General features: G+C 40.1%; 2 protein-coding genes and 1 long non-coding RNA gene across 8 annotated transcripts; 1 reads left to right on the top strand and 2 right to left on the bottom strand.

The window, feature by feature from the left end:
- Nucleotides 1-10,321: 10,321 nt before the first annotated feature.
- rad9a (RAD9 checkpoint clamp component A) lies at nt 10,322-97,518 on the top strand. 6 transcript variants are annotated; one of them, XM_035427603.1, is made up of 13 exons: nt 31,958-32,053; nt 33,195-33,393; nt 41,008-41,180; nt 49,734-49,804; nt 50,161-50,283; nt 50,500-50,614; nt 94,091-94,190; nt 94,576-94,682; nt 95,094-95,200; nt 95,427-95,491; nt 95,748-95,855; nt 96,252-96,474; nt 97,010-97,518. In XM_035427603.1, the coding sequence occupies exons 5-13, from the start codon at nt 50,272-50,274 to the stop codon at nt 97,130-97,132; spliced, it is 960 nt and encodes a 319-aa protein (XP_035283494.1). In that variant the 5' UTR covers nt 31,958-32,053; nt 33,195-33,393; nt 41,008-41,180; nt 49,734-49,804; nt 50,161-50,271; the 3' UTR covers nt 97,133-97,518. The 6 variants fall into 6 exon arrangements, with proteins under 6 accessions (XP_035283490.1, XP_035283491.1, XP_035283492.1 ...); XM_035427599.1 differs by lacking the exons at nt 31,958-32,053; nt 41,008-41,180 and adding an exon at nt 10,322-10,399; XM_035427600.1 differs by lacking the exons at nt 31,958-32,053; nt 41,008-41,180 and adding an exon at nt 18,481-18,512.
- On the bottom strand, nt 16,112-24,729 carry LOC118232535. The gene is made up of 4 exons (XR_004766335.1): nt 24,578-24,729; nt 23,612-23,671; nt 23,388-23,487; nt 16,112-16,172 (listed from the first exon to the last, which is right to left on the bottom strand). It is a non-coding gene; the product is annotated as an uncharacterized LOC118232535 (long non-coding RNA).
- Nucleotides 97,348-114,966, bottom strand: tbc1d10c (TBC1 domain family, member 10C). Its single transcript, XM_035427597.1, has 10 exons — nt 114,823-114,966; nt 114,228-114,372; nt 111,888-111,987; nt 111,398-111,505; nt 110,820-110,926; nt 110,542-110,656; nt 106,352-106,417; nt 105,911-106,100; nt 100,856-101,013; nt 97,348-100,479 (listed from the first exon to the last, which is right to left on the bottom strand). Exons 2-10 carry the CDS (start codon nt 114,365-114,367, stop codon nt 97,630-97,632), a joined length of 3,834 nt encoding a protein of 1,277 aa, XP_035283488.1. The 5' UTR covers nt 114,368-114,372; nt 114,823-114,966; the 3' UTR covers nt 97,348-97,629.
- Nucleotides 114,967-119,539: the final 4,573 nt, after the last annotated feature.

The raw sequence follows: 119,539 nt of genomic DNA on the forward strand, positions 1-119,539 counted from the left end.
TTGTATTTGTCCTAATACTGTAGCTTATTCTTCTGCCTAGTTAGCTTTGCAGAGGTTAGGTCTGAATAGCGTTCACTGTGTGAACTAAACTGTGTTCTTGGCTAGAAATAGATGTACAAAATAAGTATTGTACCTTACTGAACCTGTGTTTAGCAGTTGTCTATGACCATGAAATGCACTTTTTGTACGTCGCTTTGGATAAAAGCGTCTGCCAAATAAATGTAATGCATTGCCCAATGACATCGATTAGCGTAGAGTTTGGCATATAAAGGAACAAAGTAAAAAAAAAAAATTTTCTAACTGATCATCCCGCCGTAATCTTTATTTCATAACTATGAGATCGATTCTAGACATCTGATTTCATCTCCCTCCTTTTTTGTTGAAAATAAACATGGATACTGAAGGGGAAAAAATCAGGGGACATAGGTATGACAATACAAAATAACATATAGAGGAAATTAAAGTTTTCACAATATGAGATTGTCTTGACAGCTTTAAGATTCGTCAAGGACCTAATGGAATCTCCTTGTGAAAGTCCAATGCAAGAACAAGTTAGGGAGAATCATATCACATACAAATTTGCATACCTGTTGCCATAAGGTTTTTGATAGAGGACACTCAAAAATGATGAACATCAGTTTCAGGGCCAGCATTACAAAAGCAAAAATATCTTTACATTTCATTAGATTCATATTAGCTAGATATTATTTATGGATGATCTTAAATGAGACATCTCTGATTTTTGTTCATTATCAAATACAAATACTATTGAAGGAGCAGCCAGACCTTTTTCCTGTAAATACTGCTGACCAGGCTATTCCAACACACAATTACATGAGAGATTGAAACAATATCTATTATTATTATTAGTAGTAGTAGTAGTAGTAGTCGTAGTAGTAGTAGTAGTAGTAGTAGTATTAGTAGTAGTAGTAGTAGTAGTGGTATTCCCTAAAACACAATTGGCAGCAAAAACTGTAAGTCTTACAGCTATGAAACATGGTTGGTATGTTCCTTTTCCCCACCACTACTCAGGTTATCGCAGTGACACCTATTAGCTCCTGAACCATGTGGTCTAGAATCTAAATTATTTTCCCCCAGCTTCCTTGGATCGTGCCGGACAAAATGTATGTATATTCCCAATTTAATATGCGTATGCAAAGAATTCCCACCTTTTTGAATTTTTTCAAAAACACATTTTTTGTTTTTTCTTCTACAAAGTTGATCCACATTGCATGCCTGGAGTAACCCGGAAAAAAGCTATCACCTTTTTTAAATTGATGCTGCAAACCGTTTGTCCATGACATGTTAAACAAATTTTTATAAGCGTGGTCAATTTTACTAAAACAATTATAACTATGAACACTATGTCAATCCTCACCAAATTTGCTAACTAAGCACTAGGGATGTATCCGAATCCAAATACCGTATTCGGGAAAGCACGAATAATGCGATGGAAACAGATATTTCTTCTACCCGAAGTTGCTCGTTATTAGTCCGATTCGGAAAAAAGAAAGAAAAAAAAAAAGAAAGAAGTCAGCTCCATGTCGAGTTATCATAGCCTCTATCTATAACGTTACACGGGCAGAGAGAGAGAGAGAGGGAGAGGTGGCACCAGTTACACACACCAACAAACTTTGAGCCACTACGCTGCAGAACGTTTAATAAATAAGTTCTGTGCGTCAGCCATTATGTTTCTTCAAATCGATTCACATCATTGTGGATGGCCACTAGATAAAAATGCCCATTCTGTTTGTAACAAAGGACTTTGATTTCACTAACTAGTCGTTTCATTTACTACACATTATTGAAAAGTGATCTCTATATTCTGTAGTCGCCCCCACCGAGTCAGCGCACAGCAGGCAGCGGGCTGAGAGCTGACCGTTCCCGGCTATCACTCAGGGAAACTCTCGCATCGAGGAGGTGGTCCAGGAGCTAGCGAGACACAAGCCTGGTGTGACAGCTGGATTTCTTTCAACCCCCCGCAACCTATACATCAAAATGAAGCTTAGAACCTGTAGTTTTTAGCTGTATGTGTTAATTACCTCAATTAAAAATAAAAAAAACCCCAGTCGAAATATTGAAAAAACCGACGTTTTACCTTGTATTTCAGTCAATATTCATCCGTTTAGGATGTAACCTGCTGTATGTATCAGTCATAGATCTTGGCTATAATGAACACTAAATCCATTCATGGTAACAGATGCCACCAAGGGAAAATATGAGGACATCAGATTGTTTGCAGTCTATCCAAATTTAGTTCAGTAGGGGAAAAAAATAAAATAAAACAGGCAAAAGAAATTCATGTAGGCTATTACTGTTAGGCTATGTAATTACTGTAAAATAGAAATTCACGTTTCCCTAGCGAACTGCAGTAACCACACATCAAGAAATGCGAACACAGCATAATTGGAATTTAAGATTATTCCCTTCAACTGAAGGTTATGTTTCTATATATCTTTACTGTAAATAGTTTCTATTTCCAATGCAAAACAGAATCTTTCGATTTATAAACTGTTTGGTGGTGGTGGTGGGGTTCAGACAGTCCATAAAACGTAGTTTACTTAAAAATAAAAAAGAGAGAGAGATGAAAAATACAGTATGAGGATGTGGAAATATATTTCATAATTAATTATATTCCAATATTAAATCAATTTTATGCTTTGAAGCAGGGGTTAAATTGGGGGTGGACGCGGGTGGACGGCGTCCACCCACCTTTGGTAAATAAATAAATCATTTTGACCGGCAGTTTTACAAATAACTATGACAATCCAGTCCATTTATCGTAGGCTCCGGTCCATGTGTTCCCTCTAGCCAGTTACTCAGTCAACCAATCAAAAATCCGAAGAAAAAAAAACTCAGGAGGAACCTATTTTTTACAGTCTCTGGGAGGAACGGTCATTTATATAGACAATGTTGATTAAAAAATGTGCACAATTTCGTACTGCAAATTAAAATAAATGTAGACCATAATGCCTAGGCTACTCGCTAAAACTGCCTTTTGGGGAGAGCTGGCTATATATGATAGTATTGAGTAGCCTATTTTGTGGATTCATTGTATTGATGATACTCAATGAAAATCGGCGGAAGATTCCGCCACTGCTTAGTGATTAAAACGGATTTTTCTATATCGCATTTATCATTTAATCTCCCTAAAACAATGCCAATAAGCGGTGTCCCTTTCCAGTTGATTATTCAGATGTTTGCATGCTTGTTAATCACTGAAAATTAATTAGAACAATTTGAGATCAATGATTAGTTTAAAGGAAAGTTTTGCACCTCACCAGTTTAAGAAAGATGGATAAAGGAGGAAGAAAGCGAGGACAAGAGGATGACCGATTATTTTTGTGGGTAAAAAAAATTCTCAGCATTAATGACACTCAAACTTGAAATATATTATGTAAAAGCTTGCATCAATAGTATACATTCTTTTTAAAACATTGTTTTCCTTAATTACAATTATGTGCACAATACATTAAAGATACAACTATTTTGAGCTGAGACATTAATTGGTTTGTACCTTTTTTCACCCACCTCCCACCGGATCTCAGGGTCCACCCACCTCCCAAATCCCAATTTAACCCCTGCTTTGAAGGCACAACAATTGCATTCCCAATGAATATTAGGTTAGAAAATACAACATTTTGCCTGATTTAACGTGACTTCCGGTGTAAACCACGCCCACTTCCTGTCTTCTATTTGAATACAGATAATTTTGTTGGTTTTTTTTTTATTGATCAAAGATCAGAACATTGCATTTGCAACTACATTTATATAATATGATACAATTATACAGACAACAGGATACAAGTGAAGCAATGTACACACAAAAAGAAAATAACTAAATAAATAAAAATAAATAAAATAAGATAAATAAATAAATAAATAAATAAAAGTACAGTAACTCGGGGGCTTAGCATAGTATGGTCAGGAAGATAAAAAGAAATGATCATAAATCTTTAGAGTTTTAATGGCTTTACAATGTTTACTAAATTTAAGAGTTTCTATATATTGGTTAAAAGTGGCTCTGAATACAAAGAAGTTGGGTCTTTGGGCAGAGAATTTGCTGGTGTGTATATGATATTTACCGAATAATAACATTAGATTGATAATGTACAAAGAATAGAGATCCTTAAGGTCATTTTTAGTAACTCCAAAAAAGACATGCTCTTTTTTCACATTGAAATTGGTGATTTTCCTGTGTATTAAGTTATTTATATCAGTCCAGAAGATACTGCTATATGCACATTCCCAAAAAAGATGAATTAAAGTTTCATCCTTGTTTCTACAAAAACTACAGCTAGCTTCAATATCAATCTTATATCTAGAGAGGTAGGTCTTAACAGGGTAGCATCGGTGCATTATTTTGAATGACACTTCCTTAACCTTGTTAGTTAATAAGTATTTTCTTGACAGTAACCATGACCATTTCCACTGGCTGTTGTTAAATATGTTGTTCCAGAAAAATACTGCAGGGGAAGTAGTAACACTATCCCTGAGGATTATATTCCTTATGCACTGGTTAGTAGCGTTGACACTTACTAAAGGACATTCAGCATCAATATAAATGTTACCAGGATCTAAAGAAGGAATCACACTGTCTTTTCCTTTGGGTGCAGATGCCAATAGTATTTTGGCACCAGTGGGAATTGCATCGAACACAATAGCAAAATCCTTTGGACTGACTGGAAAATTATATAAATTAAGGAATTCTTCATACGTGAGTAGATGGCCTGCAGAGTTGAACAGCTGACTAACTAATAATATGTTTCTGTCAAACCATCTCCTATTGAATAGAGTCTTATTCTTAAATCGTATGTCAACATTGTTCCATATAAAATATTTATGTGGAGAAAAGTTATGCTTATACATTTGTGACCATTTTAAGAGCATTTGTTTATGAAAAGCTGAAAGTTTTAATGGAATCTTGGAAATATTGAAATTGCACATTAACAAAAAAAGGTAATCCACCAACAGAATTAAAAATAACAGAGGGTATAATATTCCAAATTGAGGAGGGATTCTTGAGAAAAGCTTTGATCCAGTTTATCTTAAAGGTTACGTTTAAAGTGGAGAAATCTAAAGCACTAATACCACCCAAGCATGGCTTATTCATTAATACATTATTTTTAATTAGGTGAGGTTTCTTTTTCCAAATAAAATTATATAAGAGTTTGTCTATTTTAGTACAGCAATCTTTGGGTACATCCATTGCTTGGGCATTATAAATTACTCTAGACAGGCCCTCTACCTTTGTTATCAAAGATCTTCCAAAAATTGATAAGTCCCTTTGAAGCCAGAGGTTGAATTTCTGTTCAATTGTTTTGATCAAAGGACTAAAATTTTCTAGTGCTCTGGAGTCTTTCTTTATAATTATTCCAAGATATTTAACTGTGTTTTTTACCGGTATGTTATGTAACCTTTCATCATCACATGTTTTAATGGGAAGTAGTTCACACTTTGCTATGTTTAGAAAGAGACCAGAAGCTTTGGAGAAGGTATTGATTACTTCAATAGACTTTCTAATCTGGTCTTTGTTCTTTAAAAATAATGTTGTGTCGTCAGCTAGTTGGCTGATGGAAATAGTTTTATCACCAATGGATATACCCAAAATACCACTTTTTAATGTGAATTGAGAGAATTTGCATAGCGAGTAAAAACAGATAAGGTGAGATCGGGCACCCCAGTTGAATACCTTTATTAATGCTAAATCTTTTAGATGTGCCATGTGATAAATTGATGGAGCAATTGCTATTTTTGTAGAGAGTTCTGATTGCTTTTGAGAATGTACTACCAAAACCAAAAAGATCTAGTGCTTTAAAAATGAATTCATGCTCTATGGTGTCGAAAGCCTTATAAAAATCCAAGAAAAGAATAAATCCCTCATTATTCACTAGGTCTGAATAATCTAAGATGTCTTGTACAAGTCTTATATTATTAGTTATGTGTCTGCCTGCCATAAAACCTGACTGGGTTTCATCTATTATATCGATAAGAGCATCTTTAATCCTTTTAGCTAAACACGTGGCTATTATTTTGTAATCGTTTTGGAGGAGGCAAATTGGACACCAGTTATCAATAAGCAATTTATCTTTTTGTGGTTTTGGAATCAGATTAATTAGACCTTGAGTCATGGTAGGGGGAAGGTGTCCATTATCAAAACTTTCGGTGAATACCCTATGCAGAAAGGGTGATAATTCGACTGAGAATTTTTTATAGAACTCTGCTGTTAGACCATCAGTACCTGGAGACTTATTAGGTTTGAGTTTACTCATAGAATCTTTAATATCATTTACAGTAATAGGCAAGTCACATATGCTTGTATTTTCTTTACTTAATGTTTTTACACCTTTTAATTTTTGGAGATAATTTTGTATGTCAGAAATTGAGGAACTTGAGTTATACAGTTTTTTATAGAAATTTTCACAGTGCTTAGAGATTTCTAGGGGGTCTTCTATAATCGAATCATCAATTTTCAATTTTATTAGACGATTATTCTCCTGATGGTACTTTTCTAGTTTAAAAAAATATGTTGAATTTCGTTCCCCTTCTTCGAGCCATTTTTTCCTAGAACGTATAAAAGCTCCTTTATCTTTATAAATGTAAATGTTGTCTAATTTAAGTTGTAATTCTGCTAATTTTACTTTATTTTCCTCAGACATGTTATCAGGCGCCACATTATTTAGTGTTATATCTGCAATTAGTTGGGTTTCTGCTTTTTTTCTGTTTTTCCACTAATTCCGCTCCTGTTTTCATCAACAATTTCCGGAGTTCAAATTTGAGGAGTTCCCAATTTATGCTAAATGCATTTTGTGTTCTTTCTTGAATGATGACAGGCAGACATAACTACTTCCAATAAGATAACTTTATGATCAGACAAGGGGGCCGGTAAGATTACAGCCCTAAGTGTAGATTCCACCATAGTATCTGAAATTAGCCATAGATCTATTCCGGACTTAAGAGAGCCGGTTTTGTTTCCCAAGTAAAATCAACCATATTTCGGTTCTTTAATCTCCATATATCTGTAAGGTTTAGCTTATACATGAAGTCTGTCAGGATGGCATTCGAACTGGCACTAGATTTTGCAGGCCATCTGTCGATGGTATTGTTTATAGTTAAATTAAAGTCTCCACCCAAAATAATTTGTATTTGTATATTTACCCAATATATATTCTATTTTAATATTCAATATTTCCATTAAATCTGTTTTCTTTTTTGTTACTATACCCATATATGTTGCCAAGCAAAAACAACTCCTCATTAAGTGAAATAACCAAGAAGAGAAAATGACCCAGTTGATCAGAGAGGGAGAAGAGGATTTTACCACTGAATCTATGTTTTAGTGTTAAGACACCTGCCGAATGATTTGAGCCATGGGAGAACAAAATTTCTTCATTCCATTGCAATTTCCAAAATTTTAAGTCATTTGCCTCTGAATGAGTTTCCTGTATAAAACAAAAAAAAAATCTGCATTAAAACTTTTGGCATAAAGAAAAATAGCTTTTCGTTTTACCTTGTCCCTTAGACCCCGAGCGTTGAACGAGACAACTGTTAAAGATTAAATAATGAAAATGATGAAAAAACAACGAGCTGGAGTAAGCTAGAGTGCAGCTAAGTGGCTTAATACCCTGAGAACTGAAGAGTAGTATTCTCTCTAGAACAGAATGCTCTCCTTTTTAAAATATAATATCATAGCAACTTTAGTAAGCAAGTTTCTATTGATTAGGTCCCACATGTTCTATTGTTCAAGACCGAGAACAACATATATGCAAGGAAATTAACTTGTGTAGGTTAGGTTAGAAAAAAAGTTCAACTGTGAATTCTAAAAAATTTTATTTATTTATTTTTTTTAACCACAACTTGACGTTGTACTTGTTGTACTTAACATTACGTAACCAAACAACAAAGAGAATTTATATTGTCACACTCCAAACTTGGATATGTTATCAAACCTGAATTAAGTGATCAACAGTTCGCACATTCTGTTGGGGGATGAATCTCCTTCCTCTCAATGAAGGCTCTTGCTCCGACGAAATAGGCTATCTTGCCTTCTTTTCTAGCCTTCTCCACTAACGGCCACAGCTGGTTACGTCTTGCTCTGTCATCTGGGGAGAAGTCTTCCTTGAAACGCAGTTTGTTCTCTTGGAGAAATGTTGAGTATTTCGCAGCTTTCCAGACGCCGTCACGGTAGTGCCTCATTGAAAACTGTAGAATAACATCTCTTACTCGTTGCTTGCCCTGGTGAGCTTTTCCAAGCCAGTGAACGCTGTCAATCACATCAGGGAGTTTGTCCTTGAGGTCTGGAGCCGTTTTCTGACAGATGGAGATCACCCTTTTCCGAACGTCCTCCCCTTCCTCTTCGACGAGACCAAACAGGCGCAAGTTCCAGCGTCTTTTATATCGTGAAAGTTCTAGCACCTTGTTTTCCTTCTCAGCCAATTTTCGTTCGGTTTTACCAACTCCGTATTCTCCATCTTTCTTTTTAGATCTTTTACTTCAGCGAAGACAAATTCGACTGATTCTTTCAAGTTTTCAATACCTGCCTGCAAGCCATCTGCTCTCTCATTTATCGCCACTGTTAGTTTAGTAATGATGCTTTGAGCAACATCATCATCTTCGAACATTTTCCTGTTTTTGGTAGTTGGGGTTTTCAATGGAGAGTCTGGATATGATGAGGTGGTTCCAGCGTTTGGAGACTTACGTTTGTTCCCGTTGTTAGCCATGAGCTACACTGCACGAGATCCGGATCACAAAAAGTTAGCTAGCTAGCTAGCTAGTTTGGAAAAGTTCGTTTATGTACTAAAACTAATCCTGAAACGTCAATGCAAGATTGATGTTTGGAATGAAATCAATGCCAGTTACTAATGTCTTACTTGTTTCGAACAAGTTATGTTATAGTAATCAAGTCTAAGTTGCTATAGTAAAAATAAATTTAGGAGAGGATTCTGTCGCGTTCTGTAGGTTACGCCGCCATCTTGGCCCTCCGATAATTTTGTTGGTTGAACAGATACAGATACAGATAATGACATCTCTGCACACCCCTACAAGCACAGCACTTGATTGTGAGAACGCACACAGGTTTTGCCACCTTTTGGCCAATAGGTGTCACTATAAGAAGCAAATAAGTTTAACTGCCTATAACTCTTCAACCATTTGACATATCTGGTTGAAATCTGCAAGTTCCCAACAGGGGGTCGAAAGTAAAAAATATTTCTTAAAAAATATGGGTACCATCAGCTAATCAGATATCAACAGCCATATAACAAGCTTAGTAATGACCGATCATCATGAAACTTGGTGAATATGCTGATGTCCACACTTGGTACTACCATGGAAAATTGAAGATCCATCAGCCTGGCCAGGGGCCATGCTATAGCAAATATGCAGATTGATTTTCCACCATTTTGAATTTTTGACACAACCTACTTCTGCAAAGTACTTCTTGGCCTGTCACGAAATTAGGCTTGAAAAAATCTGTGGAGTCTGTAATTGAATATTATCAAAAGTGTTGGAAGTTTCAAAACAGTATGGCTGCCGCATGCAAATCAATTGTTGTGGGCATGGCCGTTTTTACTAAAACAGCTGTAACTTGTGAATACTTTATCCAATCATCACAAAACATGGCATACAAATGCAATGGTTGCCTCTGATGCAGCTAAGTAACTTTGAGGTGGCGCTGTAGGAGGAAAATACATAAACATTTCTTGACCACTCAAGTTGAAACTATATCTGTGTCAGTCTCCCATGAGATGTGCAACCATAAAGTTATATCTCGAACAAATATGGCCACCATCAGCCACTCAGTTTTCACTGGCCATGTGAAATTCTTAGCAATGGCTGATATATTGTTGTTTTTATTTTTTCACAGCATGAGAAAATCAATTCCCCCAACATAGTGTCAATTTGGGGCAAAGAGACAGGAGGTATACCTCTAGAGAGGATTACAACACCCGAAGAGATTGCCCCAGTAACACTGGCAAATTCTCCAGGAGAACTAGGGATGTTATAAAGGTTTAAATAAATAAAGAGGAATCTTGAGGATTGAAAAGTTGATTGACTAATATAATTTGTTATTATATTGACTTTTTTATATTGAATCTATTTTACATTGAATGTTTCTGTTGTTCCAAATGTTGTATGGTCTGTTACAGTTAAGATGTAATGTTATAATACTGTAGTAGCTATTAATGTTTTTATGTAGACTTCGCCCCTCCTAGTGGTCAGTTCTTTGTCAGCTCTTATTTTGACATTATATACTTGTGTCCTGTTGGGTGAGTTCACAAAGGAAGTGATACAAACCAGGAAGTTCAGATTCATTTATTGAACATGCAGGCAATTCGTCCATGCCAGTTTTCATCTGCTTCCTTTGGCATTCATCTTGGGTGTTTCGGGAGCATCGTCCGTATGTATAATACATTATGTTTATCTATACATCTGCATTGATATTTTAAAGAATGTAATTGGTTTAAGTAAGTTTATTCATTTTGTTAGCTATATCCACGATATTTCCTAATGAATCAGTATGCGCGGCCATATTAGTCAAAATGTGGGCGGAACTTCCGGTTATCACCTAGTTACCAGTCCTAACAATCAACTGTGTAAATACTAGATTGATAACGTTGTCATAAAATATTTCCCGACCGTGAAAACTGCCTGACTTGGTTACATTTTGGACAGATGTGGCCCCTGAGTAAATCTATCGTTGTTTCCGTCGCAGCACGTTCGACACAAGCAATATCGGAAAAATCCTAAAATTTCTATTTACTGTGAAGAGTGCCTGACCCGCAACCGTAATGTGTTAACATGGCGGAACAATTATATCGAGAAATACCACCGTTGGAAAAAAAAGGCTATGACTGCATTTAGATCAAACATAGCCTACTATGCGTAAAACTAAATGAATAAATAAATAGAACTTTCGTCAATCTCGCTCAATTTGTTTATAGTACCATCATACCGCGGAGTGTTTTAAACTGGTGGTTCTCAAACTCAGTCCTGGGGTACCACTGTGTATGCTGGTTTTCATTCCAACCTCAACTGCAATACCAGAATTTTAACAAGCTGTTCATTTTTTTTCTTAATTATGTGCTTTTCATGTTTTATAGCCTGGGTCCAGAGTCTTATCCAGAAAGGTCCAGTGTGGGAGCACACACCTGATTCTACTAATCAACTACTCTTTTCTAAGCACCTTGATTTGTAGAATCAGGTGTGTGCGCCCTCACTGGCAAGTTTTAGACTGAAGGGAACTTTGACAATATGGACCCTAAAAAGTTTTATAAGCACACTAATATAGCATGCTTTCTTTAAGAAAGTCTACTTGGTTCACTTTTGGACATGTATAATACACACCAGGAAAATATATTTAAGCTTACACTGGAATTTCTTTGCAACCTTTAGTACACCAGGTATTCTCAAGTAGGCTGCAGAAATTATATTAAAATACTTAACTAGTAGTAGGCTAAGTCACTAGTGCTCAGTGGATGGTTAAGTTGCTTTTGGGTGTTATTAACTCAAACGAAAGGCAGTTTAGTCCCAAAGTTATCAACGACAGACTAGTGGGCCTAGGCTATATTTAACGTTAATGTGTAACCTACAGTTTTTCATTTTATTGTTGGTAAGGGGGTGGTTTGATGGTTTTAACACTCAGCGCTATGATGGCATTATAAATAGATAAAATGGGTGATTGACGAGCGTTTTTATGTTTTTATGCATGGTTTGATCTAAATGTATTTACGGAATATAGGGTGAACTCAGGTTGAGTGGGACATCAGGTTGAATGGGACACTTAAGCAAATTGTTATTGTATTGTGATAATTTTCCAAACCAGTCACAACATATGTTACTGGATTGTAGCTGTATATGTGCTGAACATAAAATAAAACTTTTGATTGGTGTGACATTACTGCAGTGGGCGTGGTCTCGTTTTTCATATCTGCTGAGCAGTTGAATGACATGGTAAGCATGCTGACGTGTTAAGCTATGCTAAAATGATAAGGCTATGCCTCTGTCAATTTTTGCGCAACAACCTTAATTTTGATGTTAGAATGAAAAGTATTATAAGTATTATATAATTTTATTAATAATAATAATAATAATAATAATAATAATAATAATAATATTATAGTTTGCAAATTGGCACTAGATTTTATGAAAAACCAATTTATAGCACTGTCCCGCTCTACCAGACAGCTATAGCTTGAATGGGACAGAGGTTTTCAGCTAGAGTGGGACACTTTTTCAGCTAAAAAAAGTGCACAAAATGACACTGTCCCACTTTACCTGACTCCTGACCGAAACACGGGGGGGGGGGCTTTCCATGTTTGAAGGGCTGTCGTTTTTGAACAATTATACATTCCAACATAATTTCAGCAGACATGCTGTAGAGACCTAAGATTATTTATAGAAACATCACTTGAGTGAGTAAACTGCTTTTTCATTGTTTCCAGGAGGATTTACCAATAAGTGTCCCACTATACCTGAGTTCACCCTAGCGTTTTTTTCCCCAAAGATGGTATTTCTCGATATAATTTTGCCGCGGTGTTAATACATTACTACCAGAGAGACTCAAAGCGAGAGGCTCAACTAACCCGGATATCCGGAGTAAAGTTTTAAGCCCTATTCGCACAGGACTAGTATTACCTGGGGACCCCTCCCCCCCTGCGTTTTTTCTGGATAAAAAGCACTATAACGTTTACAAAAAAAAGTACAAGAGAGGATTGTGTAGGTAGGTAACAAGCAAAGCTAGCCTTACAATCAAGGTTATTTGATGCTTACAATCCTACTCAAGTTAGCTACCAATGCATTTATTACTTTCTAGCCAGCTTGCCAGGTTAAAATTAACTGTGGAAATTCTTTATGAAAATTAATTATTTTCCACTGCGTAAGTAATTCAGTTCATGTAAACCTAACGTTGATACACACTCCTCTCTTGAGCGTCTAGCAGCGATTATAGCCTAAGTATCGAGATTCCAAGTAACTGGAGATAAAACTTTTTTTGTACTCCACGTAGATCATAAATGCTTGAATATAAAAACAACTCAACATTATATAATGTAAACATTATAGTGCTTTTTATCCAGAAAAACCGCAGCTCCCCCGTTTACTTCTAGTTGTTTTCAGGCCAGTCTTGCCTGGTACAATATGGCGGCGACGTTGACGTACGATCCAAAGGCCAATGCGACGTCTATGTACAGACGCTTTCATCGGACGCAGGCGCGTTGCCAAGGTTATGCGCTTGGCCCTAAGTTAACTTCCGGTCTGTGTTTGTTTATTATTGGGTTTGTGTTTACTGGCTAATATGGCACCGATTACAAACGGAGTGAAAGTTAAACTGATGAGCAGACTGACGTTGGGCTCAAGGTTGTTGTGCTGTGGGGTGCAACTTGGAACAAATGCCATTTCGAAAATTTGTAAAAATACATTATTTAACTTTGTAACCCCACTAGGGAATTGTGAAACAAATTGTGAAACGAATTGCCCATTGTTACTTCGTATTTTTGAGAAATAACTGCACATCGTTACCTAATAAAATGTAAGTCCTTTAAAAATACACATAATAAACTGTATAAATAAATAAACCAACATTATACACATTTAGTAATACTAATACAGGCTTATTTACTATATCAACTTTAAGACTAGCAACACGCTCGTAATTATCTCATCGTGACCCATTAAAGCCAATGGCGCATACGTTGCTTAATACTTTCAAACTGCTTTCCCAACGGCTATTTTGCGTCCTACGACTTGAGTTACAACAGTAAATATGTACGGATTCCTAGACGTGCTGATAGGGACCACCCTTTCTCATATTAACCTCAAATACGCAAGAGAGGACACTTGTACAGTATGCTAGCAAATTTATGTTAAGTTCCATTCATTTATATAGGGTTGTGGATACAGGTCCCCTTAGCAACCAAAAGCTAGCGCTGGACCACCTCTGACTTATTTGCCGGCACAGAAAAAAAATCGTGAAAGTGTTGAAAAAATAACCACGGGAGGATAACAAGGACATTTTAACTACTTAACTAGGTACAGGTTGTTACCGATATTTCACCTATTTCATATATATAGTTGCAAATCAGTTTACGTTTTCCTGTCTGTCGAACGAAGGTGGTCGAATAGGTGCTCTCACTGTAGCACTGACTTTGTTTCAGGTAACAAACTCATGATAAACGATAGCTAATAGCTAGCTGACCAGTAACAAGCCTTCAATAGTTATGAACAGTTAGCTAACTAAATTGATTGTAGCTAGCTAGCTAGCTAAACGTAGCTAACATTGTATAAATTATACACAGAAACGTTAGATAAATGCTAGTAGTTGATACGCTATAGCTACGTTTTGAACAAACGTTATGATACCTGTTTCCAATGACTCGACAGCGTTACATTGCCTGATCATTTTTGTTGTGGTAACCTAGCAAGATGACCCAAACTATTAGCCACGATGTTTTTCCATCAATGCATGCTATACAAATAAATAACCGACAGTAATTGCATTGGCTACACATGCTGCCCACTAGCCCCAGTTTGTGTCTCAAAAAATCAGTTTTTAAGCAACATCATAGAAAGAGTGCACTTTTTTACACAGGAATGTGCATGTAACCAGAATACTTATGGATTATGCAAGGAATGTATGATGCTCAGCAAGGTGCAATACTGTCAACACTATCTGTTTCTGTCATGTTTTTCTGGTAGTGTAACGTTATCGCATTTGAGTTTGGCCAAGTAACGGTTCTTTTCTTCGACTGATAAGCCCAAATAATACTGGTTAGACATAGTTTTAACTAGCTAGGTAACGTAATTTACTTGTTATTTATTTGGCTTGTTATTAGAAATAGTCTAGAGGGACTCTTGTTATTGTTTGCGGAAGTCTGCCGGTAGTTAAGTTAGGGCCAGAACAACGTACATGCGCAGTAACGTTGTTTATGTTGTTACCGATGAAAGCGTCTATATATGTCTATGAATTTACTGACATTATCCCCCCTGATATGACTGAAAATGTCAAGGCTATGCTCTGCGAAACAGTAAAATACGACCCCAAATCACCAAGATGCCGATTTGCACGGGACTAATATTATCACATGACCTCTGTGTTTGGCGAAATATGGTAGGTCATTTGCAGTGAAATTTTTACTTTACAAATTACAGACATGGCAGAGTCTCACGGGATTAAGATCACAGACGACCTCCGCAATTATTACAAGTTACCAGAGGTCCCCAGGTAATACTAGTCCCGTGCGAATAGGGCGTTTGACAGTAATTTAGCAATACGGTGAAAACGAACATTCTAGTCACACTATTTTCGCAAAAAGGCAAGTTTGTTGTTTGGACTACATATCCCATCAGGAGAACTGCATCCGGCTTCTCAGTTTGGTTTTCATATGGATGACTTGTACCCAAGCGGCCAAGCTCATTTCCTGTTCTTGTTGTTCCTGGTTGCTCACTAGCGCCACTACGGTTGGCTCCAGTATAGGTGTTTTCATATTCGGTTACCATCTAAGTCTACGGTACAAATGTGGTCAAAATAAAAAAGTCAATAATTTTTTCTCACAAGAACAAATAGTCACAATATGTGTATTTTATTCGTCTTATGACTGTCCATGGGTCGATTTCATGATTTATTGTGTCATTTGGGCACTGTGATAATATTTGTTGTGGACCAATGAGGTACAGTTTGCGTCACTTCCTGATTACTGCGGAGGACTAAGCTACAGTAGGGTCTACAGTCTATGGTCACTGGGGTGGGAGGTGGCGCCTCTTGGACTTGACATTGCATTTGACTAGCTAGCTAACCCTAACCGGCAAATATTCAATTTGTCAAACGTGTTTGACGGCTTTTCATTCGTGTACATTCTGTAAACGTCTACCTGGGTCATGCTTAACGGATGTGACAAAGCTACTATAATCCCGATTTTGGGATAAACACTGCAAAATTTTCAGTTTCACAAAGCGAATTAAGAGTCTTAAGGTTTATTTTCTGGATAACATACAACACACAATGAAATCACACACACAGAATTTAACAAAATTAACCGCCATTGTAAGACTGGCATTTAGAAAGGAACATGTTTTTAGCATTTAAGCGACCGACAAGAGCATTTAAGCCAGGGGTTCTCAGAATCGGTCGTGGGGGCTCCTTGCATATATTGGCTTTTCTCCTTGGTTTTGATGATCTACAAGAAAAAAAAAAAAAAAATTAGGAATTCAATGTACATTATTTTTGTCTTCATGCACCAGGTGGAAATCTTGCTCTACAAAGTGCGTTGTCATATTTACACGCCTGCAGATCAGTTATTAAAATACTTGGTAGATTTGTTAATCGCCGCTGACAGTGTTAATTTTTATTCGTTTAAAAGTGACTTGCGAACGAACGGTCAGCTGGCGTCACCCAACAAGTGAACACCACAAACGGCGATGGAGTAGCAGTTACCGACTCATTAACTGACTGTGGCGGAAAACCTAGTGATAACTTGCTCGGTTAACAGCAGGTCTACCAGACAGTTATATGAAAATTAGCCTGGTCAAAATCACCAGTACACATCTCTGATTGATTGACCATCAGTGTAGTCGATGTTCTTCCCCTGTGGTTCATATTGCTAATGCGTGAGCTAACCACTGATAGCCTACCTAGCTCACTGGAAGCTATGCTAGCTCAGCATAGTCGTTTTGCTGAGAAACATAAATTGAAGATAACTGAACATAATTTTATTATTAATGTCATACATATAACGTGATTACATGACACATGACGAGTTCGTTCTGCAATCGTTCATTCAGGTTTATGGGCTTTTCCGCACCGGACTGGCAATCACACTGTAAAAATCACAGAACCGCTTAACTCTGGTTTTGGCTCCAAATCGACAACATGGCCGCGCCCGCCATTGAGCTTCAAAACGTGTTTTAGAGACCCACTGAGAGTCAATGGGTGACGTCACAGTAGCTTTGTCCATATTTTTTACAGTCTCTGGTCCGCAACTACAGGAAAATCCACCCTGACTACCTTACATGGTAATTAGACACGCCCACGTCTGGACAACAAGCGTGGCCTTGCAACCACAGAACCGTACTGTCATAACATTTCAAAAAAGTTAATTGTGCAAGATATGTTTAGTGTTACAATATTTACATAGAAAAATAGATTAAATAGATCATTAGCTAACTAGCTAGCGAGTTATATAGACAGATAACAGAACTCTAGATAGCTAGACAGATGTATCATGAGATAATTACCTAGCAAGTTAGCTAGATAGACAGATCGATAGCAAGAGAGTAAAAGCTTGCTCCCCCTAGCTAAGCAAATCCCACTAGCTTGTCTTCTTAAAGAAGCTTCAAAACCGCTTACAAATCTAATTTCACCAACAACATGTACAAATTATAAAAGATGAGACTTTACGAGAATCAACTGAAACCCCAAACTGGTCAGAAATCGCGTTTTGACATAGAACCTTGTTTATCTGAAAATGTCTCAAATGTATTAACCGAAAGAACTGGAGAGAAGAATCTTTGAATAGCGGTTATTACAGCTGAACGCAGCACACAACATTTTTGGACCTTGGACTTTTAAATGGTGAGATCGTATGTAGCTAGCTGATCGGAATAAAACGACACAGCATCACACCTGCCGCTGAAGCACTGCCTGGCTGCGAGGATGGGGAAATCCTTACATGGTCATACAGTAGTAGGACAAGCCACATTGCACGCACTGAAATTAACCCAGATTTGGGAATTTTGGCGGAATTATTTTAAAAAATCAGTTCCAGGGGAGACATTACAAGGGATGGGATTAACTAGTTAAACCAAATCATTTCTTGTGTAAAAAATGTATTGACTTTATATTCCCTCAGAGAAAATTGGCCTCTTTTCAGGCTTTCCCCATTGACTTAACATTAGGTGGGCGGGGTTTCAAGTTCTTTTTGCAACCAGGCGTTGCAGTTCATTCAGTAGCCACTGGGGTAAAAGGCTTCACTCATAGAGGCGAGTTGTTGCCCCTTGGAGTCCACCATCTTCGTGTATAAATATCTTTACTACGGTTGCGGGTCAGGCACTCTTCACGGTAAGAAGAAATTTTAGGATAGTGCTTCCGATATTGCTTGTAATGAAAGTCCTGCAACGGAAACAACGATAGATTTACTCCGGAGCCACATCTGTCCAAAATGTAAACAAGTCAGGCAGTTCTCACCATAGACATATATACATTGGCCTTTGGATCGTACGTCAACGTACGTCAACGTCGCCGCCATATTGGACTAGGCAAGACTGGCCTGAGAACAAATAGAAGTAAACGGGGGAGATGTGCTTTTTACCCAGAAAAACCGCAATAACGTTTACATTTCTCAACCGATTTCCTGAACACGTCTCCTGTCTATTCTGGCCCCACGATGGTGGAATGACCTCCCTGTGGAGGCCAGAACAGCTGAGACACTGACCCACTTCAAGCAACGACTGAAGACTCACCTCTTCAGGCTGCACCTCTCCCCATCCCTCCCTACCTCCCTGTAATCTCTTAAATGACTGTAAGTGTAACATGGTTAATAATGATTACACTTGCCATTGTACCAGAGGTGTATGTGTGTATCTTGGGTCTAGTGTTCTGTCACTTTAAAATACTTGTGTAGTTGCCTTTAAGGGAATGACGCACGTTACGTTCTTCCCAGTTTAAAGCCGCGTTTCCACCGCAGGAACTATACCCCGGAACTAGGAACCTTTTGAGGAACTCAGTGTGTTTCCACCGCAGGAACTAGGGTCTAAATTTAGTTCCGGGGGCTTTGTTTTACCCCCCAAAAGGTTCCTGCTTAGGGGGTAGTACTTTCCGAAAGTACAGGAACCTTTTGGGTGGAGCTTGCAGCGCTGAACATTTCTGATTGGTCGAGTACTCGCAGCAGTTTTTTGTGTCTATTTTCAGGCGCCATGTTTGAAAATATGCAGGCGCAAACCAATTTATTTTCATAATAACTTCAAATCAAACTTGTATGTTATGCGGCGCAGTAACCTACTTTTGGTTATAGCCTGCCAACATCTTGGAATTATAACGTGTGCTCTTCTGTTCTTTTCTTGCTTTAGTATTCGTTTTATAAAATGCTAAGCATTCGTGCTGGGACAGCATATTACGTACTAAAACATTCAAACGGATTAATTCGGTTGCTGAATATTTTCTTCCGGATTTTCGTTGTTAGCCCGTTGTAATTGACTCAAGACGTTTGATACAGTTATGTGAGGTATGCGGTAGTTCTGCGTAATTCACATTGGTGATAAAGTAAAAGCAAACTGGAAATCACCTTCCGCACTTTTTGTCAGGGTAAAATAACAGGTTAATTCTAGTAATCGTCCCTTTAGCTTTTTCAGACTGCCGTAATTTTACTCTGCCATTCTTCAATTCCACAAAAAGACCAGGAAGACTATGGACTAATTTATGGTGCATGGTTCGCATCTGGAGGGCACACTTCGCTGCTCGGATAGCAGTAACTTTGAAGGAAAACAAACGGTGGCTGTACCACTACTAATTTATATTTTCACGCAAGTCCGAGTTTTCGTTCTATTCTTGTCATTTTGCAATTAGCCTATATAGAATTGACGATGAGAAAGTAATCAAACAGCAAATTGTTTACAACGTGTGCATGTTTTCTGCTGTTGTTGCCAGTTATATTGGAAATGTGAATGCATTCTGTCGCTTCGGATGTCAAGACATGAAAGCGAATGTTCGCATAAAAACATAATGAATGTGTTTGAGAGGATATATAAAACAGTTACAATCTGACTATTGGTCTGTTATATCCTATTTGTTGCATAGCGGTCCAAGTTCAACTACCAACGACAGTTTTGCTTGACAGCGGTAAAATATGCCCAAACGGCTGCAGAAGAATATTTCAATTCCATGTGATTAAATCGATAAAAATCAATAAATACAAAAGTAACCATATATAGGCTAGTCATTGTTGGTAACCCGTTGTATATAAGTGGAATAAACCCCTCCGGGCTGTCCCGGTTATTAGAAAATAATGTAGGCTACTTCGGTGGTAGTATGGGGTTACAGAAGAAATCATATGACAGATGGACCGACGACAACGCCGCTTTTTCATACGTCAGTGGGCTAATTTGCCTAATCTTCGCGGGACTTTAGACCGCGGTGGAAACGCAGACAAGCATGGGCAGAAGGAACCTTTTAGTTCCTGGTAAAGTAGTTCCTGGGACTGAAAGTTCTGGGTAATTTTGGTGGAAACGCGGCTTTTGTCTATTATCAGAATGAATCAGCTCAACTGGGAATCCTGGTTTGTGGTGCTTTTACACAACACAACGCAAGATCACGCCTGTTACATAAGCTTAGGGTTGTAACTAAGTAGCTGTTTCGTAGGTGACTAAAGCCACGTTTCCACCGCAGGAACTTTACCCCGGAACTAGGAACCTTTTGAGGAACTCAGTGCGTTTCCACCGCAGGAACTAGGGTCTAAATTTAGTTCCGGGGGCTTTATTTTACCCCCCAAAAAGTTCCTGCTCGGGGGGTAGTACTTTCCGAAAGTACAGGAACCTTTTGGGTGGAGCTTGCAGCGCTGAACATTTCTGATTGGTCGAGTACTCGCAGCATTTTTTTGTGTTTGTTTTCAGGCGCCATGTTTAAAAATATGCAGCCGCAAACCAATTTATTTTCATAATAACTTCAAATCAAACTTGTATGTTATGCGTTATGTGTTATAGCCTAGTTTTGGTTATAGCCTGCCAACGTCTTGGAACTATAACGTGTGCTCTTCTGTTCTTTTCTTGCTTTAGTATTCGTTTTATAAATTTTTTTTATAAAAAGCATTCGTGCTGGGACAGAATATTACGTACCAAAACATTCAAACGGATTAATTCGGTTGCTGAATATTTTCTTCTGGATTTTCTTTGTTAGCCCGTTGTAATTGACTCAGAACGTTTGATACAGTTATGTGAGGTATGCGGTAGTTCTGCGTAATTCACATTGGTGATACAGTAAAAGCAAACTGGAAATCACCTTCCGCACTTTTTGTCAGGGTAAAATAACAGGTTAATTCTAGTAATGGTCCCTTTAGCTTTTTCAGACTGCCGTAATTTTACTCTGCCATTCTTCAATTCTACAAAAAGACCAGGAAGACTATGGACTAATTTACTGCTCGGCTAGCAGTAACTTCGAAGGAAAGCAAACGGTGGCTGTACCACTGCTAATTTAAATTTTCACGCAAGTCCGAGTTTTCGTTCTATTCTTGTCATTTTGCAATTTGCGATATGGAATTGATGATGAGAAAGTAATCAAACAGCAAATTGTTTACAACGTGTGCATGTTTTCTGCTGTTGTTGCCAGTTATACATATAAATGTGAATGCATTCGGTCGCTTCGGATGTCAAGACATGAAAGCGAATGTTCGCATAAAAACATAATGAATGTGTTTGAGATGATATATAAAACAGTTACAATCTGACTATTGGCCTGTTATATCCTATTTGTTGCATAACAACGGTCCAAGTTCAACTACCAACGACAGTTTTGCTTGACAACGGTAAAATAAGCCCAAACGACTGCAGAAGAATATTTCAATTCCAGGTGATTAAATCGATAAAAAAAAAAAAATACAAAAGTAACCATATATAATCATTGTTGGTAACCCGTTGTATATAAGTGGAATAAACCCCTCTGGGCTGTCCCGGTTATTAGAAAATAATGTAGGCTACTTCGGTGGTAGTATGGGGTTACAGAAGAAATCATAGGACAGATGGACCGACGACAACGTCGTTTTTTCATACGTCAGTGGGCTAATTTGCCTAATCTTCGCGGGACTTTAGACCGCGGTGGAAACGCAGACAACCATGGGCTGAAGGAACCTTTTAGTTCCTTGAAAAGTAGTTCCTGGGACTAAAAGTTCCGGGTAATTTTGGTGGAAACGCGGCTTTAGTTAATGCACCTGTCTTAACTACTGCTTCTATTTTTGCATAGACTGCGTTGTTGCTGTTCTTGTTTGTGTTAGTGTTAATCAGTTTAACCTTCAGGGTCCAAGTTGAACTATGCGGTTGTTCCCTGCACTTGGACCGGTACTTCTCTCTAGGGTTTTCGACATACTTGTTTCTGGTTATGGTTATACACTTTGTTGTACGTCGCTCTGGATAAGAGTGTCTGCCAAATGCCTGTAATAATGTAATGTAATGAGTCGTTTTTATATTCAAGGGTTTATGATCTACGTGGAGTACAAAAAAAAAAGTTTTATCTCCAGTTACTTAGAATCTCGATGGTTAGCTATAATCGCTGATAGACGCTCAAGAGAGGAGTGTGTCAACGTTAGGTTTACATGAACTGAATTACTTACGTGGTGGAAAATAATTCATTGTCATAAGGAATTGCCACAGTTAATTTTAACCTGGGTTAGCGAGTATTATCTAATTAAGTTAGGCAGATTTGCATGACATTGTAAAATGGTAAGATTACAAAACACAGGGCCAAGTGACTTGAAAGAATTGAGGAAATATTGGGTAGCATTGCTTTGGAATACATCTTATTTAATTTTGGTGAGGCAAGATAGCCTATATTGTTTGTAGTACCGTAACTTGGCGTCATTTGGATATCAATACTTTTAATGGCAGGCCCGGATTTTGGCAGTCTGAATGAATGAGTTATAGACGGTGTATGCCCTACTAACAAAATGTGGTTGTGGTGACGTACTATTAACGTCTTATATTGGTCTCGTAACGTCCACGTTACGTCTCAATTTACGTAGTATTACCGTAAAAACGTAAGACCAGCGCCCCGTCGCAAAACAACGTTGTAGATACGTAATAGTTACGTCCTTACAACTTTATGTTTGACAATGTAATAGAATAACCTTACCCCGACGTTGTGATTACGTCGCCAGGCAGTCATCCGTCGTAACGTTATAGATTTACGTCGCTGACACGTTGTTTAAACTTCTTTATTACGTTATTTACCTTACCTTTCAACTTTGCGGATTGGTCACTTACTAAACCCTGACCATACATTTTGATTTTGTGTGTTAAAAAAGGTATATCATGGTGTTGTAATTTTGATCTCCATTCTATCCTACCAATGAAATGCCATTGCTTCTGTAATTCATATCTTCAAAATTTAAGATACTTTAAGTGCAGCAATAAAAAATGTACACATCAAGCCCAAATAGAATAGAAAGCCTTTGTCATTGTATAGAATACCATTGAGATCAGGTTCAAGTTACATTTCTAGGTAAGCAATATTTGCAAGCATAATTATGGTACAGAAGATGAGACAAACATACAAAACTAGATACAAAAACATAAAAAAGGCAAAGGGTCGTTTCAGGACAGTAATAACCATAGACCAATGATTTCAACATTAATAGTGTTGAGTATTTTTGTCTTTTTCAAGCGGTGAACTACATTTAAGTTCCAAGGATCACCTTGGAATACAGTCACTCTTGTCTCAGGCATGTCTTGAGTGGGGAAGGCTGGACCTCGGGTTCTTCACTAGGGCAACAGTCATAAGGCCATGTGTGGGAGCTGAAAGGATATGAAATTGGATCAAGTAAGAAAAATACATTGAGTAACACACGCAGCAGGCTAAAATCATAATTGTGTTTTGACAATGAGCAAGGAGCTGTTTCCATATAATATCCATAACTACCTTCATTCTGATCTTGTGCTCTAGTTTCCATTTGAGCTGTTGGGCCAAATGTAGAGAACTCTGCAAAAGAAAATCAATTTAAGTCAGTATTTGGTGAAAATACAGAGAAATACTCTTGATTAATATTGATTACACAATGCACTGGCGTGAAGCCAAAGCCAAATTTTTTTTTTTTTTTTTTTTTTTTTTTTTAAGGCCACGATTACACCAGGTATAGAGTAATAATGCTAGAGGATTTTGACGAAAAAAAGGTTTTGTATTTCGAATGGAAATAATGTTTAGCTAAATGCTTTCAAAAGAGCGCAAAAATAGCTTTCAAAAAAGGCGCCAACAATGCTAGTTTGAAAAGGCTTGCTAGCTCCAGTTTGTCAAAGACCAAAAACCAAATGAAGACCACACAACTATTTTATATCATATTTATGATGCATATTTTAACCAACATGTTGATATCTCATTAGGACGTGGACAAGGTGAATTACAGCTTTCAAAAGAGCGCCACATACGTTAGCTTTAAAAAGAGGCGCTGGCAACAATGCTAGCTAAAAGGACATGAACAAAGGTGCTTTACGGACAGCCGTTTATACATGTCGAATTAGCTCAATTGTTAGCTAATTAAACAGGCCATGCCGCTGGTCTTACATTACATTTGCACTGGGCTATTAGCGTTAAATACTCAAAGTAGCAAATATGATATCCAACAGAAAACTAACTCAAATTAGTCCCAAACAGACGCCAGGTCTGAACGGACGCCATTTCACCTACTAACTTAAAGCATTAGCAACATTAAGCTAGAACTGCAAACATGCATGTTGAAAGTAGGACTCCATCATTACATTGCAAATACTACTAACTGAAAAGGTCTCCAATGCATTCAGTTCTTCTTGTTAGCTTTTACGGCGGTTGGCATCCAGTATTGTTGTATTAATACATTCAGTTAAAAATATAAAGGCATAATGAAACGCTTACCTGCTCTTGAACGCCGTCAAACCCAGATTTTCCCACGGAGAATTTGAAATCACAACGACCTTCTTCCAAGACCACGTCACAGCAACATGCGCATGTGATTGGATATACCGTCTTCTTCTTGTTTTACAGCGGGTGGTTAACAGCTTATTGGTGAATTACCGCCACCTTCTGCTCCGGAGTGTGTATCAGACAATAGATTTACACTCAAAAATCCCTTCACCCTTAGCTATTTTTTATCCTCCATGCTTTACACCGAGTCCTACTATAAAATCCCTATCCATGTCAGCCACCCTAGAACCCTATACCTGCATATCCATCATATCCTATATTAAAATAAATAAATAAATATTAATAATAATAATAATAATAATAATAATAATAATAATAAACCCTGCATTGGATATAACGTGATAACGGTCCAAGCGTAAACGCGCAGACAGATAGACAGATAGATATTTTACTGTAAACCAATACGTCATTTACAAACGTTCTGACAACCTACCAGTAACGTTTCAAATTAAGTAAGGATGAGGACTGTGGTATAACGTAATTGTTACGTTATTAAATTACATCGTATTTACGTAATTCTATAACGTTACTGCAACGTTGCAGAACAGTCTCCATGAGGTCTGGTTATTTTGCGACCATAGAGCAATGTTGTCACAACGTCACCTGTTGGTAATGTTGCGACTTACCAAATTACGACCAAAGTGTAACGTTGTCATTACGTAGTGTGTTTGTAGGGTGTCTTGTAAGTGTGAGTAACTTGGCATTTTTGTACGTTGAAAACATGTTTTTTATGAGATATCATTTCTTTTTGCAAAGCGTTTTATTATGAGAGTGAGAAATGCGAAGTGACCCTATGGCTATCCTTGTGTGAATTTATACAGTCTGATGAGCGTGTACCGTTTAGCAGTTTCGGTTTGCTATATATGTAAAACAGTGGCTGTGACAAAGGGTGCGGTGGCGTAAGTGTAAACGCATCAGAAATGCAGGTGAAATATGGCCAGTGTATGTACTCACGGATTTGACGGCCATCCAACGAGCCTTGATTGACAAAAGAATCAGCAAGCCCGAAGAATTAGAGCTCCGTAGGTCGCAACTTGTGTACCCTTCTGTCCTGCTTCGTTGTCTGTTATTTCGTGGAGATGCACTTTTAGTGTTTTAAAGGTTTATAAGGCATTTTGATAGGCTTATCTGCAGGTAGGAATCCTGTTCGCTGTTTTGCTAAGCTAGAACCGGAAAACTTGATAGTGGAGAATAGGAGCAGACGCATATGTCCCAGCAGGCTTTGCATATGAGAAAATAAGAACAGTGTGAGAGAAATTAGGAGAAGTGATGAAATTGCATAGTTGAAACAATATGTTTTTAGCAGAATGGGCATGTAGGTGAAGGTTTACATGATCACAGACTATAGTGCGAAGTAAATGAAGTGACCATGAGCGAGCTTAGTTTCCTTATCGAACGGTATATATACCAGTCGCTATAAAGCATTAGCTGTTGAAGTGGAGAATTAAGTAATGAGAAATCGATTGCACTGATGTGCTTTTGTCATGTTCAGTACTAGTAGTTATAATTATGAGTGAGTCATGATTTTAAATGTAATGTTTTAATGAGGAGTTGCAGAACGTACATATGTAGTAATTGTTTGTATGTGGCTAGATAGAGAACAGGGCGACGTAACATGAATGTAGAAACGTGGCGTTTGCTGATAAGAAGGTTTTGTACAGTAGCCAAGTGAAGAAATGTAGTTAGTAGATATGGCACAGTGGTGAACTGGTGTAACTTTTTAATAAAAGGAATACATTTGCCGTCACGAAATGCATATGGGTGGCCATGAGTGAGTTTTGGTAAAGCAAATATAAGCATAAGAAAACGTTAGTGTAAAAGGGGGAATTATTTGCCTGAGGGCGAGGCGGTATTCAATCCTTTAACCGGAGGTTTATCAGTCTGTGACTTTGTTAGTGCAGCACCATGACATAGCTATGCAATGCGTGAAATATAATTAGCAAACCTGTCCGTGGTTTTAAAGAACACAGGCCAGTAAGCACAGAAGAGCTCCCGTTGAATCCATATGGCTTTGCAATATTGTAGCTGGTTAATAACTGAACGTGCAGACGGTACATCATAATGCAGTGCATACGTTCGGTGAAGGGCAGGTAGATATGGTGCAAAAGCAATAATGAAAAGTAGTAGACAATTATTAGTGAGAGTAAAAGCAGGTTAAAGAAATGTGTTCCTAGCTGGGCTCGAACCTACAACCCCATGTTCCCAAGACTGGCCCCGCGGGATAGTTAAGCTTAACTTCCCTTAACTTTTCCCGTTCATTCTCAACGGTAGTTCTTAACACTACGGATGTAATATGTTTTCGGCCACACGTTGATTTCGCGGCGCTGTTCCGTCCGGATGCAGGAACGACATTTTCCCCATTCATTCTCAACGGTAGTTCTTAACGTTGCGGGTGTAATATACCTTTGGCCACACGCTGCCGTGGCGCTGTTCCGTCCGAATGAATGAATGACGCCGTATAAACAAAATAAATTCAAATATTAAATACACGCGAGCCGTTTTGCGGTTATTTTGTGGTACCTACGCTTCGGTAAGTCTTAATAATTTTATTACAAACAGGTTCCTATTTTATATTGATGTCATCGAGGTATTCTGTCATTATTTCAGCTGAAAGATCAGTAGTTTCATTTTTCCGATTTGACTTCATTATTGGTTTTCACGTCCCGTTTGTTGGCTTGTCCGTACATAACAACACTTCTAAGTGAGAGTATTGCAGGTAAATGGGACATGTGTATATGTGCACGTTTGTGTCTCAATACATCAGCTATTATTACCATGGCCCTGCAATCATATTAGGTATTTAGTTTACAATATGTTTCATTTCCCCCTCACTATATTATTGCTGGTATCATCATCGTTATTGGTATTGCCCCCTTTACATGTGCCTTGTGTAACACGTCACGGTCTAGACATACATTTTTAAAATTATTATTACTTATTACACTATTGCTGTCAAGGCAATAAGTAATGCCATCTCTAATTGTTAATTGTCAGTACTGTCATTCAGCCATCTTAACAAACGCTTTCCTATCTATATGTTTCTATACTCACCATTATTATTATTATTATTATTAGTCAGTTTAACTATTCAATATAGAACAGGACACAGTACAAATATTGCTGCCTCCGCCTTCAGACAATACAGAATGTGTGTAATGCAATTCATATTAACTACCCCTCCCACCCTATCCCCTGGATAGACAGCACACAAAAAAAGGGAGATCAGTGGAAAATCATTATAATAACAATAATAGTTTTCATGTTGAGAATTTGATAATACTGGGTGATAGATCTACACAAGGTTGTGTATCAAAATGGCAAAACATAAGGTCAAGGGCATAAAGAACCTACCATTTATACAGCATCATGATGTACAGTTCCCATGAAAATATAAACCCTCCCCAAATTTTACTGTCCAGGTCTCTGTTTTAGAGTTAATGTTATTTCATTATAGCAAGAATTCTTTGGTCATCAATTCTTTGGTCATCAAAGCTTAAGGTTTGGCCTATGTCTCTGACTGTTTTTTCATATATCCCAGCCTCATAATGGCTTCCTTCCATTGGCATACCTTATAATTGTACTGAAGAAGCAATTGAACACACCTGACTAATCAGAAACACATGTGAAACCATTTGTCCTGAACATTATGGCACCCTGAAAATATGTACGTACATCCCCAATTCTAAAAAAGTCGAGACGGTTAATGAAATGCAAATAAAACAGAAAGCAGTAATTTTTAAATTTGCTTTGACTTGAAAAATATTGCCCAAATTTAATAAGCGTTATTAAAAGAAATGGTGATGTTACACAGTGGTAAACACTCGACTGTCCCAACTTTTTTGGAGCGTGTTGCAGTCAACAGATTTGAAATGAGTGTATATTTTCAAAAAACAATTAAATTCACAAGGTAAAATGTCAAATAATGTGCTGTTTTAGTGTTTTAAATATAGTACAGGGTGAATAAAATGTACAATATTTAACATTATCACTCCTTTTTGTTTTTATTAGCATTTTCCATACTGTCTCGGCTTTTTTGGAATTGGGGTTGTATGTATGTATAGAGAGTGCTGTCATTTCTACAGGGTGAAATCAAAATGTATTAAAATAATCTTTCATAAGAGCTGAGAGCTGATAGCTGCACTTTAACCACATATGAATTGTTTGATTACAAATCTAAAATTATGAAGTACAGAACCAAGTAAAGAAAATACGGCTTTGTCCCTAACGTTATGGAGCTCACTGTATATAAAAATATAATTTCTGCTTCAGAAGTGGCCCATGAAGTACTTGGCAAAAGCAGACCAATGCCAGTACTTCTCTTAACACCCAAGCTCCGAGGAGCTTCAGGGGACCCAGCAGCCGCGGCAGCATGTGACTGCAGGGAGTCCGACTGCATGTGTGCCAGTTGTCACCTTGCAGCCTTGGTAAATCCACCTGCTCCAGTCCCAGCCCCAATCCCATTTCATGCTTGTGCATATCAACCCTGCTAATACTGTTGTGAACGAAAATACAAATATAGCTTTACATTTATACTTGGCTGTTGTTGTGTTTATATGTTTATTAAGAATTGTAATATGTAATGTTGTAATCCTATTTGTACTGTTGCAATAATTGATCTGATGTAAATACTTTGATAACTTTATATGTATTGATTTGGCAGAAAAGATTTCCTGATCCTCTCCATAATAAAATGGAGGTGGAGAACAAATATCATGTTAATATCAAACCTAAAAAAGAAGAAGCGATATCTGAGACACTTCTGTGAAAAACAAATCAATTATGAACAATTATTTATTTGCCCATGGGTGGATTCGAACCATCCGTTTCCATGTCAGCGCGTTACACCTATACACGGCTGGCCCCCGCGGGTCACAGCAGACTAGCTGTTTAAACTGGCAATGTTTCAGAGTAAAAAGGTATGGGTATTTTGTGTGTGTATGCAAGTTTTTGATTGGGTCGTGTAGGTGAAGATTTGGCTGGTGTCGTTAAAATGTCCTATGGGGAGACATGTTGTTAGTGGGATTGGCGGCAGGAAAAATAAGAAGAAGAAGAAGAAGAAGGAGAAAACGCAAAATCCCCTTAGTTTGGGGCTTTATTGTGTGGACATGTGAAGTTGTTTATGAATTCTGTCTGTTGAAATGGGGTGAGAATGTATAGAATTTAATGTTTTTAAGGGCTGAGTGTCTGTGGCGGTTGTGGTTATTTCTGTGGGGAACCCTGAAAAGTGCCAAACTCTCGGTGCTGTATAGGTATGGGGCATGCCCCCGCCAAGGCGTAACTTGGCGGGATGGCATACCTGCCATCCCAATGGGTTGGCTGAGGGCTGCTTGAGGGCGTGATACTATCAAGCGGCCAAAACCAGACTTCGTTTTTGAAGCTCATTTCCTGGTCTTGTTGTTCCTGGTTGCTCACTAGCGCCACTACGGTTGGCTCCAGTATAGGTGTTTTCATATCCGGTTTCCATGTAAGTCTACGGTACAAATGCGGTCAAAATACAAAGTCAGTAATTTTTTCTCATGAGAACAAATAGTCACAATATGTGTATTTTATTCGTCTTATGATTGTCCATGGGTCGATTTCACGATTTATTGTGTCATTTGGGCACTGTGATATTTGTTGTGGACCAATGAGGTACAGTTTGCGTCACTTCCTGATTACTGCGGACGACTAGGCTACAGTAGGGTCTACAGTCTATGGTCACTGGGGTGGGAGGTGACGCCTCTTGGCCTTGACATTGCGGCTCCGAACACGGTCCACCTGTGCGAAGTCAGAAAATGCAGGCATCCCATTTCGTAGTGATTTCATTATGGCGTCTGCTATTTACAGCTGCACTAGACGACCATAAAATAATCCTCCTCTTAGGTTTTTCGGTAGCCGAGTCATTTTTACTATTTCCTTTAGCCTACTTAACCAAATAATTAGTTGGCAGAAAGCGTAATCAGCTTGCTATATTTGGTAGTCCAGTAGCCTATGCTAAAACAGTTCGCAACTTCGGCTACCAAGCTATTTGACTAGCTAGCTAACCCTAAACTGCAAATATTCAATCTGTCAAACGTGTTTGACGGCTTGTCAGTCGTGTACATTCCGTAAATGACTACCTGGGCCATGCTTCACGCATGTGACAAAGCTACTATAATCCCGATTTTGGGATAAACACTGCAAAATTTTCAGTTTCACGAAGCGAATTAAGAGACTTAAGGTTTATTTGTTGAATAGCATACAACACACGATTAAATCGCACACAAATTTAACGAAATTAACCAGCTTTGTAAGACTGGCATTTAGAAAGGAACATGTTTTTAGCATTTTAAGAGACCGACAAGAGCATTTAAGACAGTGGTTCTCAGAATCGGTCCTGGAGGCTCCTTGCGTATATTGGCTTTTGTCCATTGGTTTTGATAATAAAAATAAAAGTCTAATAATAATTAGAAATTCAATGTAGGCTACATTATTTTTGTCTTCATGCATCAGGTGGAAAACTTGCTGTACAAAGTGTGTTGTCATATTTACGCGCCTGCAGATCAGTTATTAATATACTTGGTAGATTTGTTAATCGCCGCTGACAGTGTTAATTTTTATTCGGTAGAAAGTGACTAGCGAACGATCGGTCAGCTAGCGTCACCCAGCAAGTGAACACCGCAAACGATGATGGAATAGCTAGTAGCAGTTACTGGCTCACAGACTGTGGCGAACACCTACGACGATAACTTGCTCGGTTAACAGCAGGTCTACCAGACAGTTATACGAAAATGAGCCTAGTCAAATCACCAGTAGCCTACACATCTCTGATTGATTGACCATCAGTGTTGTCGATGTTCTTCCCCTGTGGTTCATATTGCTAATGCGTGAGCTAACCACGGATAGCCAACCTAGCTCACTGGCAAGCTGATATGCTAGCTAAGAATATTCGTTTTGCTGAGAAACATAAATTTAAGATAACTGAACATAATTATATTATTAGTGCCATACATATAACGTGATTACATGATACAGTACAGTCACGGATGGAAATTAAACTCCGTAAACATTTGATAATATATTTCAAAACATAACGGCAGACAGTCAGCTAGCCTCAAGTTCGTTATGCAATCGTTCGTTCAGGTTGATGGGCTTTTCCGCACCGGACTGTCAATCACATTGTAAAAATCACAAGACTGCATAACTCTATGGTTTTGGCTCCAAATCGACAACATGGCCGCGCCCGCCATTGAGCTTCAAAACGTGTTTTAGAGACCCACGGAGAGGCAATGGATGACGTCACAGTAGCTTTGTCCATATTTTTTATAGTCTCTGGATACTATGCGTTTAAATATGCATGTCTATGGTCCCGTGACGCAGACGGACCAATACAGTTGAGTGAGCCGGGTCCTTCTCGTGAAATGGCTGCGAGCGGGCGAGGCGATTAGGGTATTGTTTATTTTTTGTTCATTATTTGTGTGGTTCTAAGTTTGTCAAGACATGTAACAATAACAATGAAACGCACCTACTATGAAAATATTGATAGATGTTATGTCTGTTTTTGTGAAGCTAGCTCGCAAGAATTAGCTGGTTAGCAAACTCAGTTGCTGCGGAGATTTGCATTTTGTTTAGAGAAGGGAGTGAAATGTCAAGTTATCCACCAAATCTTAGAACAGAAAAGTATTGTTACTTTTAATAGACAAGTGTGTCGTATCATTATTCCGGTTTGAGTTGTAATTTCGGCGAGTGAAATGCGGTTAGATCCTTTTTGCTGGCTATATTGGTTTGTTGACCGTCAGTAATTGACTTCGCTAACTCGGTAACATTGTCATAAAATTTCTTCTGACCGTGAAGAGTCCCTCACTTGTTTATATTCTTAACACATATGACAGCAGGAGAGTCTAAACGTGTTATGCGTGCAACATTTTCGAGTTTCGACACATGCCGAAATGTGCTTTTTCGTCTTTCCTTCACGTGAATTCACACATCAACATAGACGCTATGCTATGCTCTGAACGATGTCCGCTTTTCTTCTGTGTAATTTCTCCAGTTAAAATGATAATACTGTGGACTGCGGAGCATGTTAATGAAGAATTGTAGATTGTTCTATGGATTGTGGTGGGCCACAATAATTGCGACAAATTACGATGCATTAATTAATTCGTCTTTAGTGCGGTGTATAGCGCAGTCACTTCTCCCCTTGGAGACTCAAGTCGAGCCTTGCTAAGTCATACAGATGCTATAGCAGTTTACAGACCACTGTTGAACTTACCCAAGTAAAATTAGCGTGGATATGCCATTTTACGTGAGTTATTCTGGTGAGGTTATGAGTTCCTGGGTAGGTGATCAGTGGACGAACCGTGTTCAGAATAAAGTTTCAAGTGCATTAACGTTAACCACCTCAGTTACATGTAACTGTCAACCCTGTACCCTACCTAGCACCAAACCAGCTTCACTCACGAACAGGTCACCCCCCAGTTTAGCGAGCTGCGACTGGGACTCTATTTTTGGTACAGTGTATCTCTGTGCGTGTAGTAATCCTGTGTGCTAATGCTATATTTCTTTGTTGTTTCTTGTTTTGTTTTGACAGAGTACTTTTCAATCTGCGTCAGTTGTAAACCATCCAGTGACACAGTGATAACATTGTTGTACGCCCACGCGTTCAATTTACTGTATAAACACGAAGACGTCTTACACCTGCTGTGGCCAGGCTCCCGGGGCATACCTGCGCCCTGAAGACCGCAACTCGTGCACAATGGACTGTATGGTGACGGGAGGCCACGTGAAAGGTATCCCATAGGAAATGTCATGCATTGCAAGACCGGCAGATTTTAGATACTTATGTTTATAAATGGCCCACTAAGTTGTCGCATCATGTATATTCCATTTTAAAACAGCACCTGTCAGACAAAGAAAAGCTGTTTCACTGTCAGTTGTGGTTGTCGGATAAATATTGCACAGTTGATTTCATGTTTGGAACTCCTCAGCTCAAGAGGCTGCAGGTTTGAATCCCAGACTGGGCAATACAGATGTACCGTTAAGTGATGTAGTAGTCAGTTGTACAAACTGGGATCAGGAATCTTTGGTGGATTTGGTGGAGAGGGGTGGGGGTGGGTCATGAAGTGGTACATTTAAAAAACGCTAACTGCATATTACCACTGAGATTCACCACAGTCAAATCAAGCACTTCACCAGTTACAAGCCCTGCACCAGCTACATTGTATGTGCTGTTGTTGTGGCTTATGTTCAGAAAACCATCCCGAGTTCATATTTCATCATGTTTCAGGCTTCGTTTGAATACTTTCCCAATCTTTTCAGTCTTGTGGGAAATGGGAAATTAACTGCTTTGGAATGCAGGTCCGTTTCAGAAGCTGCAGGACCCTGCACTTTCCCAGCGTACGCTGTAATGGGATGGCACTTGCTTCTTTGTAGGTGACATGGTATAGTAAAGGCTAGAGCCCGACCGATGCCAGATTTTTGGGTCCGATGCCAATCCCGATTTCGGAGAGTCCTAGCCCACCGATTACCGATGTTCTGACCGATATTTTGTCAAAAAGTGCAACATTTTCAAATCAATTTGAAAAACTTATATTTTATTAAAGTTTCTATATTTAAGAACATTTAATTTATAAGCAAACAAAAAAATAAAAACAAACACACAAAACTTCTTAGATAAAAAAGTAAAAGATGATATTAAATTAAATATATATATTAACACCATATTTAAGTGTGTGAAATCAAAATAACTCCACACCTTGCTTTTACTCCTTTCTTTTCCAACATCTACAAAAAAAAAAAAGTTATTAATTTGTTATTATTATTTCTTAGTATCTATTCTCAGTACATGAATTATATTTTCTTATTTTATTCCTACTAAGACTATCTAGCGAGCTTCCCTGTCCATAAGAATTAGGCGGTGAAAATAACTACAATGCGCTCTGACGCGTGACTAGATGACACACTCGCTCGCAATAACGCATTAGCTATGACACAGCCTCATTATTTCTTATTATATATTCTCAGTAAGTTAAATGAATTATATTTTCTTATTTTATTTCTACAACATGATCTCAAAGAGTAAGACATTATCTAGCGGAGCTGAAGAGTGAATCAAGTGTAACGTTAGATGAAATGAAATTGACTGGATGAAATACATGAAAAAAACTACAATGCGCTTTCGTGCGGGTTACCCGCGCTAACTGTTGGTTGATTCACTTCTCCAACAGCAATCCTTCTCTCATGTTATCACGACAAAGCTACATAACATGGCTTAAAATGATTCATGTTAGAAGTGTTTTATCTGCGTTTTTACTGTCTGGTTAGCTTGCTACGATGACGCGTGACTAGATGACACCCTCGCTTGCAATAACGCGTTGGCTATTTACACAGCATCATATAGTAACTAATATCATTATCTCAGATAAAAAAAAACAAATGTGTGACACATTCAATCACCATTTTATTTTGGCTGGTTATTTATTTGAGAATACAGCGATGTCCTCTGGAAATGTAGATCCTACGCTGCTTATGTGCTCACTTCCAGTTCATAAAGGCTTGCTAGCTTGCTAAAGTGAACCAAATATGTTAGCTAGCTCGCTCGCTTGATAATGAGGATTGATAAACATAGTGGTCGTATAAACGCATTTAATTAAAAACTTTCACTAAATATACATACCTTTATTGTCGCAACCGAATCTGTGCAGACAAGTCTTGCAGTGGAGAATATTGGATGAGGCACGAGGAACAAACGTCTTATTAGAGAAGTAGCGCTTCAGCGGCTGCAGTTCACACTTGTATTAGAGCTTCCTCTACTGGATAATTCTAGTAAATAGCAATTACAACGTTCGAACAGGCAAGTACAGATAAATAATCATTGTTTTTTTTGTTTATTATACTTATTAAAAAATCGGGGCACATCGGCGGCATAACTGCCGATCCCGATGTGGTCAAAAAAGTCAAATAATGGCCGATATAACGGCCATACCGATATATCGGTCGGGCTCTAGTAAAGGCTGTCAGAAGTATCTCTCTCTCTCTCTCTCTCAGCTGAGCTGTGCTGAGAGGATGTGTAGAGGGCTTTTTCTGTCTTTCTTGCCTTTTCGGTGCTCTTTATTCCTTTTTCCTTTTCCTTACTTTCACGGTGGTGGGAGATTTTATTGTAGAACTGGATAACTTTGGTGTGTGTGTGTGTGCGAAGAAGTTTCTTTTCGGCGTGGCCTATGGCCACTCCGGCGGGGAAAGGTGCTGGAGGGGAGGAGGAGCAGATGTCGCTCTGAAATGGAGTACGGTGTATGCCGTATTCAGACACGTTGGTACAAGATGTGCTGCTTGCTGCCGGTGAGCAGGTAGGGTGTAGGAATCTCGGCTATGCATTGAGGATGAACAAGGCTGTTGTTGTTTTCTCAAAAGGAGAGTTTAGTTAATAAGCTACTAGTTAGCGGTATCACAGTGAAGGGGAAAGTACTGGCTGTATGTCCGTTGGCAGCACCTGCTACGAGGGTGATTGTGTCAAATGTTCCCCCATTCATAAAGGACAAGGCGCTGATGCGGGAATTGCTTTGGAATGCGCTTTGGAAAGTTTGTGAGTGGTTTTAAATTCATTTCGTTGGGGTGTAAAAATCAGAACCTAAAACATGTTCTGTCGCTGAGGAGGCAAGTGTTTATGTATTTAAAAAACCCGGAGCAGACTCTGAATGTAAGCTTTTATGTTAAGCATGGAGAAAGTTTGTATGCTGTGTATGCCACGTCGGACAGCTTGCGCTGCTTTGAGTGTGGTGTGATCGGGCATAAGCGGTTTACCTGCCTGCAGAAAAACGAGGATAGTGCAACCTCTGGAAGTGGTAATTCAACTGGTCAGGCTTCTGAAGGAGGCCAGGAAAATGACGCTTCCATAATGGAGAATAGCAATGTATCAGGTGAGGGAGTGGGGGAAGAGGAGATGAGTTTAGGGGTTAGTAGGGCTGGGGTAGATGAAAGAGGGAGTCAGGGCCTAGTGACTGGTTCAGTAAATGATGTGTCAGGTGTGGGAGGTGGAGAGGAGCATGAAAATAGTGGAGTGCTGCAGGCTGTGGTGGCAGAGAGCAGTCGGGAGTGGTATGGCAGACCTGAGAGTAGTAGGTGAAGGGACTGGATGGACTGAGGTGGAGGGAAGAAAGAAGAGGAAGAAGAGGGGTATAGGGGAGCCTGGTGTTACACAAACTCAAGGGAAGAGGCATGCTGGAGTTCAGAGGGAGTTGTCTGGGGGAGAGGTGGGCTCTACGCTGACTGGGGCGTCAGAAGTCGAGTGAAATGAGAAGGAAATTGGAGATGTTGGGGAGGCCGAGCTATCAGCTAGCCAGGGGAGTGAGGGTGAGGTTTATTCCTTTGAGGAAATTGATAATTACCTCACCAAAACAAAAAATATGAATAATGTTGAGCTGTCTGAATATTTTTCAGATGCGCGAAAATTCCTTAGGTCAGTGAGGCGCGTGTTGAGTGGACAGAGGCTTTCGTCCGACACAGGGGTGACCCCAAAGAGGAAGTTTTGACTGAAAAAATGGGCTACAGCGGTGAGAAGGAACATCAGCTCATTAGAATGATAATGGTTTGGTCTGGCATGTCACGTGGTCTGCTGTGGCTTGCAAGGTCTTTTCCTTCTCTGTTTTTCTTCCTAACTCTTCTCATGGAGGTTTTAAAGATTAGTTCACTTAATATAAATGGCACTAGAGACCAAAAAAGGGGGTTGTTATTGGAACTTGGAAAACAGAAAAATGTCAATGTACGCATTTCTACAGGAAACACACAGTGATGCTGCTAATGAGGTGGATTGGAGGGTAGGCTGGAATGGGGCCCAGGTTTTTAGTCATGGCACTAACATGAGTGCAGGAGTGGCACTTTTGCTGTTAATATAATCTATCAGAAGGAGATTTGTAAAGGCAGACTACTGCAGGTTAGAGCCAACATTAAGGCCCAAGAGTTTGTGTTTTGGGATGGCAGGTATGCCATCCCGCCAAGTTACGCCTTGGCGGGGGCATGCCCCATGCCTATACAGCACCGAGAGTTTGGCACTTTTCAGGGTTCCCCACAGAAATAACCACAACAGCCACAGACACTCAGCCCTTAAAAACATTAAATTCTGTACATTCTGACCCCATTTCAACAGACAGATTTCATAAACAACTTCACATGTCCACACAATAAAGCCCCAAACTAAGGGGATTTTGCGTTTTCTCCTTCTTCTTCTCTTTCTTCTTCTTCTTCTTCTCATTCTTGTTCTCATTCTTATTTTTCCTGCCGCCTATCCCACTAACAACATGTCTCCCCATTGGACATTTTACCGACACCAGCCAAATCCACACCCTCACGACCCAATCAAAAACTCGCATACACACGCAAAATACCCATACCTTTTTATTCTGAAACATTTCCAGTTTGAACAGCTAATCTGCCTGTGGCCTAGTGGGTAAGGTTACAGTCTTGGGAACATGGGGTCGTAGGTTCAAGCCCAACTAGGGACACCTTTCTTTAACCTGCTTTTACCCTCACTAATAATTGTCTACTACTTCTCAATTATTGCTTTTGCACCATATCTACCCGCCGTTCACCGAACGTATACCGAACTGAACTGCATTATGACGTACCATCTGCACGTTCACTGATTAACCGGCTACAATATTGCAAAGCCATATGGATTCAACGGAAGCTCTTCTGTGCTTACTGACCTGTGTTCGTCTTTAAAACCACGGACAGGTTTGCTAATGATATTTCACGCATTGCATAGCTATGTCATGGTGCTGCACTAACAAAGTCACAGACTGGTAAACCTCCGGTTGAAGGATTGAATCCCGCCTCGCCCTCAGGCAGATAATTTCCTTTTTTACACTAACGCTTTCTTACGCTTTTATATTTTCTTTACCAAAACTCACTCACGGCCACTCATATGGATTTCATGACGGCAAATGTATTCCTTTTATTACAAAGTTACACCAGTTCACCACTGTGCCATTTCTACTAACTATATTTCTTCACTTGGCTACCGTACAATACCTTCTTATCAGAAAACGCCACGTTTCTACATTCATGTTACCTCGCCCTGTTCTCTATCTAGCCACATACAAACAATTACTACGTATGTATGTTCTGCAACTCCCCATTAAAACATTACATTTAAAACCATGACTCACTCATAAATATAACTACTAGTACTGAACATGAAAAAAGCACATTAGTGCAGTAAGTTTCACACGTTACGTAACCCTCCACTTTAACAGCTAATGCTCTGTACCGACTGTTATATATACCATTCCATGAGGAAACTAAGCACGCTCATGGTCACTTTATTTACTCTGTACTATAGTCTGTGATCATGTCAACCTTCACCTACATGCCCATTCTGCTAAAAACATATTGTTTCAACTACGCAATTTCATCATTTCATCCTAATTTCTCTCACACTGTTGTTATTTTCTCATATGCAAAGCCTACTGGGACATATGCGTCTGCTCCTATTTTCCACTATCAAGTTTTCCGGTTCTAGCTTAGCAAAACAGCGAACAGGATTCCCACCTGCAGATAAGCCTATCAAAATGCCTTATAAACCTTACCAACACTAAAAGTGCATCTCCACGAAATAACAGACAACGGAGCAGGACAGAAGGGTACACAAGTTGCGACCTAGGCAGCTCTAATTCTACGTGCTTGCTGATTCTTTTCTCAATCAAGGCTTGTTGGATGGCCGTCAAATCCGTGAGTACATACATGCCATATTTCACCTGCGTTTCTTTGTCACAGCCACTGTTTTACATATATAGCAAACTGAAACTGCTCAACAGTAGACGCTCATCAGACTGTACAAATTCACACAAGGACAGCCATAATCCACAACCGTTTCTTACAGGGTCACTTCGCATTTCCCACTCTCATAATAAAACGCTTTGTAAAAAGAAATGATATCTCATAAAAAACACGTTTTCAACGTACAAAAATGCCAAGTTACTCAAAAGTATTGATATCAAAATGACGCCAAGTTACGGTACTACAAACAATATAGGCCTCACCGAAATTAAATAAGATGTATTCCAAAGCAATGCTACCCAATATTTCCTCAGTTCTTTCAAGTCACTTGGCCCTGTGTGTATAAGCATGGACTACATGGACAGGCCAAACATATACGTGGATGGCTATCTCACAGTCAAGATTGATTGAATAGGCGTGTATATGTCCAATTTGTATTGGTATGTATGTATTTCGCTGCCCAACCTTTCTGTTGCGTGAATGATAGTATGTGTCTTGGTATAAGTGTGTGTTCGTAAATGTGAATGTAACATGCTGCGAGGGAAATGTCCCCATGGGGATAAAGAAGTTCTGTATGTACGTACAATATGTATTTTACATGCAGTATTTATTGTACGTAGCAAATATACAATAACTTGTACATGTACTCAAATTCAGTTCAGAAGCAAGTATAAACATGTTTTCTGGAGAAATATGCTTCCTGTGGTTACTCAGCAGCAGTTTTGTACATGAATTTCAATGTGTTCCATGAGGCAATTCGAAATATTTGACTCTTTGATCCTACACAAAGTTTGCATGACATTGTAAAATGGTAAGATTACAAAACACAGGGCCAAGTGACTTGAAAGAACTGAGGCAATATTGGGTAGCATTGCTTTGGAATACATCTTATTTAATTTCGGTGAGGCAAGATAGCCTATATTGTTTGTAGTACCGTAACTTGGCGTCATTTTGATATCAATACTTTTGAGTAACTTGGCATTTTTGTACGTTGAAAACGTGTTTTTTATGAGATTTAAATATACTGAACAAAAATATATATATGCAACACTCATGAATTCTGAAGATTTTATTGAGGTCAAAGGTAATAAAGGTAAATCAGTCAACTGAAATAGATTCTTTAAGCACTTATCTATTGATTTCATGTGATTGGGGATATGCATTTGTTAGTCACAGATTCCCCAAAAAAGAAGATACCATGAAATGAACGGAATACCGATCAGTATCTTGTGTGACCAGCATTTGCTTCATGCAACGCAATCTCCTTCACATTGAATTGATCAAATTGTTGATTGTAGCCTGTGGAACATTGTACAGCTATTAAACAGGAGTGGGACAAAGTTGTTGGATATTGGTGGGAACTGGAACACGCTGTCGTATGCACCGGTCCAAAGCATCCCAAACAGGCTCAATGGGGGACATGTCTGGTGAGTATGCAGGCAATGGAAGAACTGGGACATTTTCAGCTTTGAGGAATTGTGTACAGATCCTTGCAACATGGGGCCATGCATTGTCATGCTGAAACATGAGGTGATGGTGGTGGATGAATGGCACAGCAATGGGCCTCAGGATCTCATCTCTGTGTATTCAAATTGCCATGGATAAAATGCACTTGAGTTCTCTGCCCATAGGATATGCCTGCCCATACCAAAACCCCACCACCACGGGCCACTCCAACGTTGACATCAGCAAACCGCTCACCCACCCGACGTTATACGCGCTGCCTGCCATCTGCCCTGTACAGCTGAAACCATGATTCATCAGTGAAGAAGACCGTTCTCCAGCTTGCCAGTGGCCATCGAAGGTGAGCTCTTGCCCACTCACGTCAATTGTGATGCCGAACTGCAGACAAATCAAGACCCCGGTGAGAACGTCGAGCACGCAGATGAGCTTCCCTGAGGCGATTTCTGACAGTTTGTGCAGAAATTCTGTGTAAACCAGCTGTTTCATCAGCTGTCCGTGTGGCTGGCTTCAGACGATCCCGCAGGTGAAGAAGTCTGATGTGGCGGTCCTGGGCTGGTGTGGTTGCATGTGGTCTGCGGTTGTCAGGCCTGTTGGACGAACTTCAAAAATCTCTGAAACGACGCTGGAGGCAGCTTATGGTGGAGAAATGAACACCCATTACCCTGGCAACAACTCTACAGGACATTCCTGCAGTCAGCATGCCAATTGCATGATCTCTTAACTCTTGAGGAATCTGTGACATGGTGTTGAACAACCAAAAACTGAACATTTTAGGGTAGCCTTTTATTGACCCCATCATAAGGAACACCTGTGTAGTGATCATGGCTTTTAATCAGCATCTTGATATGCCACACCTGTGCAGAGATGGATTATCTTGACAAAGGAGAAATGCTAGCTAACGGTGATATAAACAAATTTGTAGGCAAGATTTGAGAGAAATAAGATCTTTGTGCACACAGAAAATCTTTGAGGTATTTAAACCCATTAAAAATGGCTGCAAAAATAAAAGTGTTGCATTTATAGTTTTGTTCAGTGTATTTATAATGCATACAATTCATAATACAGGTAAAGAGAGGGCTATGCTATTCGAGGCCTTGAGGCAGGAGCTAGCTCTGCTGGAGCAAGATGAGATTTTAGTTTTGGGAGGAGAATTTAACCTCTTAGCGCAAAGCCCCTAATGGTCGGTGTGCCGAGATTACTGAACTCAGACATTCAGCGCTACTGCAACCAAAGTACGAGTTAAAAACAGAAACGCGTTGTTTTAGTTTCATAAGTAGACGATACACTACAACTATGCCGAATACGGAGTTTCGCAGCGCCACCATTGTCGCTCTGGTCGTTCATTTAACACGCCTCCCTCCCTGCAGTCTCATCCACAACTACACCCCCCACCCATGACATAATGGACAATATTGTCTATCTTGGCATTCATAAAAATATTCTTTCACCACTAAAAAAATCGTATTCCGTCATAGCAACAAGATAAACCCGACAATAGCCCTAAGATATGCCAATACATCAGTGAAAACGCTGCTCACTGAATAACGAAATAAATGAGAAAAAGTTTTTAAAAATGATACCATGTCATTCTACAATCAATATCTGGGACTAAATATTGAATAAATATACAACCTTACCATTGGTTTTACGCGTAGAGATGTCCCTTTTGAGACAGTGGTCATACATTGTCTTGGACAATCCGTTTGTGAAATATACGCGCATTTGTGATGCCTGGGTATCTTCCAAAATAGCTGTGCGTAATACCACACGTGTTGTTTACGGCGTTGTCGCCCTATTTAGTACAGTCTGGCTTGATTGACAATTCATTTATTTAGTAGGTGAGAGTATACGCTTTCTAAAGATGTATAACACGTCTAATTCTGCTTTTGGAATAGCGTTTTATAGGTCAACGTAACCAGAAATTTTCTTATCTCATTCAATTACGCATTCACTCTGTGGTAGCAGTAAAACAAAGACGCTACTAATGAAACGTTGTCAAATATTTCGGAATTTCTTGGAAAATACTACTATTATTGAGGACTTCTGAGCATAGCTAAGCCATATGTTTGCTGATAGACCTAGCTGACATTTTTAAGACAGGAGCGGATAGAACTATATCATTGATTTCCTGTCTCTGTCTCTATCTACTGAAAACATAGATTTCATCATTGCTATGTAAGTATTACTGCTCAAAATACTTTGGTTATATACGTTATTTTTGAAATTGAGTGTCTTTAAATAGGTTAGTGGTATTATATAATGTGGATATTTCACACTGTAATGTAAGCATTAGTTAGTAGTGTAATAGTTTTTGTGAAGCATGCAACAGTGATGACGTGAGAGTTGGAGCATTGCCAAAACGTGGTGGACGGTTGAAAATTGTTTTCATGTCGTCTCATCCCCATACAAGAAAACATAGAGTACAGAGTATAGAAATACATACAAGAGTTAATTATTACACATTTAGGTACTGTACCGCATTGTGTGACAATATTTTTGCATTTTTTTTAACCTGATAGCAATGTTCCATTTTAAAAGTTCATAAGGGGCTCATTTATATGCTTTATAATGGACAGAAAGAATTTTATTCATTTTTGGAGAGATTTTGGATTTGTTTCTGGACCCCTGGATATTTTAGACCACTGTACTGATGGAAAGCTTGTAATTCCCACTTGAAAATGATTCAACGGTGAGTTTCTTGAGACAAAACAGTTGATTAGCAGTGAAATACGTGAATATGTTGTGATTTACAGCAATGCATAATTTAGACATTTTGGATAGATTTGGAGACGCTGGGTACACTGCTTAGTTTTTGCTTCATAAGTCTATAGTAGTTTTACATATCCACCCTTAGATTTTATGAACTTGTGGTCAAGAAGTTTTTGATCCAGCACATGTATGTTTTAAGAGCTTTCGGTTTTGGTGATTGGTTTGTTTCCTGGGTCAAACTGTTGTATGCTGGGGCATCAATCATGATCAAGGTGGGTGGTGGGCTGAGCTGCCTGGTCCCCCTATTAAGAGGCATCAGGCAGGGTTGCCCACTCTTGGGGGATCTATACAGCCTTACCATTGAACCTCTGTTATGTAGATTAAGGACAGTTTTAAATGGCTTTACAATCACAGGAGATCCTGATCGGGCAAAATGTAAGAGATCTGCTTATTTTATGATGTGACTGTTTTTATTACAGGGAAGGAAGACATGGAGATGTTGAGAGAATTTGATTTTATATGAGCAAGCCTCCTCAGCCAAAGTTAACTGGGCTAAAAGTAGAGCTTTTATCATAGGTCAGTGATTATCATATGCCTCAATGTTGTGGCATAGACTCATGATCTTGGATCCACCTGATGATTTTATTAATCAAATCCAAAGAAGGCTGGTGAATTTCTTCTGGTCAGGGCAGCACTGGAAGCATGCACCTGTTCTGTATTTGCCGGTCCAGGAAGGAGGGCAGGGCCTGGTGGATGACAGGAGTTGAATCTCCAACTGCAGGAAGCACAGAGACTCCTCTACCGACTAGACCTGACGTGGACCAAGATGGTATGTGCTATCCTGCGGAAGGTGGAAAATCTGGGATACGACAGGCAGCTTTTTGTAGTGATTCTTCAGAAAGTTGTGCTAACAGGCCTTTCTTATTACTCCTCAATGCTGCGGGCTTGGCATCGGGTCCTCACCGTGGAAAGAGACATTTCTCAGTCAGAGGAATGGATTTTTGAAGAACCACTCTTTCACAATCTACTGATCCAAACCAAAACTTTATACTCAGCAAGCGTGCAAGCCTGCATGGTGAAGAAAAGTTGCACCAAACTGGCCCACCTAAGAGCCAGGGAGGGTTGGAGATCATCAGAAGAACTTTAGGGGGTGACAGGAATATGGTCTTCTCGGCTGGCTCACAGAGTAGTTGAGGAGGTCAAAGCGGCTCTGCCTGGCACTTTCAGACAGGCTCTGGAAGAACAGCTGAGTCAGTGCCCGAGGAGTAAGTTGTATTGTCCACCATTCAATGTTTTTGCAGCCGTGGGGGATGTGCAGGAAGACGATGCCATGAAGATCCTCTCCTTCCGAACTCCAGAGTTGGGGAACTTTAAAGAGATCCGAAAGAAGGCCTTATATGTCACCTGTGTTAAGGTAGCTCACTTGGACTCTTTAAAGGACCTGAAAGCCTCAAGGTGGTCAGAGTTGTTCGAAGCAGATTTCTCTCTGAGGGGACACTGGCGGGTCCTATATGAACCACCCATAGAGAAGTGTAGAGCTGATCTACAGTGGAGGGTTATTCACAGGGCCATAGTTACGGACAGACACATGGCACACCTGAACCTGACAGTGGGGAGGGAGTGCTCATTCTGTGGTCAGGAAAAGAATTTAGATCATCTCTTTCTGCGCTGTGACCGCTTGAGGGGTCTTTTTAATTTGTTAACCCATTGGTTTCAGGGGTTGGGTGAGGGTTTGTCCTTTAAATCCTTCATTGGGGGCCCAAAGTACAGTGTCCTTAATAAGGAAAATAATTGTATTTTGAATTATGTGTCTGGCTTGGCTAAACTGTGCATTTGAAAACCAGGAAGAACAACCATCTTCAGGCTGGTTTCACTGACCCCGAAAGAATGCTTATGGGTTTGATGACAGCATGCTTAAAGATTGAATTTGCGTATAGAATTTTAATTAATGATACACCAGAGTTCTGCATAACATGGTTGTGGGGAGGGTTCTTTGCCAAGTTGGTGAGGATGGGCAGTTGGTTTTAAATTTTTAATGGTCTTTTTTTTATTTGTACCTGTCATGCAATGCTTATGATTTTTGTTTTGTTGTGACATACAAAAGAAAAAGACTGGTTTGTATTGACTGAGTATTGCAGTTGAAGTTAAGCCATCACTGATGCAACGTTAATGGAACAATAAAGGTTTTATTAAAACTCTCTCTCACTCTCTCTCTGTCTGAGGTGGAGGGTGTTTTGGGAGAGGGTGTTAATTAGGGTTAGGATGAGGAGTTTTGGGGGTTTTAGTGGTTTTTTGAGACGCCGTTATGGCGTCTCAGTCGGATGGTGAGACTATGTCTCTTCGTCATGGGATCAGGTGTATTACAGGGAGTGATAACGCCTGTTGAAGATGTGCTGTCGCGGTTGCAGAGCAGGTAGGAGGTGTAAATATTGATTCAGCTTCATGCATGAACAAAGCGGTGGTGGTATTTTTGAAAAAGTTTAACCTGGTGGCTAAATTAATTGTGAGTGGTCTGTGGGTGAGGGAAGTTTTTGTACAGGTAACCCCACTTGCGGCACCTGCTACGAAAGTAGTCATTTCAAATGTCCCCCCATTTATAAAGAGCGAGGCAATTGAACTAGAACTTGCTCAGTTTGGAAAATTTGCTAGTTCAATGAAAATGATCCCCCTGTGCTGTAAGAATGCTGAGTTGAAACATGTTTTGTCTTTCCGGAGACAGATATTTATGTTTTTAAACTCTGCATGCCTCACTCTAAATGGATGCGTCATTTAGAGTGAGGCACGGGGAAGGTTCTTTTATTGTATTCGCAAGTACTGATAGCTTGCGATGTTTTGATTGTGGGGACATTGGCCATATGAAGCGGACCTGCCCCCATTAGGATGAGGACAGGAACAGGGATAAGGGTGAGGAAAATGCTGGGAGGTAAGTGTACTGAGAAGGACTGGGAAGATTGAAATGGTGAGATCGTTTTGGAGTCTGATGAGAAGATGAATGGTACATTAGGTGAATTGTACATTAGATTTCACAGCTGATCGAAGTGGGGAAGAACTCCATCTGAAATCAGCAGAGGTTCTCTCACTGCTGCTATCTACAGGTGGGCTGTGCGATGTGTGGCGGGAGCAGCATCCTACAATAACATAGTATACCTGGGTTAAATGTGGGGGCTGGACCGGCACCTTTTTTTGATGACCTTACAGGGGGCAAACACTGCAGGACTTACGGACTTTTAATTCTCTATGCTGAGGGCATGGTCATACGTTTTTATTATGCAACCGGGGGACCTTTGGGGGCTGGAAGAGTCTGTGTTTGACAATCCTCTGTTGAGACTGTCACCACAAGTCTTGGCTGGCCTCAAGGGCAACTTCGTAAGGGCTGGTGTAAGAAGACTTGCGCATTTGTGGAGCTTGGAGGACAATGGCTGGGGAGACGCGGCGGCCATTGCTGCACTGGTGGGGACACGCTCAGTGCGGCTGGTGGAGAGGATCCTTGTGGGAATAAGGGCTGCTTTCCCTCCCATCTGTGTGCAGGTGGCAGTGGGGGACTGGCAGGAGGAACGGGGGAAGATTTTAACCTTCAGGACGCCCTTGCTAAGGCTATGAGCAAGTACACTGTATGTGTGAAGGTTTGGCACCTCCTTTCCCTGTAGGAGGTGAGGGCAGGTGTCTGGCAGGGTTTGGGATCAAATTTTATGCCGGCTTTGGAAAAATTAGAAATTGCTGCATAAAGCACCAGTACCAGAGTGGTCAGGAGTCCTCCAGTGGAGGCATATCCATGGAGCCATATCCACTAATAGACACCTGGCACATATAGACCATGCTCTAGGGGAAGGCTGCCCTTTCTGTGGGGAGGGAGAATCTGTGCACCACCTGTTTGTGAAATGCAGTTGTCTGTCATCATTGTTTGCTTTGTTGAGTGACCTGTGTGGGAGGCTTGGGGTGGTTTTTAACATGGGGGTCTTAATTCTGGGTCCAGGGTACAGTGCAAAACACAAGTTTGCACTCTCCTTAATTTCGTACTTGGGCAAGCAAAGCTTGAAATTCGGATCACACGGAGGAACAGGATCAAAGAGGGGGACATAACCATTCAGGGTTTCCCCCAGAAAAGTTGTTAGGCTCAGTGGCAAGTATCTTTTGACAGGGGCCGGCGGCCTGGCGCTGGCCGGCAGCCAAGTGTCTTTTTTGACGGGGGCTCGGCGCGGGCCAGCGACAGACTGATGGCAGCATTAAGGTAGGGCCCTATAATGTCTGTGATAACAGAATCACGGATGGAATCGTGGAATTGAGAATTTAAAAAAGCTATAACACAGATTCCATAGGGCCCTGCATTAAGTCAATGTTAAAAGCTGACTGGAGATTTGAAAATATGCCTACGTAATGTGAATGTTGTTATAAATAAGTCATTTATTCAACACACATTTTAAAAAATCAACAACTATTTACAGCATAGCAGAGTCTTACAAAGAATCTGACTACAATGTACAGTCTTGGAATGCTGTGTTTTCAACAACAACAAAATAAATTAAATTAAAATAAATTTAAATAAATAATATCTAAGTTTTTGCACTCTACAAAAAACTTGAAAAAAGTCCTGATTGGCTACTGATTCTTACAGCCTTGGAATGCTGGTCACATTTCAACAACAACAAAAGAAATTAAATTAAATTAAATTTAAATAAATAATATCTAAGTCTTTGCACTCTACAAAAAACTTGTATTCAAGTCCTGATTGGCTACTGAATCTTACAACTAGCCTTGGTATGCTGGGCACATTTAAACATTTAAAAAACTGTCTAAGGTTATTTGGCATTTACCTTTCCTCCTTGACATTATCCCTAAATGTCACAAAGAACGTATCTGTGTTACTGACTGTTTGGCTAGCTAGCTAAGTTAGCTAAATGACCACGTTGTCATAAAAGTTTTCCCGACTGTGAAAACTGGCTGACTTGTTTACATTTTGGACACATGTGGCTCCTGAGTAAATCTATTATTGTTTCCGTCGCAGCACTTTCGACACAAGCAATATCGAAAAAATCCTGAAATTTCTTTTTAGCGTGAAGAGTGCCTGACCCTCAACCCTAGCAGTTTTTCCCCAAAATGGTATTTCTAGATAATAAATAGCCTAATTTTGCCGCTGTGTTAACACATTTCTTCGGTTGCCGGTCAGGCACTCTTGACTCTTCACCATAAGAAGAAATTTTAGGATTTTTCCGATATTACTTGTGTCGAAAGTGCTGCGACGGAAACAACGATAGATTTACTCATGAGCCACATCTGTCTAAAATGTAAACAAGTCAGGCAGTTTTCACGGTTGGGAAAAATGTTATGACAACGTTGTCATGCACATCAATGTCATCAAACTAACGTTATTAATAAACAAGTGAAAGTCGTTATTTCGACGGCGATTAATAAGTCATGTAATGTTACAATGTATCGAACGTTACATTCATGCTACTAGTTTAACGTTACCTACACACTGCTTAAGTTGATATAAAAAGAATGTACTTACCGACAATGAAGTGGTAACGCAGTTTGTAACGAGGTTAGTTAGCCTACTAAATAAGAAATGGTGGCTTGCTAGGTAACTAGCTTGTGATAGTTGGAAGCCTCAGGTGTTGAACGTCACTCTAAGCACAATGAGGGTAAAGAACACTGATTTCAGACCTGCTGTTTTCCTATAGCGCGTTCACGTTTTAACCAACAGATGTTTCTGGTGAGCTTTCCAACCCAGCCGCCCCACTGTAACTGTAGTTTAAAAAACATCTTAAAAATACATTTAAAAAAAAAAATCCCCAAAACTTAGGCCCGGCGGGCCGCCGGGCTTGCTATACACTGGTGGAAACTGTGACTGTTCCATTGCTGGATTTTAGGGGGATGGTTTTACAACGTCTTCGTATAGTTTTGTTTTTTACTCTGGTTTTATTGTGTTTTTACTTATTTATTTTGTTTATTGATTTTACCTTTGTTTTACTGGTGGTCTGTTTTCTGATGGTTTTATCATTTTGTATTGATTTTATTGTGACTGCATTTGTTGCTTTTAAAATATTTTTTTGGATTTTTTGTCCCTTTTTAGTGCCTTTTAGAAACATTGCAATGGAATGAAAGTTACTGCTTGTTTGTTTCTGCAATAAAATTAAAATAAAAATCTCTCTCTCTTTCTCGTTCTCTTTCTCTCTCTCTCCTGCAGTGCTCGCCACGGCCATCCATTCACTGTCCCGGATCGGGGAGGACTTGTACCTTCAGCCACAGGAAGATGAGGTGCATGCACTGCTCTCATCTCGCTTTGTCTCCCTGTACCTCTCTCCCTCTCTCCCTCTCTTTTAGTTTTTCCTCTGGGAGAGAGAGTTCTGCTCCCCTTTCCTCTGACTGTGTTGTGTCCTGTGTTTGCTGTGTGTGTGTGTCTGTGTGTGAGAGTGAGTGTCTGATCACACTCTCTTGTGTGACCTCATACCGCCAATGTTTGCCCCGTTCTTTCTTTTCTTGCTATTGGCTTTACATTGAAGAGCAGGTTCAATAAAAAAGAAAAATAAAGACAGGCACAAAAATACACTAAAATGGATTACACTGCAAAGATGAAATTAAATATAATATCTGTTCTGTCCTTTGCACTGCAGCTAGCTCTCCGCACGGTAAACTCGTCCCATTCCGCATATGCCTGCTTCCTCTTCAGTCCGCCCTTCTTCCAGCAGTACTCCTCCTGCAAGAGCCCCACCTTCCATTGCAAAATGGCCATCAAGGTAAGAAACATGCAGGCCCCCCTCATTACCAAATGCAGCCGTCCGTTTTCTACAAATAGCCCCACTCCTCACACTGTCGGCCTCTCTCTCTCTCTCTCTCTGTCTATCTATGGTTTGTTTATGAGAATCAAAAATTATAATCTTTATGATACAATTTTAAATAATTTGCAATATTGTATATAATACGTTTATCCCCCTTCACCCCCTCCCCCCTAGTGTGTGCAGGCGGTGTTCAGATCTCTCTCCTCTCTGGAGAAGATGGTGGAGAGGTGTCGTATTCAGCTGAACTCAGAGAAGAGCCGGCTCACTTTCACCCTTCACTGCAAACATGGTACAGTGGTTTAGGCTTTTATTTGATGCATTTGCCTTTTTGCATATTTGCAGGGTTCTGACAGTAGGGGGCAACAGAGTGTAATTTTTCCTCATAAGAACAGCTTCATCGTTCTGCATTGAGAAATTATAGTTGACATCTCGACAGATTGCATTTTGAGGTGAACTGCCATCTTTTGAGGAACGCTTAGCCCTGTCATTTGGAGATATCGTTCGTATTTGGGAACAATAAAGCCCTAGCTGATATTGGGCTGGTATCAACTGCCATACTTTGTAATAATGTAGCATAGCCTAACTCCTTAGCGCACATGCCAAATCTGACTAATCCTTGCCCATTTAGGGGGTACCCTATTTAAAGCTTTATAACTCCAGATGTGAGCAGCACAGAGACTTGAAAAATGGCTGAAATGAAGCAAGACATTTGTACCATTTACAATACTAACTTAGATTATTTCTTCCTAAATTATGAATATAAACTAAAGTGCCACAAATGCAATTGTCAAGGCAAAAAATCTAAAATCAATTTGCTCTTTTTTCGTTTGCAATGACATACTGAGAGATTGCAAATATACAGCAGGTTAAAGTAATACATGTCCTGGATCAAAAACGTCTTGACCACAACTGCGTCAAATCGAAGGGTGCATACGCAGAACTACTAAAGATCTGTGAATCAAAAAGTAAGCAGTGTACCCAGTGTCTCCAAATCTATCCAAAATGTCTAAATTATGCATTTCTGTAAATCACAACATAATCATGTATTTCCCTACAAATGAGCTGTTTGATTGAAGAAACTGACTGTTGTTTCAAGTGGGAATTACAAGCTTTCCGTCAGTGCAGTGGTCTAAAATAGCTAGGGGTCCAGAAACATATCCAAAATCTCTCCAAGAATGAATAAAATTTTTCCATTATAAAGCATATGAATGAGCCCCTTATGAAGGTTTAAGATGAAACATTGATATCAGTTTAAAAAATAACGCAAAGATATTGTCGCACAATGCGGTACAGTACCTAAATGTGTAATAATTAACTCTCATATGTATTTCTCTACTCTGTACTCTGGTATGTTTCTTGTATGGGGATGGGACGACATGAAAACAATTTTCAACCGTCCACCACCTTTTGGCGATGTTCCAACTCTCACGTCATCACTGTAGCATGCATCACAAAAACTACTAAACTACCAACAAATGCTTACATTACAATGTGAAGTATCCTCATTATAAAATACCACTAACCTATTTAGAGACACTCAATTTAAAAAATAACAAATATAATGGAGTGCAGTAATACTTGCATAGCAATGATGAAATCTTATCTGTGTTCAGTAGATAGAGACAGTAAATCAGTGATACAGTTCTATCTGTTTCTGTCTTACTCCAGAGAACGATGTCAGCTAGGTCTACCAGCAAACATATGGCTTTGCTATGCCCAGAAGTCCTCAATAATAATAGTATTTTCCAAGAAATTACGAAAAATCGTTGACAACAATTGTCAGGTGCAGCGTCTTTTACTGCTACCACAGAGTGAATGTGAATGCAATGATGAGAACTTTTGGGTACACTAACCTATAAAACACTATTCCAAAAGCAAATTAGACATGTTATACATCGTTAGAAAGCGTATACTCTCACGTACTGAATAAAATGAATTGTCAATCAAGCCAGACTGTACTAAAAAGGGCGACAATGCCGTAAACAACACGTGTGGTATTACACACAGCTATTTTGGAAGGTACCCAGGCATCACAAATGTATATATTTGTGAATATTTCACAAACGGATTGTCCAAGACAATATATGACCACTCAGTCTTAAAAGGGACATCTCTACACGTAAAACCAATGGTAAGGTTGTATATCTATTCAATATTTAGTCCCCAATATTGACTGTAGAATGACATGGTATCATTTTTAAAACTTTGTCTCATTTATTTTGTTATTCAGTGAGCAGCGTTTTCACTGCTGTATTGGCATATTTTAGGGCTATTGAAGGGTTTGTCTTGTTGCTATGACGTAATACGATTTTTGAGTGGTGAAAGAATATTTTAATGAATGCCCAGATAGAAAATATTGTCCATTGTGTCATGGGTGGGGGGTGTAGTTGCAGATGAGACTGCAGGGAGGGGGTGCTTGTTAAATGAACGACCAGAGCGACAATGGTGGCGCTGCGAAACTCCGTATTCGGCATAGTTGTCGTGTATTGTCTACTAATGAAACTAAAACAGAGCGTTTCTGTTTTTAACTCATACTTTAGTTGCAGTAGCACTGAATGTCTGAGTTCAGTAATCTCGGCACACCGACCATTAGGGGCTTTGCGCTAAGAGGCTAATAGGGAACTCAAACGCGTTTTGGTGATTTCTCTGAAAACATATTTTGACATTTTATTTTTCATGTATAATATCGTAAATGCTACAGCATCATCAAATAACATATAAATTGGTAACGTTCCAGAAAATAATGGCTGTTTGCTTTAATTTGATTTTAAAAATGAGCCGCTTCCCTGTAATCACTCTCGTTGAATGCGCATCATTGCACACTGGCTGCAGGTTGGGAACTCGTAATCGAAAAGGCGCATGTCCCCTTATCACCGTGATGTAAAAAGAATACCCTTTTATAAAACTAAAATTCTTTATACCACGCTGTATACAAAATCTTGGTGAAGATGTACATGGAAAAATCTCATTGTTCAAAATCTCATTGTTTTGTGAATAAATAATTACCGATTAACATCTAAAACATTTGACAGTGAGTTTCTTGTAATAAAATGTGTAAATATGTAATTTAGTGTGTTTTTTGTGGTAATTTTTTATAATTTTTTATATATCCGCACAGCACAAATGCTCGTAAACAATCAAATTAGCATAATTTTTTACTTAAACAGTAAGAAAGTAACATTTTTGAACTTAAATAACCTGTGGTGGGTTTCCTTAACCCCTTTGCACACTTGTCAAATCTGTCCAATCCTTGCCCATTAGGGTGGTACCTTAAGCCGCGTTTCCACCGCAGGAACTTTACCCCGGAACTAGGAACCTTTTGAGGAACTCAGTGCGTTTCGACCGCAGGAACTAGGGTCTAAATTAAGTTCCGGGGTCTTTATTTTACCCCCCGATTTATTTTCATAATAACTTCAAATCAAACTTGTATGTTATGCGGCGCAGTAGCCTAGTTTTGGTTATAGCCTGCCAACGTCTTGGAATTATAACGTGTACTCTTCTGTTCTTTTCTTGCTTTAGTATTCGTTTTATAAAATGCTAAGCATTCGTGCTGAGACAGCATATTACGTACCAAAACATTCAAACGGATTAATTCGGTTGCTGAATATTTTCTTCCAGATTTTCTTTGTTAGCCGGTTGTAATTGACTCAAAACGTTTGATACAGTTATGTGAGGTATGCGGTAGTTCTGCGTAATTCACATTGGTGATACAGTAAAAGCAAACTGGAAATCACCTTCCGCACTTTTTGTCAGGGTAAAATGACAGGTTAATTCTAGTAATCGTCCCTTTAGCTTTTTCAGACTGCCGTAATTTTACTCTGCCATTCTTCAATTCCACAAAAAGACCAGGAAGACTATGGACTAATTTATGGTGCATGGTTCGCATCTGGAGGGCACACTTCGCTGCTCGGCGAGCAGTAACTTCGAAGGAAAGCAAACGGTGGCTGTACCACTGCTAATTAAAATTTTCACGCAAGTCCGAGTTTTCGTTCTATTCTTGTCATTTTGCGATTAGCATATATGGAATTGACGATGAGAAAGTAATCAAACAGCAAATTGTTTACAACGTGTGCATGTTTTCTGCTGTTGTTGCCAGTTATATTGGAAATGTGAATGCATTCTGTCGCCTCGGATGTCAAGACATGAAAGTGAATGTTCGCATAAAAACATAATGAATGTGTTTGAGAGGATATATAAAACAGTTACAATCTGACTATTGGCCTGTTATATCCTATTTGTTGCATAACAACGGTCCAAGTTCAACTACCAACGACCGTTTTGCTTGACAACGGTAAAATATGCCCAAACAGCTGCAGAAGAATATTTCAATTCCAGGTGATTAAATCGATAAAAATCAATAAATACAAAAGTAACCATATATAGTCATTGTTGGTAACCCGTTGTATATAAGTGGAATAAACCCCTCCGGGCTGTCACGGTTATTAGAAAATAATGTAGGCTACTTCGGTGGTAGTATGGGGTTACAGAAGAAATCGTAGGACAGATGGACCGATGACAACGTCGCTTTTTCATACGTCAGTGGGCTAATTTGCCTAATCTTCGCGGGACTTTAGACCGCGGTGGAAACGCAGACAATAATGGGCTGAAGGAACCTTTTAGTTCCTTGAAAAGTAGTTCCTGGGACTAAAAGTTCCGTGTACTTTTGGTGGAAACGCGGCTTTAGTTAAAGCTTTATAACTCCATATGTGAGCTTCACAGAGACTTGAAAAATGGCTTAAATGAAGCAGGACAATTTGTACCATTTTGATTTTCTACTGTCATGGCAGATACCCCCTTGCTGTCTGTACCTAGTAGATCATCTGGTGACTCACTCGTATGCCTCTGACGTGGTTGAATGCCATCTCTGATCCGTAGCATTATTTCCTCCATCTCTCTAAATCTCCGGTCTTGCGTCTCCTCTCACGCTCTGTTCCCTTCCAGCATTGCCTTCATCACCCCCGCCAGCTCTAATAAAGCGTTGAGCTGGTCCGGTTGGTCCCGATGCTCTCTCACTGGTGCCGGGGTAGAAAAAGCCAGTGTCTCTACTGCCAGGTCCGTGTCGTCTTCCCCCACAAATTGCCGTGTCTTAGGACGTGCACCGGGTTGCCCACCTGCACCCTTCATTGTGCCGTAGGTCCAATCACGTCCACTGACCGTAAATCCCACTTCTGACAGCAAAATGTCACGGGCTGCTGCAGTAGCCCGGACGCACAGAGGAAATGTGCAGGGAGACCGACTTTAATTTTCGTTCACTTTAGTAGAAAAAGATGAGGTGCATTAAAACCGGCAGCAACTGGCCCTAACAAGAGACAACCAGCCACTGTGTCCATCGGCCCTCTTTTTTTACACCATCAAACAAACACACATTTAAACTAACCAGGACCAATCACACAAGGACACCTACACACACTGAACACAAACACCTGACAATGGAGGATGGGTTTAACAGGATAAAATAAGGTGCCAATCACTGATGCACTGGCATGACCAATAGCTATTTATTGCATTAGGGGAGGGGGAAAAAAATTCCCCATTTTCCATTTGTCTTATGAGTTTGTAATCCCAGAATTTTAACAAGCTATTAATTTTTCTTAATTTGAAAATTACCACTACACTATGTACCTGATTGTCTATATCTCTTCAAGTATAATGGCCTAATATAACACTCTGCGTCAATTTGATGACAGGCTGTCTGATTTATGCCTCCAGTTGCTCATTTTCCAAACAAAAGGAAACTGCGTGGTACAGTCTGAATGGAGATCTCAAAATAAAATTACTTAAGATAATTTCACTTGCTTTCTTGCTAATTTTGGTTTTTATGGGTTTTTACACAAATGTTTAACACTAGGAAGGTCATGTTTTTATTTCTTCCTATTACCGTCCAGCATTACCGCATCGATTTCAGCGTCCACAACGACCTAATCTCATAAATATTATGAAACCTTATGTTGAAATAATGGACACAACTGAATCAATTCCAAGAGCTGTATTTCTGAATTGTAGCAGTTTTCTTACAGTATATAGGCTAAGGGAAAAATTTATCGAGGCATATTAACGACACACTGAGAAAAGCGCCAGAATGTGCAAAACACGACAAAACACAAAATGGAAAAAATAGTTAAAATAAATTAATTTATTATTATTATTATTATTTTTTTTTTTTTTTAAAGTAATTTCTTCAGTCATAACGAGCAGGGACTGCACACAATTCATTCACATTTCAGCAGTTATCATGTAGTCTATTCAGTTTATTCAATGTCTCAATTTCAGTGAAAAACTGAAAATATGTCGGTCGGAGATCACTGCAGAGTTCTAAACCTACAGGGTTCTTGTGCAGGTCTGGAAAGTTTGGTGAAAATATGGAAGTTTTGCTCTTAGTAATACATACACAAGAAAGTTCACAAAGTGCAAAAATATACTAAAAGGAAGAAAAAAATGCTGTGTGCCTTGTTAAAAAACCAAAATTTGTCCACAAGGGCACTCGTAATGTTCGTTCGAAATGACTGTCTGCCTGGATTTCAGTTCTTTCAATCTGACCAACAAAAAGCTGAGTTTATAATGCAAGAACAAGTGCCATGATATTAATTGCATTTAGTCCAGGGTGCAGTTATTAAAAATAAACGGTTTGTCTTTGCATTTAGAAATAAAAATACACAATTTCATTCCGCCTTAACTACCAGCGGGTAAATGCGTCAGATGTTCCTGGATTGGCACCTGTAGCCCAGTAGAGTTGAGCAAAGTGAAAAAGGTTGTTGTTTGTTTTCAAACTTATGGCTGGAAACCCCGTAATATAAAACAGTATAAACCAATAATCAAACACTAAAGCTTTGTGCAAAATATGCGCCAAAGAAATTGACATCGCCAACATGGGAGAGGCAGCTTTAGTCAGCCACCTGCAGGGCAAAAACTTGTTTTTCAAGCAAGATCTGCTTCACAGTCCAGGCAATTAGCAGTGCTTCACAGTTCAATTACTTAATTAGCTGAGATATCACTCACTTTATATGCGTTTCCCCTCTTTTCACTTGAGAGTGTATCGCTAGCTTTTGTCTCATTACGCTGGCTTCAGGTTGCATTAGCTATTGATAGCATAGCTAGCTAGTTAACTAGATAAGGCCAACTAGCTTATTGACAATATAAACTAGCTAGCTAGCTAATGCTAATTTTACATTAGGGAGCATAGCATGGACCAGAATCATCAATGCTGTTCTGAATATGAATTCAATTCAATTTTATTTGTATAGTGCTTTTAGCAAAGGAGCTTTGTCACAAAGTAGCTTTACAGAGAACCAGCCCCCAAAGAGTAAGCCTAGGGAAACATGGCAAGGAAAAACTCCCTGACTGATAGCAGGAAGAAACCAGCAGAACCGGACTCAGAGGGGGAACCCATCTGCCGCGGGCAGGCACCGGTTTGTTATGGAAAGTCAATAGTGGCAGGAGGCGGGGGTGCCCAGCTGGTCTAGCTGGTCTAGGGCTGGAGCTCCGGGCCGGGGGCGGGGGTGCTCAGCAAACTTGGGCTAGAGCTCCGGACAGGTGCCCAGAGCCGGGGAAAACAAGAAAAAAAAACATTGTTAGGGGGTTCAAAAGGTAGATTAGCAAGCAGAGCAGAAGGGACAGAGGTGCCTGTGTGCGATAAGGAAAACCCTGGCAGAATAAGCATGGCGGCATAGCTATGGGAAACAGAGGCAGGGGCCAACGCAGCCATGAGGGCAGGCTTGAGACAGTCATCACCAGACCATGACCGGTTCAGCTTAACATAGCACTACCAATGATGATCCAGTGACAGCACTAAAACGCTCAGTCCACCAGAGACTCTATAGCTATGCCCGCCACCCACTCCTGCCCCTCAAATATAGGAGAGACTAAAAAGATATGTTTTGAGCCTAGCTTTAAATAAGGTGATAGTGTCTGCGCCCTGAACATGGGCAGGCAACTTGTTCCACAGGAGGGGAGCACGATTGGAGAAGGCTCTACCACCTATGGTACTTTTAGCTATTCTAGGAATAACAAGGAGGCCTGCACCCTGCGAATGGAGCTTTCGTGAGGGAATATAAGGAAGAAGTAAATCATTTAAGTACAAAGGGGCAAGCCCATATAAGGCTTTAAAGGTAAGAAGTAGTATCTTATAGTCTATTCGGAATTTAACTGGCAACCAGTGAAGCGTAGTAACACTGGGCTGATGTGCTCGAATCTCCTTGTTCTAGTGAGAATACGAGCTGCTGCATTTTGAATTAGCTGGAGCCCTTTCAGAGAGGAATTTGCACATCCAGACAAAAGAGCATTGCAGTAATCTAATCTTGAAGTAACAAAAGCATGAACTAGCTTTTCTGCATCATGTAAGGACAGTATTTTCCAGATTTTTGAGATATTTCTCAAGTTATAAAAAGCAACCCTAGAGATGTTTTTAATATGTGTATCAAATGCAAGATCTGGATCAAAGGTAACACCAAGATCTTTGATTACAGCACTTGAAGTAATGGAGATTCCATCAATGTTAAGCATATAGTCAGATAATTTGCATCTCAGGGACTTGGGCCCCACTACCATTATCTCGGTCTTATCGGAGTTTAGCAAGAGAAAGTTTTGGGTCATCCATTCCTTTATGTCTACAAGAAAGGCTTTGATCTTTGACATCTGGACAACTTCAGGTTTAACTGATAGATACAACTGGGTGTCATCTGCATAGCAGTGGGAATCATGTTTGCGAATAACTTGTTCCAGGGGGAGCATATAAAGAGAGAAGGCCCAAGCACAGATCCATGTGGTACTCCATATCTAACCCTGGATTGATAAGAGGAATCATTATTAAAATGCACAAATTGATATTGGTCTGATAGGTATGATCTGAACCAAGAAGAGTGCCTGCCCACGAAGGCCTACAAGATTTTCAAGTCTATCCAGAAGCATGAGGTCATCAACTGTGTCAAATGCTGCACTTCAATCTAAAAGCACAAGTACAGAGATGCAGCCATTGTCTGAAGTGAGGAGTAGGTCATTGAGTACTTTGACCAGGGCTGTTTCAGTGCTGTGAGAGAGTCTAAAACCAGATTGAAAAACTTCCAATATATGATTGGAGTGCAATAATGAATCAAGTTGTTTTGAAATGGCCTTTTCTAGTATTTTAGAAAGGTACGGGAGGTTCGAGAGAGGCCTGCAGTTAGACAGGTCATTCACATCCAAGTTTGGCTTCTTAAGAAGGGGTTTGATGACTGCAAGTTTAAGAGTCTGTGGTATGTGTCCAGATGCTAAAGACGCATTGACAATATGTAACATTGGTGTTCCAATCACTGGTAGTAACTCCTTGAAAAGCTTCGTAGGGATAGGGTCTAGAAGACAAGTAGAAGATTTTGAGGAATTAACTATGGCATTAAACTCTATGAGATCTATTGGAGCAAAAGAGTTCAAAAGCCCGTCTTTCTGAAGATTCTGCATCCATGCGTTGAGCGGATGGAAGGGCAGACTCTATATGAGGGGTGGAAGGAGAACTTTGAATCTTGTCCCTGATTTTTATAATTTTGTCATCAAAGAAATTCATAAAGTCATTGCTACTAAATGATATTGAGACACATGGATCAACTTGATTCTTGGTCAGTCTGGCAACAGTGTTAAACAGGTGCCTAGGATTGTTTCTGGTTTATCTATTAAAGTAGAGATGTATGAGGAACGTGCTGTGGAGAGGGCATGTTTGTAAGTTAGTAGACTGTCTTTTCAGTCCTGGAGGAATACCTGTAATTTAGTAGAACGCCATTTGTGCTCAAGTTGGCGTGAAGCTTGTTTGAGAGCATGAGTATGGCCATTGTACCAGGGTGCTAATTTCTTATAGCGGACTTTCCTCTTCTTAAGGGGTGTGATAGTATCCAGGGTTCTGGAAAGTACGTAATTAATATTGTCTGTCAGCTGATCAGTTGAGCTAATGTTTGCATTTTTGTATGTGTTTGGGCAGGAGCCAAGAAAATCCCCACAGTACACAAATGAGCCTGGGAGCTCATTAATAAAAGCAATAAAATTTGCAGTCCTGGAGGAAAGCTTACGGCTAAGGTAGAATGAAGGATCTGGTGACACATGACAGATTTGTGGAAGTTGGAAAGTAATTAAATAATGGTCAGATAGCACAGGGTTATTAGGCATAGCTGCTATATTTGCTATTTCTGTATCATAAGTTAAGACTAGGTCAAGAGTATGGTTATGAGAATGTGTGGACTGATGTATATGTTGATCGAAGCCAATAGATTCAGTGATAGACAAGAATGCTGATCTGAGAGGATCGCCGTTCACTATCCATGTGAATATTGAAGTCCCCTTACTACTTTATCTGAATTAACAACCAGGCTGGAAAGGAAATCAGCAAACTCGAGTAAAAATCCACTGTAATGGCCCTGGTGGCCTGTATACAATTGCAAGGATAAAACTGACTGCTTTTTTGTCCGAATGTGCAAAACTGAGAACAAGCACTTCAAAAAAGTTACATTTGAAGCCGGATTTCAAAGTAGCAAAAAAATTAGGATTATATACAGCAGCAACACCACCGCCATGACCCGTCTGACGGGGAACTTGAGTATAGCTGTAGTCAGGAGGGGTGGATTCATTTAAGGCAATATATTCATCAGTTTTAAGCCAAGTTTCAGTTACACATAAGATTTCAACTTGGTGATCAGTAATTAATTCATTTACAAGAGTTTTTCCCTGAGTTTGGTCAGCCGCATTATTAGTAGAATAACAAGGTCTGATTTTTTTTTCTGCAGATTAGCCATACAAACACCCCTAGTGGGCTTCTTAGCGAGGCTTAATTTTGGTTGAGGAACAGACACTATCTCAATAGCATGTAACCTGGGCAGCAGTTTTTGGGAACAAGCAGAAATCTGTGTAAAACAGGAGGTCTGCTGCCTGGCCTTGGTTCTGGTGTGTCAGGAAATGGAATTTCTAAGACTATACGATAAATTACTAGAGATAAGAGCGGCACCCTTCCACGAGGGATGAATACCATCTCTTTTCAAAAGACCAGGCCTCCCCCAGAAACTATTCCAGTGGTCTATAAAGCCAACACCATTTGCAGGGCACCAAACAGACAAACAGCGATTTAGTGATGTCAATCTGCTGTAGATTTCGTCACCATGCCGAGAGGGAATGGGGCCAGAGCAAATAACTGACACAGACATCTGTTTCACCAATTCACACACTGATTTAAAATTATCTTTGGTGATTTCCGATTGCTTCAACCGGATATCGTTAGCGCCGAATATCATGAATAACAATTTTAGAAAACTTACGTTTAGCCTTAGCCCGCACGTTTAAATTTGCCTCGATGTCGGTCGCTCTAGCCCAGGGAATGCATTGTACTATGGTCGCTGGAGTCGCTAAATTCACATTTCTTAACCTCTTAAGGCACAAGCCAAATTTTGCCAATCCTTGCCCATTTAGGGGGTACCCTATTTAAAGCTTTATAACTCCAGACGTGAACACCACAGAGACTTGAAAAATGGCTTAAATGAAGCAAGACATTTGTACAATTTACAATACTAACACAGATTAGTTTATATTCATAATTTTGGAAGAAATAAAGTGCCACAAATGCAATTGTTTTGACAAAAAATCCAAAATAAATTAGCACTTTTTAAGTTTGCGATGAAATACTGCGAGATTGAATATATGCAGGAGGTTAAACTATACATGTGCTAGGTCAAAAACTTCTTGACCACAAGTTCATAAAATCTAAGGGTGGATATGTAGAACTACTATAGATTTATGAAGCAAAAACTAAGCAGTGTACCCAGCGTCTCCAAATCTATCCAAAATGTCTAAATTATGCATTGCTGTAAATCATAACATATCCATGTATTTCACTACAAATCAACTGTTTTGACTCAAGAAAATCACTGTTGCATAATTTTCAAATGGGAATTACAAGCTTTCAGTCAGTACAGTAGTCTAAAATAGCTAGGTGTCCAGAAACATATCCAAAATCTCTCCAAAATTGAATAAAATGCTTTTTGTCCATTATAAAGCATATAAATGAGCCCCTTATGAAGTTTTAAGAGGAACATTGCTATCAGGTTAAAAAATAATGCAAAAATATTGTCACACAATGCGGTACAGTACCTAAATGTGTAATAATTAGGGGTCCAAGCAGCGAAGCTGGTGGAACCCTATTGTATCTGTTAGGATTATTAGGGGTCCAAGCAGCGAAGCTGGTGGAACCCTATTGTATCTGTTAGGATTATTCTTATTATTATTATTAGGGGTCCAAGCAGCGAAGCTGGTGGAACCCTATTGTATCTGTTAGGATTATTATTCTTATTTTTCTCCGCTAAAAGTGTCTGAGGCTCAGCAACCATAAGTCCTGGAGCAACCAAATTTGGCAGGTGGGTTCCTATGGCCCCCCACTACTCAGGCACTAAAAACCACGTACGTCGGCCAGATGGTGGCGCTATAACAAAGGGTTTTGCGTAAAAGGCCATAACTCCCACACCATAAGTCAGATCAACACAAAACTTCATCGACCTATGCATCTGAACGTGCTCTACAACTTTGCCATTGGCCCCACCTATGTCCGCCATATTGTTTGCCCGCCATTTAGACTTTTTAGTTGGGGCGTGGCAGTTTTCTCAGCTAAAATGTCTGAGGCTCAGCAGCCATAAGTTGTAGACCAACCAACTTTGGTAGGTGGGTTCCTATGGCCCCCCACTACTCAGGCACTAAAAATCACCTATGTCGGCCAGATGGTGGCGCTATGACAAAGGATCATAGTTTAAAAGGTCATAACTCCCACACCGTAAGTCAGATCAACACAAAACTTCATCGACTGATGCATCTAAATGTGCTCTACAACTTTCCTATTGGGAGCACCTATGTCCGCCATATGGTTTGCACACCATTTGGACTTTTTCAGTAGGTGGGGTGCGGAAAAGCTGGAGCTCCAAATCCAAACGATTACGACATCGAGTAAACTTCTTTACGGCAAGCGACAACCATGGCGACGCTAGTTTTTATCAGTGAAAGCACGGTCTGACACTGCCACCTAGCGTGCATGCTAGGATAGGCGACCAAAAGTTTTTCAGTAAAAGCTTTCTGAGAGGATGAATAATTACTTTTCTTTGGCATGGATCCATTTGAAGACAGTATCGGGTGAGTTCGTTTAGTCTTTGAATCTGTCATTATGCTGAGAAATAGTTAAACCATTTTATTGATAGGTTCTGAGTTTCTGTGCACACGCGCGAAAACACGCTGGTATAATAAAACAATGACGGTAATACATACATAGTCCGCTTCGTTCCGTTGCTACCATAACATAACAGACTATCTTGTGTCTACAGCTGCAGTTTCTCGCTGCAATTTCTAACATTGAATATTCACAACTGACGCAGTTTATACTGTACTCTGCCAATGTCTACATAAATAATACGCTACGGTAAAGCTTTGAGAGAATGAATCATTACTTTTCTTTGACATGGATCCATTTGAAGACAATAACAGGTGAGTTCGTTTACTCTTTAAATCCGTCATTATGCTGAGAAACAGCTAAACCATTTTATTTATGGGTTCTGAGTTTCTGTGCAAACGCGCGAAAACACGCTGGTATAATGAAATAATAACGGTAGCCTAATACATATATAGTCCGCTTCGTTCCGTTGCTACCATCACATAACGACCTAGAGTTGCAGTTTCTCGCTGCAATTACTAATATTGAATATAAACAAAAGACGCAATTTATGCTGTAGTCTGCCAATGTCAAAATAAATAATACGGTCAATTTGAAGACAATATCGAGTGAGTTCGTTTAGTCTTTAAATCCGTCATTATGCTGAGAGAAATCGTATTCTCAATTTAATCTCTAAATTGACTGTAAGCTTAGGGTTGTAACTAGGTAGTTGTTTCGTAGGTGACTTAGTTTTAACTCGTCTTAACTATTGCTTGAATTTTTTCATAGACTGCGTTGTTGCTGTTCTTGTCTGTGTTAGTGTTAATCAGTGTAACCTACAGGGTTTAAATTGAACAATGCGGTTGTTCCCTGCACTTAGAACGGTAGGCTACTGCCCTCTAGGGTTTTCGACACACTTGTTCCTGGTTATGGTTATACATTTTGTTGTACATCGCTCTGGATAAGAGCGTCTGCCAAATGCCTGTAATGTAATGCAATATTCCGTAGCAACAAGATGAACCCGACATTAGCCCTAAAATATGCCAATACAGCAGTGAAAACGCTGCTAACTGAATGACGAAATAAGCGAGACTAACTTTTTTTAAAAAAATTACCACGTCATTCTACAGTCAATATCTGGGACTACACATTGAATAAATATACAATCATACCATTGGTTTTACGCGTAGAGATGTCCCTTTTGCGAATGAGTGGCCATATATTGTCTTGGATAATCCGTTTGTGAAATGTCGGATTTTTTCAAAAATAGCTGTGCGTAATACCACACCTGTTGCGTACGGCGTTGTCGTTCTTCTTAGTCCAATTTGGCTTGATTGACAATTCATGTATTCAGTAGGTGAGATTATAAGCTTTCTAACGATGTATAACATGTCTGACTTTGCTTTTGGAATAGCGTTTTATAGGTCAACGCAACTAAAACGTTTCTTATTTGCCAATGTCTAAATAAATAAAACGGTAGTCTACTTCGCGCGGACCACGCAATTCGCGAGTTGATATAAGGTCTTTTTTCCGTTTTTTCTCAATGTCGTAGTTATTATTTGAAATGTGCATTCATGTGTTATTATTCTATCTGTCTCTGTGGCGCTCTGAAATGTGCATTCTCTGCTAAACTGAGCAATGGATTGGAATATGTGTCTGACGTAGTGTTGCACAGTATACCAAAACTTCAGCACTTTCTCGGCACTTAAAAAAAAAGAAAAGAAAAAAAATTAACGGTTCGGTATTAGAATATTCCGACGTTCGGTAGTTTTGAGTCAAATATAAAAGCCAGGGAAAATTGTCTCCCGCATTACTGATTTAGAGGATGAAAAGTGTAGTTTGTCAGAATCTTCGCTAGAAGGCAGTAGCAACTAAGGTTGGCAAGTGAGGTGACTTGTGCTTGTGCACTCAGCTCTTTGATTCAGCGCAAGCTTTGACTCAGTTCACTTCAGTAGCAATAGGTGTTCCAATTTGGAAATATTTTATTATAGATAGATGCTGTATTGTTATTACAATATGCTGTTTTTAAATCTATTTAAAGGTGAAAGACCTGTTTTAAAGATTATTTACTTTACAACTGTTCAATTTCAGAAATATATTGAACATATTTCTCCATTGTTCAGTGTTGTAACACTATAGGCCTCTGCATATTCATATGTTGCAGAGGCTTCAACTTAAAGGTTGTTCATGAACCAGGTTGTTCATAAACCATGAATTTGTTTTTCTAATTATTATTCTATTCTATCATGACAACACTAGTGTGGCGCTTTTTTTAGTTGCGGCAGGGAAGCGCTGCAGCTGTACATACACGCTCGGCCATCTAAGTGTTACGCCATGCCATCTAAATGTTACGACATAGTCAAGGCCTTGACGTGAAGCTGTCAGGACACATCCATGGCGACGCAACTAAGTCATCAGCCAGCGTCTCAGCACAAAATTGGCCACAAGTCATCAATTTTTTATACGATCATCACAATATTCAGTACATATGTTGGGTGAAGGCGTATGACCATGAGGACACAGCCATTTTAAAATCGCTCCATAGGGGGCGCGATGCTGCCAATGCTTGGACCCCTCCCAACGCCGCTTGCGGCTTTAATTATTATTATTTTTCTCCGCTAAAAGTATCTGAGGCTCAGCACCCATAAGTCCTGGAGCAACCAAATTTGGCAGGTGGGTTCCTATGGCCCCCCACTACTCAGGCACTAAAAAGCACGCAAGTCAGCCAGATGGTGGCGCTATAACAAAGGGTAACGCGTAAAAGCCCATAACGCCCACACCTTAAGTTAGATGAACACAAAACTTCATTGACCTATGCATCTGAACGTGCTCTACAACTTTGCCATTGGCCCCACCTATGTGCGCCATATTGTTTGCCCGCCATTTAGACTTTTTAGTTGGGGCGTGGCAGTTTTCTCCGCAAAAATGTCTGAGGCTCAGCAACCATAGGTTGTAGACCAACCAAATTTGGTAGGTGGGTTCCTATGGCACCCCACTACCCAGGCACTAAAAAGCACCTATGTCGGCCAGATGGTGGCGCTATAACAAAGAATCATAGTTTAAAAGGTCATAACTCCCACACCGTAAGTCAGATCAACACAAAACTTCATCGACTGATGCATCTGAATGTGCTCTACAACTTTCCTATTGGGAGCACCTATGTCCGCCATATGGTTTGCACACCATTTGGACTTTTTCATTAGGTGGGGTGCGGAAAAACTGGAGCTCCAAATCCAAACGATTACGACATCGAGTAAACTTCTTTACGGCAAGCGACAACCATGGCGACGCTAGTTTTTCTCAGTGAAAGCACGGTCTGACACTGCCACCTAGCGTGCATGCTAGGATAGGCTACCCAAAGTTTTTCAGTAAAACCTTTCTGAGAGGATGAATAATTACTTTTCTTTGGCATGGATCCATTTGAAGACAGTATCGGGTGAGTTCGTTAAGTCTTTAAATCTGTCATTATGGTGAGAAAAAGCTAAACCATTATATTGGTAGTTTTTGAGTTTCTGTGCAAATGCGCGAAAACACGCTGGTATAATAAAACAATGACGGTAATACATACATAGTCCACTTCGTTACGTTGCTACCACAACATAACAGACTATCTTGTGTCTACAGCTGCAGTTTCTCGCTGCAATTTCTAACATTGAATATTCACAAAAGACGCAATTTATACTGTACTCTGCCAATGTCTGCATAAATAATACGCTACGGTAAAGCTTTGAGAGGATGAATCATTACTTTTCTTTGACATGGATCCATTTGAAGACAATAACAGGTGAGTTCGTTTACTCTTTAAATCCGTCATTATGCTGAGAAACAGCTAAACCATTTTATTTATGGGTTCTGAGTTTCTGTGCAAACGCGCGAAAACACGCTGGTATAATGAAATAATAACGGTAGCCTAATACATATATAGTCCGCTTCGTTCCGTTGCTACCATCACATAACGACCTAGAGCTGCAGTTTCTCGCTGCAATTACTAATATTGAATATATACAAAAGACGCAATGTATGCTGTAGTCTGCCAATGTCTAGATAAATAATACGGTCCGTTTGAAGACAATATCGGGTGAGTTCGTTTAGTCTTTAAATCCGTCATTATGCTGAGAGAAATCGTATTCTCAATTTAATCTCTAAATTGACAGTAAGCTTAGGGTTGTAACTATGTAGTTGTTTCGTAGGTGACTTAACTCGTCTTAACTATTGCTTGTATTTGTGCATGGACTGCGTTGTTGCTGTTCTTGTCTGTGTTAGTGTTAATCAGTGTAACCTACAGGGTTTAAATTGAACAATGCGGTTGTTCCCTGCACTTAGAACGGTAGGCTACTGCCCTCTAGGGTTTTCGACACACTTGTTCCTGGTTATGGTTATACATTTTGTTGTACATCGCTCTGGATAAGAGCGTCTGCCAAATGCCTGTAATGTAATGCAATATTCCGTAGCAACAAGATGAACCCGACATTAGCCCTAAAATATGCCAATACAGCAGTGAAAACGCTGCTAACTGAATGACGCAATAAGCGAGACTAACTTTTTTTAAAAAATTACCACGTCATTCTACAGTCAATATCTGGGACTAAACTTTGAATAATTATACAATCTTACCACCGGTTTCACGCGTAGAGATGTCCCTTTTGCGACTGAGTGGTCATATATTGTCGTGGACAATCCGTTTGTGATTCCTGTTGCTTAAGGCGTTGTCGCCGTTTTTCGTACGATTTGGCTTCATTGACAGTTCATTTATTCAGTAGGTGAGAGTATAAGCTTTCTAACGATGTATAACATGTATGATTTTTCATTTGGAATAGCGTTTTATAGTTCAGCGCAACGGAATATTTTCTTATCGCATTCACTTGCGCATTGTGGCGTAGCATAAAAGACGATTCACCTAACTAAACGTTGTCAACGATTTTCATAATTTCTTGTAGAGTACTATTATTACTGAGGACTTAAGGGCTTAGCTAAGCCATTTCTTTGCTGATAGACCTATCTGACATCGTTTTCTGACGCAAAACAGAAGCGGATAGGACTTTGTAATTGATTTTCTGTCTCTATACTAGGCTACTAAACACAGATAAAATGTCATGTTGCTATGTAAGTATTACTGCTCAAAATATTTCGGTTATATACGTTCTTTTCGTTATATACGTTCTTTTTGAAATTGGGTGTCTTTAAATAGGTTAGTGGTATTATATAATGTAGATTTTTCACACTGCAATGTAAGCGTTAGTGTAATAGTTTTTGTGACCCATGGAACAGTGATGACGAGAGTGTTGGAACGTTGCTGAAATGTGGTGGACGGTTGAAAATTATTTTAGTCCCATCTCCATCCGTCATTAGGCTACGCTGGGAATTAGCTAAACCATTTTTATTGATAGTAATTGAGTTTCTCTGCAAACGCGCGAAAACACGCTGGTATAATAAAACAATGACGGTAAATATAGCCTATATATATAGTCCGCCTCATTCCGTTGTTACCATAATATAACAAACTTTCTTGTGTCTACAGCTGCAGTTTCTCGCTGCAATTACTATTGAATATAAACAAAAGTCGCAAATGCTGTAGTCTGCCAATGTCTAAATAAATAATAAGGTATTCTTCGCGCAGCACGCATGCTAGCAGGAATGTCCAGTTGATTTTTCGTTTCGTTTTTTTTATGTCGTATTTATTAGGCTATATGAAATATGTATTATTATCCTATCTGTCTCTGAGGCGCTCTGAAATGTGCATTCTCTGCTAAGTTGAGCAATGGATTGGTATATGTGTCTGACGTACTGTTGCACAGTACACCGACACTTCAGCACTTTTTCGGTACTTAAAAAAAAAAAAAAAAAAAAAGAAACGGTTTGGTATTAGAATTTTCCGACGTTCGGTAGTTTTGCGTCAAATGTAAAAGCCAGGGACATGTGTCTCCCGCATTACCGATTGAGAGGATGAAAAGTTATGATTTGTCAGAATCTTCGCTAGATGGCAGTAGCAACTAAGGTTGGCAAGTGAGGTGACCTGCGCTTGTGTATTTTTTCGTGGTTGATACAGCGCAAGCTTAGACTCAGTTCACTTCAGTAGCAATAGCTGTTCTAATTTGTAAATATTTTATTATAGGAAGATGCTGTATTGTTATTGAAATGTGCTGTTTTTAGATATATTTTAAAGTGAAAGACCTGTTTACAGATAATTTACTTTACAATTGTTTAATTTTTGAAATATATTTAATATAGTTTTCTATGGTTTAGTGCTGTAACACTATAGTCCTATGCTTATTGATATGTTGAACAGGCTTCAACTTAAAGGTTGTTAATAAACCGGGTTTTTAATAAACCGTGAATTCGAAAATGAGGTCATCCCTTGTGGACATTATGTTTCTGATCTATTAAGGTAATTTCAGTGTCGTTAGGTACCGAGTATTGAATCAGTATCGTTTCAGTATCAATTATCGTGATAGTACACCTGGTATCGGTATCAAAGTCAAAATTTTGGTATCGTGACAACACTAGTGTGACGCCTTTTTTAGTTGCGGCGCAGAAACACTGCAGCTGTGCATACACGCCGGACCATCTAAGTGTTACGACATAGTAAAGGCCTTTACGCGAAGCGGCCAGGGCACATCCATGGCGACATAACTAAGTCATCCGACAGCGTCTCTTAGCACAAAATTGGCCATAAGTCATCAATATTTCATACGATCATCATGATATTCAGTAGATATGTTGGATGAAGGCATATGATCATGAGGACAAAGCCATTTTAAAATCGCTCCATAGGGGGCGCGATGCTGCCAATGCTTGGACCCCTTCCAACGCCGCTTGCGGCTTTAATTCTTATTATTTTTCTCCGCTAAAAGTGTCTGAGGCTCAGCACCCATAAGTCCTGGAGCAACCAAATTTGGCAGGTGGGTTCCTATGGCCCCCCACTACTCAGGCACTAAAAAGCACGTAAGTCAGCCAGATGGTGGCGCTATAACAAAGGGTAACGCGTAAAAGCCCATAACGCCCACACCATAAGTTAGATGACCACAAAACTTCATCGACCTATGCATCTGAACGTGCTCTACAACTTTGCCATTGGCCCCACCTATGTCCGCCATATTGTTTGCCTGCCATTTAGACTTTTTAGTTGGGGCGTGGCAGTTTTCTCCGCAAAAATGTCTGAGGCTCAGCAACCATACGTTGTAGACCAACCAAATTTGGTAGGTGGGTTCCTATGGCACCCCACTACCCAGGCACTAAAAATCACCTATGTCGGCCAGATGGTGGCGCTGTAACAAAGGATCATAGTTTAAAAGGTCATAACTCCCACACCGTAAGTCAGATCAACACAAAACTTCATCGACTGATGCATCTGAATGTGCTCTACAACTTTCCTATTGGGAGCACCTATGTCCGCCATATGGTTTGCACACCATTTGGACTTTTTCATTAGGTGGGGTGCGGAAAAGCTGGAGCTCCAAATCCAAACGATTACGACATCGAGTAAACTTCTTTACGGCAAGCGACAACCATGGCGACGCTAGTTTTTATCAGTGAAAGCACGGTCTGACACTGCCACCTAGCGTGCATGCTAGGATAGGCGACCAAAAGTTTTTCAGTAAAAGCTTTCTGAGAGGATGAAAAATTACTTTTCTTTGGCATGGATCCATTTGAAGACAGTATCGGGTGAGTTCGTTTAGTCTTTGAATCTGTCGTTATGCTGAGAAATAGTTAAACCATTTTATTGATAGGTTCTGAGTTTCTGTGCACACGCGCGAAAACACGCTGGTATAATAAAACAATGACGGTAATACATACATAGTCCGCTTCGTTCCGTTGCTACCATAACATAACAGACTATCTTATGTCTACAGCTGCAGTTCTCGCTGCAATTTCAAACATTGAATATTCACAAAAGACGCAATTTATGCTGTACTTTGCCAATGTCTAAATAAATAATACGCTACGGTAAAGCTTTGAGAGGATGAATCATTACTTTTCTTTGGCATGGATCCATTTGAAGACAATATCGGATGAGTTCGTTCAGTCTTTAAATCTGTCATTATGGTGAGAAACAGCTAAACCATTGTATTGATAGGTTCTGAGTTTCTGTGCAAACGCGCGAAAACACGCTGGTATAATGAAGTAATAACGGTAGCCTAATACATATATAGTCCGCTTCGTTCCGTTGCTACCATCACATAACGACCTAGAGCTGCAGTTTCTCGCTGCAATTACTAATATTGAATATAAACAAAAGACGCAATGTATGCTGTAGTCTGCCAATGTCTAGATAAATAATACGGTCCGTTTGAAGACAATATCGGGTCAGTTCGTTTAGTCTTTAAATCCGTCATTATGCTGAGAGAAATCGTATTCTCAATTTAATCTCTAAATTGACAGTAAGCTTAGGGTTGTAACTATGTAGTTGTTTCGTAGGTGACTTAACTCGTCTTAACTATTGCTTGTATTTGTGCATGGACTGCGTTGTTGCTGTTCTTGTCTGTGTTAGTGTTAATCAGTGTAACCTACAGGGTTTAAATTGAACAATGCGGTTGTTCCCTGCATTTAGAACGGTAGGCTACTGCCCTCTAGGGTTTTCGACACACTTGTTCCTGGTTATGGTTATACATTTTGTTGTACATCGCTCTGGATAAGAGCGTCTGCCAAATGCCTGTAATGTAATGCAATATTCCGTAGCAACAAGATGAACCCGACATTAGCCCTAAAATATGCCAATACAGCAGTGAAAACGCTGCTAACTGAATGACGCAATAAGCGAGACTAACTTTTTTTTTTAAATTACCACGTCATTCTACAGTCAATATCTGGGACTAAACTTTGAATAATTATACAATCTTACCACCGGTTTCACGCGTAGAGATGTCCCTTTTGCGACTGAGTGGTCATATATTGTCGTGGACAATCCGTTTGTGATTCCTGTTGCTTAAGGCGTTGTCGCCGTTTTTCGTACGATTTGGCTTCATTGACAGTTCATTTATTCAGTAGGTGAGAGTATAAGCTTTCTAACGATGTATAACATGTATGATTTTTCATTTGGAATAGCGTTTTATAGTTCAGCGCAACGGAATATTTTCTTATCGCATTCACTTGCGCATTGTGGCGTAGCATAAAAGACGATTCACCTAACTAAACGTTGTCAACGATTTTCATAATTTCTTGTAGAGTACTATTATTACTGAGGACTTAAGGGCTTAGCTAAGCCATTTCTTCGCTGATAGACCTATCTGACATCGTTTTCTGACGCAAAACAGAAGCGGATAGGACTTTGTAATTGATTTTCTGTCTCTATACTAGGCTACTAAACACAGATAAAATGTCATGTTGCTATGTAAGTATTACTGCTCAAAATATTTCGGTTATATACGTTCTTTTCGTTATATACGTTCTTTTTGAAATTGGGTGTCTTTAAATAGGTTAGTGGTATTATATAATGTAGATTTTTCACACTGCAATGTAAGCGTTAGTGTAATAGTTTTTGTGACCCATGGAACAGTGATGACGAGAGTGTTGGAACGTTGCTAAAATGTGGTGGACGGTTGAAAATTATTTTAGTCCCATCTCCATCCGTCATTAGGCTACGCTGGGAATTAGCTAAACCATTTTTATTGATAGTAATTGAGTTTCTCTGCAAACGCGCGAAAACACGCTGGTATAATAAAACAATGACGGTAAATATAGCCTATATATATAGTCCGCCTCATTCCGTTGTTACCATAATATAACAAACTTTCCTGTGTCTACAGCTGCAGTTTCTCGCTGCAATTACTATTGAATATAAACAAAAGTCGCAAATGCTGTAGTCTGCCAATGGCTAAATAAATAATAAGGTATTCTTCGCGCAGCACGCATGCTAGCAGGAATGTCCAGTTGATTTTTCGTTTCGTTTTTTTTATGTCGTATTTATTAGGCTATATGAAATATGTATTATTATCCTATCTGTCTCTGAGGCGCTCTGAAATGTGCATTCTCTGCTAAGTTGAGCAATGGATTGGTATATGTGTCTGACGTACTGTTGCACAGTACACCGACACTTCAGCACTTTTTCGGTACTTAAAAAAAAAAAAAAAAAAGAAACGGTTCCGTATTAGAATTTTCCGACGTTCGGTAGTTTTGCGTCAAATGTAAAAGCCAGGGACATGTGTCTCCCGCATTACCGATTGAGAGGATGAAAAGTTATGATTTGTCAGAATCTTCGCTAGATGGCAGTAGCAACTAAGGTTGGCAAGTGAGGTGACCTGCGCTTGTGTATTTTTTCGTGGTTGATACAGCGCAAGCTTAGACTCAGTTCACTTCAGTAGCAATAGCTGTTCTAATTTGTAAATATTTTATTATAGGAAGATGCTGTATTGTTATTGAAATGTGCTGTTTTTAGATATATTTTAAAGTGAAAGACCTGTTTACAGATAATTTACTTTACAATTGTTTAATTTTTGAAATATATTTAATATAGTTTTCTATGGTTTAGTGCTGTAACACTATAGTCCTATGCTTATTGATATGTTGAACAGGCTTCAACTTAAAGGTTGTTAATAAACCGGGTTTTTAATAAACCGTGAATTCGAAAATGAGGTCATCCCTTGTGGACATTATGTTTCTGATCTATTAAGGTAATTTCAGTGTCGTTAGGTACCGAGTATTGAATCAGTATCGTTTCAGTATCAATTATCGTGATAGTACACCTGGTATCGGTATCAAAGTCAAAATTTTGGTATCGTGACAACACTAGTGTGACGCCTTTTTTAGTTGCGGCGCAGAAACACTGCAGCTGTGCATACACGCCGGACCATCTAAGTGTTACGACATAGTAAAGGCCTTTACGCGAAGCGGCCAGGGCACATCCATGGCGACATAACTAAGTCATCCGACAGCGTCTCTTAGCACAAAATTGGCCATAAGTCATCAATATTTCATACGATCATCATGATATTCAGTAGATATGTTGGATGAAGGCATATGATCATGAGGACAAAGCCATTTTAAAATCGCTCCATAGGGGGCGCGATGCTGCCAATGCTTGGACCCCTTCCAACGCCGCTTGCGGCTTTAATTCTTATTATTTTTCTCCGCTAAAAGTGTCTGAGGCTCAGCACCCATAAGTCCTGGAGCAACCAAATTTGGCAGGTGGGTTCCTATGGCCCCCCACTACTCAGGCACTAAAAAGCACGTAAGTCAGCCAGATGGTGGCGCTATAACAAAGGGTAACGCGTAAAAGCCCATAACGCCCACACCATAAGTTAGATGACCACAAAACTTCATCGACCTATGCATCTGAACGTGCTCTACAACTTTGCCATTGGCCCCACCTATGTCCGCCATATTGTTTGCCTGCCATTTAGACTTTTTAGTTGGGGCGTGGCAGTTTTCTCCGCAAAAATGTCTGAGGCTCAGCAACCATACGTTGTAGACCAACCAAATTTGGTAGGTGGGTTCCTATGGCACCCCACTACCCAGGCACTAAAAATCACCTATGTCGGCCAGATGGTGGCGCTGTAACAAAGGATCATAGTTTAAAAGGTCATAACTCCCACACCGTAAGTCAGATCAACACAAAACTTCATCGACTGATGCATCTGAATGTGCTCTACAACTTTCCTATTGGGAGCACCTATGTCCGCCATATGGTTTGCACACCATTTGGACTTTTTCATTAGGTGGGGTGCGGAAAAGCTGGAGCTCCAAATCCAAACGATTACGACATCGAGTAAACTTCTTTACGGCAAGCGACAACCATGGCGACGCTAGTTTTTATCAGTGAAAGCACGGTCTGACACTGCCACCTAGCGTGCATGCTAGGATAGGCGACCAAAAGTTTTTCAGTAAAAGCTTTCTGAGAGGATGAAAAATTACTTTTCTTTGGCATGGATCCATTTGAAGACAGTATCGGGTGAGTTCGTTTAGTCTTTGAATCTGTCGTTATGCTGAGAAATAGTTAAACCATTTTATTGATAGGTTCTGAGTTTCTGTGCACACGCGCGAAAACACGCTGGTATAATAAAACAATGACGGTAATACATACATAGTCCGCTTCGTTCCGTTGCTACCATAACATAACAGACTATCTTATGTCTACAGCTGCAGTTCTCGCTGCAATTTCAAACATTGAATATTCACAAAAGACGCAATTTATGCTGTACTTTGCCAATGTCTAAATAAATAATACGCTACGGTAAAGCTTTGAGAGGATGAATCATTACTTTTCTTTGGCATGGATCCATTTGAAGACAATATCGGATGAGTTCGTTCAGTCTTTAAATCTGTCATTATGGTGAGAAACAGCTAAACCATTGTATTGATAGGTTCTGAGTTTCTGTGCAAACGCGCGAAAACACGCTGGTATAATGAAGTAATAACGGTAGCCTAATACATATATAGTCCGCTTCGTTCCGTTGCTACCATCACATAACGACCTAGAGCTGCAGTTTCTCGCTGCAATTACTAATATTGAATATAAACAAAAGACGCAATGTATGCTGTAGTCTGCCAATGTCTAGATAAATAATACGGTCCGTTTGAAGACAATATCGGGTCAGTTCGTTTAGTCTTTAAATCCGTCATTATGCTGAGAGAAATCGTATTCTCAATTTAATCTCTAAATTGACAGTAAGCTTAGGGTTGTAACTATGTAGTTGTTTCGTAGGTGACTTAACTCGTCTTAACTATTGCTTGTATTTGTGCATGGACTGCGTTGTTGCTGTTCTTGTCTGTGTTAGTGTTAATCAGTGTAACCTACAGGGTTTAAATTGAACAATGCGGTTGTTCCCTGCATTTAGAACGGTAGGCTACTGCCCTCTAGGGTTTTCGACACACTTGTTCCTGGTTATGGTTATACATTTTGTTGTACATCGCTCTGGATAAGAGCGTCTGCCAAATGCCTGTAATGTAATGCAATATTCCGTAGCAACAAGATGAACCCGACATTAGCCCTAAAATATGCCAATACAGCAGTGAAAACGCTGCTAACTGAATGACGCAATAAGCGAGACTAACTTTTTTTTTTAAATTACCACGTCATTCTACAGTCAATATCTGGGACTAAACTTTGAATAATTATACAATCTTACCACCGGTTTCACGCGTAGAGATGTCCCTTTTGCGACTGAGTGGTCATATATTGTCGTGGACAATCCGTTTGTGATTCCTGTTGCTTAAGGCGTTGTCGCCGTTTTTCGTACGATTTGGCTTCATTGACAGTTCATTTATTCAGTAGGTGAGAGTATAAGCTTTCTAACGATGTATAACATGTATGATTTTTCATTTGGAATAGCGTTTTATAGTTCAGCGCAACGGAATATTTTCTTATCGCATTCACTTGCGCATTGTGGCGTAGCATAAAAGACGATTCACCTAACTAAACGTTGTCAACGATTTTCATAATTTCTTGTAGAGTACTATTATTACTGAGGACTTAAGGGCTTAGCTAAGCCATTTCTTCGCTGATAGACCTATCTGACATCGTTTTCTGACGCAAAACAGAAGCGGATAGGACTTTGTAATTGATTTTCTGTCTCTATACTAGGCTACTAAACACAGATAAAATGTCATGTTGCTATGTAAGTATTACTGCTCAAAATATTTCGGTTATATACGTTCTTTTCGTTATATACGTTCTTTTTGAAATTGGGTGTCTTTAAATAGGTTAGTGGTATTATATAATGTAGATTTTTCACACTGCAATGTAAGCGTTAGTGTAATAGTTTTTGTGACCCATGGAACAGTGATGACGAGAGTGTTGGAACGTTGCTAAAATGTGGTGGACGGTTGAAAATTATTTTAGTCCCATCTCCATCCGTCATTAGGCTACGCTGGGAATTAGCTAAACCATTTTTATTGATAGTAATTGAGTTTCTCTGCAAACGCGCGAAAACACGCTGGTATAATAAAACAATGACGGTAAATATAGCCTATATATATAGTCCGCCTCATTCCGTTGTTACCATAATATAACAAACTTTCCTGTGTCTACAGCTGCAGTTTCTCGCTGCAATTACTATTGAATATAAACAAAAGTCGCAAATGCTGTAGTCTGCCAATGGCTAAATAAATAATAAGGTATTCTTCGCGCAGCACGCATGCTAGCAGGAATGTCCAGTTGATTTTTCGTTTCGTTTTTTTTATGTCGTATTTATTAGGCTATATGAAATATGTATTATTATCCTATCTGTCTCTGAGGCGCTCTGAAATGTGCATTCTCTGCTAAGTTGAGCAATGGATTGGTATATGTGTCTGACGTACTGTTGCACAGTACACCGACACTTCAGCACTTTTTCGGTACTTAAAAAAAAAAAAAAAAAAAGAAACGGTTCCGTATTAGAATTTTCCGACGTTCGGTAGTTTTGCGTCAAATGTAAAAGCCAGGGACATGTGTCTCCCGCATTACCGATTGAGAGGATGAAAAGTTATGATTTGTCAGAATCTTCGCTAGATGGCAGTAGCAACTAAAGCCGCGTTTCCACCGCAGGAACTATACCCCGGAACTAGGAACCTTTTGAGGAACTCAGTGCGTTTCCACCGCAGGAACTAGGGTCTAAATTTAGTTCTGGGGGCTTTGTTTTACCCCCCAAAACGTTCCTGCTCGGGGGGTAGTACTTTCCGAAAGTACAGGAACCTTTTGGGTGGAGCTTGCAGCGCTGAACATTTCTGATTGGTCAAGTACTCGTAGCATTTGTGTTGTATTTATTTTCCGCCATTACCCGCCATGTTTGAAAATATGCAGCGGCAAACCAATTTATTTTCATAATAACTTCAAATCAAACTTGTATGTTATGCGGCGCAGTAGCCTACTTTTGGTTATAGCCTGTCCACGTCTTGGAATTATAACGTGTGCTCTTCTGTTCTTTTCTTGCTTTAGTATTCGTTTTATAAAATGCTAAGCATTCGTGCTGGGACAGCATATTACGTAGGCTACCAAAACATTCAAACGGATTAATTCGGTTGCTGAATATTTTCTTCCGGATTTTCTTTGTTAGCTCGTTGTAATTGACTCAAAACGTTTGATACAGTTATGTGAGGTATGCGGTAGTTCTGCATAATTAACATTGGTGATACAGTACAAGCAAACTGGAAATCACCTTCCGCACTTTTTATCCGGGTAAAATAACAGGTTAATTCTAGTAATCTTCGCTTTAGCTTTTTCAGACTGCCGTAATTTTACTCAATTTTACTGCCATTTTTCAATTCCACGAAAAGACCAGGAAGACTATGGACTCATTTATGGTGCATGGTTCTCATCTGGAGGGCACACTTCGCTGCTCGGCTAGCAGTAACTTCGAAGGAAAGCAAACGGTGGCTGTACCACTACTAATTTTTACATTTTCACGCAAGTCCGAGTTTTCGTTCTATTCTTGTCATTTTGCGATTAGCCTATATGGAATTGACGACGAGAAAGTAATAAAACAGCAAATTGTTTACAACGTGTGCATGTTTTCTGCTGTTAATGAATGTGTTTGAGAGGATATATGAAAATCAATAAATACAAAAGTAACCATATATAGTCATTGTTGGTAACCCGTTGTATATAAGTGGAATAAACCCCTCCGGGCTGTCCCGGTTATTAGAAAATAATGTAGGCTACTTCGGTGGTAGTATGGGGTTACAGAAGAAATCATGACAGATGGACCGACGACAACGTCAGTGGGCTAATTTGCCTAATCTTCGCGGTACTTTAGACCCCGGTGGAAACGCAGACAACCATTGGCTGAAGGAACCTTTTAGTTCCTGGTAAAGTAGTTCCTGGGACTGAAAGTTCCGGGTAATTTTGGTGGAAACGCGGCTTAAGGTTGGCAAGTGAGGTGACCTGCGCTTGTGGATTTTTTCGTGGTTGATACAGCGCAAGCTTAGACTCAGTTCACTTCAGTAGCAATAGCTGTTCTAATTTGTAAATATTTTATTATAGGAAGATGCTGTATTGTTATTGAAATGTGCTGTTTTTAGATATATTTTAAAGTGAAAGACCTGTTTACAGATAATTTACTTTACAATTGTTTAATTTTTGAAATATATTTTATATAGTTTTCTATGGTTTAGTGCTGTAACACTATAGTCCTATGCTTATTGATATGTTGAACAGGCTTCAACTTAAAGGTTGTTAATAAACCGGGTTTTTAATAAACCGTGAATTCGAAAATGAGGTCATCCCTTGTGGACATTATGTTTCTGATCTATTAAGGTAATTTCAGTGTCGTTAGGTACCGAGTATTGAATCAGTATCGTTTCAGTATCAATTATCGTGATACTACACCTGGTATCGGTATCAAAGTCAAAATTTTGGTATCGTGACAACACTAGTGTGACGCCTTTTTTAGTTGCGGCGCAGAAACACTGCAGCTGTGCATACACGCCGGACCATCTAAGTGTTACGACATAGTAAAGGCCTTTACGGGAAGCGGCCAGGGCACATCCGTGGCGACGTAACTAAGTCATCCAACAGCGTCTCTTAGCACAAAATTGGCCATAAGTCATCAATATTTAATACGATCATCATGATATTCAGTAGATATGTTGGGTGAAGGCATATGATCATGAGGACAGAGCCATTTTAAAATCGTTCCATAGGGGGCGCGATGCTGCCAATGCTTGGACCCCTCCCAACGCCGCTTGCGGCTTTAATTAACTCTTGTAACTCTTGTATTTTCCAAGAAATTCTGAAAAATAGTTGACAACGTTTCGTTAGCAGCGTCTTTGTTTTACTGCTACCACAGAGTGAATGCGTAATTGAATGCGATGATAAGAACATTTCCGGTTACCTGACCTATAAAACGCAATTCCAAAAGCAGAATTAGACATGTTATACATCATTAGAAAGCTTATACTCTCACCTACTAAATAAGTAAATTGTTAATCAAGCCAGACTGTACTGAAAAGGGCGACAACGCCGTAAACAACACATGTGGTATTACGCATAGCTATTTTGGAAGATACCCAGTCATCACACATGCGCATATATTTCACAAAGGGATTGTCCAAGACAATGTATGACCACTCATTCTCAAAAGGGACATCTCTACGCGTAAAACCAATGGTAAGGTTGTATATTTATTCAATATTTTGTCCCAGATATTGACTGTAGAATGACATAGTATCATTTTTTAAAACTTTCTCGTTTATTTCGTTATTCAGTGAGCAGCTTTTTCACTGCTGTATTGGCATATCTTCGGGCTATTGTCGGGTTTATCTTGTTGCTATGACGGAATACGATTTTTTATTGGTGGAAGAAAATTTTTGTATGAATGCCAGTATAGACAGTATTGTCCATTATGTCATGGGTGGGGGGTGTAGTTGTAGATGAGACTGCAGGGAGGGGGGCATGTTAAATGAACATCCAGAGCGACAATGGTGGTGCTGCGAAACTCCATATTCGCCATAGTTGTTCAATCTCTAAACTAACAAATTTCAAATCATATTTTTCGCCCAGATGGCCAGTCAATTTGAGTAACGTCATTGTGTATTCTACGTAATGATGCAGTTTTACGTCATTACGTAATGACGTCATCACGCAATGACATCACAATGTCATTTAACAACAAATCGACCTCCCTGTAGCAACTTCCCCCAAAAATTAGTTGGCAACACTGTGTGCACATTACATAGACAATCACAACAAGTCACAGTAAGTCAGTCCGTGTCGCCCTCCCTATTATTATTTATTTCACACTTAGGTGCTAGTTGACTGATATTATACTTTTTGAGCAGCAATTCTTGGCCTACTGCTTGGGTACTCTAAATTTGCAATGTCACAGACTGGCACTTTAGAATCAGTTGTATTTAAATTCAGTATGAGTTGTTAGGATTATCAATGTGAAAGAATATATACTGCTCAATAAATAATTATCACCCCACCACCTCTTTTGACATCTAGCTTGAGAGTGAGTCAGAGGCAGGGGCAGAATGCAGGGGCAGTGGAGAGAGTTCCATTGCTGAGGTGAGTGATGAAAGGGATGTGACAGTTTAGAATAGTTTGTGATGCAAACTATCTTCTCAGAATTTTATGGAAATCAATGGGGATATTGAATAGGAAACATTTCAGTCATGGTGCACCATATGACCGATATAGTCAGGAGAACATAATTTATTTCAAAATTTGATAACTCAGTGTCATACCATTCCTAGGTGAACCATCCTATGCTGTGCTCACTTTCAAACTGTAAATCCACAATGCCCCCTCAAATCCATTGCCATTCATTTGAAAAGCATAGACCACCCAAAAATCTAAATTTTCCAGTGATTATCTTACCTATATATTACTCCAATGATGAAATGAATCCATATGTCGCGGAAACCCTTTTATAGTTTTCAGTGAGTTCTCAAAATTGGTCCAGTAGGCCCAAATGAGCCTGTATTAGAAAAATACTGGACCTCCAGTTCATGGAAAGTGTTGCTGTGACATATGGATTCATTTCATCATCATATGTCATCATGAGCCTGCCTCTGAGCTTGTACGGAGCGTACAAGAGCGACAAACAAGAAATAGGCTGCCATTAACAAAGTGGCAGGGAGTGTAGTCAAGTAACCAGTGCTTTCAAACACAGCCCAGCGTCAACATATGTTACAATATGATGATTTTATTTTTTAGAAATGCCAAAAATCTTACACAGGGGATCTTTAATATTCAGTTTTTGTCAGTATAAAAAATGATAGGCCTATTCGATTTTTCACTTTTGTTTCTAGGAAGAACAGGCAAGATTAGACAGGGAAGAGAGTGAGAGCCAGGCTGAGTCATTCCAGACCAGGAACTTCCAAATAAGACTCTAAGATTTCAGGAGAAGTGGTTCAGGGACTATCCATGGCTTCATTATTCTCCCAGTGCAAATGGCGTGTTTTGTTTTTATTGCATGGCAGCCTTCAAAAGACAGAGTAGCACGCTTGCAAAAAATATGGATCAAGCCTTTGTGTGAACTGGTTTTAGAAATTGGAAAAGAGAAATCGACAAATTCTCATCCCACCAACTGAGTCAAGCACATAAAGTTGCGATCACAACACACACATACCAAGAAAGAAGTATTGAAACACAGCTATCCACAGCCAGGGAGCAGCAGCAAAGAGAGGCAAGATCATGCCTGCTCAAAATAATTAAGTGAATTAGTTTTCTTGCCCACCAGGGTTTAGCTCTGCGTGGCCATGATGACAATGATTAAGGCAATCTGAGGCAGCTTCTGCAACTCAGATCCGAGGATGATGATGTGCTGAAGAGATGGCTAAGTAAGCCCTCAAGCAATTACACAAGCGCTGAAATTCAAAATGAGATTTTGAATATCATGGCCAACTCCATCGTTAGGAGAATTGCAAATACTGTACAGGGGTTGTCCACACTGCAGTACTCCATTATTATTGATGGAACCCAGGATGTGTCGGGAGTTGAACAAGAGGCCATATGTATCCGTTATGTGGATCATGATCTTGTCCCTCATGAAGACTTTATAGGTCTATATGAGGTGTCTTCAACAACAGGAAAGGACTTGGCTCGAATGGCGACTGATGTCCTCCTGCGGTTGAACTTGCCCTTGTCCTGTCTTCGAGGGCAGACCTATGATGGAGCTGCAAACTCGTCTGGCCAAAGCAAAGGAGTTCAAGCAGTTCTCAGAGAGAAGCAACCTCTTGCTTTGTATGTCCATTGCAGTCCTCACTGTGTCAATCTTGTGACTCAGACAGCCTACGGCTCATCCCCTGTTGTGTCTGATGCACTGAATTTGGTCCATAAACTTGGCACACTCTACTACCAGTCTGGAAAATATAAGACCATTTTTAAAGAGATTGCGCAGTCTGAAGCGGGGAGTTTCAGAACTCTAAAACCCCTCTGCCCTACACGATGGCTTGTGAGGATAGTGGCCATTCAGGCAGTCAAAGGGCAGTATGAAGAGGTATTGCTTAGTCTGGAGGAAATGGCTGCATCTGGCTCCTCTGAGATGTGCACAACCGCAAGAGGACTTCTGGAGCGCTTTCAGAAGGGGCACACTTTGCTCGGTCTTCTTCTTGCCTCTGAAGTCCTCAAAGAACTAGAGTGCCTCAACCGCTCCCTTCAGAGCAAGACTGGAAGTGTCACAGGGATGCTGGCAGCAGTTGATTGCGTGAAAAAAACACTTGAAGTGAAGAGGTCTGATGAAAGCTTCCATCAGAGTTATGCAATGACCTGTGACATGATCAGTGAGATGGGCATTGAGACCATCCAGATGCCTCACATCCGGAGACCTCCTAAGCGCTACACCGGAAATGCAGTGTTCACACCAGCATCCACTGAAGAGCACGATAGAGTAGAATACTTCAGTGTGTTAGATGCTGTTGATGTACAGTTGACCAAGCGCTTTGACCAGAGCAGCTTCGATACTCTTAACAAGTTGGAAAGGGAGCTAGTCTCTGGAAAGGTGGAAGATGATGTTGTCAGTCTTTAACCAGAACTTAATCGCAATTCACTGGAGGTGCAGCTGGCAATGTTTAAGCTTCAATATCCATCCAGCACCATCACTAACGCAGTAAACTCTCTCAAAGCTATGCTGCCAGAAGTCCGTGCTCTACACAAGTAGAGTCTTTGGTTAGACTTCTTGTAGTGCCATGCTCCTCAGCCGAAGCAGAACGAAGTTTCAGTGCCTTAAGAAGGCTTAAGACATGGCTCCGCTCCTCCATGAGTCAACGTCGTTTGAACAAAGTCTGCCACATCCACCAAGACAAACTTGATCAAATTGACATAGAGATTTGCCAACTCTTTATCTCTGCAAATGATAATAGAAGGCATGTTTTTGGGGCCTTCATTTAGTCTAAGAACTAGAAAAGGAAGGCCTTGTTTTGTCTAATCTTTTTTAATCTCGAACCAAAGTTATTAAAAATGTTAACAATCTAGCTGTAGGTAGCAATGTGGAGTACCAAGGGAGGAAGGAGCTATAGCTGTAAGCTTTTATTTTTTATTATCTTTAAATCTTTTAACTGTTACTGCAGTGCCACCATTACATTAGTTGATACAACTGGGCACCTGATAATTGTGTGAGGTTATGAAATTTATTAAATAAAAAACAGCAAAAAGCATCAACCCCCTTAAGTCATTGTTGGTGATTAATTGTGTCACATTCATTTCAATATTTTGTGAGATTTTGGGGTTCTGTGTGTTGGATTTTAAGTTATTTGCTATTTGAAATGTTAGCAAATATGTATTTTTAGCCAAAAACGTATATATCAGGGGCCTGTGCCACAAAGCTATTATGATGTTATCCAGGTAACTTGATGGTTTTGCTCACACACACTCCTCAAACCTATGCCACTTATGAATTCAAGACTATTGCTTTTCATGAAAAGTGGCAGATGGTTGTTATATTGATGCCTTTTGTCATGAAATGTTGCCCTAAATATTTATGTGGAGTGCTTCTCGGTAGCAGTGTTATGTGTGTAAAAATGTGTGTGTAAATAAAGCCACCAAGATAACTGGCTACATAATCTAGCTTTGAGACACAGGCCTTGGGTCCTGGTGATTCTTCATAGTAGTAGAAATGATTGGAAGATGAATGTAGTTTATTGGAGAATGCATAGGGGCCCGGGCACTTTGACTACAGTCCTCTCCACTGTAGTCATTGATTTGATAACACTAAAGAAATTCATTTAACAGAAATTGCACTTGCATGCAAGCATAAAGAGATCCTCAAGGTTAAATAAACAATGAGTGGTTATTATTAAAGATGGCTCTGAATTAGTCATCGAATCAATTTCTGTACTTTTAGCTTTTTAATATCTTCAAATATGTGATCTGGGGCCAACCACTGAAATTACAAAATGGACCCATAATTTTTCTCATGCTAGTATAGCCAGATAAAAGTATCAAACCACCTGTTAAAAGGCACCAGAATACAGGAAATGACATCTAGTCTGTTAAAAATGTTCTGGGGGAGGACCCCCAGACCCCCCCTTACATTGTCCCACCCACATTTTCAATGCTTCCTACACCCATGATTTAACCTACACTTATCACAGGTAAAGCTATCCTTAACTGCAGAGAAAGAGTAACTAAACATATCGCACACAGAGCAGGAGACAGCCCAAGAGGGAGAGAGATGTTGAGAAAGGGGGGATACCGGAGGGCAGAAAACAGCCGTTAGACCTGGTCAATTACTTACGTTTTATCTGGTTGATTAGGTAGAATTAGCCGAATAAACACGGTGCTCACGGATATCAGTCCTCTTCACCTTTCAACTTATTGTAATATGAATGATGGCCTCGTTCCTGTTTAGTTGCTATTAATCTGGATGAAGTGGTCAGCCTCAGCCTAATAATCAATTCAGCTACCATTACCTGATGTGAATATATTGATATTCAAAATAACAATGGGGAGATCATATAGACTGACAGACTATCTTATCAAAGGGAAAACACTGCAGTTAATTGGCTCTGTTAATATTCTGTTGTTTATTATATTCACTTAACAGACTAGCTATATTAATGGTTGAAAATTGTGCAAAATTGAATTAAACGTAAACTGATATGAAAGACCTTATTGGTCTATTTGTTTCCAAATGAAATGATTTGTAACAAATAGAAATGACAATACAAACAATTAACATTTAATTCTGTATTCATTCAGTCAGTCATGCTTTTATTTATTGAAAAGGATAATTAAACACAAAAGTTTGAAATCCCAACAGAAATGCATGTGTCTTAGAAAACAGTTTCGGGGAGGGAGATCAGTCTGCAAAAAGTCTGGAATTTTGATTTGTGGAAAGGGCAAGAACCCTGAACCTATCATTTCTATCACTGCCATGCCCACAATTATTCACCCCCACCCTAAACTTTATCACACGATTGCAATTAATGAATTTTATGAACCTATCATTTCTATCACTGCCATGCCCACAATTATTCATCCCCACCCTAAACTTTATCACACGATTGCAGTTAATGAATTTTATGTCATTATACATTACTGGTAAAAAGTTTTAGAACACCTATATTTTTCCAGTTCTTATTGAAATTTACGCAGTTGTCTCAATGTACTCTGAAATGATTAAAGCATAGAACAAATAAACAATTGGAGATAAACAGAATGATTCCATGATTTCTTTTTTTAACACAATTTAAAGTTACAATCTCGAAGTTTTCCGTTTCGTTCTCTTTGGCGGTACCAATGGCGAAAAGCGGTAATTGCAGGTGTGTTTTTGAACCTCACTTCCCTTAGATCCAACTGGATCCAACCAGTGTCGCCTGTGTGACGTCAGTCAGTTGGCACCTGGGCCACGCCAACTATTACATTTATTATTTACTGAATAAAAAATGGTTGTTATACAAGTAACGTTATGTACGTACTCATTCATTGTCTGACATTAGGTTAACGTAAGCTGTCTTTACACTGCCGAGCCGGGTTAAAATGCTGTAGCAGACCTGGGGTAGAATTAGTGATGATCAATTTCCACAAACGTTCTTTATCCACCTTTTGCTTGGTATGAACATCTTTACACTGCAGAGAAGAATTCGCGGGATTCGCTGTGGTTCGTGCAATTATGTATCTCGTGCACAATAAACAGTCTTTTTCGTGAATGATTGTTGTGTGATATTGAAACAACTGCCTTGTTGTTTCTGGTTTTGCTAGCTAAACTGTTCGAGAATAAAGCTGAGCTGGGTGTTAAATTAGCAATCAGAACAAGAAGAATAAAACAAAAACAAAGGAGATTTCATCAAAAAAGGGCATCAAGGCTGAAGGAACATATGAGGAAGCGTAATAAAATAATAACAATGCTAATCTGCCATATTCATTTAGTTTTCTCCGACTTGACATCTTTACACAGAAATCAGACCCGCTCTGCTCCACCTATACCCCGGCTTTATTCCGATCAATATATTGATGAACTTGATGGCAATGTAAATAACGATAACGTTAAGGCCAGTTCAGATCAATGATTCGCAACGAGACTAAATGGTTTTAGAATGTTGCAGAGAAAATTGCAGTGGTGTGAACTGGTTAGTTGCAGAGCGTCTGAAGCCGTTGCCTGGGGTCTCAAAAGACCCACCTCGTCAAATCGCTAAGTGCAGTTTTAGAACGTTTACAATCAGACGTCTTGGAATTTTGCAGGTTGCATCCAGTCTCTTTGCGAATCATTGATCTGAACTGGCCTTTAGTTAGCTACATTGCAAGGTTGCAGCAAGGTAGCATTGCATTCGATAGACAGTTTGCGAGGTCGGTACCAGTCGGTAGCGTTAGCTAGCGTTTTTTCTAATTGTTAGCTGACATTATATTGTGTTAATTACATTAGCTAGCTAGCTAACGCAACGTTACCTGATATGAGAGATGGATACTGTGCGCAACGTTGTCTAAACTAATGTTGCCTTTCTTGACATGGTCCGGTAGTTAGCGTTAGCTGTGCAAATAGCTATGTAATTTAGTAACGTTACATTGTTATCAAATGTAATACGAAATCTACATCAACAAATAATATGACCTCTCATGTTACACAAAAACTTATTAGGGTTCCATAACCCCCCCCCCCTTTCTCTGTAACGCTAGCAGACACCGGAAAAAATACAGTGCGCCACTCACACACAAGTGAGTTCAAGAGCGAGCCTGTTGCGTTAGCTCCGCCTACCCTCTCTGGCGGACCAACCACTGATGGGTGATGGAAAATGCATCACTAACTATGCGCCGCTTGTGATTTTTTCCCGGGAATGTCGCCACAGACACCCAGTTCTTTAATCATAAATTATTATAATAATAATAATATAAATTAATATAATAATAGGCTCAATCACCATTGTGTTACCTAATTCAGCGATAGATAGTGACTTAACAGACATTTATTTTAATGAAAATCTTCAAGATTATTACTTTAATCTAAATTTTTGACATATCAGAGTAACCACCTTTTGCAGACATAACAGCTGAACACACTTGTGGAATTCTTTCAACAATGAAAATCAAATATTGTTCGGAAAGTTCTTCCCAACACTGTTGCAGAAGTTCCTACAAATGTGTTGTACTTAGGTTGCTTTGCTTTCACCCTTCTGTCCAGTTCATCCCAAACCAGCTCGATGCGATGGGGTTTAAGTCTGGAGACTGCTGGCCATTCCATGATTTGAAGCCTGCCGTCTTGTTCTTTTCTTCTAAGATAGTTCTGACATAGCCTGGAGGTATGTTTTGGGTCATTATCTTGCTGTAGGATGAACCCCTGACCAACCAGGCGCAGACCAGAGGGTACTGCATGGCACTGCAAAATGCTGTGGTAGCCCTTTTGGTTCAGGGTGCCAGTCACTCTGTGCAAGTCACCGACTCTGGATCCAGCAACATCCCCAGACCATCACGCTTCCTCCTCCATGTTCCTCCACAGTCGGTGTCACACACTGAGGCACCATCCTTTCACCTACTCGACGGTGTACAAAAACCCTGTGTGATGAACCGAAGATTTCAAATTTTGATTTATCGGTCCATAAGACCTTCTTCCAGTTTTCAGTAGTCCACTGCCTGGTGCTTCATGGCCCAGGCAAGCCTCTTTTTCTTATTTTGCCATTTTAGCAATGGCTTTCGTACTGCCACTCGACATGTAAAACCTGCAGCTCAAAGTGTTCTCTTCACAGTTAAAACTGAGACTGTCAGGATGCGTGGGGGGGTTCGGACCCAAGTGCAGAGGGAAAAACACAAAACTCCAAAATGGAAGGAGAACAAAAGACTTTACTAACAAGGGGGAAACAAAGGGAACAAAAAGCCTCGCAGGGCGACCTTCAACAACGAAGGAAACTACAAAACGCAGGAACAAAGAAAATGCAGGAAATACAAACACGGGGAAACCAGAACATGGGCAGGAACACTTGGAGCAGGTACATGAAGAGGCTTTGCACAAACAACCAGACATAACCACAAGGATCCAGCACCTGAGTCAAGGGAGAGGGAAACTTAAATAGAACAGACACTGACGAGACACAGGAGGGCACCATGAACAATCAGGCCACAGAGAGGGAAGGGAAAACGAGACAATCAAGAACCAATAATAAGACAATTGAAAACAATCATACAATTAACACAGGGGGAGCAGGACACAAAACAGAAGTGCCGCCATCTGGAGGCCCAACAGGGAAAACGCAGACAGGAACACAGGACCATGACAGAGACTTGCTTACTTCAACCACTCTTAAGCTGTGCTTGAAGCTGTTGTCCTGTGAGCTGCCTATCATGCTGTTGGGTCTCAGAAACTTGTCTTCTGATTCTGTTGTGGCTTTGGGTTTGCATGACCTCTTCCTGTTTGAGTTTCCTCGAGTTTCAAAGTGCCTTTTGATGGTGTAGGATACTGTACTCACTGACACCTTGACTTTCTTCGCAATTTCTCTAAAGGAATGACCTACACTTTTAAGGGTTATAATGGTACGTATGTCTTCCTTTGTTAATAATCTCCATTATGATAGCAATATACTACTTCCTGCAGTGCAATATTTTCCAAATAATGCTTCAGAGTGTAATAACACAGTCTGTTCCAACACTGATTTTATACAGTCAGAGGGTTTGTAAGTAATCAACAAAAGTTGGGATATCTGTAGACATCAAGGTTCAAGGCTTAATTTACTTCCATTGCTGCAAGTTGTTAACCCATTACTTGCTTCCTGAAAGAGGCCTTTTTATAATTCTGAAATGTACATTATTTTTCGATTTTTTTTGTAACCTAAACTTTTTTCCTCTGGCAGTTTACCGCTTACCTTTGTACCATTTTAGGTCATTCACTGGACTGCTTAAATTTCAATAAAACTGGAAAAATGGGGGTGTTCTAAAACTTTTGACCGGTAGTATATGTGTGAAACAGTTCAAACAATTCTTATCAACACATTGGCCATTCAGTTGCTCAATAGCTTGCCAGAGGAGAGAGTTTGACTGAGAACCAAATCCTGCTGCCTATTGTCTGGCGTGGGATTTTTGTGAAATAAAATGGCAGAAACTCTGTTTTTCTTTACTGATTCGATTTTTTGTAATTTCAAAAACACAGTAATAGTTTAGCCCAAGTATTGAGGAAAAATCATGGAAAGAAGAGGGTAGCTATTGCATTTACAGTGTTGGAATCATTTTAATTAAAAAAATCGAATTGCCTTTAGCCTTTCTAGTGTTAAAATATTTGCTATCCAATGTAGTGACCTGTGAATGAAGTTATGTTTATTGTTCTTCAGCAGTGCAACAGGAGGCATTTATTTCATTGACAACAGACCATTTAATTTCGAACAAGATTTGGCTATCTTGCGTGAAATTAAGATTAAATCACATTAAGATTTAAGACACCTCTGTCAGAATAACCATTGAATACAAAATCTAACAACTAATTTTTATTTAAAATATTGTGGTGTCCGGTTTCACTTTAGCTCATTTGTTGCTGCCGTTTCTTGTCTGCACACATTTTTGCCGTTCTCCCTCAAAGATCCCTCGAAGAACCAAATTTCTACGCATCAACATATTTAAAAAATGATAATTTCAGTAATATATTTTATTTTAATATATAAACAATATTTCAATAATTGTTTATTTCCCCTATTCGATAAAGGAGGATCTAGATGCTGACTGGAGAGACACGACTACTGCCATTTTATCTTATTTTGATCTTTATTGCAGACATAGGGGAGAGTCCGTAGAATGTAACAGTTTTTGGATTTTGTTCAATTACTCAGAAAATATTTAGTGTAGCACTATGACATTACATTACATTACAGGCATTTGGCAGACGCTCTTATCCAGAGCGACGTACAACAAAGTGTGTAACCATAACCAGGAACAAGTATGTCGAAAACCCTAGAGAGAAGTACCGGTCCAAGTGCAGGGAACAACCGCGTAGTTCAACTTGGACCCTGAAGGTTAAACTGATTAACACTAACACAAACGAGAACAGCAACAACGCAGTCTGTGCAAAAATACAAGCAGTAGTTAAGACAGGTGCATTAACTAAGTCACCTATGAAATTTTACTTCAAACGGCTATGATATAAAAAAATTTTCTACCATTACTGTAAATTACTGAACATCAAAACTTATAGCCTGTACTGTTATAAGTTCTATAAAATGACATGAGGACAATGTAGTGACCTGTGAATGAAGTTATGTTCATTGTTCTACAGCATTGCAAAAGGAGGCATTTATCTCATTGACAACAAACCATGTCATTTCGAACAAGATTGGGCTATCTTGCATGAAATAAATGAAAAGTTAAATTACACTGAACAAAAATAGAAATGCAACACTTATCAATTTCGAAGATTTTATTGAGTTGTAAGGTAATAAAGGTAAATCAGTCAACTGAAATAAATTCAGTAAGCACTTATCTATTGATTTCATGTGATTGGGGATACAGATATGCATTTGTTAGTCACAGATTCCCCAAAAAAGAAGATACCATGAAATGAACAGAATACCGATCAGTATCTTGTTTAGTTTATTTGTTTATTTGCACACAGTAAAAGAAAAAAAACAAAAAACGAAACAAAATACAACAAATAAAAAACCAGCATTTGCCTCATGCAACGCATCACATCTCCTTCGCATTGAATTGATCAAATTGTTGATTGTGGAACATTGTCCCACTCCTCTTCAATAGCTGTACGAAGTTGTTGGATATTGATGGGAACTGGAACACGCTGTCGTATGCGCCGGTCCAGAGCATCCCAAACAGGCTCAATGGGTGACATGGCTGGTGAGTATGCAGGCCATGGAAGAACTGGAACATTTTTAGCTTTGAGGAATTGTGTACAGCTCCTTGCAACATGGGGCAAGGATCTGTACATGGGGCATGGAGCATTGTCATGCTGAAACATGAGGTGATGGCGGTGGATGAATGGCACAGCAATGGGTCTCAGGATCTCATCACGATATCTCTGTGCATTCAAATTGCCATGGATAAAATGCACTTGAGTTCTCTGCCCATAGGATATGCCTGCCCATACCAACACCCCACCACCACGAGCCACTCTGCTCACAACGTTGACATCAGCAAACCGCTCACCCACCCGACGTCGTACGCGCTGCCTGCCATCTGCCCTGTACAGCTGAAACTGTGATTCACCAATGAAAAGGACCGTTCTCCAGCGTGCCTGTGGCCATCGAAGTTGAGCTCTAGCTCTAAACCCTCACGTTGATTGTGACGCCCAACTACAGACAAATCAAGACCCCGTTGAGGACGTCGAGCATGCAGATGAGCTTCCCTTTCTCTGGTTGTGTAAACCAACTCTTTCATCAGCTGTCTGTGTGGCTGGCCTCCGACGATGCCCGCAGGTGAAGAAGTCGGATGTGGCGGTCCTGGGCTGGCGTGGTTACACGTGGTCTGCGCTTGTGAGGCCTGTTGGATGAACTTCCAAAATCTCTGAAACGACGCTGGAGGTGGCTTATGGTGGAGAAATGAACACCCATTACTCTGGCAACAGCCCTACAGGACATTCCTGCAGTCAGCATGCCAATTGCATGATCTCTTAACTCTTTAGGCATCTGTGACATGGTGTTGAACAACAAAAAACGCAGCATTTTAGGGTGGCCTTTTATTGACCCCATCATACTGACCTAAGCAAAATGAATTTCCCTTGTGGACAATAAAGAAATTTGTGGGCAAAATTTGAAAGAAATAAGATCTTTGTGCACATAGAACAAATTTTTTAGGTATTATTTAAACCCATAAAAAATGGCTGTAAAAAATAAAAGTGTTGCGTTTTGTTCAGTGTAATTTAGCCATAGCTCATTTATACATTAAAAACAAACACAAAACCAAATAGCAAAAGCAAATGGCCTACTATACAGACTAATCTTGTGTGTGCTTATTATAAATGCATATGATATTTTTTTCCATTAATCATTTGGTAGAGGACTGAATTGCATGTGTACAATTCTAAAATGGCACAAAAAGTTATTGCCCATCTTACATTTATGATGCATTACATGTATACCGTCTCTCACCTATATCCTAAGTTGTCTATGACCATGAAATGCACTTTTTGTACGTCGCTTTGGATAAAAGCGTCTGCCAAATAAATGTAATGTAATGATACTAACATGTTTGACATTAGCCTATAGACAGTGCTCGAGACTAGCTGACTATTTTTTTCACGGTCTGACCACAAAGTTCCATGAATAAGCATTTATAAATGTAAATTTCACCTAAATACACACAAAAATGTTATGGGCAACATGAATAGCCTGTCTCTATTTACAACGTCACTAAAATGTATTTTCCTCTCTTTTTGTGTTAAAATAAGAGCAGCGGTAATTTTTGCCGCAAGCTGCTGGTTTAGTTTGTGAGTCCCGCGGTTGACATGTTTAGTTTAGTTTAGTTTATTAGGATCGCCATTAACTCTTACAAATGGTAACAGCTACTCTTCCTGGGGTCCACATAGAACAGTATACAGACAAACACACACAAAGCAAAATACATGTTAACAGTCAGATATGGATTTGAGTGCTCACATTTGTACCTGGTGGTGGTTGTGCAAGCAACAAATAGCTCTTGTGGAAAAACAAAGAAAATATATGCAAATTTGCTCCTGCCGGGAAGATCTCTCAGGGTGGCAGTGCCAAATGTAAACCGCTGTAGTAAAACCAATTTAGTCCTGTGCTAGCATCTAGTTTTAGCATTGCAGTAAATATAACCTGTTTTAATTGTAACTATAATAACACCTGCATTTAGCATGCCAATAAGAACACCCGTCCATTGATTAATGCTCGGACTCTTAGGGCTGCTGAAGACACACAATCTGTCGATCCAGGACTGTGAGAGTCTGCAGGCCGTGTTCAACAAGGAGAGCTGCGCCAACGTACTGAGGGCACAGCCCAGGTCTGTGTACACTCTCACTGTCCGTATATTGTTTCATCCCATCTTTCTTTCTACCTCCCTATAAGTCTTTCCATCTCTCTCCATCTTCTGTATATCTGTCCATCTCTCTATCTGTATGCATATCTGTCCATCTCTCTCCATTGGTCTATATTTCTACCTGTGTGTCTGTATATTGGTCCATTTCTGTCTCTAACCATCTATGTATCAGTCCATTTCTTTCTGTCTAATATCTCCTTCTCTATCTGCTATTCCCTCTCGTAGTTAATCCCTCCCTTCCTCCCTCTTTCTTTCATTCTTTCTTCTTCTCACTCACTCTCTCTGTTGGTGTAGTGTCAGCACTCATTTTAACCCCCCTCTCTCTCTGTCTTCCTCACTCCTTCGCCAGGCTCCTAGTAGAAACAGTGCTGCACTTTCCCACCTCTGTGGAAGAAGTGAGTGTGTCGGTGAGCAGTGAAAGAGTGTGCTTCAGGAACCATGTGGAGGAAGAGGCAGGTGAGTGGCCACGCCTGCTGGCAGCAGTTTGGGACTGCTGATGATACCCTGTGTGGGATTAGCAGCTCACTTATTTCAACCAATCATTGTGTTGTGTTCGGAGAGGGAAAACTTCTGGTTTAAATCCCCCTATATTCTATTTTCTTTGGCATCTTGGCTAATTTTAAAGGACATGCAGGATACAGATAGGCATTGCATGCCACACAATAAAAACATTTATAGAAAAAAGTAGATAATATATTCATTCAGCATATCATAAGTTCCCTGCTAATATTTTATAGGGCAAAACTCCCATGAATGGAATAATATGAAATGAAGTCACAAATAGTATGCATTTAACTTTTTATAATATATTTGCTTGCTGCTCTCAGGGCATTTCTGTAAAAATGTCACCATCTTTCTATTCCCTAGAGCAGAGTAAGGCTGTGCTGACGGAGCTCAGTCTCAGTGCTAAGGAGTTTGAGCAGTTTACAGTGGGCTGCCCCGGCCGCGTCACCTTCTGTCTCAAAGAGATGAGGGTGAGAGAGCTTGTGGGGGGAAGGGATAAATGAAGAAGGAAGTGAATAAGGAAGGCAGACTGGTCTTACCCTGTTCACCAAAATAATCATAATAAACCAGCCAGATGGCACAATATTCATGATGTGCACGAGTTGTCAGTTCATGTTCTATTTTTTTTTGTACATTTTTTACTGCATAACATCCACCTGTCTGGGAAATGTCTTTCTCATCCATTCTCTCTCTCAGGGATTGCTGATGTTTGCAGAGTCCTCTGGTCTCCCCGTGTCTTTGCACTTTGATGAACCAGGCAGGTCAGTTACCCCAGAGCACCCCGCTGTGCTGTCATTCTCACACTGTGTGCGTGTGTGTGTGTGTGTGTGTGTGTGTGAGAGTGTGTCTGAAATGTGTCTTTGTTTACATGTGTGTGCATGTGCGTGTGTCAGCTTGTTTGTGTATTTGTGTGCCACTGTGTTGTAGCCATTCAAAATGGGAAAATTCTAAATAGTGAATATGCTTAAAATAATATTGAGAGGTTTCTGTTGTTTTTTTGGTTTTTAACGTTGACAGGCCAGTGATTCTGAGTTTGACAGAGAGTGTCCTGGAGGTCAACTTTGTATTGGCTACATTGTCCGAGGATTCTCACCTGTGTAACCATTTCAACAACAGCACTGAATGGTATGTAGACATGGGAACAAGAACACTGAACTGTAGGCAACCATGGGAACAAGAGCACTGACTCTTAAGTGGCCATAACAACAACTGTACTACCCATCCCTGACTGGCTAAGTAATATGACTGGAATACAGCTTAATACTGAGCTTAACACTGCTTTCACTTCCACTGGTCCCTATCAAATCAAAATATTTCAGAAATATGTATCTCAATGGAAGATGTTTGACTTTTGAGAGTGATGGTGACATTCTCTGTAACTGTGCTAACATTGCAGGGAGGGATGAGGTACTCTAGGATGTACAGCGCACACACACACACACTCCCTCCATGGTGTGACTGAGCTGCTCATGCAGTGTCCCCTGCTCACAGCCTGTGTCCCACTCGTCCGCTTTGACTTAGCCACCAAAACCCCGCCCTTCTTCCGGATGACTTCATGAATGATGACATCGACTCCTACCTCATCGCCATGGAGACCAGCGAGCTGGCCTCCGGGGGTTCTGGCTGCCCCCCGACCCTGCCACGCAAGGCCAGCATGGGGCAGCTCAGGGCCAGAGCGTCCAGTGAGGGAGAGGAGGAGGAGGAGGAGGAAGAGGAAGAGATGCGCAGGCCGCCTAATGAAAAGGTACGTGCTGTGGTTTGCATGTCATGTGGCCACCACGCAACAGGGAGCACAGCAACCCTCCATAACCATGGTAATATCAGGGCAGTTAAGCCTTCCTGCTTCTTCCAGAAAGATATGGCTAACTTGCACTGTTCCTGGAGTGTGGATGGGCCCCATGGCCTGGGATCAATTTGGACTGTGCCAACTGTGAAGGTCTGTCTCTGTCTCCTACGCACCAGCTGCACCAATTGGGTGCTGCAGACCTGCAATGACTGTGCAGTAGTTGCTGGCAGAATGCATTTCAGAGGGGAACACTCACTTACCCTTCCTCTTAAAAATTCAGTCAGGAGACTGGTCTACAAATCCAACTGGCCATTCCAAATTCTAAAAGTCTTCTTGGAATTAAAATTGGGGTTGAAACAAACTGGAATTAAAATAAATTAAGGAAGACCTGACTACATGTGGTGAATTCACATTAAAATAGGTTTTAAAAACTAATAAATAAACCCTCTTCCTAGTAATTTCCACACTTTTTATTTTTTTTGTTCCCCTTCAGTTCCGCTCCCTCTTCTTTGGTTCCATGCTGCCCACTTCCTCACAGGCGACCAATCAGACGCTGCGAACCCAGGAAGTACTGGCTAGTGACAGCGAGAATGAAGAGGAGGACTCATCCTTCTGATGTCATCAAGGACAGAAAAAGAGATGGAGAGAGAGAAAGAAGAGGGGAGATTTTTCTGGTGTTCAGGTGTTTTAGCCCTAGTGTTCTAGACAGAGAAACAGGAGGAGGCATCCTACACTCTGCTTTTCAGACTCTCAGAGACCAGAGACCCCACAGAGAACAGACAAAAATGTGCCCCTGCATGCACACACACACATGTATTCACATACACAGAAAAATGTAACTTCTGCTTTATTATACCATTGAGCTGTGAAGACGAAATCCAAGACTGAAGAATTAGAATAAAGGAAAAAACTTGGAGTAATAATTTCTGCTATTTTGTATTAATGTCAACATGGATTTCAATTAATATACAAACTCAAATTAAAATATTCTTATTTTCCAGATTTCTTGTCTTATCTACATTCTGTACACTCCAATGTTTCCAGTTTATGTCTCTCTCTCTCTCTCTCTCTCTCTCTCTCTCCCCTTCCCCCCACCCCCCATTCCCTGCATCTTTAGAAGATTGTGTCAAAAAATGGGGCAGAGTTTCTCTTGGAACCTGGTGTTGTACAGCTGCTGTTTCCAGGGCGAGGAATATCACTGTGTGCATGAAAACTCTTCCCCCTGGTCTGCGGCTTCTTCCTCTCTCTGTCCTTCTCTTTTTCCATCACCTTCTCTCTTTTCTTCCTGGCCTTCTCTTCCTCTCTTTCCCTCCTCTCCTGCTCCCTTCTCCCCCTTCTCCGCTGCTTGGAGCTGAGGCCATCCCCAGCCACACCGGATGCTGCCTCAGCCATGGCCATGCCTGATCCGGCCTCGTCCATACCTGACCCTTCCCCGGTCACGCCTGGTCCCACCCCATCACTGAAGTCTTGTATAAGTATGGTGGGCACTGTCATTTTGGGTGATGATGCCTTATGGTTCTTCTCACCGCCATCTCCTCCCTTCCTGTCTTTGGAGCGGTCCCCTCTCAGCATACGAAAGAGAGCAAAGCGACGCGGAGTGTCCACCGGATTGGATGACGGAAAGGGGCTGCTCTTGTCCTGGTGGGAGGGGTCACGCTTGCCGATATCCTGGGGGGTGTGGTTGGACGGGCTGATTATAGATGTGGCTTCAGAGCCGGTGTGATTTGAGTCTCTGAATGTGTCCTCGGACAGTGTGCGGGAACGGGACGCTTTGCCGCAGGGGGCACGCCGTGGTCTGTACACCCCACTGCCCTTTTCCACAATGGGGCAGGGTCCTGCAGGGGAGGGTATCTGCCCAGATCTGCTCTGGTCCTCTGGAGAGATCAGGTCACCTTCTGGTGGTGTTGGGTCAGTCCCTGTGGGCTGGGCTTCTTCCTGATGGGGATCTCTTTCCTGGGCTGTCTGTCCCACCTGAGCAGGGAGGCAGGGCAGTCGCTCAGACACGCCCCCTGTGTGTCCTGGCAGAGTCTCACTCGTTGGTCCCACAGTGGAATCCTCGCTGTGTGTGGAGCTAAAGGGGATAACCTCTGTGAATGACAGGGCTTTGGTGGGCAGCTGTGGCTCAGACACAACATTTTGCTGTGAACCTGCCTCCTCAACCTGAGCTAATAATGGTGTTACAGGTGATTGCTCACCTTTGTCTAATACAGGTGGTCCCTCAACCAGATCTACTGCATGAGACTCTTCACTATGATCTAATACAGGTGTAATAGGTAACCCTTCCACTTGATCTAATTTAGGTTTAACGGGAAACCTGTCAACCTCATGTAATACAGGTATATCAGGTAACCCTTCTACTTGATCTAACACAGGTGTAACAGGTAATCCTTCAGCCTCATCTAATAAAGATATAATGTGTAACTCCTCAACCTGATCTACAGGTGCAACAGGTAAATCCTCAACCTGATGAAGCACAAATGGCCCCTCAGTCTGATGTGCTGTAGTTGACCCCTCTCGCTGATCTAACACGGGTGAACCCTTTTCCTGATCTAGCACAGGTGTCCCCTCTCCCTGATCTAAAAGTACAACTGGTAACCTTTCACAGCCTGCCTCTGTCCCACCTTTGGGGGCTTGCTCCATTTTGGGTCTCTCAACCAATAGGGAGGGGCTGAGCAGGTTCTCACTTTCAGTCTCCCCCTGCTGGGACAGCCCCTGTCCTGTGAGGGGGCCTGGATGGTCTCCTGCTGGACTGTGATTGCCTGGCACCCCAGTCTGGGCAGTGTCCCCGGAATGTCCCCCCTGTAGTTCCACATTTCCAGAGTCCTCTAGCTGCTGCGAAATATCCCCCTCAGAGCACCCGCTGGAGTCCTGCTCACCCTGGGGAATATTTCCCAGAGACCCATCATGATTTACAGGCAAGTGTTCAGACTGTTCTACCCACCTTGGGCTAGGGAGGACCTGTTGATTAGACCCCTGAAGTTCCTGAATACCAAGATTATTGCAAGCAGAGCCTATTTGCTGCTTGTCTGTCCCACCCAATCTGTCTTCTTTTTCCTGGCATAAGCCCACATCATCATTCTGCTCCAAATCGCTCTCTGGGCTCTCCACTGTTTTACCCCAAACCAGGGAGCTAGCGCTGGGTGTTTCTGTAGCACTGTGTTGAGCATAAATGCTGGTCCTGCTTATTGTTACAGGTTTTGCTGATCCACCAGGCCCCTCCATAAAGTTGGTGTGCGTCTGGCTCAACATGGCAGAACCTTCCACAATGCCATACTCAAGAGTCGTCTCCATGGAAACAGCCAGCTGGTTCGCTGGGCTGGGTCGTACCACGGTGTGAGGTATCGGTTTGGCATGGGTGCTGTCCCCATTCGTGGATCTGCCTGCTCCATCCTGAGGCTGGTCCGTGCTTGTATGGCCGTGATTGGGAGCAGTTCTGGTGCTGTGCTGTTGTGTGGCACAGTGTGGCAATCCATCTGTGGTTTGGGCTGAGTTTCCCGCCATGCTTGTGAATGGGCACTTTAAGGGATCTCTGTGAGCTGCTTTATTGTGCTGCACCTCCTCTTCTCTCTCACTCCTCCTGCTTCTTTCTCTCCCATTCCCCCTGCCCCACTTTTCAGCCGCTCCTGCCTTCCCTCCAGCCTGCCTCCCTTGCTCTCGTTCTCCTGCTTCGCCCACTTCTCTTTTGCCTGCTTCTCCCCTGCTCCCTCTCTTCCACCTCTTCCTGAGGAGTGAAGGAGAGAGGGAGGAGGGAGAGCGCAGGGGAGGGAGGGAGAGGTTTCCCCTCTCTCTCTCTGCCCTCTTCTGCTGCTCCTCCCTCTCCTGCCCTTTCACCCAGGCCGCCTGGTAGCCATGGCAACGGTTGCGAGGGTCAAAGGTTGAGGATGGGCGCTCTTTTCTCCATCTCTCTAGCTCTCTCTCCGTCTCTCTCTCCAGGTCCCTGCCAGAGAGAGGGACTGAGCACACCTGAGAGAGGGGTGAGAGAGAGGGAAATAGAGAGAAGAAGAGGGAAAGGGGAGAGGATGTTGCAAGAGTGAGAGAAAAGAATGGGGGAGGGAGATGGAGACAGAGAGTAGGAGAATTTATTTGCTGCCCATCACAAATTAGTCCCATAAGGCCCAGCGCCTAGTCTTACACTAACACAAGTACTCTTTTACACTAACCCTTATGCTAACATATGCCAACTTTTAGGCTAACATTTTTGTTACCTCTTATGCTAATTTTTGTGCTATCTGTTATGCTAACTCTTATGCAATGGCTTGCTGGTTCTACTGCTCATAAAAGTCACAACTTTGCCATGGATCTCACACGTTGCAGAAGGGGTGGAGCTGGACTGTCTCACCTCCTCAATGAAAGTGTCGTCCTCTGGTGGAACCTGGGCCTTGATGCCGCGTAGTCTCTCCAGGGTCTCCATCTGGCCTTCACACTCCTCCCTCTGGACTTGCCGCCCTAATGCCCGCCGTACCAGCACCACTGCCACCTGGAACAACACCCGTACACCTGCAACAGAGGAGAGATAGACTGCATTACTGCATGGCTAGTGCAACCAGAGAGTTTCACCACATTTTTAGCACAACATGAGGGTTTCATTGTGTGGCTCATACAGCCTGGATGGTATCACCACATTTTCTGTGAAACTTGAGAGTTTCACTCATAGACCGTATAAAAATATGGACGAAGTGCTTCATGACATCACCCACTGATTTGCTATGGTTAGTGCTCACTGGCGCATGAAGCCCAAACTAGGGCGCAGCCACATTGCCCGTTGCAACCAACGCAAGCGCAGTGGAGCGAAAGAGTGGAGTCCACGACTACAGGAAAATCCACCCCGATTACTTTACATGGTAATTAGACACACCCATAACAAGCATGGTCTTGCAACCATAAAACCATACTGTCATAACATTTCAAAAAAGTTAATTGCGCAAGATACATTTAGTGTTCAAATATTTACATAGAAAAATAGATAAAATAGATCACTAGCTAGTTAGCTTACTAGCTAGCTAGTTTTATAGACAGATAGATAAGAGATCTAGATAGCTAGACAGATATATCACAAGATAACTAGCAAGTTAGCTAGATAGACAGATAGATCGATAGCAAGACAGTAAACTTGCTCCCCCTAGCTAAGTAAATCCCACTAGCTTGTCTTCTTAAAGAAGCTTCAAAACTGCTTACAAATCTGATTTCACCAACAACATATATAAATTATAAAAGACGAGACTTTATGAGAATCAACTGAAACCCCAAAATGGTCAGAAATCGCGTTTTGACATAGAACCGTTTATCTGATAATGTCTCAACACAGCATCACACCTGCTGCTGAAGAACTCTGCCTCGCTGCGAGGATGGGGAGATCCTTATGGTCATACGGTAGTTGGACAAGCCATATTGCACGCACTGAAATGAACTCAGATTTGGGAATTTTGGCAGAATTATTTTTAAAAATCAGACCCAGGGGAGACATTACAAGGGATGGGATTAACTAGTTAAACCATCATTTCTTGTGTAAAAAATGTATTGACTTTATATTTCCTCAGAGAAAATTGGCCTCTTTTCAGACTTTCCCCATTGACTTAACATTGGGTGGGCGGGGTTTCAAGTTCTTTTTGCAACCAGGCATTGCAGTTCATGCAGTAGCCACTGGGGTAAAAGGCTTCACTAATAGAGGCGAGTTGTTGCCCTTTGGTTTCATTGCATGGGTTACAAAGCCTGATGGTTTTACCACATTTCTGTACAACCTGGGGGTTTCACTGCATTGCTAGTGCAGCCAAGGGGTTTCACTGCTTTGGTCGTACAGCCTGGATGTTTTTTTGTACAGTTTCTCTGTATGGCTAATACATCATGGGGAATTTCTTAAAAAGACCAAAGCACAATAACGTCACATATAGCGTTGCAAAGTGTAAATTTTGGAAGGGAAGTTAAGCTCGAGAATTTTGGGAATTTTTCACAATTTCAATATAAAAATCTTACCTTTTAATAGTGAACTTATTTGGGGGGGGGGGGATACACATAAAAAGCAATACTAGGTCTTATGGCATGTTTTGGTTCAAAGTATGCCCATTCTACTAAACTCCTCAAAAAAAGTTTGGGAATTTGTGTTTGGTTGATCATATCTCTGTTGTCACTGTATTATTAGCATTGTAACTTATATCATTGGAAAGCCTGTTCATTTCCCTTTACAATGATGTCCCATTTGTAAGGATCATGCATTTGTATGTTGAGCAGCACAGCTGATTATGTGGGTGGGGTCCCAGGTGAAATGTGCCAAATTTCCCTGCCAATGTCAAACAGTGTATTCTCCTGTTGTATTCTCCAGTGTATTCTCCCAATGCTAATAATACAGTAACAACAGAGATATGATCGACCAAACACAAATTTTCAAATAATTGGATATAATTATATATTTTATATGTTAAATAAATACTCGCTTATACTTACTTTTTATTTTGGAATCCGGCACTACTGTCACCTGGAACTACTTTCCACCATACCAACGGTAACAGTTACACCACACACCAGAGACGTGTGACCAGTAAAGTAAGAGCGTTTTTTTTGAAGAACGTTTGCATCATGCCTAAAAAGAAGTGCAAATCACTGTCGGCAAGTCAAATGCAAGAGATTTGCGTGAGGTAGCGAATCTCCAGAGAAGTCAGGTAAGAATTCTGAAGTATATTGCTGATTCACCGCTTGGCGTTAGCATGCTAATAAAGTACCTAGGTAGCTAGCTCAGCATTCGTTTTTCATGCTTCTTGCGGTCGGCGCGGTCTACACGGTGCAGACTGTGAACGTCAGGTCATTTCATAGTTATTGCGGTCAGAGCGGCTTGAAGAACAAAGTTCACGTTCTCTCACCATAGCGACGCCAGTCATTGCAACGCGGTCTATGCGGCCCCAGTCTGATTCCTCACCATGACAGAAATGATGAGCTTCCTTTCACATTTGTCAGGCGACAGTTCCCCGTCAGGCTGGCTTTCTCAGTTAGCATCAACAAAGTTCAGGGAGAAGAAAATTAGCAAGTTGGCATCTACCTTCCTCAGCCTGTGTTCGCTCATGGCCAGCTCTACACAGTCTTCTCCAGGGGAAAGAGAGCCACCAACGCGCAAGTTTTTATTGAAGGAAATGAGGACAGAATAACAGACAACATTGTGTATAAGGAGCTACTATAATTCTGTGTAAGTAGCTGTAATTTGGCATCCTACCCTACCCTTTATATATATATATACATATTGTGCGAAAGTCTTAGCCACCTGTAAAAAAAAATGCTGTACAGCTAAGATGCTTTCAAAAATAATGAAATGAAAGGTTATAAATATCGAAAAAATAATATAAAGAGCAGTAAATAGTTAAAAACAATCAATGTTTGGTGTGACCACCATTCGCCTCTAAAACTACATCAATTCTCTTAGGTGCACTGTCCTGCAGTTTTATAAGAAAATCGGCTGGTAGGTTGTTTCAAGCATTTTGGAGAACTTGTCACAGTTCTTCTGCAGAAGTTGGCTGTTTCGCTTGCTTCTGGCTCTCCAGGTAATCCCAGAGACCCTTGATCAAGTTTTTATCTGAAAAGTAGTCTATTACTTAAAATATTACTTTATTTAACAAAATTCAAAAATGTATATATTATATTTAAAAATCTAGGGTGCCTGAGACTTTTGCACAGTACTGTATATATATATATATATATATATATATATACTGTCAACAAGCCCTAAAGTTTTGTATGGACAGTTTTCCTTTGTTTCTTTTTTACTCTTTAACTTATATGTAATACAATATATATTTCTATCCTTCACCTTATCTGTTTGCACAATCTTGGGGGGGCCGAAAAACTGTGTATGTGACAAATAATTACTATGACCTTAATACAAATATACAATATTATTATTACTGTTTTATAATATGACAGTTGTGTGTGTGTACTTTTTCGGATATGTGCCATGCCCCTTTCGTCGCATCCCTTCCAAATTCACCATTAATACTTGGGGGTCTGCCCTTTGCACAGGATATTTTTAAGGGGTGGGGCCACAGGGTCAAGGGGGTTCAGGGGAGGCTGTGGGTGAAAGCAATGGCGAGGGCTGGGGTACAGGGGCAAAGGTCTCAGGGGTCAGGGGAGGGTCAAGGAAAAAGGTTGCAATGCCCAAAGGGCGCTTTGTTCTAGTTTAATTGAATTGTAACCATGCACTACATTCAGCAGCGCACTCTTCCGTCACACGTACTGATAATTTGCCAGCATCCCTTTAAATAGGAATTCAGTAAAATTACAACCCTCTGCATGCACAGTGCATTCTCCCATCACATGTGCAGCCCACATATCTGCCAACACTACCGCACTGTCTGAGCCAAAGGACTACATGCTTTCAGGTAAGTTTTTATTATATTACTGGAGTGAATATATTTTATATTTTTTATGATATTTCAATGAACCGCCGGATAGTAGCCTAATACAAAGTACACAGTTTATACCTTGTTAACACCTTCTGCTAGCTAGCTGTTACCATGTGATGTAGCTTGATTGAGCATGCTAATTGAGGAGTTTTAATTAATCTATTTCCATTCAATCTTTATTGTAAAACATTTATAAATGAGTTGTTCACTTTAAACCCTAAGGCCTATTCTGACAGCGGTATTAATTCAGTTTATCGTTTAGTTTATATTCGCCAATGAAAATAATACATTTCGTCATGTTTTTGTTTACAAAAGTGAATTATTATTTCGTTATGTTTTGTTTTCGTCATGAAAAAGGGGTCGTAACGAATATTTTTTGTTGACGAAATTAACGCCGTCTGATAAGTAGGCTATTTTTATCGCTGTGAAGCGGCATGGAGACATCGTATAAATATTGGTAATTTTGGACAAGCAGTTGGCTCCTCTTCAAAACTTTCCGTCTTTGGTCATGTAGTGTGGTGCCGAAGTCACTTGGCACTACTCACAGTATACTGCTCGTCATTAGAACCGTGGGGTCAACGGACCCCTTGCGCAGTAAAATTGGATGTATTTTGTTAATGTTTATTCCACACTGTCATTCCTTGACTTTTTCTAAAAACTCTGTTTACTATCTATGTAAATAGAATTCTAAAACAACACTCGGAAGACTGTTTTTAGGGGGGGGGGGGGTTAGGTGTTAAGAGAAAAGTCTTTTTTTTTTGGAGGGGGGTCATAGGGAATGTTTGCAATTATGTCTGCTTATGATATGGTAAAAGGTTTGTTTCTATCTGCATATGACATGGTAAATGCAGCCTGAGCAAATAGGGCTATATTTCCATTTTATTCCCGTTAATTCCCATAAATTCCTATTAATTCCCATGGAAAGTTTACACCTTGAATATTCCTGGAATTTTGCAACCCTAGTCAAACACCAGTAAAGGACACAGAGAGAGCGAAGAGGATGAGGGACCGACCGTAGCAGAAGAACAGGTCCCAGACTCTAAGCAGGGTGCTGAAAGGCAGGTGTCGGGCATAGAGACACATCAGCCAGTCTGTAGCAAACATGAGTGGCTCTACACCATGTTTGAGCAGGTGCCTGTGTGCGGAGGGACACACCCTGTGCAGCACACCACTGAGCATGGCTGCGTCGAACAGCACACCCTCCTGTGGAAGGATCAGGTCAAAGTGGTTAGAATGAAATCATGCCTAGAAAAGTATTGATAAAGCGCCTCAGAGTAGAAGTGCTGATATACGGTCAGTTTGGCCTTTTAGCACAAATTGAGTGAAGTTAGGATATAGACAGGGGAAACTGATCTGAAATCAGCATTACTTTCAGGAGTTTCATGAATAAAAAGACCCATAGGGACCCAGCTACCACAGCTGAGGTGTGAGTGGGTGTAGTACAGGGATCTCACCAGCAGGGGGCTGTAGTACCCAGGAAGGTATTGCTCACTGATCTGAACCAGACACCAGAATGCTTCCTAAGAGAGAGAGAGAGAGAGCACACACCATTCCACAGATGCACTGAAACATACAGCACTGATGTAGTAAGATTACTTTATTCAGTTTCTCACATAAGCCACTCAGAAATGAACAGAAGCAAAAAGATGAAAGCTTGCCTTCAACTTCAGTGAAATTGGGAGGCAGGCAATCATCTTAATATTTGCAGCCTTTTATTAATATTGTGACTATTATTATGATGATAATGATGATGAATATTATTAGGGGTCCAAGCAATGAAGCTGCTGGAACCCAACTGTTTTGTTCCACTTTTTATTAGGGTTCCAAGCAGTGAATCTGCGGGAACTGTACTGTTTTTGTTAAGTTTTTCCTTCTTTTTAGGGGTTCAAGCAGCAAAGCTGCTGGATCCCGATTGTTCTGATCTATTTTTAAAAAAATTTTATTAGGAGTCCAAGCAGTGAAGCTGCTGCGACCCTATAGTTTTTATTTCATTTTTAGTGGTCCAGGCTGTAAAGCTGCTAGAACTCTTGTTTTTGTTCAAATTTTTATTTATTATTGTTTTCTATTTTTTTTTTCCCTCCTGTGTTTTGGCTTAAAGGCTTATAATGTTTGTTTGGACAGGTGAAAATGGTGAAATTTGGTAGGACCATTAAGGCAGAGATCTCCTACGATCATTATTAAAATTACACAGATTTTATCCAGTTGGTGGAGCTATAGCGACCAATGGTATATTCAATATTTAAACTCATAACTTTTGAACCGATTACGGTAGAAAGACGTGAAAGGCTAGTGTCTCGGGATTCCTCTCCTCATGCTGAACAAAAAAGTATCTTGGACAATCAAAGGGCGTATGATTAGATTTTTTGCTATTTTGCATTCCTATTTTGCATCCTCAACTCCTCTGAAGGTGACTGACCAATTTGCATGAAACTTGCACTGATATGGTCAGGGGACACTTTTATTTAAAAGCTATATTAAAAAAAGTGAAAAATTCAATTGCAGTGTTGAACGGTTTAAAAATGTAGAAACGACAGCTAATTTTGTGTCCATGTAGGAAAGCTAATTGAGTCTTACTGTTTTGAATGAGCTTAATTGCTATTATACCGTGTCATGATGCTTTCCTCATTTTAGGGATTTTGGGCTGTTCAAATTCGATGATACTTGGCACAGTGGAAGACAGATAGTGCAAGAGTATTTTTGCCACCGATTCATCACTTGAAGGCGCTATAATAGTCTGTTAAAAATTTAGTTTTTAATCAATCATATCTCCTCCACTGTTCGACCTAGAGACTTGAAAACAGTGTCTGTAGTTGTCCCTTATCACAAAGAACAAATTTGCCTCCAGGAACCAGAAGACCAATGTACTGTATTTTCCGCCACTACTCCTCCTACAAAGATTAACAGATTTGGACAAAAATTGGTATTTTGCCTCACCTCACCTTTGCAGTGGGTATGGAAAAATATTGGTGAATGACAAGCGAATTAATCAGCAGGGGGTGTGGCCTCACAAAAATGCAAATATTTCCAAAACCGTTTTGGCGTAAAGTTATGAAACTTGGTACATGTATTGACATTTAGATCAATACTGCAGCTGTGAAGTCATAGCCCAGTTGAACTATATAATGGTGCTACAGAGGTAAAAATATAAACAACATTTAAATATTCACTAAAAATCACTGTTGCATGAAACAGGTCTGTAAGTTGATGGCTTGGTCCTAATGTAAAGTTCCTGTCCACCATCATTGACTCTCTGTGCATGTCAACTGCTCAGACCCTGGTATTCGCTGCTTGCAGCTATTACTATTATTTTTATTATTATTGCCTAAAACAGAATGGGCAGCAAAAACCATGAATCATAGAGCTATGAAACAGACGGATGACACATTAAAGTGTCTTAGTAAGGTGTTGGGACACCACAAGCTGCCAGAACAGCTTCAATGTCCCATGGCATAGATTCCACAAATCTCTGGAACTCTACTGGAGGGATGGAACACCATTCTTACAAAAGATATTCCCTCTTTTGGTGTTTCAATGATGGTGGTGGACAGCGCTGTCTAACACATTGGTCCAAAATCTCCCATAGGTGTAATCTGGTGACTGCGAAGGCCATAGCATATGACTCACATAATTTTCATACTCATCAAACCATTCATCCTTTTGCCCTGTTGTAGATGGGGGCATTGTCATCCTGGAAGAGACCACTCCCATCAGGATAGAAATGTTTCATCATTAGATAAAGGTGATCACTCAGAATAACTTTGCATTGATTTGCAGTGACCCTTCCCTCTAAGGGGACAAGTGGACCCAAACCATGCCAGGAAAATGCCCCCCACAGCATAACAGAGCCACCAGACCCCCTCTCTGTTACATCAGTAGATCTTGCTCCTTCAGGTGAACAACTTTGCCTGAAGTAACATCTGCTATCATTTTGTTTTTCGCCATTAAAGTCTTTTTTTTTGCAAAACCTACTCCTGCAAACTAATCTGGGGCCATTTGGCCTATTGTAAACAATTTAGGCTAGAAAGAGTCTCTGGAGTCTGAACCTCAATAATTATATTTACAAAGTGTAATCTTTTCAAAACAATATGGCCACCACATGTCAATAAATTTTTTTGGGTGCGGCCATTTTTTACTAAAACAGTTGTAACTCATAAACGCCATGTCCAATCCTCACAACATTTGGAATATAGGTAGTCTTTTTGAGAAAGAACCAAATAAGTTTGAATTTCTACAACTCTTCATTTTTGACTCAAGAAACAACATTGGCAGCCATTTTGTTTTTCCACCTGTCACATGCCAGCGTTATACCCCTGGGAGGGAGATGCAGCAGTGCTGGGAGACACTGTTGGTTGCCGCATGGAAAGAGAGAAAGTGCACCCACACAAACACAAAATCTAATTAACGACCCTTCCCCCTCACGGGTTCCAGGCAAAAACAATAAACTAAAACAACAAGCTAAAATAGCAAAGACAAAAGAAAGTAAAACAGCGTGACCACTTTCCCGTGCGCCACCCATAGCTGGCCCGCTTTCTAGCTGGCACCAGCTCCTCCAACTTCCCAGTGGCGGATTACTTTCTTTTTCTTTCTTGCTTGCTTGAACAACGCTCCAAAATAAAACGAAACAAAAAAATCATAACAGTGCTCTCGTTGTGAGCTCCCGGTCTTGGCCCCGAACTGTGGAGAGCAGCACACCTTTTACCACCTGGGCTAATTAGCTAATGCAACCCAGGTGCATGTGCTCTCTCCACCAGCTGGCTCAGCCGAGACCAATCCGCTTCTCTGGTGGATCCAATTCAACACCACCATTTTGAATTTTTGACATAAACCAACTGTCGGGAAATAGTCATAGGACATTAAGCTGACTGTCATGAAATTCGGGTTGAAACTTAAAAATTATTGAAAAAAAAATTTTTACTTTCAAAATAATATCGGCCACCATATGCAAATCAACAATTGTGGGCATGGCCAATTTTACTAAAACAGCTGGGAGCTTTATTCGATCATCAGGAAACTTGGCGTGCATATGCAGTGCCAGACTTTGAGGCACTAATGAGGCATGCTAATTTTGCTGGTATTTTGCCAATAGGTGGCGCTGTATGAGGAAAATGAATAAAAATTCCTGTAGCTCCTCAATTGCTGGACAAAGCAAGTTGAATATTTGCATGCTTTGTCTTTCCACCATTGGATGTACAATAGAAAAGGCATATCTGAAAAAATATAGTAAAAATGAATAAAGCCAATTAGTTGTGAGTAGGCATGTGACAGGTTTAGCAATGGGTGAACATGAAATTACATTTACATGTTCATGTATGTTTACCTCTAAGCTACAAAATACCATGCTAAATTTTGTGACAGAGACTGAAAATTGGACCATTCATCCAAAATGTGTCTTTACAGCTAAAAAATACATAATTGCCACTTGCTGCCTCTTAATTACTGATTGCGGTTGTATTTTTAGTTATTATTTATGGTTTTCATTGTATTAATTATTGTTTGTAACGTTGTGCAAGTGTTAAATCCAATGCATACATTGCTGTCTTGACTTGATCTTGGTGCATGCCATTCATTTATTCATTTTAATTACATGTAATGAAAAACACAGCTACATAGAGTATGCACACAAACACACAGTGCAGAACTTTACCTCAGCAGGCATAATCATCAAAAGCACTGCAGCCACAGGTCCTTGCCCCTGACAGTACCCCTCATCAGGCCTGAACTGCGTGTAAGCCTTCAGGACCCGAAATAGCCCCTGTTGCCTGCCCCAAAAAAAAAGTACAAACAAACAACTTTGAGGTAAATAAGAGGAGCTGACTGTGTCCAGGGTTTTTCAGCAGTTGTGTTTCATAGCCTGTAATTCAGGACAAATCACTGAACACCATCTTTGTGTGATGTCACAAAGACACTTGAAGAACCCTTTACCCATGGCCGTCTCTAGAGAGGAACATCTCGTGGAAAGGGAACTGCCTGTCGATGTCTCTCTCAATCATATCCACCCAGGTTTGCAGGGCAGGGGAGGAGTCAAGTGTCTGAGAGGGTGGAGAAGAGTTGTTGAAGGATTGCTTTGGATGAACATTAGATTATACCACAGATATTCACAAAGAAGCAAAGAATATGGTCATAAAGTGTCTCTCATCTGACAGTCTCTCTCACTTGGTAAAGTGTCTCTCATCCGACAGTCTCTTTCACTTGGTAAAGTGTCTCTCACCTGGCACAGTCTCTCTCACTTGGTAAAGTGTCTCTCATCCGACAGTCTCTTTCACTTGGTAAAGTGTCTCTCACCTGGCACAGTCTCTCTCACTTGGTAAAGTGTCTCTCATCCGACAGTCTCTTTCACTTGGTAAAGTGTCTCTCACCTGGCACAGTCTCTTTTACTTGGTAAAGTGTTTCTCATCTGACAGTCTCTCTCACCAGGTAAAGTGTCTAATCTGATACAGTCTCTCACCTGAAAAAGTATCTCACCTGGCACAGCCTCTCTTACCTTGCATAGTCTCTCTTACCTGGTAAAGTCTCCTGTTTTTACTCCTCCTCTCTGTGGCATAGCAAAGTAGAGGCCAACACCGAGCCCTGAGAGATGCTGGGATACCCTTCCGACACTGTTCTTTCACCTGAACAAGAGAGAGAGAAAACTGAATATGTTGCAGAGTGCTTTTGTTTAATACAACTATCCTTTAAGTACTATTCAACAATAAATGCAGTTGTAGTCATTTGAATTGATTTGGTTTGATTTGGTAAAGCCACTTGAATTGTTGTTGTTGTGCACTCATTTCTAGTTTCTAGTTGTGTGTTATGTATGTTTGTAGTTCTGTCATGTCATGCCAATTAAGAATTTGAAAATAACTGAAAGGGGAAGGGGATAAAAGATATTTGAATCTATAACTTCATTACTCACATCTTACACAAATCACTCAGCATTTTGTCACCTTGTTCTGTCATCAGGGCTCAATCCCCAGCAGTAAACATTATTGCTTGGTCCCATTTGTACCTCACCTTGTTGGTCTTCTTCAGCAAAGTGTGATCCCATTGGCCGATGATGTTCAGCCATTTTGTCTCCCTTTGTCTGATCACCTCAGGGGGCGGGCCTTCAGCTCTGACACACACAGCGTCAATACAAATCAACACACAGCATTGTAACACAGAGATTTCATTGTCTACAAGCTAATTAATGATTTATTCCAGTCCCCAATGAGTTAGAGTACATTTAGGCATCTAGCAGATGCACTCTTTTTAAGAGTTTCACACACACAATTTATACAGCTGGATATTTCACTGACACAGTTCATGGTAAATACCTTGCTGAAGGGTACAATGGCAGCATCCGAGCTGGGAATCCAACCCACAACTTTGAGGTCTCAAGCTCAGTTCCCTAACCACTGTACTACACTGCCACCCAAGCAGTCCCCATTCAACAACACAGGTGGCCTTCAGCCAATCAGATTTCAGGGGAGAGAGTGAGGAGTAGTAAGTATCTGCTGAGCTTTCACTCAAACTCAGGACTTTCCCATTAAAAATAGCTGAAAAGGACAAATTCCACAAAGACACAAACTGAGGATGTGTGGAAAAATGAAACAAATTATTTACAAAAAAGAAAAGATGCTGGAGTGCTTGATATGTGTTTATATCGTGTAATATAACTCCAAGTATAGGTAGCAAGAAAACACGATCCCTAGATTAAAACAAGAAAGAGAAACCAAAGTTCTGTTAAGGAAAAATCTAATAAGGCGAGAAATTCACACATTCTTTCCAACAAACATTTGTAGTTTCATGGGACTTTAAGAAACACCAGTATTTGACTACTGCTTATGTTGATATCAGCAATATATTCGACTTTATCTCACTTAAGTTACACAAGACTGTTGGCAATACACAGTAATACATTTCTATATTCATTAAGGGCAAGAGATAGCTGTACACTGCAGAAAAGTGTCTTAACCGGTGTTTTGGTCTTGAAATAAGAATTAAAAACTTGTATGACAGTGTCTTACCCCATTGGCAGTGTACAAAACCACCACACAGCAAGCAAGAGGTGCCTATCCATCAATATTCCTAAATAATATCTGCACTGCAAAAACCCAAATATAAGTCTCAACAAGTATTTTAGTTTGACAGTTTTTAAGATTTTAAGTCTCATTACAAGACTAAAACACTTGTTAACACAGTGTGAGTGAGTGACCACAGCCCAAGACAACAGCAGCACAACCACATCTGTCAGGAGAACATGTTTCTGCCAGTGATAAATAAAAACAGGCAATTGCCTCAAGACTATCTTTGATGACCTTTCTGGAGATACCAATACACGCTTCTATACTCTTGTGCACATGCAAAACCAGTTTAAAGTCTATCTGCAGCATGTTCTCATGTTGGTCAACCTGGGACCACTGTTGTTTTTCCCCCGAGTCCGCAACATTCAGCGCCCCCACCCCCCCATGTCTTGCTGCAAAATCACTTGCCCTCCGGGGACAAATAAAGTTTAAAGTTTTTTCTCTTACATTCTTGCTTTGAAGTGCTTTGAGCACTGCTTGAAAAGCACTCTATATTTTAAAGTTTTGATTTCTGTAAAATGTCATCAGTATAACAAAGACAGTCTCAAAGTTTACAGTAGCGAGTCTCCCTTCTGTGACCTTTGGACAAATGAGGAAGAAGGGTCACATCTCTGTCTAGAGTTCATGCCATCTTCTACTCTCAATTATTTAATTTGCCCTAATCATTTGTGTCGGCACAATTAAGTGAAATTTGGAAAGAAAACAACTGAATCACACAGATGAAGCAAGAAGCTGACATATTTGAGGTATTTTTTAACTTTTAATTAAAGGTAGCACCTATTCTAGTGTTCTTAAGCAAAAGCCAACAGAACAAATGTAAGCAACACACAGTAGCACAGCTCGGGCAAAGAATATTAAGGCCAAAAACAGTTATGTAATTAAAGTATGGCATGGAAGGCCCTTAGAGTATTAATTACTTTGAAAAATGTTCAGGTAGGTTGTAGTGGTTGTTTTGCAGGGGAGATCAAATGTGGTGATGCTGCTGTCCTAACATTGTTTTTTCTTGCATTTTTAATGTTGTTCCATTCCATCAAAAACAGACAATGACCATTGCCTTTTTTTAAAAATTATGCATATAAAGGAAATGCAAATAATTAGGTTACAATATGTTTTACTTTTGTCTCGCACACACAGAAAACAGAAAACAGGAAACAGGAAACAGGAAAACCACACTCTGACAGTGCATGCGTTTTCATGAAAGCAAACCAGGATGTTGAGGAGGAGAGAACTACAGATGTGACAGTCTGTCTCACTGACTTAGCAGGCCATGCTTTGCTCGGATACTGACCCAACAGTAGAGCCGGTGCCCAGTATAAACCCAAAACGATCTGTCTCCGAGGCTGGCAGTCCAATGTTCAGTAGAGACATGTTATCAGAACTGGAACTGTCTTCACTATTTGGGTCAACCTGGGTCGACATAGGCTCCATAACGACTGAAAGAGAGACAGAGAGAGGAGACGGAGAGGGACAGCAAGAGAGAGAGGGGGGAGGGGAAAGAGAGACTAACAGGAGGCTACCACATTTTAAAACACCTCCTTACTAGCCTGTAAGCTCTTGGTCACTGATTATCTGTACTATGTCTCACCATCTTTACTGTGAATACCTAAAGAGCCATATAGACCACAGATGCTTCACGCTTATTTCCCCCGTTTACCAACATACTGTCAAAACCCTTTAAATGATCCCACTCTCAGCACAACTACAGGCCTGTGATACACCATCAGTACTGAAGTATTGTATTTATGTGTTAAGGAGGAGAACAACATAATTCAAAACAGATAAGCATAACTTTGTATTTTTGTTAGTTTATTATTTGGTGAGTAAATTTTTTACTCTACTTCTCAAACTACAAATGTCAAAAATGAAAATGACGAATAAAATACCTCAGATTGTAGTTTCCTCTGTCAGTTCATTTAGTGAGAAGTTTGCTGGTGAGGTAATTCTGGTAAAGAAAAGATGCAGTAAAGCAGAGATCGTTAGCAAGGCAAGGGAAACTTCCGCCAAGAAGCCAGTGGGGGTGTGATGCCTGTGTGTGTGTGTGTGTGTGTGTGTGTGTGTGTGCACGAGCGCGCATGCGTGAGTATGAGTGTGTGTGTCTGTGCATGTGCGTGCTAGTTTATTTCCATGTTAAAATATATAATGTATAGATACAATGAGCTGCATAATGTTTTTTTTTCTTGATTTGGCTCTGTAGGCCACAATTTTAGATTTGTTATCAAGCTATTTGAATGTGGTTAAACTACAGACAGACAGATTCTTATCTTTTCTTAACGGGTATTATATATGTTTTCATTTCACCACGTAGAAAGCACTTTTTATACCTAATCCCCCCATTTGTTTGGGACAAATGACTTTGCAGGTGTTTTGATTAGTCAAGTGTGTTCAATTGCTTCCTTAGTGCAGGTATAGGAGAGCAATCAGTACCTAGTCATTAAGCTTTTGATTGCTGATGCAGTCTGTTATTGCCATTTGCCAACATGAAGAAAAAAGTTGTGCCAATGAAAGTCAAGAGAAATAAAAACAAACCAGTCACAGACATTGGCCAATACTTAGGCTTACCAAAAACATGTCTGGAACATTATTAAGAAAAAAGAGAACACTGGTGAGCTCAATAATCGCAAAGGACCTAGTAGGCTAAGAAGAACTCTGCAGTTGATGACTGAAGAATTATCTCCATAATTACTTAAACCCTTGAACACCTGTTTGTCAGATCAGACCCACTCTTCAGGAGGCAGGCATGGATGTGTCAGTGACTACTGACCACAGTAGACTTCAGGATCAGAACACTACACTGCAAAATGCAAACCACTAGTTAGCTGCAAATACAGGATGGCTAGGTTACAGTTTGCTGAAAAATACCTGAAAGAGCCTGCAGACCCAAAAACTGTAAAATTCTTGACTGGCCAAGTCATTCACCTGATCTGAATCCAAATGAACATGCATTTCATATGCTGAAGAAAAAATGTAAGGCAACTAGCCCCTGGAACACTCCATAATGATGTTCATAATTGTTGTGACGTTACTCCATAACTTACAGTCTTTCTCGACGCCATGTTCGGGTTAAAACTGCGCGTGTGTTGTCCAGAACTGCTTTGTCCAAAACTGCTTTCTCCGAGTCTGCAGCCAGTTGAGTCTTGTTGAAAGCGTCTATAGCATAATGCATTGTGGATTTTGTCTATAGGATTGGGGCTCTTAAAATAATTCTCACTGTCTGAGGAGGGGAATTTGGGAATAAGGTGCTTTCCTATTATCCAGCTTGAATAGCCAGTTTTACACTGAAGGGAACTTGACAAGATGGACCGAATAGGGCTTTACAGTCCTCCTATTTCAGGAGCATTTGCTCCTGAAAATTTATGTGCCAACAGGAAAAATAATTTAGGAGCACATCTACTAATTGGGATACATTAGTGTGCTCCTAAAGTTTTCAACACAGGAGCACATGTGGCCCTTGGAAAAAATTGTTAGCGTACAGCCCGGCCCAATAGTATATCTTGTCAAATATTATATAGCCTATATATATATATATATATATATATATATATATATATACACACAAATATATAAGCACACTAGTATAGGATACTTTCTTAAAATAAGAAAGTGTACTTGGTTCACTTTTGGACATGTATACAGATCAGGAAAATATACTTAAGCTTAAACTTGAATTTATTTGCAACCTTTAGTACACCAAGTATTCTCAAGTAGGCTGCAGAAATAATAAAATACTTAACTAGTAGTAAGTCACTAGTGCTCGGAGGATGTTTAAGTTTTAATGTTATTCACTAAAACGAGAGCCAGTTTAGTTTAGTCACAAAACTGTCAAATTCAGACTAGTGGGTCTATATTTAACGTTAACGTGTAGCCTACAGTTTAAATTTAATTACATTTTTTGGTAAGGGGTGGTTTTATGGTTTTAAGCACTCCGCGCTATGATGGCATTGTAAATATAAGTGTGTGAATGACGAACGTTTTTATGTTTTATGCATGGTAGGTTTGATCTAAATGCATTTACAGAATATAGCATTTTTTCCCAAAGATGGTATTTCAATGACAATAATCCAATTAAATCTCATCTTTGGCCAAATCGAGCTATTAATATAGCTTGATTTCAACTGTGCATGTAAACGTAGCTACTGAGTGTGCTGTGCCACTCTTAATGGGCCCACTGTCTCTTTTATATTTTGTTTATTTAGCATTAGCTTGACATAATGAACAATATTGTATATCTGGGCATTCATAAAATTTTTCTTTCACCACTCAAAAATCATATTTCGTCATAGCAACAAGATAAACCCGACAATAGCCCTAAAATATGCCAAAACAGCAGTGAAAATGCTGCTCACTGAATAACGAGAAAAATTTTATTTAATTGTTTTTTTATTTAATCTTTATTTACCCAGGAAAGGTTCAGTGAGCATGGACGCTCTTTTGCAGGAACGCCCTGCTTCACATTCACACCTGGGAGCTGCCCAGTACAACCACAATCCTCTATTGTTGGCCACTGAGCAGCTCCACTGGAGGGAGAGAACATTTTTTAGCCAATTTAAATCAAGGGATGATTAAGTGGCAAGTTTTGTGAGAGCCAGATCTGGGATTTTAGCCAGGACACTGGGGAACACCCTAATCTTTGTCATGGGATCTTTAATGACCACAGTGAGTCAGGACCTCGGTTTAACGTCTCATCCAAAAGACGGCATCTCCTACAGCACAGTGTCCCCGTCACTGCACTGGGGCATTGGGGTTTATTTGACCAGAGGGAAGATTGCCCCCTGCTGGCCCACCAACACCACTTCCAGCAGCAACTCAGTATTCCCTGGTGGTCTCCCATCCAAGTACTAACCAAGCCCACATCTGCTTAGCTTCAGCCAGTCAGCAGGAGCAGAGTGTGTCATGGTATGGCTGCAAAGTTTTAAAAAATGATACCATGTCATTCTACAGTCAATATCTGGGATTAAATATTGAATAAATATACAAACTTACCATTGGTTTTACACGTAGAGATGTCACTTTTGAGACTGAGTGGCCATATATTGTCTTGGACAATCTGTTTGTCAAATACACGCGCATTTGTGATGCCTGGGTACCTTCCAAAATAGCTGTGCGTAATACCACAGGTGTTGTTTACGGCGTTGTTGCCCTTTTTTATTACGGTTTGGCTTGGTTGACAATTCATTTATTCATTAGGTGAGAGTATAAGCTTTCTAACAATGTATAACATGTCTAATTTTGCTTTTGAAATAGCGTTTTTTAGGTCAGCGTAAGCGAATGTTGGGCATAGCTAAGCCTTATGTTTGCTGATAGACCTAGCTGACATCATTTTCTGGAGGAAGACAGAAGCGGATAGAACTGTATCAGTGATTTACTGTCTCTGTCCTATCTACTGAAAACAGTTAAGATTTCATCATGGCCATGTAAGTATTACTGCTCAAAATATTTCTGTTATATACGTTATTTCTGAAATTGAATGTATTTAAATAGGCTAGTGGTATTTTATAATGAGGATATTTCACACTGTAATGTAAGCGTTTGTTGTTGTCTAGTAGTTTTTGTGATGCATGCTACAGTGATGACATGAGAGTTGGAACATTGCCAAAACGTGGTGGACGGTTGAAAATTGTTTTCATGTCGTCCCATCCCCATACAAGAAAACATACCACAGTACAGAGTATAGAAATACATACAAGAGTTAATTATTACACATTTAGGTACTGTACAGCATTGTGTGACAATATTTTTGCATTATTTTTACATCTGATATCAATGTTTCATCTTAAAACTTCCTAAGGCGCTCATTTATATGCTTTACAATGGAGAAAAAGCATTATATTCCCTCTTGGAATGATTTTGGATATGTTTCTGGACCCCTAGCTATTTTAGACCACTGTACTGACGGAAAGCTTGCAATTCCCACTTGAAAATGATGATGATGTTTCTTGAGTCAAAACAGTTGATTTGTAGTGAAATATGTGAATATGTTGTGATTTATAGCAATGCATAATTTAGACATTTTGGGTAGATTTGGAGACGCTGCTTAGTTTTTGCTTCATAGATCTTTAGTAGTTCTACATATCCACCCTTTAATTTTATGAACTTGTGGTCAAGAAGTTTTTGATCCAGGACATGTATACTTTAACCTGCTGTATATGTGCAATCTCTCAGAATTTCATTTCAAACTAAAAAAGTGCAAATTCATTTTAGATTTTTTGCTTAGACAATTGCATTTGTGGAACTTTATTTCTTCCAAATGTATGAATATAAACGAATCTAAGTTAGTATTGTAAATTGTACAAATGGCTTGCTTCATTTAAGCCATTTTCAAGTTCAAGTCTCTGTGATGTACACATTTGGAGTTATGAAGCTTTAAATAGGGTACCCCCTAAATGGGCAAGGATTGGCCAGATTTGGCATGTGGCAAGGGGTTAAATGCAATTTTGACTGACATGCACGTTTTGCTGGTAGCCTAAACCGGACATTATGATATTGCTCAAATGAAATGGCCTAAACTTTTTTCACAAGGGAAACTTGGATTTGCTTATGTAAATGGGGATAGGGATGATTTGAATGGCACAAACCCATTTAGATCATGGCAGAGAGACAGGC

The sequence above is a fragment of the Anguilla anguilla genome, chromosome 7 (genome assembly GCF_013347855.1).
Source record: "Anguilla anguilla isolate fAngAng1 chromosome 7, fAngAng1.pri, whole genome shotgun sequence".
In the NCBI taxonomy this organism is placed as follows: Eukaryota; Metazoa; Chordata; class Actinopteri; order Anguilliformes; family Anguillidae; genus Anguilla; species Anguilla anguilla.

What these genes read in the sequence shown, in the direction of transcription:
- rad9a (XM_035427599.1), top strand. Translation starts at nt 33,360, where the DNA reads ATGGACTGTATGGTGACGGGAGGCCACGTGAAAG. An exon ending in GACGGGAGGCCACGTGAAAG is followed by an intron (nt 33,394 to 49,733) that starts GTATCCCATAGG and finishes TCTCTCCTGCAG; the next exon opens with TGCTCGCCACGGCCATCCAT. An exon ending in CACTTTGATGAACCAGGCAG is followed by an intron (nt 95,492 to 95,747) that starts GTCAGTTACCCC and finishes TAACGTTGACAG; the next exon opens with GCCAGTGATTCTGAGTTTGA.
- tbc1d10c (XM_035427597.1), bottom strand. Translation starts at nt 114,367, where the DNA reads ATGGAGCCTATGTCGACCCAGGTTGACCCAAATAGTGAAGACAGTTCC. An exon ending in TGCTGAAGAAGACCAACAAG is followed by an intron (nt 111,506 to 111,887) that starts GTGAGGTACAAA and finishes TCTCTTGTTCAG; the next exon opens with GTGAAAGAACAGTGTCGGAA. An exon ending in CTCTCTAGAGACGGCCATGG is followed by an intron (nt 110,657 to 110,819) that starts GTAAAGGGTTCT and finishes TTTTTGGGGCAG; the next exon opens with GCAACAGGGGCTATTTCGGG.